Source organism: Numenius arquata, chromosome 7 (genome assembly GCF_964106895.1).
Source record: "Numenius arquata chromosome 7, bNumArq3.hap1.1, whole genome shotgun sequence".
Taxonomy (NCBI): Eukaryota; Metazoa; Chordata; class Aves; order Charadriiformes; family Scolopacidae; genus Numenius; species Numenius arquata.
The window spans coordinates 23,624,543-23,768,721 of record NC_133582.1 but is presented as its reverse complement, the minus strand read 5'-3'; the positions used below and the strand labels follow the sequence as shown (position 1 = coordinate 23,768,721).

Sequence of the window (144,179 nt, the reverse complement as noted above, 5' to 3'; positions counted from 1 at the left end):
CAGCACATCTCATCATGACCCAGGGCAGCACAAGCCTATTTTTGAAATTAAGGTATCTCATACCTATCCTTTAGAAGTGAGGAGACTTTTCTCCATGTCTGTCCAACCAGATAAGAAAGCTACCAAAATGATTATGAAAAATGGTGAGTTTTATGATGAACACCTTTCAAGCAGACTGATCCCATAAGACATGGCATCGCCAGCCAACAGGAGCTTTTAATCAGTACCAAGGTGGAATAATATGAAATTATATCACTAGTTTCTGGAAAAGCTTTTGCATCCAGTGCCTATTTCTCAGAACGAGACATTTTCTTAAAAGCTTAGGGGGAAAAACCTACCCATAGCAAAAAAACAACAAATCTGTGATTTCTGTCATGCCTCTGATATTTCACTTACTGCAGTTTTAAGGGACTGATTTAGTCCTGGTGGGTAAAAAACAAAGAGGAATGCCTGAAAACCAGCATTTATCACACAACCTGATTCACAGAGTTCCCTTTGTGTTTTCAAACGAAGCTACTAAACCATCCCAGAAAAAGTTACTGGAAAGTATAATTGTGGCAGAACATGTGTGTGCAGTCTATGTGAGGCATAGGTGGTGGACAGGGGAAATTGTTAGTTAAAAAGACCAATGACTGAAAAAGGAAAAAGAGAAATTATGGTACAGCTAATAATATGCCTGTTATACAGTGAATGCTCTTGCACTTACTCTATTTGAAATCTGTTACATGTTATTGTCTATTTTGCTTTTTAATTTTCAGCATGGTCTCCTTCACTGGTATTCGTGTTGAACTCAGGAGTTCCTCGTTTCAAATTGTAGTGGAAACCTCATTTTGAACAATTTAGTCAGGCAATGAAGGAAAGCTGGAGGTAGTCAGGCAGCAGAAGTTTCTGCTATACCTTAGCATGCTGTCCTGATTATAGTGCTATTATAGTTTGCTGTTCATAGAAATCAAGGAATTTATGAATCATTAAAAGGTGCAGGTGATAGAGAACTTATTATAATGGCATTCAGAAATATTACAGGAGCTATCACAAAAGCTACAGTGTTAACACCATTGACTGAATATAAATGCAGTTGTGAAATTATGTGATAGCTGAGGATGTAGATACGCCAAATTTTCAACCAGCCTCAAACCAGTCACTAGTCATTTGCACATTTTTGATATGCAACTACTTCTGTACAAAACTGGTTTGAGTGTACAGAAAATGTAACAACACTCATTAAAAGTACATTGTGATTGTGTAAAGACCCTGGGCTGCAGCTTATGAAAACATGGACTTATGAATATTAATAGGTCTTATACTAAGTTACTTATACTAAGTTTTTTATCTGTTTATCTGTTGCTCAGGTCTCTCAATGTACTAAAAATATATTAGGGACAAAGCCCACTAGCCCTTAATTATATTAGTGACCAATTACTTACATGCACTGTTCATCACTGAGAATAAGACTTTGTATTTTATTTTTCAGTCATTTTAACAAGGCTTCTATAGAACAACAGCTGAAGCATTTCTCTTTGTGTGTGTCAATATCAAGTATTCAAAAGATAGCATATAAAAATTTAGGGAAATAACTATTTTGGTTATCTGAAGACCTGATTTCTCAAAGTCTGAATTTCTGAATTTCAAACGTGTCTCCTGAACAATATGAACACCTTGTCCTTAACTTATGCACTGCTATCACCACCAAAGGCATCTATTTTTTGTTATTTATATTATTTTAGGTTGCATAACCATAAAACTATCAGGACCAAAATCAAACCTAGTTAAGCATTATGCTTTCAGAAAGTTATTCAGCTGCGTTTTAAAAATACACATCCTTTGAACAAAAGCAGTAAGAGATTAAATAGGATTAAAGAGAAAGGATGACATTTATTACATGTAAATAGAATTTGTTGTATCCAAAAATTTACTGACATTCGATTTTTCTGGCCTTTCTTACAAGTATCATTTTAATTGACTGTTAAAATTTCTGTGGGACTCAACAGGGCAGAACCACTGCTATTCTGCTCAGCTGCTAGGGATAGTTCTTAGCTACGGTCATTTTGCTTCGTATGACATTCTTCCCGCTCCTCATATTAGCCCTCGCATTAGTCCTCTGCTTGATATTTTTCCCACATCCTTTAAAACAAAGAGTCAAGACTCCATGCAACAGAAAAACAGATGAACCCGTTAACTACAGCCCAATTCCCCCTTATACTCTTTGAACTAGAGAGGCCTGACAGTTCACTGAAGGGGTGCAGCAGGTCAGGTTTGAAGTCCATTAATATAGCTGTGAGGGCTTGCTTGCACAACACCTTTCCATACTGTCTCTCACTCTAGTTAGAGCTACAGTAAAACTTCCTTTGCTTTGATGAACACTGAAATTCATCAAATTCATCACTCAGAATACATTTAAGACAGAAGGAAAACAGCTATCTTTACCAATCTCATGGGACAAAACAGGCAAAATTCTTCAATGCTATGCTAGCTGTATTACTTTCTTCCCAGGCACACCTTGGGAAAGTCCTTTAGTTTCCCGAGTACCAGTTTACCTATCTATAATACAGGCCTTCTTGACCAACTGCACTACAAAATGTGACTCTCTTCCAGAGGTTCAGCCATTTCGATATTATATTCACAAATTCTTACATTTAACAAAGAGTAAAAAGGACTGAGAAAGGCATTTAAAGGATGGTCATTCCTTCCTTGTGGTGTTCCTCAGCTGTACCTGGCATCACCAAATGCAAAACACTGGCATAAATGGAAAAAAAATACTGCTTGCGTAAAGATCTTAAAAGAATGGCATGCAAGATGGTATGACGAAGAAGGTGTTCTCTACCTGTGAGGAGTCATTTAGTTGCCGACAAATCCCTAGTAACAGTAAGCTGTACTTTTACTCTTCATAATAGCCGGGATAGAGGAATTTATACATAGAAGTTTTCACAATGTTTTCTCTCAGAAATATTTATCATTATAAGAGGCCATAGATGACATTCTGTAATGCTACCTCTTACTGTAGTTAACACTGCAGGGGAGAAATCCGTCTCTGTCCTCAAGTTACATTATAATAAAAAAGCAATAAAAGAAACCTAACAAGTGCTTATAAAGTAAATAACTACTTCTGACAAATATTTATTTGTCATCATAGGTACTAAGTGATGTAATCACTTGCTTTTCTATCACCAGTGAGGACCACCACAAACCAGTAACAGTACCTGTTTATTTATATGTAGCACAGCACATTTTAATCTGAAAACTCTCTGCAGAATATGGGCAAGACAGTGAGGGACCACAGCCAAAACCTGTCCTACATCTACAGCAACCTACAAAAGATAGTTGGGAAGCCAATGCAAAAAACTGCCAAGGTTTGAGATTTCAGTCTGTCTGGGTAACCTGTTCCAGTGTTTGACTAGCCGCCTAGTGACAATTTCTTCCTAATACCCAATCAGAATTTCCCCTGTTGCAGCTCGTGTCCATTCACCTTTCACTGTGCACCTCAGAAAAGTCTGGCTCTGTCTTCTCAAAAAGACACATACTTTCCTGCTGCATACATGAAGACAGCAATAAAGTCTCACTTTAGCCTCAAAACTAATTTTTCAAGAACACTGCAAAATACCATGTGAGATAAATTACTCTGTACTAAATTTATCTCTCTCTGAAGGAGAAAATGGCGTGTCAGTCCAACTGGGATTTTAACTTTTCCTAGAAACACTGCTGATAGAATTACTCATTGATAATTGATGAATTTAAATTACTTTTGACAATTAACAAAATTACAAGTGCAAAGTACTGCTTATTGGCAAATATAATGTGCTGGACTCTGCCTCCCTTCTTCATGTAATATTCCCTGTGCTGGATCGCCAGTGGGATTTTTCACAATAAAATAACCTGGTTTGTGCCCAAAAAGCATATGATAATAAAGCCTTCCCCTTATATAACTCATATTGTGCAACACGTCTTGTTTATTTGTGTAAATTTATATTGTGCACTCCTGGATGTATTCAACCTCAGGTCAAAATTATTAGAGAACCACCACAGTTACACGAACACAAAATCTTTATTTAGCAATAATATGTAACAGAACTTACGGGCCATAACATGCCTGCCTGGCAAGGATGGATGCCATACAAATAAAAAAGGGTGGGAGAAGTGAAGACTCTCAACATTTCACCTGGTGAAAAGCTGAAGATCTGCAAAACCTTCAAAGAATCTGAGTAACTTGCAGGATTAGGATGCCCATGTAAAAGATGACAACTCCTATATGTTAACTCAAGTGTAAAGCTTGGAAGTGTTACAAAAACAGCAAATGTTTATGTGTATATTTCCTAATGGAAAACAGAGTAGGAAAATGACACAGCAACTGACCTTGACAGCTTCACAGGGATAGCACTTACATGAAGAGGATCGGTTTTTCTCATTGTACTGAGTGCCACAGGGCTGTCCAATGAGACAGAGATGTCTTCTATTTTTTACTTCTCAAATGCAAGGATTTGTTGTGGAGAATGCAAAAATGAAGATGCTTTTACATTTAAACCATTTAAATATGGTTCCTACGTAACGTCAAGTTACGTTTCCACATTTGCCTCCCTAATCCCTTACATCCCTTGTTTTCATTTGCTGGTTTCAGAGACTAACCAGTCAGGAAATGCTGTTTATCTATTTTACACAGGTAAAAAGCACCATGCAAGTGGTAAGAATTAGGCTCCTGCCATGTAATCATTTCTTCTACTAGCTTTGTGCTTTTAACAAAGAATTGATATTGACTTTCTCTTTGGCCTTCAAAGTTTCAGGTCACTTAACCAAATATCCAAATGTGTGCACCGGTGTCAGTAACAACATCTGGGAATATCCATAGCAAAAAATAGCAGAAGCGTATCTTGTTGAAGCTTTATTTTCCCTGTGCAAATAAATTTCTGCATATTGCACTTGATAGAACAGCTTCTTTATTTCTAAATAGATATGTCTTTACCAAATTTGGTGCTATACTGCTTGTTGCCAAGGAAAGACAAAACCTTCAGACCCTTACCTGATACTTCAGTCAAAATTTGTGACCAGCCTATATAGTGCAGCTGAACACCTCGACCTCAAACCATCGTTGAAAGTACTTGCACATTTCATTACATTTAAGGAGTGTCTATAAATGGGCTCTCAACAATTCAAATTCTCTTAGCTCAAATGTTTTAATGAAACTAACCATGAGGATCAAAGGTTTCTTTCATACTTTGTTTCGTTACTAAATGCATAAGGTCCGGCTGAGCTAAATGTCAGATTCTGACTTGCTTGATTTAGCCTTGCTATTTAGTAGTAATTATGGACAGAAGTCTCATTTAGGTGTATTGATCCAGTCTTTAACATGAGGAACACATTCAGCAGCTGAGCTATGGAAAACACTGGATGAATTCTCAACCCATGAATCTCTACAAAGAACAAAGAAGCAGCAATATATTTGCTGTAGCACCGATTCTTACACACATATGTCTGCAGTTAAACATGCTAAAAAAGCTTGTCCTCAGGGACAAGCCACATCTTGAACAACAAAAAACCTGTGGCCCGCTAATAAGCCACGTATGTGAAAGGTTCCAATTCTGCCTTCATGGTAGACAGTATCCCAATTCAGGAAAGCATTTAATCATATGTTTCGGTCCATCAGAATTCATGAGAGTCCTTAAGTATGTGCTTATTTTTAAAAGATGCTTAAGTGCCATTGATTTCAAGTACATGCTTAAGTGCTGTCCTCAATATAAATGATTCCTGAAACCAGGGTTGATGGGAGTTTTATCACTGATTTTAATAAGAGCAGAACAGGAACTAAAGAATTTTAAGAATCCCAAATGCTTATCCAAATTGAACGTCTGCATGACAATACGGAAAGTATAATTGTATAATGCTGCATATTTCTATTTCAGCTACCTAAATAAAGAAATTCTGAAATTAATGAAAAATCATGAGCTCGTCATGCTAACAAAAGACATTTATCACTGAAGGGATGAGAACTTCTCTACCTTGATATCACCCTAAATTTTTACCTTTATGCAAATTTTCTTATTGTAGAGGTTTGTGGGGGTTTTTTAAGTCTAACAATACAATTTTCTGGTTAAACATACTTATTTTTTAAGTTATAAAAAAATCCATAATATAATTCTATGAGAGTTACCATAATAGACTGTAACAGCTGCTATGGTCTATTGTGTAAATAAGTAATTACAGAATTTACAGACTATCATGTAAATATGTAATTATGGACTTTTTAAAATGTGCATTATTTCCTCGATAGTCTATCGTTTAAATATGTAATTATGGACTTTAAAACATGTATTATTTACTCAGACTGCAACAGCTCCTTGGGACAGAGCTGTTCTGGCCTATTGGGTAAACATGTAATTACAGAAATTTTAAAAATATGTATTATTTATTTGCTAGTGCTGTTGTCAATACATTATGACAGCCATTTTTAAATAGATACCATATAGTCAATATTCTGTCAAGTTTTCATAGGTCACTTAAAGTACCACTCTGCGTGGTTGCAGTGCCATACAGTGAAGCTTCTCCCTTGTTAAGTATCTTACCACAGGGTGATCAAATAAAAATCAAGGAGAGAACTCGACAAATAGTTCCATTAATTGGCCTTTTCCACAAAGACTCATAAAGGCAGTCAAAAGAAAATTTTTCTATCATTTCTTTCACAATTTTAACAAAGCAGAGTATACTTGTCATGGTTTGGACTGGGCTGGCCACTAATACTTCACTGTGGTTAAGGGTTGGTATCTGATAGAATATTCCTTGGCGATTTTTCAGTAAAGCAGTAAACTTAGTGTAATGCAATCAACGGGGGGTTTATTTCCTAATGGCCTCTCAGCTCTGAAACCAAGGACCACGTCTACATTAGCAGATAAGGCAGGGAAACAAGATGATCTGGAAAGCAAAACAGTGCTAACAACCCAATGTGCCTATTACATACTTCTCAGGCGGTTAACTACAGCCTAGTTCTGTAGGACTGGTCCCATGGAAAGAATGCTCCCAGGCAGCTTTACATCTTCTGGTGTAATTGAATCCAAGAAGGAATCTAGTTTTGGTTCTGGGGGACCATCCCATGAGAATCAATGTGCTGGAAGTGGGCATGATCCCTTCCAAACATCATTCTTGATTTGAACTGAAAGCCTAAGTTAGAAACATCCCCAGAATACACTCAGTCGTGCCACTTGAGTTCTGTACATCCTAAGCAGGAGACAGGTTGGAGCAGACAGTTCTGTTATTTATGAAGTGTGGCATTTTTGCAATATATGAATTCCAGAAATGCTTTCAATGACAAGAGAATATTTTCAAAGTGGTGGGAAAAAAATTATTAAGGGGGTTTCACTCACCCAAGGTGGAACTTCAAAGACGTTATTATTCTGAAAAAAGGGCAATTACCATTATCATTAAATATTTATGTTTTTAAACTACCCATGGCCCCAATTAGAGATGAATGCTAGGTGCTCTGCAAACACTTATGAATATCCCAACCTCAAAGACTTCACAGTTTAAGAAATATTATCAAATATGTTATAGTTTACAGAATGCTTTTTGGAAGCAAAATGAATGTCTTTTTAGGCCAATGTATGCACTGAGTCTAACATCTGCTGTGTCTGCACCTATATATCAATAACTCTAACATTTAGGTGTGATTTTCCTAACAGACCATAGCAAAAGCAAAACCAGAATAACTTACTCATATAAATATGTAGGACAGTTAGATAATATGGGGCTGTGTTACACTTCAAACAATCCTATCCTTTCACTGGAAATAGGAGTGGTATTGTCATTTACCTAAAATTGTCTCCTCAACTAGAAAAGTAGGGAGGGGAAAGATAAAACTCATAAAAGAAATAATATTTTACAAATAAGGTACATTGCCATATTAAGATATATATATTATTCATTCTTACTAATGCTACTTTCTCCATAGTCTACAAGCCTCATATAATAATAAAGCCCTAAGAATTGAACCCAAATAGAAAACACCACATTGAGATGTTTAAACAAGAGTACTGATAAAACCAAAATTATTTCCATCCAAGTGAGAGACAGTTGGGCATCGGGTGGGGTGAGGCTGAGTCCAGCTGTCGGCTTAAGCCTTCGGGATGGGTCTGGACAAACTGGAGGGAGTCTGGAACTTGACCTCCAAGGAACAGTGGATGAAACTGTGATTGCTTAGTATCAAGAGAAGATGACTGGTAGGGACACACTAATGTTCTTTGGATACATGAAAAGACAGAGAGGAGTGAACAGACTACTCTTTATGTTCAATTTAGATAGGACAAGTGGTAATGGAATTCAGTATGGCAAGGGAGATTTAGGTCAATGGGATGCCCAGAAAGACTACAAATTCTTTGTTGGAGAAGGTTTTTAAGAATGGAGTGAACAAACTTTCACCAATAATGTGCTACAGGCTTTATGATCCAGGCCTAGCCACAAGCCCACGAGTATAGATTCAATTTTATGCCTAAAAAGCCAATGAAATCCACTGAAATTTTAAACTATAAAGAACTGGAAAATATAATAAATAATATGCATCTCTGATACAGTCTAAATAAGGATAACATGCATATTTCAAGATCATAATTCATTTTAGTTCCCCTGAAAAAAATGTACAATAATACCATCTGTGCAAGGACAACCTTATAGAAAACTTCACACTGATGAGTCATTAGCTGTGCATAAATAATGCTTTTATTATATGCAACATTAATATGGCCGATTATTTGTCAGGGCTCTGACTGCATCAACAGGCTCTGCAATCTCCTCTGCCCCCTGCCCAGGTGTCTGGCTGCCCATAGTCAAGGCCAGCTCTGACAAGGGGCCAGACTGCACCCAGATTGTTCTAAACTGTGAGAAAGAGAGGTGTAGGAAGACACTTTCTTACCTCCCTATATGTATCAGTAACATATATGTTATTTTCAACTTTAAAAAGGTCACACTGCTTATTTTTGAAAGGCAGAAAAACCTATCATTCATTTAGCAAGAGGAAAAAGCTGACAAGAAAATGTATAGGAGATAGGAAATACAGACTAAACAAGTGACAAATGTAGGCCCTGTTAAAATGAGAAACAACACTCCACATCTGGAACCCAGGAGCTTTGAAATCTCCAGCTATGAAGAGGATTTTTAGCTGTCTGTGATGAGTTCCACTGATGATCATGGATTTTCTGTTATAATAACCCTGCCTTTCTAAAAGTATTTGGAAACTTTTGTTCTCTGGGTACTTCACCACATGTGTAAAGCAGGTAAGTTTTTGGAAGACGTAGGAAGAGTTGCATGTTACTCGCCGCGAGCTTGGAACCAAACAATGGGATTTCCTTCCAGAACCCAAGAATCAGCAATACTCCTTGCTGTTTTGAGCTGTTTATTCTGGAGCTCAGCCTGCATTTGCAAGGTCATGGTGGATACTACTCGTCACACTATGTTGCTTATGCATGAAATCCTCATTTTGTGCAAAGCTCACAAATATATATTCATGTCATAGTATCTTAATGTCCAGGGATAGTATGAGCATGCAAAAGTGAGGGCAGCTGCCACACATGCTCTGCGTTATTGTGGCAAAATAAGGCAAAGTGGAAAGTTGTCAGCTTGAGACTGGAAATCTTATGGGAAAGTTAACATAGCTGCACTTCTGGAACTAGGTGGCTGGTAAAGTAAGATCTTGCCTTCTGTGTCTGCAATTAGTTATGTGTGAAGTAGACATGCCAAAATTGGAAGCACTGTCCATCTTATAATAGTAATTATTAGTGTGAAGCCATTTTCAAGGCCGGATTATGGGCACTAAACTACTGGGACTGACTGTGCTGCCCATGCGTTAAATCCTTATTTTGTGCAGACTTAATGAAAAAGATAGTTTCTTGTAATATGTTCTATTTTGTCAGTTGCTCCTACAACGCAGTATAGATGCTTTCTTTGTGCTTAATACATGCAGTGATAATTTTTCCACATGCTCTTTCTGTAAATGTTCCACCACAAAACATTCTGTTAAATTGGAATTAAGGTTGTAAATATGCATTAATAAGTTAGAGTAAATTCTGTACTAATTGGCTGCCCATACAGCCTCACTGACATCAATGGAGAAGAAGCTACTGAAGAACATTACGAGCTGGATTCTTAGCCCAGAAATGCTACTCTAACTCCACATACAGGGATATGATAGAGAATCAAATCCTGTGCTGAAGTTTATAAGAAACACATGCTAGAGAATGCAGCAGGAATGCAAGGTTGAACGCACACTTTACAAACATACAGGACCGGACTGCAAAAGCACTCAGTGGCCTAAATCTGCTCTCATTGGAGTAAATGGCATTTTTACCACTGACATTAATGACAGCAGAACTAAGCACTTCTGGAAATCCTACCCTTTGTGATTCGAATTAAACAAAATAATTTAGGTTTCTTTTGTCCCTTCAGCTAACCTCTTTGTAAAGTCTTACCAGCCTTTCACCTACAGTTACATCAGAGGATGAACCACACATCACAGTGATCCCAAATTTACTCTACGTTCCAGCCACATAAAATACATCCTATTGGCAAAATCTCTGCTAATTCCTTAAGGAATCAAAGTCAGTATTATTTTTCCTCTTAGCCTTGACAGACCTGTGCATTCTTGTGGCTGAAATTAAAATATTTCTTTCCTTTCAGTTTCACAAGATCGTATTTTATTGTTAACATATTAGGAGAGACAACAGTATCAGAAAGTAAGCAAATCAGACAATAATTAACAGAAAATTAAATGACAGTAATTAATAAAGATACCTTCCAACTAGTCTCTGAATAATACCGCAAAAATTCACAATGGTGTTGTGAAGCGTGGTTCACTCCTACCTGTAATTTACTTTGAGATCTTAGCATAAAAGGTGCTTAGAATTGACAAATATCATTATTAGCATAAAAATGAGGTATGTTCTATTTATTTTGTGTATTAATTTAGCAGAATATATTATTACAGAACTTTATACTGTAAGCACAAGGTCACACGGGATATGACTTGTCACACTGTGTTGCCTATGCATGAAATCCTCATTTTGTGCAGAGCTCCAAAATATATATTCATGTCAGAATATCTTACTGTCCAGCAACAGCCTGAGAGTTTCATTCTATTACGTACTGGGGAAACAGATTCAGTGTCATTTGAGAGGTCTCTTCTTCTCTCAATACCCGAATGAACTCTCATTAATCAAAGAACTACAAACACTCACCAAAAAGGAACCAGCCCCATTAATGCTCTCTTCAGTCTGAGATAAAATTATATCCATTCTGCCAACAATTTTTTATCATTTCTGTGTGACTATCCCAGTGAAACAGCCCAGTATGACACTGATTTTACGAAGTTAGTTACCAGAAAACAGAACCTAACTTTACTAAATACAGTAAATGAAAGAAAATTGTTCTAGGAACGGAATTTCACTGGCACTGCCAGTGTTGCATTAACTGCACAGATCTCAAGACAACCCTGGCAATAACATGACCTTCTCCAAACTTCCAATCAGCCTGGTAAGCATACATTAAAAGTTCAAGCTTTCCTTACACCAAAGGTACCAATGTTTGTAGTTTGCTAAGTTCCTACCTAACTCTTCTTAACTGCCTACCCATCAGCTCTTCATTGATTTGCCCGCCTTCAAACATTTTTCTCCTCTAAACACATCCATACTGAGGAACAGGAAACAACAAAATTCTTTGAATATTAAGTCTCAGGGAAGCCTTTTTTCTTTTTACCAGACATAAAATTGAGATTATTGTATAAGCAGTTTCAAGTGGGACTGCTTGCTCAACAAAATCCTTAAATCTAAGGAAATGTCAGTTTGCATTAAGAAAAGAAATATTACCTTGGTCTTCAATAAAACAGCAGAAAGCAGCAGCAGTTTAGAGATCAGAGCAGATAAGCAGTGTAGCCTCCAGACCAGAACAGCAGGTTTGACATGATATTCAGGTAAATAGCCAGAACAGCAATTAACAGTTAACAGGCCACTTAAATTAAGAGCTTTCCTTGAGAAAACAGCCTCAGACCTTCAGAGACTGATAGTTCAAACAGGAAGTGGCAAAAAACTGAAGTGTACGGGGAATTTCCTCAACAGGCCTTTTATCCACAGAATGTACAAACCCAGAAATGCCTGGCCTAAATGTAGATGTAGGGGAATGTAGTTGCAGAGAGGAGGGAATAAAGAGGGGAAAGGAAACGAGAGTTTGAGCAATGACCTTCTGATGAATGAAATTTTTTTCATGAAATGAAAACGTAATTTTCTTCCCTGATGTCTTTAGAGCCAAAATTTTACATTTAGCACTTAGCACTAACCTATGCTTTGTAACTTTGCCATGCAACTTGCTGCCACATCAACTGGTAATGCAAGACAGCCACGAGGGTTTGTAGACAGCCACGAATCTTGTGCAACAGCTATCACTTGCTGGGCACTCTGACACCCCCTTAGTGAGCCATGTGCTCCCGCAGACCCACTAAAGAGACAATCACTGCAGAGAATCAAACCCGCAGTCCTTGCACAAGCACACCCAGCAGTGGCACCAATATGCATCTCCACATTTCTGTTTTCCTTATTGTTTCAATGCACCACCACCACCATGTTGATATGAACACAGGCTTCTCAAGATCACAACAATAAACAGTTGTAAAACCCACTTCCTTGGTAAGGAGCATGGATGAGCATGAAAAGTGGATGTCTCAAACTTCCAGAGTCCCAACCTCCTTTTTTGTTTACAGTGCCTCGTAACTATGCAATATCAAGCATTTTCTTTCATTCATGACTTGGACCTCTACAAACTTTTAAGTCAAGCAGTTCTAAGACAAATAAAGAAAGACATATCTTTTCTACCTGTCTCAATCTCATATAGCTCAGTGCACTCCGAATTTGGGACATGTGGGAACACAGCCCCAGAAATATACATAGGTTCAGCACTGTGTCAGAAAAGGTCTGGAACCAGCCAAATGTCTTCCCAAGCCCCTGTGTCCTACTACCACAGTAGTCATTTTGCTGGTCCTTCTGGTCCCAGCCTCTACCCGACAAAATAGCCTGCGAAACCCGGGAAGCAATACGTGCATGTTGCAACCTCCCCAACACTCTGATACACAGGTAAGAGCAGTGCAGCAGGACACACAGCCCATGCGTTTGTACCACAAAACCAGGGGGAGGCCACTGCCTGTTAGCCAGATCCAGGAGGGCAGAGGTGCCAAATGGGTTTTACAGCTTTCTAGCACTGAGATGTGTCTGGGGCCAGGGGACTTTTTGATGGACACATGGAAGCAACACTTGCAGTCTGCTTTAAAGGGTCATTTCCACATTTCACAGCAGTGGCCTATTGGGGGCCTAACGTCAGATCAACAATCTGGGGGCTGCTTGTTGGCAGGAGGAGGGATGCAGGCAGGTTTCTGGCTGTTTCACAGGGCCCACTGGGGGGTGAGGGCCATTCTGAGGAACACCAAGAGCTGTTTAACCCCTTTCTTGGTTGAGGGAGGTTGGGGGCAAGAGGGTTTGATGGAGGGAAAGTGTTTAGCAGTGAGAGTGCAAGGTGGTGTAAGGAAAATTGGGGGTGATGCTGTTTGGAGGTGAAGCTGTTTGGAAGCAAGGGCATTTGGGAGTGAGGGAGACTGTAACAAAAACAGTGGGGGCAAGGACGTTTGGGAGCAAGGGCTTTTGAAGGCAAGGACCCTTGAAGGTGACAGTGTTTGAGGCTGAGGATGCTTGGGGGCAAATGTATCTAGGGGTAAAAGCATTTGGGGGAGAGGGCATTTAGAGACAAGGGCATTTGGTGGCCAGAGCGTTTGGGTGTGAGGGTGTTTTAGGGAGAGGGTCTCAGTGCTGTTGCCAGCTCCCGACCGCCTCCTCTGGTCCCCTCTTCGATGCCGCTCTCGGACACCGGGAGCAGGAGCCACATCCAACCCCCTTCCGTCCGCCCTCCTCCCTCCCCCCCCATTTTCTCCCCCGATGTCCATTTCGGGGCCTCTCGCCCCCAGGAGCGGAGGCTCGCGAAAGGGTCGGGGTAGAGGCAGAATGGCCCCTCCGCCGGGCCGGGCAGCTGCCTGCGCCCGGCGGGCCACCACGGCAGCGGGCGGGCGAGGGGCGCGGCGGGGCTGGCCGCGGGGGCGGAGCCGCCAGTCAGCGCCGGGCGCCGTGACCCCGGGGCGGGGAGGCGGCACCGCGGCCGCGGGGACGGGGACAGGCTGCCCCTGCCCGTCGCAGCGAGAGGGGCGCGGCGAGCCCGGGGGCAGCGCGGCGGCGTGCACACCCCGTGTCGTCCCCCCCCCGCGACACACACAGACACACACACACACACGGCACGGCACCGGGCGGGGGGAGCCGGCTCGGCCCCCGCCCCACCGACGCCCGGGGAGGGCTAGGGCGCGGGTCCGGCCGCCGCAAGCTCCGCACTTACCCGGGCCGCGGCGAGATGTCGGCGGGCGGGCTCCGGCAAGGCGCTACTGCGGGGGTCGGGGGGGGCCGGTTGGGTTTGGGGGGGGGTTCCGTAATCCAGCAGTCTTTGGGCTGCCAAATGTAAACACTCCGCCATGATTTCTTTGTTTAGATAATTGAACCTGCCTCCCTCTCCCTCGCCGACTCCCGCTCGCTTTTATTTATTTATTTCCCCCCCCTCCCGTCATCATCATCATCATCATTATGGCTTGTGTGGGGTGGTGTTTTTTTGGTTTGTTTTTTTTTTTAAGGGTTGTTATTTAGTAGCTGCATTTAACAACTGCTGGTTTTACAAATATTTATGTATATATATATTTATGTATAAATATATACGGGGGAGGGGGGAGGCGATGGGAGGCATTAAGGAGAGGAAGTTGTTGCCGCTGGTTAGGGGATTGCGTTTTTTCCTCCTCGCTGCAGCCGAGGCTGCCGCTGCCGGGGGCCGGCGACGCCGGGGCTGTCCCCTGCCCTGGCCTGGCCCCGCGGCGGCACCGCGCTGGCCCGGCGCGCTCCTGGAAAAGGCAGGGTTTCCCGAAAGCATCGCCCGCTCCAGCAGGAAGGGAGCAGCCCGCTGTGGGGGAGACAGATGGAAACTGCCAGATTTAAGTTTCTTCACTGCATTTCCTGAAAATTCAAGCTCGACATGAAAGCAAGCTTGTTACTATTATCTCTGATTATTATCATTATTATTATTATGCGGGAATTCCCCGTTAGGAAATACAGTTATCATTTTTTTTTTATAGGAAATTTACAGGAAGCGTTAGCACGACTAAAAAATGTTTTATTTGCATTCCTGCCTTGAAAGCAGGTTTCTCCATTTGGAAATACTAGAATCTTTACCATATTAGTGCAACCTGAAAAAGACTTCAGGGTGCTTAATGTCCATAAATTGCTTTTCATAGACCTGATCCCATCAGATCACAACTTCCCAGGAGTGACTCTCATGGAAGTGCCCTGGTAGGATGCAGGAGGCTGAGTTGTGGTGCTGAGCACATCAACTGTCCGGTAACGACCTAGTCCCCCACATCTGTTACAGGGCATTGGAGGAGTATTAGGCTCCACGTCACTCACGTATTATACCAAAGACTCTAGAAATTGTCCCTGGTTTGTATTTTGTTGCTTTTTGTATTAAGGAAGAGCACTGCCTCCCTCTCTCTCCTGACAACTTGCTTAACCATCATTTATTTCTAGGAGGTCTTCAAATGCTACAAAACATACAACATTTCAAGAGTTATCTTTGCTGCTGATATGTAGAAAGAGCAATACCACAAAGGCAATTTAAAAAATCATTATATAGAAAAATAAGATGATTTACTTACACTGTTATACAGTGAAGATAAAATGCTTAGTGACAGCATGCCAATCATCAAACAGGTTCCCAATACGTTTTCCCCTGGGACTGTTAGTACAGTAATGATTGCCATTCCTATAGCCAACCACCTCTGCTTGGAAAATAAACCGATGACTTGTGCATTATTGTACCTTGACTGTTGTGTCTGCCTTTGGCAGAGGTCCTCGTTCTGCAAAGGGATCACCAGTTTGGACCCCCAAACCTCCACTAAGTCCCACTAATCCCTTGTAAAGCCATTGTTAGTTCTTGGGATAAGGATCTCTCTTTATGTACAGTGAGCACAGAGAAAAATAACAAAAAAGGAGTATACATATATATTACACTGGCACGGACTCATTCAGTCAATAAGAATACAGGGTTGCATTACAAGGTACCATTTCAGAACTGCACGGTTATTTGTAAACTATTTTATAATAAAATACTGGGAAGTTGATTGGGTCATGGCCATTAGCTGACCAGAGCAGACAAATTGCCGTTCAGGCCTTGGAGTGGCTCTGAATAGCTTGACAACTCTCAGGCCACCCCTTATAGTTTGACATCACTTCCATATTTCATATACCAAAACAAACACCATCACTTAGTTTTTTACAGTGACCTCAGCCCTGCTGTCCTACTTTTTTCTTGTTCTTTTAAACAGAAGTTTGAGAATATTTCCTAGTTTCTGCTTTATCCTCTTTCTTAAAGTTTACGCTATTTGCTTATGATTCTATTTTTATTTCTCTACAGGATTTCATTGCAATCTCCCCTTTGTGGAATTCGTACTTGTGGCCATTTAAATTCATTTCAGGCTAGAACTTGGCACAAAAGTTCGCAGCTTCTCAGCCAGATTTGAATTACTATATTTAATCTATACTCAGCTCTTGGGCTTTTTTTTTTTAAATGAGAGTGAAGATAGAAATAATTTTGTTGTGGTTCCAAATGGTGGCATAATGCTGTCCTGATTTCAGATCTTGTCTTCATTCCACTAGCTTTTCAAAGGGACATGCCAGAGCATTTGAGACATGACTTTAGAAAGGTGTTGCTTTACAATCCTTTAAAAATGAATTATTTCAGCATAAAACTTTGTGAAAATTAGGCATTGTGGATGCACAAGGGTGCTTTTATTGCATTCTTAGATATGGCTCACTGAACAGTGAAACCAATTTTCATGTGATCTTAAAGAGGGCAAAAGTCTTTGTTATGCTTTGAAAAATTGTTTTGCACAAATTTGTTTATTTTGTGTTATTAATTTTTGTGAATATTCGGCAGTGCTGTGTTGGCCTCCACAGCTACAAAGAAGAGAGAATGATAGGCAGAGTTTTACTAAACTAGATTACATTGGATAGCTTAAATTTTCTTTCTCTATTCATCAATTTAAAAAACAAATGCTGTACTTAATCTAACATGAATTCCATTGTTTTAAGTCCAGCTGAGTAATTGCTCGAGAAATGTTTCTACCAAGTCAAACTTTTGTTTGCTTCAGGATTTTTATTATTCAGCTTTTTTACTATAGTGCCCAGGACAGCAGAACCTGGCTGAGCTACTGGTAATATTAAATAAATGTAACTAAGAAAGTATTTTTTACGGCACCATATGTGATAAAGTGGATCCTATGAGAGATCCTGTAGCCTTTCAATAACTGCTGGTTAGGGACTGTGTCACCAGTCAGATTGGCCATCATTTTCCAACCTCTTTGCTTCTCAGACAGTAATTCGCGGCTACGGAAAGTTATGGAAAATCATACCAGACCAGCATGAAAGTATTTCCTCTTGCTTTACAGAGCTGTTAATGATTTATTTTATAATTAACTATTGTATCATACTACCACGTAATGAGCACAAGCATAGAGGACTCTGTAGTAATGTTGAAAAATGGAATAAATGGCAGTCCCTGTCTCAAGAGCAAGGAGTCCAAAATGCAGCAGATTCATGACTGCGTAAACACTGGCTGCAGCTCTCACCTATGTAGTCAGCAGTCTGCTTATCGCATGCTTTAAAGAAGGTTGGTAGATCTTAAGGAGGGCCTTACTTACTGGCCTGAGTGGGGATGGAAGTAGAGGGATGGATTGTGTCATAAGGGTCATAGGAGAAAGTGTGCAAAGACCTGTAATAATAAGATCATACTTTAATATCTTTATGATCTAGTGCATGTAGTATCTCAAATGGGCACTGTGAAAGGCTATTTTGCAGACAAAGTTTGAAAGACTGTTGCAGATTTTTAAAACTACAGAAAGAAGCTCAAATAGAGGGAATATGCACATTTTCCTCCATTCTCATTTGAAGGTTAGGTATTTATGCTAAAGTAACTAGTTGCTTTGCAAAGCTGTTTTCTGTATTAGTTTACCTTCTCCGCGATTGCATTTGAAATGTGTGTGTGTAGAAAAGCACAGTGATGTGTTAGAGTGGGAGTATTTTAATCAATGCAATATGACAATGTATCCCCTAGTCATAAAATGGTTGCAATGTGAAAGCTATGTAACAAGCTGCGCTGTTGTACAAGAGAGTAGAAAAAAGATCTTAAAGAACAGCAGTAAAAGACTGTTGCCTAAAAAGATAACATCCAGATCCTAAAATAAGGTTGAGATTAAATCTGTCAGTATAAGAGCATTCATCTACCAGACCAAAAAGAAAAGACTCAGGTGCTGAGTTTCTTTTTTGTAAGCAGACCTTTCCACTGTAAATGCGAGTAAAAGCAATTATGGAAGAAAATATGAAAAATAAAGTTTTCTTTGAGTGTTTTGCACCAAGCTAACAAATTGCCATTGCACAACAGCAACACTAGATTAATTATGTCACTATTTTTCCTTCGTGATAGATTATTGTTAGTAATTCATCACTGTAACATATTAATAGTGGTATTAGTTTTTAAACAGAACAATCATATTAGTAGCATACTTGTCATATTAGTGAAAATTAACAAAATGATGAAAAATTGCTACCATGGCTTTGGGGCTCCAACACTGCAAGGAAATAACTTTTTCCCAATCCCGCAGTTTTTCAATAAGCATATATTTTCTTGTAAAGATAAAGAGACTGTTCTACAATGTTTTCTCTCCAAAACCCAGGAGCCATTTCAAAATATTTATGCCATTCTTTTAATGCCAAATGTGTGCATTCTTTTATGATTCTAACGCTGTACGTTCTTCCTTTTAAAAGCCTGAGTGCTGTCATCCACAACCCCTGGCATGAGGCTGGCTGAGGGCACTAACTCCCTTTTTGTTGGAGATTGTGAGTCTACTGTCCAGCAAACTTCTGGAGTCCAGCACAACTGCCCTTCTAAAGGATTAAGCTTCATCTACAGAGGCTCTCATCTGTGCACTTGTCTTACATGCCTCCAACCAGTCACTTGCATGATGATTTTGTGTGGGATTTTTTGTTTGTTTGGAAAGCAGATAGCTTCAGGCCTCTGAGCATGCTCCTCCCCACTTCCACATCCTGTCCTTTTATATTTCCAGCATCTTCTTCTCTGGCATGGTATCTCTTGCTAATATAGAAAGATGATACATGGATTTCCCTAAGATCTCTAACAGTAACAACCAGAGTTAGGTAACAGGGTTATAGACTGGGATTTCCTGCTCTCTCCTTCATGAACCTCTGCTGCCTCAGAATCAAGAAAAGATAAAACAGGGCCCAAACCCTGAGAATGCTGTTTGGAACTGGAGTCACTGATTTTGCCTGCTGCTTTGTGAAACCAGGAGGCAAATCTCCAACCTCTCATCTGTCTAAAAGCCAGCAAAACACAACATTTTCCCCATTTATGCAACTACTTTGGGTTGGCTGGTTTATAATTTACAAAGCAGTTTCTTCGGTTTAAATCTGCTAATTTAATGGAAGACATGAATAGCTTTCATTTGATTAACAACAGAATGTCAAACTGGAAAAATAAGTATTTATTGCCAAGTAATAGGCCACAATTAAATCAAGGGTCAAATTGGATGTACTATTTATTCAATAATCAGTTGAACCCAGTCAGTCATATGCAAATGAAATAGTAAATGTATTGAGTTTCAGAATGACCAAAAAGTAGCCTCTATATTCAAGGTTTGCCTCTGTGCAAGATTGCCTCCTTTGAACATGTGATTCACCAATTAAAGTATTTTGGGGCTTTAGAAGCAGAATTCCCAATATCTGTCTAACAATCCTCAGTCTGTTAGTGACTTTAGCTAAAATATCTCTAGACAAAACCACTACTACCATAATCTGGAACTATCCTAGGGGACTCAGACAGTGGAACATGACTGCACCAACCACAAATGTGACCCACGCATACAATAAGGTTAATAACAATGACCTTATTGCAAAGATTAATTAATGCTTATAAAAAACTTTTACTCTCTAAACTGCTATTGTATTGGCCATTAGCATCTATGTGAGCAAAAGTATTGTGCAACTGTGACACCTAGGCTGTGCTTTGCTGAAAAAATTCCTCAGGAAACATCCATACTGACATTGCGACCAGCTCTATCATGACCCTGAAGTCCATATCCACTGACCATCTGCCCTGAAAGCCTCTCAGTTTCTCCCTTGGCAACAAGTCTGTCTAGGTTTGGAAGTGCTGCTTGAGCTCCCAGATCTCAGCTGGGGCTGCCCCTCTCCCCACCTTTCCCATTCATGTGTGCAGAACTCACCTAGGCATGGCACATCTTGCACATGGGGCCGCAGTGTCAGCCAGTGCCAGTCCCAGGACCCCGTGCTCTGAGTTCCCTTCTTTGGTACACAGCTTCTTCTCTGTATTTTTCTTATCAGCAAACAAGCCGTGGGGAGAAGCAAGTGGCTTAGATGACCTCCCCCGGTATGTAAGCAACAACAGAGAAGTAAAGTTGGTATTTTACTGACCCTTTTCTCAAATTTCATTTTTCAAATAATTCTAAGCTCTTAAGGTGTTGTGCAAAAGATGGCTGGAAGCAGCTGTAGCACTTAAAAATTAAAATCTCCCCAGCAATGTTTATAAAGTTGTGCATGTATTGTGGCACTGATTTTAATACAAAACATTAGATTGACATCCGATCTACACATAACATGCATTTGACTGACATGGGCATTTATTATACATTGATGTGACATATGCCAAGCATAACAACAGCTCTGACTGACAACATAGTGAAAAAGGACTTGTGTTATCCATGTTTGATTCAGAACATTTCTATCCTTCCCTATTTAGTGGTAATAATTGTGCTACTCATACGAGAAGATATTTTTGAAGTAATATAGCACTGCCAATTGGCCCAAGTGGCACTTAAGTCCACAGCAGAAAGAGCAAGAGGTCTTTTTAGTCTCTAAGCATTTAGAAAAGATAACATAGCTAGGGCTCCAGTGAATTGGAGTTGTCAAAATTCACACCTAAGAGAAAGGGGGTGTTGGGCCTGTTGCCAGGAAACAGCATCTGGTATCACATTTCTAAAAGGATGCATGCATATGAATGCAAGTGGGAGCTGCAGCATGATAAATCTATCACAAAAATTGCACCTCTTCATGTCTGCTTTGTGGCACCCACCCATATGAACTTCCTTGCCCTGATTCCTTAACAATACTCATCAGCCAGAGACATGTAAGCACTCATTTGAAGGACCAGTGATAGGTTCATCTTCACAGTGTGGCCAGTGCTACAGACTATGTCCAGGGCCAGAAAGCAAGCTTCATGACTACTCTTCATAATCTTAACTGCTTGCACAATATTTAATTTGCTCACTGGATCAGTTCTGAGGCCACACTTTGACATGGTTTGAGGGACAGTACATGGAAGGACCCATTCCCACAGCTACTCCTATGTGGACAGGACTGCACTAAGCTTGCCTCCCACCATTCTACATAGTCCTCCAGCACAGTTCCAGAAGCCTTTTAACCTCTAATATTTTCTATGCCCTGACGCCACATTCCATGGTATGGCAACAAACTCTCATAGTGTTTCAGTTTCTATGATCAAAGACACACACACAAGAATAATTCTGTTGTATGGACATGGGGACATCACACAGAGCTCAGAGGAAACTCTGAGAGAGCTCAGAGGTCAAGTGCTATGCACTGTGGTCATGGCCAGCTAATCCACTTTGCCCTTAGGGGCAGAAGACTTCTCTGTCTCTGATTTATTCAAAGGGTATAGACAGAGACCTAGAAGATAGAAGGGAATAGAAGTGAGTAATACTGGAAGTATTACCCATGATCCAGGGCACTGAAATGAGTTGTTGGTGGAGATCAGAAATATCCACTGGAACTTTTCCAAGACTGCTGAGTTTCTTTGTAGGACAGAAATCTCCAGAACATATACTGGTAGAGCCAGGCAAAATCTTTACTGGAAATTCCAGTCCCTGGGCATGCTCTCCACTTCTAGTGATGGTGTGAGCAGACGACCAAGGACTGTGAGGACATCTGGTGTCCTGAAAAGATTCCTAGGACTGTTTTATGGTGTGATGCTGTAATTGTAATAATTAATATTGAATGGACAGTATATTCCTGAGTGTTCATAAGTATACAGACACAAATAACTTGCTCATTCACAAAATTATGAAACACACTTATTCAAGAAGTAAAAACTAAATAAATAACAGGATATTATTCTGGGCACCCAATCTGCCAATGACATCAGCACAGCTTTCACAGACTCTATATACATGCAGTTCAGCCCAACTCCAGAGCTCTTTTTTAGACAGAATTTGTGTTCACTCTCAGTATGGTCTGTAATGCAGAAAATGAAGACATAGTTTCTTTTTGGGGTTTTTGGGTTTTTTTTGTGGTTTTGTTTTGGTTTTTTTTCATTAGTTCCCAGGAATTTCTTTCTTTCTTCTAAAGTTTAAATGATTTTCCCAACCAGATTATACCTTTTAGGTATGCATCATTTAAATTGAGGCAGAAAAGGAGATTTAGGAACTGGCAATGTAAAGGCCTTTTCCTGAAGAAAGAAAGAATTTCTTTTTTTAAACACAGTTTCTCCCCCATACCCCTTTAGGGGAATAGCTGTTGTATGGTAAAAGCAGGTTATGAAAAGTTTTAATTGTCCAGGTAGGTTTTAGTCCAGGGTAAAAGAGAGGTAAAGCTGGTTGAGGGAGATATACAATAAGTTAATGTTCCCACAAATTATTTCTTGCCTTGTATTTAAAAGGCCTTTTATTTCAGACGGCCTTTGGCACTATAACTGTTCTGTGGATAAGTAGTGAATTCATTTTACAGAATGTCAATCCTGTGTCTCTACATGACTGTTATATTCATTTTAAAATAAGGCCTTGGCATACCATTTTGGTTTATTTATGATTATATTACTAATTTTAATTACATTAACCTTGTAGATTTGTAATCTTTTAACTGTGTTTCATAATAAAGCACCTGGATACTCTTGGGCATCAGGTTGTATACAGGCACATTTTCTGAATAGAGAATTCATCATATATTATGATTATTTACATTGCATCTGAAGTTTATCAGAATACTAGGCTTTTCTTATGGTTTTACTTGTGGTAGTATTAACAGGAATAGTTCTTTCAAACTGAAGGATTTTTGAGTGGAGAATCATTGCTTTGTGTTATAATCTGTCAATAGTTGAATAGGACAGTATTGCATTCCAAGCTGGAAGGCATTGCTTTCGCTGTCATCACTGCTAAAATATAAATTTCATTACAGTAATTATCAGACCAATGCCGGTCTTTGCTACATTTCTGCAAGTAAAAACAATCTCTGCCTTATGAATAGCAGTAGTGTTGCTGTTGAAAGTGACAGAAAACTATGCCATAGCTTAACAATTTCTTGAGTATGGTAAACGAAATACCATTCCTGTCACTTACATGACTGTTACAGAACAGATGAGCAAGCAAACAATTATTTGGGGCAACAAAATCTAACTATAAAGATTACTTAAACTTCTGCAGAAAAGGGCAAAATAACTTACATAAATATTTTTTGAAAAGAGAAGTTTTAGCTGAAAGTAAAAAGACAGCAAATACATTTTCATGATAAGATTTCAGTTCTTCCCTGCAGCATTCTGCTAATCTCTTGGCCAAGAAAATCTAGTCTAGTATAAATCTAATGCATTCAAAGGGGCTGCAGACTATAATCAATTTTGGTCTAATCTTACAGTGTTCTCAAGCTAACTTTGCTATAAAGAATAGGTGATACACATTAAGAGCATCCCTTTGGATGCATTTCTGACTTCCACTGAAGTCAGTTAAGAGGTTTTTGACTGATTTCTGGACATATAAGTTTAAACTGGATCATAGAGAAGATTGCTAAGTATTTTTTTGTACTTTTAAACTACAGAAGCAAAGTAATTCATGTGCTTGGTACTGCTGTTCAACTGTTTTACGATTCAGTCCTATAACCACTGGTTTCTTTGAATGCTATTTTCTATGCTGCTCATTACTTTCTAGGATCAACTGTCTTATTAGAAGATTCCTAACACTGATTTGAGAATGCACTTAGTATAAAAACCTGAAACGAAATTTTATTGTAGAATTTACCTCCTCCATGCAACGCACAGAGCTGTTGTCACATGCCTGTTAATTTTAAAAGTTAAATATTCTCTCTCTATCCTGCATATGTACCCACAAGAAACTTCTGCAGATACAGGTATCAAAGATCTCATATCAGCTGAAGAAATTTTTTAAGTTTTCAATTTTAAATATGCATTGCAAAATAATAGGTGTATTGCAATTATAAGATATGTCCAATGTTTAGTGTACATAGTGCATTTAATAAAATATTTGGAAGTAATTAGTAATTGATACTTTTTTAATATACTGCTTTCTTGCAAATTGTCACTGATGATCCCTATCACTTACTACAAAGAAGCAGGTCAACTGATTTTTAGTGCATATGAAAATTGCAATTTAGAACTGGGAGCATATCAAGAAGTTATATGTTGTTATGATGAGCAAATACATTTCCTGTTAGGTCTGTTAAATGTAAACAATAGTGGAGTGTAGCTTACATCTTATTCTACATAGATCTTTTTACAGCCTGCTGTGATTTTTTTTAAATTGTACTTACAATAACATTATTTATCAATTAGAATAATTCAAATTAGTTACAAGTATTTTTCTTTAAACCAGCTTTTCTTTTGCCTTACATGTCCATTGCTTTAAATTTTCTGAGATTCAAGTTCTATATGGACAAGTCATATTTCCAGGTTTTTCCTCTGTTTTGTGTTATTTGGGCTGGTTTTGTCTAACACAGTTAAGGATGTCAGAAGCAATATGTACTCAGTCCATTAGTTTGGCAACTGCACAGAAGGCCATCATTTGAGAGCTGGTCTGTGCCAGGGTCAGTGTAGTTCAGGTGTGCTGCAGAGACAATGTATTCCCATAGAATTGGGAGATAAGATTTATGATGACCTGTTCCATGGCCTGGTGAAAGTAACAGAAAGCTCCTACTGCATACCTGCACTCTGTAGGCTGATGTATACAGTGGGAGTAGTGCCATCCTCAAAAGAGATTACTGTTCACCTGCTCTTCACTTAAAGCATTTCCAGCATCTAGATGTTTCACGGAAACGGATCAAAAGGCGTTTCCTGGAGAAGGTAAAAGAATAAGCTTCCAGAGGGTACAGAAGAGCTTCAAATTCCAGAGGGAATTAGATGCTGGGAAGCAAGAATATCCCAAAGTGGATAAAGCTGTGTGCTAAATCCCACTGTCTCCCTCAGCTCTCATATCAGCACAACTAAAAGTATATAGGCATGCTAAGATTTTATATTAATGTGGTGCTCATGAAAATGAGAGCGTAAAAACAGCGTGACATGATGACCCCTCAAATCAACATCATGTTTGAAGAGGTATTATTGTGCCATGTGTGGCTTCTCTAAAAATGCTAATAAGCTGGAGATGCATGAAAACACTGCAAAACAAAAACCTGATGGTGAATGGATTGCAAGAGGCCACGAATAAATGCAATCTTTACTATTGCAATTACCTTGCTTTCCTCTGGAAAAAGAGCGCGTGTGCAAAAAAATCAGATCTCCAAAGAACCTTCTTACACATGTCAAAGAAAGATGCCATTCGGATAATGTTTCAGGTACTCCACTTGAACTGTCAGTACAAGTTTGTAATTGAGAACCTAAGCCTCAAAACTTCTTTTTGTTTTAAATTTGCCCAGTGATTAAGATAAGTTCAGGTCACTCAGAAAAATCAAAAGTGCTCTTGTTTATTCAGATTAATTAATACTGAAAATGTGCATACGAAGACATATTTTTCAAGTCTCTGTTCCACAAGAGAAGTTTAAGATCTTGAGACCTAGAATCTTTCTCCTGCTAGCCTGCAGGTTGTCGTTGCCGTGATCAAGCACCAGAGAGAGAATATATGTTAACCAGTGCAAAACACATACTGATAAGAAACAGCCTACAACTTTAGCTTTTGCAGTCTGAAATGCAGAATATTATTTTAAGTAAGTCCCACACACAGCTCTGCAGCAAACTTCTGTCCCTTTTTAATGCTCATAAGATCCCATTATATAGTTATGCTCACACAAAAAAATTGCACAGTATGTGGAAATTCACTGTGGGTGTGATGTGTGTCCAAATGGGTACTCGTTAGGCAACCAGAGTTAATTTATATATAACTTCAGGTAGAGTTTAGCTTTCATGTTTTATTCTCAGAAATTCTAGTTACTCTAAGCCCTATGTCTTAGTCAGATACTTAATCAAAAGTAGTCTTATATCCAGCCACTGACTACACGTAGCATGTCAGAAGCACTGTCCTGTGTTTGGTACTGTCAAATAAATTCAGTCATTTGGAAAAGAGCATTCAGGAGGGTGGTAAAGTTTCCAGATAGCAAAGAATTATTTAGGTTAGTCAGCACTACAGAACACTGCAAAGATGTTCAATGAGACCTAATAAGCCTGCACAATGGCAGCCAAATTCAGCATTGACAAATATGAAAATACATATTGGAAGGAACAGATTGAATTGCTCATGCACATTGCTGGGTTCTAAATTAACTGTAACAACTTGGGAAAAAGACCTGGGGGTCACTGCGGGCAGCTCAATTAAACATCTGATCAATGAGCAGTGGAGGTTAAAAAAGCAAACAAAATGTGAGAATGTATAAAGAATGGGATGGAAAACAATGACAATATTGTAATTGTGCAATTATACACATTGTTGGCACACTTTCCCTGAATACAGTATTCATTTCTGGTTATGCCATCTTAAAATACATAGTGGAAACGGAAGAAGACCAAAGTTAGGCAACTGAAAGGCACAGAGACAAGGAGAAACTTCCGTATTAAGAGAGATTTAAAAGATGAGACCTGTTCAGTTGGAAGAGGAAATTAATAAGTGGGGACATGATAGAGAGATATAAAATAATTAATGGTGTGGAGAAGGTCAATTGGGTGCTCCTATTTACTCTTCCCCATAATGTAAGAACAAAGTGACATCCATTAAATTGAAAAGAAACAAATTTAAAACTGATAAAAAGAAATACTTTTTTACACAATGCATAATTAGCCTGTTGAACTCACTGCAACAAGCTATCATTATGCCCAAGAGCTTAGTAGGATTCAAAAAGGATTATACACTTATTTGGATAATGAGAGCGCCCAGGGATACCTTAGATAGGATAAAAATGGTTGGGGGTGGAGATATATGAACCCTCATGCTTCAGGGCATAAACCAATCATTAGCTGTCTGGGATTAGGAAGAAACTTCCGCTATGAGCAAATTATTCAATAATTGTCCATTATGGGTTTTCTTGCAAATTCCACTGAAGCATCTGGTCCTGGCCACTTACTGTAGATACAGGGCATTGGACCGCTGATGTGATCCAGTATGGTATCTCCTATTTACATTTCCCAAATCATCATATGCATTTGCCATGAGCCTAGGAAAGCCACCTCTGTACCAAAAGGGATAGTTCTGTCTGTTCTGTGACCTCCTTGCTGCTTGGCAATTAATGGATATTTATTTATGTATTTATTTGTGATACAGACAAGACAGGATGAAGTTTCATCGTTCAGAGAGGACAGATTTTTCATTTACATGCATGCGTGGCTTGCGCTGAACTGTTTAATGCTAACGTGTGATGGCATTTTATCTTTCAAAGTTTTGTAATGCCTTTTGTGAGATTCACTGATAGTCATAAAAGCATGTGATTCTACAAAAGTATTATTAAATCTATTCTGTTTTTCAATTTGCTCCTTTTGATAGCTCACTTGATACATTTTTCTCCTTTTTCCACTTTCTCCACAAGTGGGAAATACATCCTGATACAAAGTCTTAAGGAAACAGTATTCCAGTCTTCTGTTGTACTAGTCCTATAGTAATCTAGGTTAGATACTCCAATGAAGGTAGATCAATTTACCTGTCCTGCAAAATCAGAGAGATATTCTAAGTTACTTTCTTGGGGTGCTTCGACCACAGCAAAATCAAGTAAAACCTGCCAATTTTTCCTACTGATTAATATATTAAAAATGAGATGCCATTGAGATACTTCTACATTTATTTTCATTTTATGGTTTGTTCTCTGCCATCCATTTACCCTGTTTTTAATTCATTCACTGCATCTTATGATCAAGTTTTACTATTACTATCTAGTTTTACTATTTTACTATCTAGGTTTTTTTACTATTACCTTTTTTTTCTACTATTACTACTATTTTACTGTTATATTGTTTTACTATCACTGTTATTTACTACCAGGTTTTACTGTACCATTTTACTAAATGAAATTCTGCAACAAAGAGAGTTTCAGGTGAAAATATAATTTCTGCTTTAAACCAATCAGAAGAGCATGTAACTTCTTAATCTGCAGTATTTGTATGTGTATTTTAATGATACATTTTCCTTCAATAATAACAGTGACCAATCCCATTTTGTATTGGTCACTATTATTATTTAGGAGTCCTTAGGAGATGTATCGAGTGTTTATCAATCTACAAGTAGCAGACACAATTTCAGATGGTATATAATGGAGAAAATGAATGATGAAGTTAAATGCAAGGATTAGCACTTCCAGAAAGCCTCATAAATAATGACAACCAAACTGGAAGCATAGTTTTAGAAAACTATATTCAGGAAGACCAGCTGGACTGAGTTAACAAGTAGTTTACAAGATTAATACTAGAAACTTTTTAAGTCTTTAATTTTAATTCAGCCCAAGTTAGAAGTGACCAAAAGGAGTTACTGTGTGACAACTCTGTCAGTGGCCTTAGATGAAGTGAGTTTTCTGGGTTTGGTCCAATTCCTATCACCCAAGTGTTCACACCACAGAAATTACCATTCTGAATGATACTGGTTAGCATCCTCTTGGCAAGTCTCAAATAGCGATGGATTGACTGGGCACGGAGAGGGAACAATAATGTCAGCCTCATGCGGGAGGCTCTACAGAAGCGAACATAGCTGCTGCCTATGCTCTATCGATTTACAGATAAATGGAAGTCATCAGCCTCTACAGATGCCAATCAGCACCTTTTCTGAGTGTAGATTTCACATTTACAGCTGTGTTTGCTGGCTCCTAAAAGCCTTAAACTGTTGGAGGATTCAAGTATTCATATAAGCAAAATATTACAGAGTAATACAGCCAATATGAAATAAGTAAACATTTCCTATATATTTCTTTGAAAAATGTTTCGTAACCACTAGTGAACGTCCTTTGTTGAAATTGCTGAAGCATTAGCCAGTATGGTCCTCAAAGGGGTCTCTATTGTAAAAGTCTTGGGTCTCTGCCTGTTATGAGGCACAAATGATGCTGGTATTGAGACTGCTTTTACAGCAAGGATGCTTTAAGTGAATGTCATTTCAGAGTAGTTTCGGAACTGTTTTTAACACTTTTAACTCAAAGTTCCTCCTTCAGATGAGTCCTCACATAAGTTCAGGCCCTTCTTTAATGAATACTTGCCCCAGCCTAAGCCACTGATTTTGTTGGCATTGGCATCGGCTAAGATTTTTCTTGAAAGACACTGCACCCCCAGATCACCACTCATGCATCGCTGACAGCTCTCTTGTGACAGCTGAGAATCAGGGCCATTGCCTGGTGGTGTTTTTCAGATTCTTTCCCAACAGCTTCCCTATCAAATGAAAATGTTCAATTAAATGTCTTAGAATAGATATAGAATCACATATAAGGGATCTGAAAATGCACTGTACAAGACTATATTAAAAAAGTAGTCACATAAAGACTCATTGCTACAGCATATTTTCTTCATTATTTCTGCCTCATTGTATGTGAAACTCTATTAGTATAATGAAGTGAGAAATAGTAGAATATTGGATATTAGATTTCCTGCCTAGCAGTTTTAGAGAATTTAGCTCAAGGCAAGAGAAAATGCAGCCTTTCTGCCCTGAAGAATAAACAAAAACCTGTTACAGAAATAAAAGTGTCAGTAAGAAATCAGGTGGTTTCTCCATATGCATCAATGCATTTCTTACCATAGCTTTATAGAGAAGTGCTTGGGGTTTAGTTTGGTTTGGTTTTTTTTGGAAACACTCATGCTTCTTACACCAGGATATGTACATATGTGTGTCTTTCCCCTTTATAAAGGATGGAGACATTTGGGATGTTGAATAATCAAGCTGCCATTTATCAAACTTGAATGTCAGAGGAGTGGGGAACTACAAAGCTCCCTGCTTCAAAACTTCAGGTCCTCTAGATCCCAATTAAGAAAAAAACTTCTTCTTTTCCTCTCTTTTTATCCCTCATGCTTTATTTTCCTTATTCCATATGTAAGATATCAGATATTTCAAAAATTGCTGTTTCTCTTCTTCTTCTCTCTTATCTATGTTCCCTTTGGTCTGCTATTACTCAGTCTTTAAAGAAATAATTCTTATTCCTCCATGCAAATAGTAAATTATTCTCGTCTGTCAGCTATTTTGCTTGCTTAACTAGAGAAAGAAGTTTATGCTACCAGGAAGAAGAAAATCGCAAAGCTACAGATACCAACAATTGCATTTAGCAGTAGAAAGATATAGGTATCCCACCTTAAACTTATGACCATTTTATGGTAACACAACTAGATATTAGTTACAGAGGTTTCTGGATTTCCTGATGATTAAAGTATTCTAGTTTTACAGGAACACAATAGCGGATTTATTTAGAAGGACTTTATGATTGTTAGAAAACAGACTTATTCAAGCATTTAAGGATCTACATAGAGCTGCTGATTTGTGATTTAGTAATAGGCAGAGCTATTTATATGAAGTTAATGGAACTCTTCAGAAAGATAGAGCATACAGTATAACAGTATATACATATGTACACATATTACATATATATGGCATGAGATACAGCATCACAGACACTACAGTAGCCATTCACCCATATCATAAACAAGAGGAACCAAATTGCTAAATTACTGATAATTGCACAATTCTAGAAAATTAGATACTAAAAAAACCAAAAGGTACAAAATAGCAGAGGAGTCCAGTGTTTCTCGGCTGAGTCCTAGTGGACAGAAGACCTGCTTCTACCAAAGACATCTTGCGTTCTTTTTACATAAGCTATTTTTAATGTATATCACTGGTGTAAACTATGTACAGCAGACTTATTCACTTAATAGGTTCAGGTCAGAGAGTTATTGTATTTCAGCAGCTGGTGTTCAGAGATTTTGTAATTTATGAAGCTTATTAATTTACCAGGTTTTTGTTTTTAAAATGTCACTTTTCCCTTTACCAGGCCATAGCAATAAAACAAAAATGTCTAATCAAAACAATGGACCTTCACAGAATGTCCCACATTATTATGCAAAGTCGATAAAATTAGACAAAATATCTAAAAATAAAATTATCAAAAAAAGTAGGGCTTAAAGGAAAAATAATGCTATTTCCCTGAAAAAAATAAAAATAGAAACTTGAGTGGGACACTGCTGAAAAAAAAAAAAAAGCAGACATTTTAAAAGACCAGATGACCTAATGCATTGTGTAAAACAGGAAGAAGTAACAATTAAATACCTACCCAGCATTTCATGAGAGTGAAGAGCAATGTAAAGTTACATTGCAATCTGCCCACTTGACCTTTTGGAACAAGTTTCTCCTGGTCTTATGCAAAAAGAACTGTAAAGGCTGATATTGAAATATCCTTTGAGGGAAGCATATCCTAACTGAGGCAGGAAGAGGTAACAGTTTCAGCAAGGCCTCTGCATCTGATACATGGGCCTGAGAGACAAACCTGCTGCACTCCTTAAAAAGAAAGCTGTGACTCCCATTAGCTTAGCAAGCACAATGCTTTTCATTATAAGGATACTCGCTTCCCACTTTCACCCCTCAAGGCAAAGCACCTCTGAGCTGTTCCAGAGGACAAGGCTATACCTCCCAGGAAGGATCTAACACCTCTGCTGTAGCCTTGTAAAGAAGCGTGATGCTGATCAGAACCTGAATGCTCTTTGGTTTAACCTTCCTTCAGGTGAGATCATTCTAATATTCTTAAATGTGCATTGCTTCCAAAAGCTGATTGTGAGTTTTGTCAAATGCACTTACTTTCTGCTAGATCTTGAGCCTGGGTAAGTCAAGACAGTGTACCTATAAAGGCACACAGGCATAAGTCTAGCCCTTTAATTTGAAAGCTCACAGTTATAATTAAGTATATGGTACTCAGAAGTCAGTAAGGCAGGTAGCTCATCTCAGAGGTTGTAGTGAGGCAATTTTATTCCACTTCCATGTGAAGGTATTGTACTCCCAGTGTAATCTGCAAAGAGATGTCCCTCAAGCAACAGTGTTGAAGAGCTGCTCTACAAGATCAAGTGCAATTCTTTTGCTACAACCACACATGTAAAAAAACCCAAAAAACAAACAGAGCTACTGAGTATTGTCACGGTACTGTGACCCCCAATAGCTGGCATTGCTCAGACAGTAGAGGACTAGATACTGTCATTCGGTGTTGCTCTGAACTAACAGAGCCCCTCTGCTCCACCATTCCTAGCAGCCCTACTTTCCCTAAGTGGAAGGGAATAGAAAATGTTTGCAGCTTTTTTGTCTCTGGACCACAATGTCTGCCCAAGCTGCTTTGTGAATCTGGACTCCTTCAAAATTGCCTCTGGAAGTTCCTCCTTCTTTCCCAGCCTCTCTGTCCTTTGAAAAGGGAGATCCAACAGTTGCTGGAACTGGATCTCCCCTACTTCACTTTCCTACTGCCAGGTACTTGCCACCCCTTATTCCAATTCAGACTGCTACAGCAAGACAGGAGGGCTGATGAGCTCCCATTGCATGGAATGGAGAACCACAATCACTGGCATAACTTGCGGCAACTTAAGATCAAAAAGGGGCTGTCCTTGCACCTGGAAGCCACAAAGAATTAGGAGTGCTTCTGTAATGTTCCTTTTCCCTTGCCATTTCTTCTACTGAAGTAATATCAGGATACCCTCGTCCAAAGACTTCCCACTTATTGCTGCTTGAGGACATGTTTGTGCTATTAGAGAAAAGAAAAATTACCCTAATGAAAGCCAGGTTCCAGCCCTGCAAGTCTAACTTCTTTTATTCACATTAGAACAATAGCATATCTTTCCTACCAACTACCATTTATTTTCATTTCATGCTGTTACAAACAATTTCCTCTATATTACAGGAGAGCGAGTAGTTAGGTCACTGTTTGGATCTGTTACTTGCAGTTCCTTGGTGAATTTACAGCATACGTTGTTCCCAAATCACTTTGTTTTACCTTACAGAGCAAACTAAATCACTTTTAGCAAATTTTTCCAGTACAGATACCAGTCTACTCTACTTTTTAATTCTGTCCAAAGGAGGATACTACTTCATTAGTTGTCACCAAACTCCATGCTTTGCATATATTTCAGAAAGCAAACTTACCCTAGGGGTCAGATGATCAGTTTTGCTGGAAAAAGCAATTGAGCCTTCAGCTAAGGCTTTCTTCTCTATCAAGAGCACTACTGTGAACTGTGTTGTCTTTCTGATAACTTTTCAAATTGTTTTATATGACATTTCTATATTTTATTCCTAACACAATGGTTCTATCTTTGTTTCAGGGATAAGAGCTGTAATATATTCTCATGTTTGCCACAGAGCAAGCACAGATTCATCTACGATATGACAACCAGCATGCTTTCTTATCTACAAAGAGGGTCATCTGTTGTGCTTAAGAATATGGTGCAAATGATTGTACCAGTATATTGCTAATGCTTAAATCTACATTTCTATGTAAAATTAATTTTCTCTTTTGTCTGTAGTTGCAACTTGGAACGCTTTCCTTATATGCACTATAAAATGTTAATAGCAAAATTTAGTGTGACTTTATGACTGTGGTGTCATTTTTCTCAGCTTGATCAGCTCTTTCAAATGGCATCATTATGATCAAAGTTGTTTACAGTAATAAAGCAAGAATACTTCCAATAAAATAGTAGGTGCCTTTACAGTTAAAGAGTAGCTGGCATTTAAAGAACACGGCAGCTACTCATTCTGTGGGTGCAGAATCATAGAAGTCCACAATATAATAGAGTTAATGCATGTAATTACAAGATTGCCCCCCTCAGGATTTGAGGGCATTGAAAGAGACAACAGGAAATACATTATGAATCTGAAAGGGGGAAAAGTAGCAAAATTACATATATTGACGATATAAGGAGAAACAACTATGCATTGAAGCTTTGAAGTCTCCAAATTTGTGGATTATTCTAACACAACATCATTCTTCACCAGTAATTTGTCACTGGTTATTGACTTATGAGAATCAAATGGTGACATTTTAAATTAAGGTACATTTATAAATATTTTACTAGTTACATGATTAATAGAAATTACTTTAAATTATTGTAGGTATGCCCTAACATGTGGGAACACATATGGATGATGTTTCAAAAGATGTTTAATAAATGATGTTCTAACTACCAGCTATAAACATTAATACTCTGGGACATATGAAATCATTTATAAACCATGGGTCTCTATAAAATCTTTAAAGAAACTTTGTAGCAATAAGAAAATAATCAGTGATGATGATTTACACCTACTTTACCCCACATAAAGCATATAGCTGAAGCCTAGGAAAGCAGGACTCAAGGAACATAATGTCAATGAGATCCCACAGGATCAACCACTAACTGCGAATATCATGGTCACAGTAGTACATAAGGTGAAATTCCAGGTCAGCAGTTGCATAATAAAGAAATAGATAATAAAGAAAATAACAAAAATTTGTTCAGTGGAGGGAAGAAAAAAGATTGACGATTCTTTAGTGAAGCACTGCCCAGTACTTCAAAAGACATGGGATTAAGGCTCACCTCTGCTACATATGACTTCTGTGACATCAGGTGAATTACCTATACCATGATTGTAGAAAGCATGTGATACTATGCCTATGCATAGCAGTTTTAAGCACTGACTTCAAACAGGTTTAAGCATAGTCTTAAAAGATGAGCCAGAGCGATTTTTCTAAATCCAGACCTTCAACTCAAGGATTCAGTGTCCAGTCTGTAAAATGAGATTAATACCAGCTTCTCTTCTGCCTCTTTTGTTTACCTGTACAGTATGTCAAGGCCCCGCGTGTACCAACAGACTCTACAGCCTCTTTCCCCCATGTCCAAAGTCAGCTTTGATAAGGTGCAGCTGTGTAACCTTGCATCCGGCTGCTGGGAAAACAGTTGTGAGAAAAAGCTGCAAGAAACCTCACAGGGGGCCTCTGCCCCTTGGCTTGTAAGCTGCACTTAAGCTTTGACCATCTCACTTGGCCATCCTCCAATTTGAAAGCTGCATCAGGACAATAATAGTATGTGATATTTGCTTGCTTAACAGTGATAACTGGTAAAGTTTGGATCAAGGTTAAACAAGTGAAAACTCACTCCCAATGTTCATACCCTTGGCAATAATTTATTAGCAAAGGTTTTACCTGGGACAGTAACAAGTAAATCCCAGACTGATCATTGCTCTCCTACAACAAAACCTAGTAACAGTACTGATTCCATTCGAAGGCTGTACTTTAAGATTGCAGGTCCCTGACAGAAAACTGAGGATGTGATTGATTTACATGACAGCATTTTAACTCAGAACACCATAAAAAAATTCAAAACCAGTTTGACATCCTGGAAGACAACCTTATATTAAGAAACGTCAAGATTGTAGAGCACAGAAAGAGAAGGCCATGATATATTTTTTCAATGAATACCAGAACTGGTAGGGATGCATACCTATAAAACTCCTGAACAATGTGTTGCAGCACACTGTATCCTTGGAAAGGCCAATCAAGTAGCACATTATATGGTACTTGTGAAATGTTGCAAGTCTTGGAATGAGGAACAGAAATTTGAAACAGGCATATAAATCTGAGTCACGCTGTTAGGGTTGAAGAATTTTCTTTTATCTGGATTATCCTGCTGCTCTTATTTGATGTTGAAAGGTGTTTATAACTGTTAAACTGGGAATGAAAAATATAAACCAAGATAATGTGGTGCCACATTCACCCAGAAAGACGGCTCATTGAGGAAATCAAAGTTATCTTTGACTCATGGGATAAGAGAAGGAGACCTGTGCCTGGATAGGGGCAGGTTCCTGTGTTTTCACAGGAAGAACAGCCTTTCAAAAATTATTGCCTCGTGTTTTCTGTTGGTAAACTATATCCTTATGACATAATTGATTTTTTTAAAATGTACGGGGCCACATTCTCTTCTTTTAATCTTAGAGAAGTTTAATGACTTTCCTTGCCTTTTAAAGAAATTTTAATCACTAGAGACTAATGTCTACAGGGTACGTAACACTGTGGTTACAGAACACAATGCCTAGACAAACAGCATTATTTCTGCTTCATCCTTCCTAGCAAAGAGAGAAGGAATTCAGTTTGGATCCTTTAGACGCTCATTATCAGATTCATACAAATGACTGTACACATGGTTACAGCCTCACTGAAATCAAGAGAGTTGCAATGCAGGAAGTTAAATATATGCATAAAGCTTTGCAAGATTCAGCTCATAATAACAAGTGGGGCCAGTCTCTATGCATTCACTGCAGTGTTTTCTCATTTGCTCTCATCTCAAAGTGACAGTGCATTTATATAGAGCTACATTTTAGAAACTCCAGTATCATTTATTATACTTTAAATTGTTAAGACTACAAATTATTTTAATTAGTATTATTTCTTGTCTTTCCTCCACTATTTTTTCCAGTTCAGTCTGTCCAAAGCACGAACATTGGATAATGTCCACTTTACAATCTAGGTAGTAAGAGAAATTTTTTTGGCCCTAGGATACTCTAGGGCCTCTGAAATGGCACTAGACGAGTATGTTTAGATACCTAGTCCCAAGGTTGCAGATGGTTAAGGTCCCAACTATGCATCTTCTGACGGAGGAGATGTCTTATTCCTATCCAAAGCCTTACTGAAGTCAGTGAGGAAACGCACATTTGATTGGTTTTTTTTTTTTAAATTAGAAAAAATTTCTCCACAGAAGAAAACATCCATTTCATCCAGTCTTTGCCTGAGAACATGTTTACATCTCCCTCCCCTCATTCAACATTATTTGGAATTGTATTAGGGATACATTAAAGCTGCAGATGCATTAAATCTTTTCTTCCCCTAAAAAAAAGCAGGTAAACACTCTCTTTATACACATCATCTTGATGCCCTTCTGCATCAGTCTGAAATGTCAGCTCTCTGTCTCATTGCTAACATCTGGCAGCCAAATGCTTTCTCCCTCGTCACAGAACATGCAGAGTGAGTTGAAACATTATCCACCAACAGACAGAGTAAGTGCACAGAAGGGAACGAGTTGCTTAGAGTAACTCTTTGCCTATTTGTTGTTGTCATGCTCCATGGCTATATTCTTTTTACCCTTGGTCTGGTGGACTTCCCAGTTGGGACCTGATGTAGTTACATAAAGCAGTGAGAAACATACAGGTCCAAGAGCCCAAGAGCCAGTTCTCCTTTCTCTCTGCCCTGCTGTGTTCTTTTTTTTTTTTCTTTTTCTCTTCTGGCTTGCACAACGGTGGAGCAAAGGGGCATATCTGATTAATCCTTTTCAGACTGGAAGGCTTTGCAATTTTATTACAGGACAAAATTATTATGAACAGCTCAAGCTAGGAATACTCTTTGATACCAAGAAATGTATTTAAAAGTTTGCCTGCAATGCCTAGTAAGACCAGAGCTAGAATATTTGAATAAGCCCTTTGAAGCTTGCAGTTGCCTGAGTTCATTGACGTCCAAAGCTATAGTCCAAGATGACTAGAGCTGCTCCGGGCTTTGAGAACTTATTAGAAGCATAGGTGAGTTGCTGTCATCAAATTGGAGTGTCCATTAAAACTTCAAAGGATAAGCTTGATCTAAGTTTTCCTTGTCATAATGTGTAATACTTATTACAGAGAGATTTATTAAGCTTCTCTCATTTTATAGGTTGAATCTAGTGTAGGGTCATGGAACATATTAAGGTTTTGACCAACAGTAAAGAGCTGAAATTTTCATATTTTGCTATTCATGACCTTGGGACTACCTAAAATGGCAGCCACCTTTAATTCAATGCAATTGTGCCTAAGCATATCTGTACTTTCACCCTATTGATGTTTCAAGACACAAAAAAACCCATGAGAAGATGAATACTGAGTGGGTTTAGAAGGCATTTTAAAAGCCATGCACTATGCTGAGCCAAAGATGAGGGACCCTGCCATGTAAAATAGTCTTACACTCGGGTGGTAATGCTATAAATTGAGAAAAAAAAAAAGATATAATTTGGTAAATTAAGTTTGAGTGCTCTGTCCTATCCTGAACTAAGTCTGTGACACTGCTGCACATTAAAGACCCATACTGTGTGCCTGAAAAATCACTTTTAAAACAGTGAGGTTTCACACATACTTTAATATTGCATTCCTATCTACTGTGAGTGTAATTACCAACTGGCACGGCATGGCTAATAATCTTATTTTTTCCTAAAAGCACTGAGCAGAAACACAATGCCTATGAGAGAAATGTTTATATTGCTTACGCTGGTGTAAATCTATAGTAGTTTCTGGAGATTAAGAAAGTTTGGAAGGGCTGCATTTTCCAGCTGTTCGTTTGTTTCTTTGAACACTGGTTTTGCAGACTTGAGGGTGGGCTTCATCTGGCTAAGAAGAGCCCTGACATCACCTAGACTCTTGGTAGATCTAGTGAAAGGAGCCAAGGGCTCTGTTTCACCTTGAAGTAGACTCTAAACTAGTTCAGTGACTACTTTTCTCTGTTGAAGTAAATGGAGCTCTGTGTGCAGTGGGTACCTCATTGTACATGTCTAATGCTTGTGAGACAAATACCTTCATTGTGTTTAGTTTTCAGAATTTCCAGTGCTCACTTGCATCATTGTTGCTCAGGCATCTCAGACAAATGTGGAAATTTAACAAAATCTTGAATTGCTAGAAACCCTGTAATACTGGATCTCAAATACATCACTTAGTGGATGGCGTTGTTCTCCATGTATTGTATTGATACAACTAAAAGCAACATTTATCTATCTTTCAAAGTTAACTGAAAAAAAAAACCAACAGAAAACAACAGGATTTCTTTCCTTCTTAGGTTCTTTATGATACGTAATAAAACCCCAATAACAAAGTTGTTTCTTCTCAAAAAAACCCAAAACATTTGCAAGGGTTGCAAACCCCATCATGTTTATGGGACAACCACTTTATTTGTCTTGAGTTACTACACTCAGGTTCTTATTTATGATAACACAAGTTCCTACTTTTACTTCACATAAGTTAGGATAATTCATTTATAAACTAAGCTAAATTATCTTGAAGGGTATCACTGGAGTTATTATGGATTTACAATAATGTAACTATGAGCATTAATAGTGTGAGCATTAATTTGTGTATTACTCCATTTTTATATGCAGCTTTCACAATTTTGTTTTTTCATAATTTTCCATACTGGGATGGCCAATCGTATGAATGTGGCAGGCAACCAGGGAAGTATTCATTCCTCCTGATATTTGACAGTAAACTGAGAACGCTCTCCTAGTGAAGAGGTTAGTCTCCAAAAGCTTCCTGTATAATACAGGCAGAAAGAAAGGCTCCTCCAGAGAGTGTCTGAGAGCATCTGTATTAGGCTTCTGCTCTGAACTGCTCTGTGGAGGATCCTTTCACTCTCCTCGTATACAGGAAGATTGCCTTCCCCCCAATATAAATTGGGTGCCTAAATTTACATGAAGGTGAAGACCTTCCCTGGAGAATCTATTTTCTGCATGTATTTGTGCATGGACTACATGACTAGCAGGAGAATGCTTTTTATTTTGGGGGGGTTAATTTGGACTGCTGGACAACTCTATTTAAATCTTTTTGCAAAGAACAACCTTTTGCCTACTGTCCTGAAGAAGGCAATTTATTTGTTTTCATGAGTTTGTCTCAACCGTCAAGTTATTGTAACAGTTTTGTGTATTTAATATACAGTGTGTGTTAATATCACAGACAGTTTTATAACAGCATTATAACATACACCATTCCCTCCAGCTTTTTATGGACATCTACGCTTCTGCATTAAACTACTGTAGCTTGTGGAATTTACAGTAGAAATCAAGAATGAAGCCTGATGAAAAGCCTTTTAAACTGTGTTGTATACATCCACTGCATCCATCTTGCAAAAGGACTAAAATGAAGAGAACTCTTATGTGATAATTTCTAGCGTCATATCTTAGCAAGAGTACAGGATTACCATCCTGTTAGACAAACCATAAAGGAAAAAAGATTGTAGTACAGTAGAAAGACTAACTTCATCTTTTTATTTGAAGTCAAGTTTAATTATTTATGTTTTCTGAGGAAAATAAAAACAAAGTGGTAACTATGCATTCTTAGTTTAATAGAGGCCTCATTTTAGATTCTGCAGCATTAAAATACAACTAATATATCCTATCTAGAAAAATAAAAGTAGAAGAGACCCGGGGGGGGGTGGGAGGGGGTGGGGAGAGAAACACAGACAGACAGACAGATACCTCTCTGCCTAGCTCTGCAAAACATGGAGCTCAACAATAAGGAAATTTATAATTACAAAGCAGTCTAATTATTTATTGTACTCTGAAGATGTATTAATTCTAAATTTGAGAATTTCTATATAATTTTTAATGTAATTTTATGGAAGTGGTGGAAGTTCTTATGATATTACCAACCAAATAAGAAAAGACACAAAAAAGCTGGACTGTTCTTTTTGCCTTAGAAATGCTCTCAATTCCTACTGAAAAATATAATAGATGACACAAGTTATACTTAACATTATCAGTAAATACTACCATAACCTCACCATGAGGCAACACAGGTTGTCATATCTAGTTACTATTTTCTTAGGAAATAAATGACTTCTGGTTATCATGGGCCGATGTGACATGACAGTGTAAAATCATATTCCAGTCTGTGGTGAGCAAGATGATAACATATGTCACCACTCTACTAAACCTGTGAAAGTCCCTTGGAATTTCTATTTATTAAACTTCATGTTCACCACACTGTACAGGATATGGCTTCTTCACTGGTTACAGTAAAGCACTGCTTACTGTTAATTGCTTCTGTGGATTCAGTTTCAATAGCAATCAACCTTAAACAAACTAGTGAAAACTCTCCTTAAACAAATACTATGAGCATTTTTCAAAAGTACTAGCATGCTACCAAATTAACTCAAGGACAGCTCTTTAGCAATCTGCGTTGCCTGTTTGCAGTCTACTAATTCAACTAAATTTAACTCACAATTAAAGCACATCTGACCCGTACTAACAGTACATTACCTGCATTTAAGTTTTATTTACATAACATTTCTTACCCTCTTTATCACTCCATCTCTCAATTTTTCCCTTGTTTATCTTACTACGAATGTTCTTAATGGGGAATTATCATCCTGAATAAATACTTTGAGGAAAATTATGATTGAACAGTTTATATATAACAGATAGAAGCAATTCCTGCAGAACTATCTTTGCAAAGCAAAGCAAAAAGTAGACTGAAAAATTTAACTCCAAAGTTTAAGACCTCTATGTTCATATAAGTGTCCAATCCCCACTTTGATTTTTGCCAAACTAACATTTCATAGCAACAAGCTCCACATTGTGTGAGAAGTATGTCTTCTGCTTTAAATTTCACTGAGTGTTCTTAGCATACGTGACAAGATCCTAACCATCCTTATCAAGACATTATTTCATAGCTTTTTATCATATCTATCATGTAGCCCTTCTGTGAAGCTGGTGATGCCAATTGTTTCAGTCTTTTCTCTTTATCCTCTGTCATTCTTGCCAGATAGAACTGAGCTGCTTCTAATTTTGCAAAACTTCTGTTTGCAGTTGGTGACCAGGATTGTACATGGTGTTTGAAATGTGAAGGACAACTGATTTAATGACATTAAAGAGTTTTTCACATTTTTCTTCCTTCCTGTACCAAAACTTTCTACTATAGCTGCATGCCAAGTGGAGGACTTTATTGCACTCTTGACAATGCTATCAAGGTCCTTTTCCTTTGATACAATTAATGTAGAACTCAGTAAAGTATAAAAATAGTTTAAAAAAAATCTTTGTAAATACATTAATTTGCATACATCAACACTGAATTTAATCTGCCATCAGGTTGATCATTTACCTAACTTGTTTATTTTCTTCTGAAGTTTCTTATTACCCTCTCTGGACTTGATTAACCTGAATAATTTTGTGTCACCTGCAAATTTTATCACCTCAATGCTCATCACTTTTTCCAGTTCATTAAAAAATATATTAAACTATGCCACTCCTGCTTCAAAAAAGCATGCACTTGGATGTCAGATTCTGCTGTGGTGAAAACTGAAAATTCCTTTATTCTTCCTTTTGGATCTCCTAGTTGGATTGGTCCATGACAAAAACTAAGTTAAATCTTTTTTGACTGAAAGCTACGGGAACTTTGTTGGGCATGGAATTTCTATTTCTGTCTCCAACTTTGTGACTACTTGTTTTCTTTAAATTTTGTGAGGGTCTGAAAGGGTCTGAAACTGTTTAAATGATTAAGCAGTTTACCTTTATCCACACTTTTATGACATATTCAATGAGATAAACTGGTATATGAATGTCCTGTTGTATACAGAGAAACAGAAAACCAATTTTTGCTTACCATATCAGGTTAATTTAAAAGTAGTATTTATATTATACTAATTTTAGGGTGTATTGTTCTGAGAACTTTGGCCACTTCAACACTGGGTCTTCATTTAGAATATTTGTCTGAAGGGGTTAATTGAATTCCTTCAGAATGTGTGGCTTCCCATATTTGTCATTTATGTTTGAGAGGACACTCAGCACACTTGGAGCCTCTTTTAGCCCTGCAAGGTTTCATTTTCAGAAGCAAACAAGCAACCTGTTTCCCCACCTGACATGTAATTGCTCCCTAGGATAGTCTGGCAAGCAAAATCATTACCAGTACTGAGAGGCTAAGTTTCTTGTTCCTGCAAAGAAGGATTTGCAGTTGTTAGTTCAAACATAAAAATTCTCTGTATTTCTAACTAGCAGATTTCTTCGGTTCTCTGTCCCTTGAGAGCAAGTTATCAGTTTAATGAAGGCCAGAGAATGGGCTATACTACTACTGTGAAAGTAACCAGACTGCAGGCAGGTATGTCAGGGTTACCTGTCTTCCCCCTGAAAGATGAGACCCTGCTCTGCTGGTGTCCTCTGTATGATGATGAAAGTGAAATTAATATCAACATTGGAGCCTTCCACTGTCTGAAACAAGGACTTTTCTGAAGCCAAATGATATTTCGGAAGATGGAAAAGGGAAGGAATAACAGAGGGTAGAGGGAATTATTTAATCCAATTGCTGACCTCCCTAAGATATCTTGGGAAAGTTCATTGAGTTTGCAAAGGATTTAGTAGAAGGGCAAGACTGAAAGCTATAGAATTTTCACTGATGCTTCCCTAAAATTGGGAAGTAATCCTCTAAGTCATATTAATATTTAACTCCACATCTTGATGCTCTGTAGTTCATTTAAAAGGAATCTATGTTATTATTTTCCCAGGAACATGGGTTGCAATATATTATATACACAATTAACATATGTCTGGTAACTATGTAATCTGCATGTAACCCATGTTAAAGAATTTTTTTTTCCATGCCTTAGTGATATTCGGAGCTTTTTGAACACCTGAGAGCTCAATATGCAGAATAGAAATATTTTTACAAGAAGGAGTCCTTTTACAAGAAGAGGAGTCCCTACCTCTTTGCTGGATTATCTGTTTTATACAAGCTCACTGTTAGAAAAATTCTAGTGAAAGGGTGGCACACATCAATTTTTTTAGTTCAAAATTACTTGGAAATTTATATTACATTGTGGAAACAGTTTCAAGATAGGTAAGCTCAATTTTTTTGGTGATTTGATGACTTAAGATCATCTCTTCATATGAGGAGAGGCTGAGAGAACTGGGACTGCAGCCTGAAGAAGAGAAGGCTGATGGGGGATCTTATCAATGTACATAAGAACCTGATGGGAAGGAATGAAGAATAGTCAGCCATACTCTTTTCAGTAGCGCCCACTGACAGGACAAAAGACAATGGACACAAACTAAAAAGCATAAAATTCAGTCTGAACACAGAAAATTTTTTTACTGTGAGGATGATCAAACACTAGGACAGGCTGCCCAGAGAGGTTGTGGAGTCCACCTGTGGAGATACTCAAAACTTTACTGGACACAGTCCTGGGCAACCAGCTCCAGCTGAGTCTCTTTGCATCAGGTGCTTGGACGAGATGATCCAAGAGGTCCCTTCCAAACTAAACAGTTTTGTGTAAATGTATACAGAATACTTAATGATTATTATTTAAAATTATATAATGTTAGCTATAACTATTAATAGACAGTCTAAACACCAGAACTAGTTAACAAGTCAAACAGAATCCAAAACCAGCCAAACCAAACAACAGATGAGAGTAGTTCAGTCTTTGGTGAAGCTTGGAATTTCCTAACTGCTTAACTAACTCTTTTTGAAGCCAGTCCTTCAAAACTCCTGAGATGCTTCGATACATTTACAAAATTTATACTTAGTGCCTCTTCTTTGTGCATAAATTTAGTCCAATTATACAGGTCCAGTAATGAATATAAACTGCCAGAATTTCAAAACATCATCAAATCTATGCACCCGTCGTGAAGAAGTGAGAGAAGTGAGAAATCCACTCTTTCCTGATTCAGCCAGTAACAATTCCATTCCTTGTTTCAGTGTAGTTAAATCCCCAAAACATAACTTTATGTGTGAGAATCTGAGAAATGCTTTAATAAAAACTAATGCCTCATTATTTTTTTCCAGTAAATTCATAGAATAGACTACTAATTAAATTATTAAACCCTTACGCTCTTCTGTAAAGACTACCTACATACAAATGATGACAATCTTTCAACAATGGTACTGAAAATATTTTTGAAGGAATCTTTATCCCATTATTGCCCATTAGACATGTTTTATGATATATTAGTGTTTAGAGCATGAAAAAGAGACTTCTCACTTCTTCCATAACAACATACGGGACATCTTGAAAACAGAACACAACAGACCTAGAAAATGTTTATGAGTTAGAGGAGCATGTGCTACCAGAGCCAACTTAAATAAGATGTTTCTGGTGATGAAAATCTTTGTGTAAGGTGAAATGGGCTACATTCTCTTTCTTTTATTCTAAAGATGAGATGGATTTGAAAAACCTACATGGCTCCTTGATGCAAGGACTCGCCACATGAGATAATCTCCAGCACATTACTATTGGCAAGCAGATCTTTCACCCTTTTTTCTCCATGCATTACAGAAAATATTAAATCAGTTTGGTGTCCATAAAAACTTTTGATCCTAGGAATAGCCTAGGGTACTATCATTATCTTCAGGAGAACCATTTGTAGATCTTCAGTAGGTAGCACTAATTTAATTTCTTTGGTAGAGAAAAAGTGGCTGATTTTCTAGATCAATATTTGATTGAATATGTTTGAAATGTCAGCAGATAAAGGCCCCTTTTTCTGGCCCAAAGAGTTTTTGAACCACAGAGGTATACTGTTCTAGCTCCCCTGGGATCTGACTGCAAGGAGGTCTCAAAGATCTGTTAGAAACCTTCCTGCTGTTCCTTGTGTTCTTCCAGCAAGACTTTCTAAAGGTTGAGATGAGAAGAAAGAAGATCAAGAACCAAAATGTCTTTATATCCATTTTTTAATCTTTCCTGGTGCTTCTCTTAACTAAAAATAATCGTTTATAACACCAGTTTACAAAAAAACTCCAGTAATAGGATCATGTGAAAGGAAGAAAAAAAATAGTGAGGGCCAGTCCTTCAGATTTGCTTTAAGAAGATGCTCCAACAACTTTTGCAAGTCATTGACATTTGAAGGGCTTTTTCTCTTTCATGACACTAATTAAAGCAGAATATCAATGTATCATCTTCTTGAAAGTGATCTATTAAAGAGATATGCTCAAGGCTGAAAAACGAGGGCAATGGACATATGTTTTAGAACTTCAGAAGAAAAGTTGCCCAGTTATTTTAGATAACTACAGAAAAGCATAAAAGTGAAAAGATATTCTTAAACAATGAGAAGAGATGCTGTTGAAAAAATGGCATGATGTGAGACCCTGCGTCAATATATTCCATATAAATTCATGCCAAATACACGCACACACAGACATCCCCCTCCCTCAGCCCCCATACAGAACAGTGCTCATGTTCATGCTGTTCAAATGGAGAGGTTTCTTTAAATCTTCAGGACATAGATGTACATTTCTCAGATGAGACAATGAAATATTGCAAATGGAAACTTCTTATAAAACTGAGATAAGAAATGCTTCTAAAGAGCAAACCACATTGCCTATCTTGACAACATGTACAGCTTGATGTTACGTGATTAACTGTACATATACTTCTACGTAATAAGATCCATTCATCTTAACATTAAAAACTAATTTAAATAAGAGAAAATGAATGGTGATTTGCTTCATAATAGTTTACTCAGACCTTTGATTTTATTTCTAAAACTAAGTATGTTTAACTTGCTAGTAATGTATGTGCACACTTTTTCAACATAAAAATTAGAAAGAAAACTGTATCCAAGTTAGTGAAAGCATGTGGTACCATAGCAGTTCTGATTATAACAGTTCTTACTCATCTGCTGCATTGTCTAATATCAGTTTTCTGCCATCTTTATAATTATTATGTTGTTTGCAGGGATCCAAAGTCCCCTGCTTTAAAAATGCCTTGTCAATTAGCCAGTATTTGAGCAACATAATATATTACTTTAATTTATTTCACTGTGAAGTAAAACATATGTTTATAAGCCAAAAATGTATAACGTACACCAGTAGTTGTTTTGCGTGTCATTTCAGTGACCCTGGGAAAGACTTTCAGTCTTTTAATTTCTTTTAGAAGCAGCAAAAATGCACTAACATTTCTGTTAATCTCTTGGGAAATACAGAAAAAAAATCACTACCACTTTCGTATCTACCACATAATTTAGAAAGATGCTCTAGTAAGTCCGATGCCTTGTATGTAAATAGAACATTGGTTGCTCATTACTTCACTGAAAAAAAATCAGGAGCTTTGCCACCCGCTATTTCTGCATCATACCTAAATGACTGGATTATATCAAAAACACCTCATCCAGTTGCTGTACCAGGTTCTGCTAAGCGAAAGCATAAGCCTCCAACAGTGAAGTCAGATACCCAATAGTCTCTGCATGGATCAAAGTAAGCCAAACAAAATCTATGTTTTGTACCTGCTTCCAATACGTTTGGGAAGCACTGTTAATGAAAAATGAGGTTGATGTACCTATTGCACACTTTTGGATTATTGTTCACTACCATCAATCTGAAACCTAATGAAACAGAGACCACCTACAGTGGAGGGATATTGTGTCCATCTGACAAACTGCATCCAATTTACTAACTGATGGGACGGCATAAGCTGCCACCGGTCATATGATTTTCAGCTTCTGATTGGTCATACATTAAGCATTAGTAATGGGGCAATGCCATTTCCAGTATCATTCTCTGGCAAGAGTAAAAGTATTACATAGTACACTATAATTCTGTGGTAATGATAGCATGCAATGTGCCGTTTTCTCCCCACTGTGGACACAAAAATTGTAGGAGACTTGGCTTCTCCAGACTGTCTTTATGGAATTAACACAGAAATATGCTTGCCGTGATCTATATTGAGCCTTCTCAGTGCATTTCTGGGTAACTTTATGGGCACATGTGTTATGTATGTCACAACCAAACTCTGCAGGAAGAGATAAAATACTGCACACATCACACAATGGGTATAAACAATAGGCAACCTAGGCTCCAACCTGCATAGTACAAAGAGTTTTTTCCAAAGAAAAATGCTGACTCTCTAAATGGAAGATGCTTTTGTTTCTGCACCTGTTTTCCTCAGTATCTTGTTGGGCTGCTTCTACTAAATGTCATACTAATAGGGAGAAGCAAAACAGGGAGAAATTATGATGGATATTAGTTTATCCTCTTGTTACTGCTAGATGTGATTATTGCTTTTTCCTGCTTGGGCTCCCTCAGTGTATTCCTAACAGAATGCAGCTTATTAAAAAGCTCTGCTGTTTAAGTTTTACTAGCATAATAACCAGTTCTGTCTTTATGGTTGTTTTGAAGTCAATTCACTGGCCACCTGTCAGTTTGTGAAATAAATGTTAGGTTTTCCTAATGAGTATTAAGGTTTTCATGGATTTTTCTCCCATCGTATCTCTCTGAACTTGTCCAGTGCTGTGTTTATGCTTGTGATTTATGCTTAGCAGGTGTTTGTTTGCTATGGGTTTCTAAATGTTGGCTTCCTACTGTAAGAAAGGCATGGGAAGGTGGGAATGGGTTTATTGTATTCTGTATATCGTTCCACAACTACAAAATGGATTTCTAGCTGACACTCTATGTGCTGCTATGCATTAAGCCACAAAGCCCTATCTATATCGGCAATATACCAACTAATGCAAGGGAATTCACAGTTAAGACTGAAGCTCCATTATTAACTCACTATGTTGTGCCTAGGTATTGCTGTACATATTGTTTTGATATATACCGAGAACACTGCAATAGGTAAACAAAGCAGGTGAGCTCACAATACAACTTCAGTCTTCACTACGAGATTCTGTGCCCTGATTGTTTTAACCAGACCTTTTATATTCCCTGAATTTTATCTTTTGCTAAAGTTTTTCAACTTTAAAATGTTCGTTGAGGCTATGTGATCCAGTAAACAATATCCTGATCTCTTGTGTAAATACATAAAATGTTTAGCTAACTTCTTTTAAAAGACATTATTTACAGAATAGTTAGGATCTACAATGCTAACAACCACTGCAATTAGCTAGATTAGAGCAACCTAATATGTAATATTAATTACAAGTAATAAGTAAATAAGTAAAAAGTAATATTAATTACTTTTAAAAGTAAAAATTATATGCATTTTAAAATGCACATTACTTATCTGATGAACTGTAAAAGCTCTTGTCAGAGTCTTTACAGTGTTTTTTATAAATACTTTTTGCCTCATTCTCAGAGACATCATTCACTTTAGAGACTAACTACTGCTGTGAGGTTGTGGATTGTTAAGCATTAGTAACAGCATTGAGGTTATTTTCAATACGGTACCTATACAAATGGTGGAATACTGTAGAAATCACACCTTTCCTTAGTCTGCAAAAACTTCTGAGGCTGCTTCTGTCACCTGCAGGATCATTATCCAAAGCCTCTCAAGTCAGCAGAAAAAAAATTTACTGCCTTCAGTGGGCTTTGGATTAGTCTACATTTTAACATACCTTTCAAAGATGGGGTTTATACATGTGTGGCTCCTCTTTTTCCCAAAGACAGATGCTACTTAGCCTATGAGTCATAATTTACTTAAGTCCTCAAGGGGCTCCATTGCATTTTGGTCACCTTTTTTCCCCAAAGTAGGTCTTCTTTTTTCAAGTGTTGCTGACTGAGCATGATTCGGGGCTTTCTTTTCACTGAATTTCACTGAATTTTTTTTTAGAGTTGGAAGGGACCATAGAGATCATCTAGTCCAACTCCCCTGCTGAAGCAGGATTGCCTAGAGCATGTTAGAGCATGTTACTCAGGACTGCATCCAGGCGGGTCGTGAAAATCTCCAAAGAAGGGGACTCCACAACCTCCCTGGGCAGCCTGTTCCAGGGCTCTGTCACCCTCACCGTGAAGAAGTTTTTTATCATATTTGAGTGGAACCTCCTATGTTCCAGCTTGTGCCCGTTGCCCCTCCTCCTGTCACTGGGAACCACTGAAAAGAGTCTGGCTCCCTCCTCCTTCAACCCACCCTTTAGATACTGATAAGCATTGATAAGGTCTCCCCTCAGCCTTCTCATCTTGTCACTCATGTTACCCAAGTAGTCACTGGCATGATCTGTAGTTGACTCTTAACAGTTTTGACTTTTTCTCCTGGTGATATATAATAGCACTGGTATTCCATAATGGGGAAAGAAGATACAGCTCGGCTTTCTGGAAAAAATATGAGCCAACCCAATACAAGATACTGCAAAAACCTCCAACTGGTTATCACTGCAACTTAGTATTGTGGGCTGGCTTTAATTCACCTTAACATGATTACAGACGTTTAAATCAGCATTTCACTTGAAATTAGAGCATACTATAAAGAATGAAAATGTAACAACAAAACATGGTGTTTGTAGGACTTTACCTCAAATTTGTATCTAAACTAAAATAACCTTGTATCTGTCCTTTGCAGAAATTTAGTTACTGGTCTTTATTCTTCAGCCATTTAGTGTGTTTGGGAAGTTGCAATGCATACAATTTTATATATCGTATAACTTTCCTTCATATCATTGAGATGTACACTAGAGCTAAGATTAGCTGTCATTTGCCAACAAAAGGTTGTTATTTTGTTGTTAAGTATCTGCATGCTGTTTTGACAATAACTCTTCTGTTTCTTTGCCTCCTCTGCTTAAGCATCATAGCACATACTAGATAATTTAGAAGATCTTTGGAAGACTGCTACTTATCAATACCTGTTAGCTTCATTTTGTAACTCTCATTTGGGGAAGGTGTCATTTGATTTATTTCTTTATTTGGATTTTTACTGTTCTATAATAACAGTACCCAGTCAATGCTCTGGGCTCTACTGACAACCTTTTAAAAATATGCACGTAAATAAATAGAATTTCCAATTGTCACAAGATCCATCAGAGAGTCCAGCAACAAAATAGATACAACAAAAATAATTTCCCCTACAAAGTGACTGATAGTTCCAATGACCTCAGTGGAGCAGAAGCTGTATATCATTACCATAGTACCATAATGATACCACCAATCCTTTCCACTCGTAGGGATAGGGAGAAAGGAGAGGCTGAAGATGATTTTATAAACTGAGGGAAAGCACCTTGTAACAGTTCTAAGAGGGATGCTCCTAATATCTGTAAGACAACTTAGAAGAAAGTAATCTGTATGTAAGAGATCCTGATTATATCACTTTAATCATTAGTCTTAACCTGGCCCATCAATTTCTGTGGATTTTTCCGTAATTTTATTGGTTTAAAAGGAACACAGCCAAGCTTATAATAGGCCTAGTTAGCATTATAAGAATACTAACACAAGCTACCTGACAAACAGAATCACATATACATGTGTGTTTTTGTAAAATCTGAATTCTGGTATTGTACCACAGTGGAATCCTATTTTTCTCATAAAGTCTGCAGCAAAGCTGTATAGCTCTTGAGAGAGGAACTTTTTCTATAGTGTTTGAATCACCTTCCTTTTAAAATGCTGCTAAGTGTGAAATTAGTGTTGTCCCTCAAAGTGCATGAGAATAATTGTCAGTAATTGAACACAGTTTGGGAGCTAATTATATAAAAATTGATATTAAAAGAATACTACAGGATTGATTGAGTTTTGCAGTTCATATTTAGTTTGCAAATTACTAGAGTTGAAAGGCTGCAGTAAGAAACAATAAAAATCTATTCAAAGCTGCTAAAGCAAATTAAGGTTTACTAGTCCTTTGAAAGACAAATGATCCAAGTGAGGTAATGTAGGGAGGACAGTAAAAATATTCTTGACATTTACCATAGATTTAAATTATCAGGTGTTTTAGGATGCCATATGTTGAACACACTTGATTTTTCCACTGACTTTCTGTTTAAATGGTTGGTACTTCTGTTTTCATTTGTCTTTAAAAAGGGGAAAAGTCATAATGTCATGGAAGAAATACCTTCTTTAGGTGTATCAATTCCATAATTTTGTTGAGGATCCATTAGAGTCAGTACATGCTGGGATGTAGAAGGAGCAGAGCCTGTCATGACCTTGATCTATGCTTTTGAATGGGAGCAGGAAATGAGTTTTGGGGAGAATTTTTAACCACCACTTGTTCTAATTATATAGTGTCAGAAATAAATGGGATCTTGACAAAAGTAGAGCAAATGAACTTACCACTGTCCCTCATGCTGGAAGGAAGCAGCAGCAGTTGAAGCATTCCCAACATTGAAGTCTCCTCAAAGAAGAACTGTACAAAAAAATAAGACAGAAGAGAGAGAGAGAAACCATGTACACTGTAACATGTCATAGGCCCAAAGGGTTTCAAGACATATTGTATATTTCTTTGTAATCAGGAATAGCTGGAAATTCCTGAACAATTAAAAAAAAAAAGTCAAATAAACATTGATCTACCCGAAAAAGTTATTGGTACAGAAGCATTTCCTCTTTCAACTAGTAGCATAAAGGACCACTAAGTGGTATTTTGAACAAGCACAGGACAATACAGAATGGTTTAGTTGTGAATAACCTACTCATGGAATATTCAAATGACTGGACCAGAACAATGTAGTTCAGGGTTTTTTTTAATTGAAGCTTATAAGTATTGTGAGGAAGATTGTATCCTTTTCAGATTTGTTAATTTTCCTACAAAAATGTTATTCCCTCTTCCATCAAAAAATCTAGAGAAAGTTTGTAAGAATGATTGCTGATATTTTTCTCTTAATGAAAAATGGTAACTCCAGAAAAAAAATATTACAATAACATTTTCAATAAATACAGGGTAGCTAAGTATAAAATTAATATTCTTGTAAAATATTTTTTAAAATCTGATAAATTTCAGTTTCCATGTAATTGTTTGTAGGCTCAATATTTTGCTATAAATAGCTATCATTTTACAGGATTATTGTATCAAGTAATCTGGATGTTACAAAAACAGTGAATGTTTACATTGATAACAAAAATATTTCTAAATGAAATAGCAAGTTTTGGAAAAATAGCTGAAATGTACCTGAGTAAAAAATCAATTTCTCCCAATAAAGGCAAAGTTCAAGGCTAGACAATTAAAAAAAAAAAACAAACCCAAAACCAAGAAAAGTAATCATACCAGGATGAAGAGGTATGAGAAAAGACTGCATAATACTTGCAACATCTAAATGATCGTAAACAAGGGATCAGCCCATCAGTCTGATGACTCATAAGATTATCACTAGTCATTGCTTTAAGGAAAAGACTTTTTGTTCTATTTTACCATTGATACAGAGAACAGAATTTGTGCTTCCAAGGTTTCGCTAACAGCCACAGTATTATCAACTTAAGCTGCTCTCAGCAGCTAGACCTTTTAAAAAATAGTCATTCATATCTCTAAAATTCAAAACTTCGGCTGGATAAGAGCATCCATTCAGCAAAATTGTTTTATGTCCAGCAAAAATTTAATATTTGCAAAACCAAATTACATGCCTGGGCAATGTAAAGAGAATAAAGTTTAGATGGTCACAAAGAAACTGAGTTAATTATTCTGTTTCTGTACAAACATTCAAAATCAGACCTTTTCAATAATAGTTTCTGATGCTAGAAATAAAGGCAACATGCAGTAGTTTTGCAAGTTTTGTGAAATGTAATAGTGGTAACCATATGCCAAAAAACTAACAGCCACCCAGTGCTCAAATACTAAAGTACTAAAGATGATTCATTAGCAAGCAATTAAAATGTTGAGGAGATGAAGCCAAACTCTTCTTTCTACAGAGGATGCCACTGGCTAAAGTTATAAGCAGTGGAAGAGCAAACATGCTTATATATAACGGCCAACTGCAAATGCATGTGATCAAACAAATTTGTCTACTGAAATGGACGTAAAAACTACAGCTAATGAATCTGATGAAGATTTTAATGGATTGGGATGCATTAAATCTGTAATATATCACACTGCTATAGGCCCAATGTGCTCTCTGAAGTAGATGTGCCACATAAAACCCAATTAACTCTCAGAGACAGAATACAAACTGAACTTCACCAGACGGCTCAGTCATTTGGAGTTAATTCAGACCCTACTGACTGGGTTAATAGTGTGGTCACTGTACTAAAACAACAAAAAAAAGTTATGAGAACTTTAGAGATAAGAAAGACATGAATAAAGCAATCAACCTAAAGCAGTTCCCCAGAAGAGTAGGTGAAGAGGTCACATCTAGACTAGATGTGACTAGACATCAAAAATGCAAGAGAGCTTTTAGTTTGGGATGTCAGCCAAGAAGCCTGGCAAGTCTAACTCTACACAGAATTCATTCCTTCAACTCTTCTCAGAAGAGGTTTGCAAGAATTAATATGTTTCACAAATCCACCTGATTTTTAGGAGTATCTTGTCTCAGATTTTGAAGGGTGTGGACAGCATGGAATCAAGTTATTACTACTGACCTGCTGGGAAGTGAAGAAGATCAGTTCCCAAATCAGAATGTTTCATTTCTATAAAGGAGAAAAAATATTAGACTGAACAGAAACACAACTTCTTGTTGGGCCTGGAAGAATTTGGTTATGTAGAACAAAATAGTGACAGAGAGCCAGGCTTGACTCTGTAAAAATGGATTTAAGTGTATGAATGGAATATCCCAGAGCAAGGGAGTCTGGCGTACATTCATGGACTTGTTCCCATACTTAAACATATTAATCCATAACTTCTTATAGTACTTCCTTCAAACAATACATAATGACAGTAGGTTGAATGACAGAAGAAAAGCCTCTGGAATACAGAAGACATTATCCCGCAAATACTAGAATATTTTGAGGTTAAGCAAGGTCCACAATATCAACTGTGTTACAGACTATTTTAATATTTACGGACATGTACTTCTAACCCTACAAAACATAAAAGAATGCTGATACTTCCTTTAGTTCAGAAATAGTCTCTTGTTTAATGCCTAAAATATCAGGATTATTTAAAAAAAAAAAAAATCCCACATACAAATGCTTGTTTTCATAAATCCTGCTGTCCTTGCTAAAGTCTTATTTTATACTAACACCTCTGTTTTGAAAGATAGGTGAATTATTTTGCTTTTTCTATCCATCATTATCACTGCCATTTTAAAACAGGCTTTACTGAGATTTGACTGTTACATAATGTGTGTACATAATGTGTACATAATTTGACTGTTACATAGCTGGCAGGAATCTCCACTGCTGTGAGTGTTTTGGAAATATGAATCCAAGGTGAATCTAAAAACTGATTTCCTTAAAAACAATCCTGCCTTACAAGCAGCTCACCTATATTACTGAGTAGTACAACATAGCCATAACATAACAGTTTCACCAGAAAAACTTTTCAAGCTTTCAGTGGCTTCAAGGCCATGTAGTTTGAAGAAGAAAACTTCAAAGGTCAGCGTCAAATCCTGGTCCTTCTATATGTCTGCATTCTTAGCAAAGCCCCTCCCTATTTTCTTTGTGATCTTTCATGATTTAGTTAGAAACATCTTTAAAAGGCACTTTTTTTTTTCTTTTTTACTATAGTAGTATAGCATCTGCATTTTCAGCAGTATGCTATTTAATCACATTGGGTTATAAAGTGAAATTCTTCGCACTTAGTGTAACATCTTGTAGAACCCATGCATTTGGTCTTTTAGTGTCCCTGACTCATCATCTTATATTCTTTCATCAACACTTTAATAGCCACTCTTAAAAACGTAATTTGATGGATAATTCTCTAAACCTGTTTCAGTTTTGTTATTTCTTTAAAAAGTTGTGTCTCTGCACATTTTCTTTCTGTGATCACTGCACCTGAAACTAATTCCAAGCATTCAAACATACAGGCTTAAACTCAAATTGATAGAGCTGTGCTAGATTGTGTTATAAGATTCTGATTCTCAGGTAAGAAAATTTTGTCTGTGTCAAGAATTTCACTTTTAGCTTTAATTGAAACATGTTTATTTATTTAATGTATGTTATGCAGTGTAGCTTGAGTTTAGATGCCTGAATTCTGTTTTAACCCTGTGTTCAGTCCCCATGTGCTTTAGTGGGTCTAGCACTCCCTGTCTACAGTCAGTCCCCTGTTTCAACGTAATTTAGATAGTGACTTGGAAAATCAACTATCTGTAGCTATTTTGCAGCAGACTAACTAGGCATAGCATTATTCACTTACTTAACTTCTTTCCAGTTAATTTGACAAAAATAGAACTCCATACAGTAAAGTGAGATATCTATGAATTTCAGGGAATTTTGGATCAAAGCTTCCCCGAGGACAGCACCTACTTAAAATGATATCTGATCTGGATAGCTCTGAAATAGGTATTTACATTAAATGTTTACTTAAATATTTTTCTGAATAACTCTTTTTTCTTGAGTATCGGGGGTGAATAGTCATACATTTCAACTGGACTATCTAACATAAGCAAGTTACTTATGAGAGGGTCTGTTCCTTTCTTCTCTAGCAATTCACAAATAGTTATCACAGAAACCAGGTGACTAGGCTGACTGTAAAAGCCCAAAAGAGAGTTCCACTGCCATGTTCTTCCTTTGACAGATTTCTGCTAGTCTTTAAGGTACTGGGAAACATGGAATTCAAACTACTCCTCAGACTCTGAAATATGCCAATAAGAGGTGGGGGGGAAAGACAAAATAGAACTGGCATTGAATTATCGGCATGATCTAACATAACTGAACTGCATAAAGTTTAAAGAAAAAAAAAACAAAACAAAACACAATAAAAAACCAACCAAAAAAAACCTCAACCAAAGGTTGTGTGCACTATGGAAGTCATATGTGCCTACGTGGGTTTTTAAACGACATTGTGCATAAATGAGATAGTATTTTCTCCTGTTTAAAAAAAAAAACTACAAAACACAACAACCTGTATACAAATTTCTACTATGTATTTAATGACACACACCCAGAAAATTACTATGTTTCTATATGTTAAAAAAAAAATTGTAATTTTGTCTACAGAGATTTGCCTTTACTAAACTGCATCAGTTGTTACAGATACACAGGCTCCTCTGGGGAGTGATACAGAGAAAAAGCCTAATTTTAAGTGCTTTTAATTGTTTTTGGAAGGCTTGGGCTATATTGCTTGACACTGCTAAAGTCAGCACATGTGCACACCCTCTAAAGAATAGGATGGAACCACTGAAACTCCAGGCCACTATCTCCATTCTCAATCTGGACATTGAAAATAACCAGTCTGCAGAAATGTGGCCTTTGCAGATTCTGTACAGTGTACCTCCCCTTTGGAGAATTCCACCAAACCTTGCAAACTGAAACCCATAAAATTTCTTAATATTTCTCTAGTATTTACACAGAAAGGAAGTTAATCTTATTGGTTACATCGGATAAACAATTTATTTTTTTTATTTATGTATGTACATATTATACCAGGTGACCGGTCCTTATTTCCAGGCAGTGCTGTTAAGTCTTCATGCCTTGATATTCCCATCTCTCACTTTCTTAAGCAAAATTCCTAAAGCACTTCAGTCCTTGAAGCACCATTGGACTGAATATATGCTTTTGATGCACAAGTGATAATTATGAAGCCCTGTTTCAAAGGTGGAAGGACTCTGTACTGCAACTTACATTACTAGTTAATTCTTTAAAAAGTAATAATCGGAGCCATTGTCTTAACTAGATTTCATTACACATGAGCAAATCTGGAATAAAGCTACTGCAGTCAGGTTAAACTCAATGAACTATATCAGATTTATATTGGCTCAACTGAGATCATAAATTGGCCCTATAATTGGACCTCTAGTTTTAAATATAACATTTGCAATTGGCTGTTCTGTCCAGGGAACAGACAACTGTATCTTGACAGAGTTCTGAATCTATTAGAATTAGTTGGCAGAGGGTGACTACATGATGAACATCTCATTCTATAAAAGAGAGATAAGTAAAACTAGAAATAGGGAGGTGCTGAATTTGAAGTAGATTATCCTTAAACTTGCATCTGCATTAGCAGTGTTTGTAGACCAGGAGAAGAGATAACTTAAAGCAAAATAGGTGGTGATGAGAGTGTGATGTCCCTGTCAAATTATTTTTTTTTTTTTTAACTTAGAAAAAGCTGTAGTTGGGTTCAATTCACTGGATGCCTATTTGCAGCTGGAGTGCATTAGATGCATTACACCATTTTCCACTTCAGTTTACTCCAAAAGGAATTCAGTTCATACGCTTCAACACCACATCATGATGTGAATCAAAGCACAGAACATCGGGACTATCAGAGATTCACTTCAAAAGCGCAATGCTGATCTGAACTAAAATGACATTGAGAAAAGAAGAACTCCCAGGTATAGAAAGGTATTTGTAGACTTTGCTGAAGATTGTTTATACACTCAGTGGAAACTGTCTTACAAAAAGGCCCTAAGTGAATCCTATCTGCATTCTTTCCTGAAGTGGGAAGACAGGGCAAGAAGGCCTTGCTTTTTAAACAATGAGATAAAATGATCTTGTCAAGATCAAACTACGCTAGCTGTTTTTTAGCCAGCAAAACCTAATCATGTAATATAAGAATGGTATATAACACATCTCTTACGACTGAAATGTTCATAAAAGAAACTATTTGGAGAGGAACAAGAGATACTGAGATAACAACTCCTCTGCTGACCTTTAAGAGAAAACATTAATTGCAGTGCAGGTACTTTTAGCTCAAACCAGCTAACCTGGCTAGGTTAAGGGCTGAAATACAGGCTTTTGCTCCCTTTAATATAACATCTTCCATTTTCAGTGCAGATGAAAGCCCTAGTGTGTTGATAGTTCCCTTATGCCCTTTCCCCAGCTCACCCTCATGGGCCAACAAGGTGTCTTACAAGTCAACTTGCAGAAGAATCACATGTTACTTGACAACCGGTCATGTTCAGAGGAAGGCAGAAACTGTGAAGAATCCTTCATACAGATAAGGCTTGAGAGTGAGGGTGCTCACACAGTGACTAGAGTGCCTTGTTTATGCCTGGCTCTGGCATAAGCATCTCCTCTCTGGATTTCTGCTTCCAGAGCTTTTCTGGAAAAGGAAACAAAATCTGCTTCAAGTGCCTTCATCAAATGTTTAAATCAAAATGGATGGCTTTGCTAGAAGTGGGAGGATCTACTGTGTTCCCTCAGTCAGACTGATCAGCTGAAGAAGCACCTTTTGGCACAGAAGGAACAGTCAGGTCAACAGTGTCTTCAGCATCTTCAACCAGTACAGCTATTCATGAAAGGAGTATCTGTCCATGGCCTGACATTGGGGTACAAATCAGCAAGTTAACTGTATGCTGCAGATACAGCCTAAATGTAATTAGTTCTTTTGTTTAAGAATAAACTCACTCTAACCACTTCTTGGGCATGCGGTTCTTTCAAGACAAAAAGGCAAATAACTCAGTTACATTTAGAAAAATGGCTTTAATGAACAGGAAAATGGCATTTAATCTTTTGGTGCATCCTGCATTTTATGAGTAAATTCCACGGGAAACTGTGTAAATGGAACGTAATTATTTTTAAAATAGAATCCTTTGTTATTAGCTACATAACTGTCATGTGTACATAAAGCACCCTGCTGTACAGACAAAAGACTGGAAAAGTTTCCTGGAGAGTTTCTGCTATTGAAAGAATAAAAATTGAAGCAGTGGGGTGAACTTTTGGTTCACAGATTCAAATACTGAATGTTAAACCTGGCTGAGAGAAAATCACTTTATTCTGATAACCGGATTACTTAGAACAAAAATAGAGGAAAATTAAGAACTGAAGAGCAGAAAATTAAGGTGGAATGCAATTTAAAGAGTAAGTAGATGATGTAGGCTTTCATTTTCATCCCCCCCAGTGTCCAGCTAATTAAAATTACAATCAAAATGAAAGTCTAAACTTGTAAATATCTTTAGCTAATGATTTTGTCTTTTTAATCATCTTCACATTCAAAGACTTTATTTTATTCATTTAGAGCTTTACAATAAAATGAAATTGTTTTTCTCTAGTAAAATTCTTTTAATTTTTGTTATCTGTTTCTTTTTACATCATACATTATGTATTTTTCTTTTTTCTTTCTAATTTCTACACAGTATTCTCTACTTTTATAGTCTGTGCTCCTCTTACGCATTTACTTAAAACTATTATAAAGTTAAATGTAATAAAGTGCTACAATGTAAACTTTTTGCTCAGCATAAAATCATTGGAGTAGCATCTACTGGCTTGAAAAACTAATCTAGACAAACACTAGCTTTCATCATAAGCTGCATACGCAGACACAATGAATTTTTAAGCCACTGATCACACACAACTTTAAATTTAGACATAAGAGTATGTATTAATCTTCTTTGTTTCTAAGACAAAGAATGGATTTGCCCCAATGTATCGACTGTTATCCATGAATAATGGCTATTTTTTCTGTGAGTTCTGAGGCAACTCTTAAATGGTTCAAGAGTTAAAAGAAATTAAAGACATTCTTAATGTACTGGGCAGCAATGACTCACCTTTCTGACCTTAGTGTTCTAAAATTTAGGGTTTGCTGTCAGTATAATTTGCACTTCCCAACAATGTGGGAATACAGAGTAATCTTATTGAAAAATGCATACACACTTAGATATTTTTTAGTTTATATGCTTATATCACCACAAAATTTATGAAAGTATGTATTCTGGTTTGCTTCAAAATTTGTTTTTATTACATAAGTTTTGTAAATTGAGGGTGAGTAAAACCTTGAAAATATAGGAAAAATTATGTTTGGTGATATGATTCTGTCTTAATGGCTTCCCCCATTTTGGATAATACAGGCTTTTTATTTTATTTTGCTTGACAATATTGATTTACAATGGACAGTAAGGTTGGAACTTAGCCAGTCATAGCAATATACTTTAACACCATATGAATACAACATTTATTTAGTAATCTAGTTCATTTCAACCTCAGTTTTACTTGCATGATCCAGCTACACTGTGAAATCTGAGGATTCTGAACTGGATCCTGGGAGTCAGACTGTGGATTCTGAGCTATGTTTGAGAGATGGTTTTGTATTCCTACAGTATTTGTACTGTATGGTACATGGTTTTGTATTCCCAAAGTACTGCCACAAAAAGGTAGTGCCAACACCCACGTGCAATACCATAGGTTCAAAATATTCAGATTCAGTGGCTGGCAGATTCAGTGTGAACACATCTAAAGGTGTTAAGCCTTAAACTTTACAGAAAGACAATTCTCAAGTTTCACATCTGTAAGAGCTGTCACGGATGTCACAAGTCATGTGTGTACAGGAGACACATTCAAACACAGTGTGCATTCAAACACAGATCATGGGTGCATTTGCAACTTTTAACAGTTTTGAACCTACCTTGGAAGATTTATGCTGTCAATCGTTACTCTAGTATCTGAATTATTTCCAGGTAAAACCTGTTAGCCAAACAAAAGACCCTCAAAGCTATCATGAAGCATCTCACAGATGTTTTGGGGCTTATAAAACTTCTAGCTGGGACATGACAATATTTTTCTTTGTTTGTTATCTTCTTTGGTTTTCTTAGGAATTAATAGGAAAGAGGATGTTAGCATTATACTCTATCTTGCAAGATAATGATAGTTTTATATTTATATTGGCATACATATGCGCATCTCCACTGAAATAATTCTCATTTTACACTGGTAAAAGCAAGGACAGATTTTGGCCCAGCATCTTTTGGAATCTCTAGTAACATACATTCCCTGGTTGCCTGAAAGGCAACTTTCATCTGGCTGCTTGGAAGATCTCCAAGAGTTTGTGCTCTGCAAGACTTGAAAGGAATTAACTACATACACTTGTGCCTTTAGAATCAATACAACATATGGATTGGCCTTGTCTTTTGGAGTTGCCACCGACTGCAAAGGGAGTATTTGTACAATTCAAGAAGATGTAACTGGGCTTAAAGCCTCTCTTTTTTATGTGCAGAAGTTAATTTATCTGAATGCATTAATGTTCATACATCAGTCATTTCACTGGGTCATCTGCCAAAAATTTTGCCCATATGTACAAAGACAAACACAAGGTTTGAGAGCCCTCTGGACCTAAGACATTTTAATATAACCAGTGCTTACTTAATTGTTAATAGATCAATGAGTGTTCTTGGTTTTGGTACCAGCATATGTTTTTTAATATTAAAGTTCTTAAATACAGAAGAACAATCTCATGCAAAATCATCAGAACAGACACATTTTCTGCTTCAGACACTTTTTGTTAACAATTGCAATGCTTTGTACTGAGGTGTTAAAATAGAGATGCTCAGAACCTCCATCTGAGTTTGTGAACTGCTAATGATGCAAAATGATTTTAAAATAGCCAGAAATAAAAATATAGTGCAAGACAACTCTATGCAAATCACTAGAAATATTTTGTAGCAAAAATTTCTTCGGTAAAGTAAAGGGAGATATATGAAAACTGTGCCAGTAACAAGGTTGTGGACTGGGAGTATTATGGTAGAAGGGGAAGCCTGGTGGTTCTCACCTGCGTGCTCTTCCAGTGTTGGATCTAACATCTCATTGTTTCCAAAAAGGGTGGTTTGGCTTGTGGATAAGCCCCCCAAATGCTTCCTTCGTGTCAGCTCTAGTGCTTGTGCCACAGCTTCAGCAAACCAGGCCAGCCTAAAAGTAATGCATTAAAAAAGCAGTCAGTTTTTGATCAGTGAACAAACTGTCCCAGCGTACAATGAGATCAAAGGGGAGCCAGAGTTGGCACAAGTGAGGAGAAGGGGTTGCAGGGCCAGAAACAGAGTGAAGGGAAGAGCAGACTGTCCTTCACAACAACAGTGAGCCTTTCAGTGGGAACAGTAGTACAATAAAACCTCCTTCAGATGACAACCATGGCCTGCTGGTTTAGTCACAGAAAACTCCACCTAGTTCCAATGGCTGTTAGTGTGTCTGAGCTGTGCTTTCAAGCAGTGGAAAACTGAAGCTCAAGAGATGGAAACTCCTTAATTAGCTGAGGGCAAGGTTTATGTGTTATTTTTTGTCTAGGACCTCAGATAAGCTTCACTGGTTTTCATTGTGTACACCTTTGGTGTAGCTTTTAGGCATAAGCAAGCTAATTCACTTTTAGTTAAAAAAAAAAAAAGTACAACTGCATACTATTCAAAGTATTCTTTTGCTGTATTTAATTGAGTCCTTTCATATGCTTTTACCTTTAAGAATTTGTTAGGGTTGGAATTCTTAAACTGTGGTCTATGGTGCATTTTGTAGAGGCCTGTGAAGTTATTCTGTGTTTTTTAGGTCTGCTTAAAAGGTAGCTAAAATATATTAAATATTTTTCAAGTGTGGCTTTTCCTTACACACAAATACTGCTTTTAACACCAGAATCTGTGAATCACTAGATAGATGCAGAATCACCTCATAAGAGAGGTGTCCTCTGAAATAGAGGTGTTCTGTTTTAAAAAATAATCTAAACTATGAAAGTTTAAAAACACTTGATCGATGGTTTTGCACTTAGTAACATTGACCTTCAGTTGCTTGAAATACTATTGTAATTTTTCAATTTGCTATTATAAAATCCAGATTTCATAAACATATTATTATCTTTCCATTATGATTACTTATTCCCTCTAAGGTCTACAATGCTTTTCTATAACTTCAAAATGGAAATGTGATTAGGATGAGATTCTATCACTCAGGGGATTTGTGCAAAAAGGTGGGGATATGCACAGAAAAGGTCATTTCTTAGGGGGGAGATGCATAAAATAACACTGAGTTATGATGAAGGACAGCAATAACAGTATTAGCGATTTTGCATGTTTTTAAATTGATTGGTTTATGTTGGAGATACTAATGTTGGAGAACCACACACTGTTATTTTCTTGCCTTTCATAATATCCTTAAATAAACAAAAAAAAATCAAGCTCCTAAGAAATCTACATTATTTCAATGAATTATTTTGTTAGTTTACTAAGTGGTTTCATGTGAATAGTGTCTTCTGTGAATGTACTTGCTGTCTGACTGTGGGATAATTTTACTAACAAAATCTAGCCTATTAGATATTCAGAAATTGTCACTTTCGCGTGTTTGGTCTACATGCTGTTTGTTTTGTCACTCAAGTAATGATTTTTTTTTATTATTTAACTGGCTGAATGTGATATTTGAGTGGACAAATAATTAATAACAAAGTCTATTATGATTCTTCTGGCAAACAATGATTGCAATTAAATTAGAAAAGGTGGCCTGTGGCTGAAAGATCAGATCAGGACTTCTTTGCCTTAAGAAGTATACCTGTCAAACGTATTTCTTGCTTTTATTTTGTTATTTTCTTGTTTTGAAAATGCTGAAGTCTGTGTGCCAGATCAAAGCAACATGATATTTCAAGTAATTACATCTTTATATGAAGTTTAAAAGTGTGCAGTATATACAGTGTAAGAATGATTAATGTTCTCTAGGCCCCAGTACTAAAATATTTTATGATTCTGATATTACAGGATTTTTACTTAGATACGTTACTCCATAAGTGCACTTTGCTAAAGTGATTTGGCATTTCTTTTATTGTTGGAGACTAAGATAAACATGGCCAAACAAAGAAAAATATCTATCCTGAGTTTTGCATTTGATGCAATGAAGAAATAAACTCTGTACCTGGAAATTTCCAAGATACCTCACAATTAAATAAGGTAATTTCTAGTGTAATGCATATTGAGAGAAAACAGTTCAAGAGATGTTTTGATCAAAATGAAATTAATAGATAAGATGAAGGATGCAATTTACTATGAGTCAGTGGATTAACTGCTCAAGGTGAGTCACCCTGGGTGACAAATGCACATTAACAGCTTTAGGGGAGCAAACTATGGGCATACTGGTTGAACACAGTGGTATTTAAAACCTGTTTGTACATATATTTGGAAGATGTTTCTTGAATTGGTAACTGAGTCTTGCATTGTCCAAAGTTCTCTAGAGTAAAAAAGGGTGACTAGAGCAACATTCTTGCAAAGAACTGAACTGCTAGAACATGTCTTTCTGAGGTACACTGATAATTTGCTGGAAGTCTGGAAATCATCAGTAACATTTGCAAGGTGAGAAAAAAAAAAGTTAACCAACACTGAGTATACATTTTTATTAGCACGTATTCTTGAAAATCTTACTGTGATGAAATTAAATGGCAAATCTTGGGACTCTTTTTAGTGCATTGTACACCTGATGCTTGGGCAAATTATTGGCACAATTTGGATACAGGACAGAGGAACTTTGGCAGCATACAAAAAGAACACAAGAGACTAACATCCAGACCAAATGAGCAAAGAAGGCTTCACATTCATTCCCTCACATAGTAGATATATTTCTAATAGCCACTACAACAATATAAAACTGCAAAGGGTTTGACCCCTTTTGATTCCTCTATTTCCATGCAATCCCTAAGTACAGGTCTCCCATGCTAGGGGAACAAGATCTAACTGCAGGTATCAACATTTTTTGTTGTTTTCTTTGCTTCTCTTTCAATTCTCCTCTTGTCCCGCAGGTACTGAGCTGCTGCTAGCAATCAGTGATAGCTGTTCTTTGACTGCCATAAAAACTTGCAGAGAATACTTGGAGCCACTTCCCAGTTCCCTAGCCTGGAACAACTGAGATCCTGCTAACAAATATTGCCTTTTCTACATTTTGCTGTGCCTTCTGTACTCATTTCCACACTGAGAAGCACTGCTTTGAAGGTAAGAGAGACTCAACGTGTTGGGAGAAGTAACCTCCTCTATTACAAGAGATGAGTAACTGGAATAGTTGCCAAGATTTAGCCACTTTAGTCATTCATATAATATCCAACAGTGGAGGCCTTATCAGCTAGTCTATAAATATATGACCTTCTACAAACTTCAGTAATATATTGCACGCTAATCAGATTGCATTTATTCTGAAGGGAAGCAGCCCTAGGGATGCGCAAGACTCAGTTGCTAGTTCTCCACACACCTCTTAGGTGACTTACCGAAGTTTTTACCTTTGTATCTTTATATCTTTATGTATATTGTAGACTTTATCCCTTTGTAAAACTGTTTTTTCTTTCTCAAACATGTCTATTTAAGCAGAAACTGCCTCTTGCTGTGTTTTGCATGATGCTCAGCCTTGGTGATATACAAGGTCTTAAGGCCTCCTGAAATAATAACATAATAACCCCCAACATTTTGTTTAAGTGTCTGTCCTCAGGCTTTCCCAAACACAGTGACTATCAGGCCCTAGTGGCAGCCCAGCCAGAAAAGTGAGGAAGGTTTTTATCCCATCACCTGCATGAGAGAGTAAAAAGAGCTTTTTTCACTCCAAATACGTTGAGCCAGGAAACACTGATCCCTAGAAGAGCAATACATGAATCGAGCCAGAAGTAACCTCTTGCCTTGCCCTGGATGACACTGCAATCTGCGTGGCACAGCCGGCTGAGTATTAAGAGCCTTGCTCGACGGCTCCCTTTAGTCCAGGGCGCTTGTCCCCTTGAGAAGCCGACCCTCAACACCCGGGTCTCCACAGGACTTCGCGCCTCAGCTAACGGCCGGCGCACGCGCCTGAGGGGGAGGGAGGGGCGCACACGCCTGATGGGAAGGGAGGGGCGCGCGCGCCGTCGAGAGGCGGGGGCGGTGCTTCAGCCGGCGGCGCGTCGGATTCGAACGGCCGTGCGGGAAGGAGCGGCGCAGCATGGCGGCTTCGGCGGCCCTGCTCCGCCAGTGCCCGTTACTGCTGCCTCAGGACCGGGAGGGGATGGCCTACGAGGGCTTCGTTACCGCCCAGGTACCAGGAGCGGCGGCCGGTACGCGGCGTCAGCCTCTCCTTCCCCTCTCCCCCCCCCCCCCCCCGGCCCGGGTTTGTGTGAAGCGGGGAGCGGAGCCGCCTGGTTTGTGAAGAAGCAAATGGCGGCGGGGGGAGGGGAGGCTGTAGTGGGGCCCTTCAGCTTGCGGTGACTGCCTGCGCCCGGTTCCCTGCGCTGTGGGGAGGAAATTGCTCTTCTTCTGGCGGCGCCGTCTCGCTGAGGGCGAGTGAGCTGGATTTGTACTGGCGAATGTTTTTTTGGGGGATAGATTCAGCGTGCCTGTGCTCTTGGCCTAGGGTTAAAGGTTGAAATAAATGACTAATGGTGGGTATTTTCCTTTCACGTACTGTTTTTGTGAGGTTTCAACTGCATCATCTCATGGGGATCCGGTAAATTGCAGTGCAGGGAGAAGAACGGCACCAAAGGCAGGTTGAGTGAATCCACTTTGCTTTCTCAAGTCCATGAGATTCCTGACAGCCCATTTCCTCAGCCTGTTGAGGTCTCTCTGAATGGTAGCACAATCGTATGGTCTGTCAACCACTCTTCCCAGTTTTGTATCCTCTGCCACTTTGCTGAGTGAGGGTGTGTCCTGTCCCACCATCCAGGTCACTAATGAAGGTGTGAAATAGTGTCGGCCCCAGGACTGGCCCCTGGTGTGCACCGTTAGTCAGGTGCCTCCTATTGGGCTTCCTCCTGTTGACTGCAACCCTTCGAGTGCAGCAGTTTGGCAAGTTTTCAGTCCACCTCGCTGTCAGCTTATCTAGTTCATTCTTCGGTTTGTATTTGAGGGTGTTATGGGAAACAGTATTAAAAGCCTTTCTGAAATTGAGGTAAAGCATCCACTGTATCGGTCACCTAATCACAAGAGGACGTGTGGTTTTGTTCTTAACTTTCTGCTGAAGAAGTCTCAGAATTTGCAGACATAATTCAAGGTATGCTGAGCTAGAATAGAGTCTGGAATAAAAGTTTTGAGATAAGTTAACTGTCCTCTTTGCTTCAGGGAGGAGTTAAAACTACTTTGCAAACCTTCTTTATTTCAGTTTAATTTCAATCATCCCATAAGAAAGTTGAAGGAGGATCACAAATAGGGACGATTATTGAAAATACAAGTAGGTGGCATTTAGGAACTGCCTCATCTGGATTATGTTCATGTACTTGGGACTGGTTTTGTTTACAGTTTCTGAAACCTTGCTACAGTCTGTTGCAGATTAGTTCCCAAGTTCCTTTTTAGCATGGTACTTTTATGGTAAGCGTCTGTTTTGACTTTTACTTGAGTTGGAGGCAGACTTTCATGCACTTCAGCATGACTTGGATTAAATTATATTTCTTGGTTTTGTCCAGATTTGGATAATGTTTATTTTTCCTCTAAAAGGTGTTATGTTTGCTTTACGAAATGTGGTGCACTGAAAATTTTTTACTGAATACTGTGAGTTAGAGTTTCAACTTCAGAATTAAAATAAGTGTTATTTCTACCTGTCACTCATGCTGCTTTTTTTCCTAAATAAAGAATATCTGAGTAATATTCCTGAAAGTCAGATAATACAAACTTTATTTCTAAGTAGCTGATCTTATGGGCAATACTTCCCACAAGCATCTGACACTTTTTCTTTGCTGACCTTCCTATTAACTAAATGTTTATTTTCAAGGGTAGAGACTTCCATATCAGGATACTGTTACCAATGGATTTTCAACTGAAAAATGCAAGGTAATATAGCAAATGAAAGCAATTTACAAGTGTATGTAACAAAAGCTTATTTTGATAAAAGCAATGATGGATATGCATATGAATTGTTATTTTTTCCACTATCAGTGTTGGTAATTAATTCTTACAGGTTTCAACTTAATCTTGTAACAAAATTGTACAGCATCAGTGTTAATAAACAATGACAATAAACAATGCCTATATCAAAATACTTTGTTGTTAATTAACTTTGAAACCTGTAATTAATTGGCTGTACTTATATATAAATCAATGTACTTGGGGAAAAAAAGTTCATTTAAATTGAAGTTAAAAAAGCTATACTAACCATCATTTTTTCTTTCCTGTTAATACGTATTAACTTGTGGTACCCAACTTTTTTTTAGAAGCTCTGTTCTTATTATTGTGTTTATCGTAGTTGTGTGTGTGTGTGTATGTATTGTGTATATGCACACATACATGGATTAGTCTTTAACATTGTATTCCATACTTCTGCCTTGGCCAGTCCGCTCTGAACTGCGAACAGATGTGGTATTAGACAGCTTTATTACATTTTGGGTTGGATACTTAAAACCACATTTTAGGTAACTTTGACATTTTCAGGATATAATTTTTAAATATTGGTGTATTTTATGAAGTCATATTAGCTTGCAAGAATTATGTTGTTGTTTACAGCAAAGAACAGAGGCTTTTGTAGGTAAATGCTTAATTTTTAATGGGCTTTGGGATAGTGACATTTGAAAGTTTTCAATAACTTTGAATAAGAAAACTCAAAGAAACTTTTAAGTATTGTGTACTTCCTTTGGATTTTTTTTTTGAAGAAAAACTTTTATGTTGTTGTATAGCAGACTTTTTTATCTCTTCTAAAAATCATGTACTATGAATCTATAATTTATACAAAATACTATTTGTCTAGGATAGAGTGTAGCTGGCACCTAAAGAAGATACTGCATGGATATCGGCATATTTTAAAGCAGGTATACAAATTTTAAAACCATTTCTGTTAAATGTATTCTTATAGCTCTGGGGTTCCCAACATAAGAAGGACACAGACCTGTTGGAGCAGGTCCAGAGGAGGGCCACAGAAATTATCAGAGTGCTGAAGCACCTCCCCTATGAAGACAGGCTGAGAGAGTTGGGGTTGTTCAGCCTGGAGAAGAGAAGGCTCCTGGGAGACCTTATAGCAGCCTTCTAGTACTTAAAGGGGGCCTACAGGAGAGAGGGGGAGGGACTCTTTATCAGGGAGTGTAGTGATAGGACAAGGGGCAACAGTTTTAAAATAGAGTAGTTTTATACTAGAGACAGGGAAGAATCTTTTTATGATGAGAGTGGTGAAAGAAACACTGGTACAGGTTGCCCAGAGAGGTGGTGGGTGCCCTATCTCTGGAAACATTCAAGGTCAGGTTGGATGGAGCTCTGAGCAACCTGATCTAGTTGAAGATGTCCCAGCTCATGGCTTGGATTAGATGATCTTTAAGGGTCCCTTCCAACCCAAACTATTCTATAATGATAATTCATAAAGGCTTACACTCACACACCTATTCTAAAAGTGTTAAAGAACTCTCCTTTCATTGTATACCCAATATTTATTTTTATATGCTTCAGGATTTGCATGTAAATCTAAAGAGAGATGGATAGAATTTGGTAAATATTTATTTTTAGTCAAGCTTTTTTTTTTTTTTTAAGATTGATATTGAAGAATTTTTAATAAATGGCTGCTGACATTTTACTGGAATTTTTCTTTAATCTCTCAAAACAGATTTTGTTTTTTATATATTTGTTTTTTTACAAACTGTTCATAATACAAAGAAGAGAATTCACATTAATTATTGATAGATGTAGTTCATTCTGTGTTGTAGACAGTCAGGGAATCTACCTTAAAGCTCCCTATCCAGAAGAAACTTTGAAGCAAGGATACAACAGCCCTGGAGTAAAGAAGAATATTTTGTTTCTAGGAAGGCATCTTTGCTACCTGTGCTGGTTGTGACACTGTATCTCATGGGCTGTGCACCCCTCTGTAGAACAAGGGTTGTGGCTAAGGAACAGAGCCAAGGAAACTGAAGTGTGAATAAATATGTACGGCGTCTGAAGATAGACAGGAATCCTTAATCATGGTCAGCATCTAAAAGCAGACAGGTTTGGGGAGTTCTTAAAGAAATGTAACCAACTACAAAACATTTTTGAGTTATTCTAAAGCTGCTGTTCTCATTGGCGAAGACAAAAGTCTTCGCCAATGTTTTCATAAATACATAATGTGTAAAGTCTTCATAAACTGTATAAATGTGTTAATGTGACATGATGTGACAAAGGTGGTGATTAATTTTCAGTACAGTTCCCTGCACTCTGGGAGGTTTGTACTTGAGTTGAAGTATTTAAACATACTGTTATTTTATTATTATAAACAGTCAGGGGTTTTTTTTGTATTAGTTGGTTTGACAATACTAGGAAAATAGATAGACTGAAATTGTTTACCACTAAAAGTTATAAGTTGAAGAAAACACCTGTACTCAGCACTGGTGAGGCCACACCTCGAGTATTGTGTCCAGTTTTGGGCACCTCAATACAAGAGAGATATCGAGGTGCTGGAGCGAGTGCAGAGGAGGGCAACGAAGCTGGTGAAGGGCCTGGAAAACAAATCATATGAAGAGCGGTTGAAGGAGCTGGGACTGTTTAGTAGGAGGAAGAGGAGGCTGAGGGGAGACCTCATCACTCTCTACAACTACTTGAAAGGACACTGTAGAGAGGTTGGTGCTGGTCTCTTTGCACAGGTAATTAAGGACAGAATGAGAGGGAGTGGCTTCAAGCTCCAACAGGGTAGGTTTAGACTGAACATTAGGAAAGAATTTTTTACAGAAAGAGTGGTCGGGCATTGGAATAGGCTACCCAGGGAGGTGGTTGAGTCACCATCCCTGGATGTGTTTAAGAGCCGTTTAGATGTGGTGTTGGGGGATGTGGTATAGGGGAGAACTTTGTAGAGTAGGGTAGATGGTTGGACTCGATGATCCCAAGGGTCTCTTCCAACCTAGACAACTCTATGATTCTATTCTATGATAAAACAAACTAATACTGTGTTCCTTCCAGAGGTTGCACAGCTGTCCAGATCTTGTCAGTTTTATGGTGGAGCTGAAATCTGTTTTGGTAAGTGACAGAATATATGTGTGGGAGAAGGTATGTTCTAATAGCTTTGGTTTTCACTTTCAGTTTGTTACAGTTTACTGGTTAATAGATGGATTTATATTTGGGGATTTTTTTTTTTTTAGAAGAGGTGACTTCGTATGTATGCTGTTCGTGTAATATTTGTATAAATATCCTTTAGGATTTTAAGTGACTGTACTTTTTGGACATTGGAATGTTATAGAAAAATTAAAATCCCAGCAACCGATTTCAGTATAGAGCCATCCTCTTTACAATGATTTGCTTGGAATTTCTGGTATTGTCCAGGTTATAATCATACAAAAAAAAATGAAAGCTTATAATGATACAAAGGATTATACAGTCAGTGGATTTCTGAAGGTGCTTTCGCCTGTGTGACAACTTGACCAATAAATGCAGAAAGTTTAGGGTTTTTTGTGGTTCAGAGACTGCTGTTTGTTTGGGGTTTTTTTTAAAGTGTTTTGATTGAATTGAAGAGTAGCAAAGTCTTCAGTTAACAACACAAAACTGACAATTTCTTGTCCATTAGTAACACATTGTTCTATGAGCCTCCTTGGCAAAGAATACTTGTGTACAACTTACTTAGAAATAAAACAGAGTAAGTATTTTTCAAAGCAACAATAAAAATACCCTCCTAGTATTACACAACTGCTCTGTGTTGGGAATGCCTTTCCTCAGTGTTGGTTCAATCCCTGCCGAACTGGATTTCACCAAACCAGGCAAAAGCGCTTGGAATAGGACTGAGTAAGAACGTCTTTATGTGGCTATTTTGGAATATTTCACAGTAGTAATTCCAATCTATTTGCCTGGATACGCAAGCACTCAGGAAATGAGAATGCAATGAAAGTATAATTCATTCAAAGTAGTAAAATAGTGATCCTTAGTGAAGATAGTAAAAACAACAGAAGACCCTGTGGGACAACTGGGCAGAAATGATTGTCATACTGATTTCATTATTAATTTTTTATTATTTCTTAATTTTTTTATTTTACATTATTAATAATTTCATTATAAATTTCATTAGTTTATTGGTTTGTCCTGTAAGCATAATTTTAACTGAAGTACATTTTCAAAGAACAAGTAGCACAACACGAATGTGGAATGTATGGTTTGGTTTTGTTTTTCTCTGTAATGTGGCATTACCTTTTTGATAAAAATTTCTTTTTGAAGCCTTACGATATATTTGATGAATGTCTGTACCAAAACTTACTGTCTGTGATCTTATGCTGTTAAAACTGAGAAATTGATTATTTTTATTTTTCCAATTGTATATAGCTACTTAAAAATAATATGGGGGATTTTATATGTGTGTCGTCTTTTGTGGCTGTGGAGCCCAGGAGACAGCTGTGTGCTTAATAGAACCTTCTTTTGAAATGTTCTTTCAGTCAAGATGCTTGACTTCAAATTTATTAGCTGAAAAAGAGGCACATTTGATATTTGCATCTGAGGACTATGTTGTCAACATCTGTGGTTTTTTTTTTTTTTAAATTGCAGATGTTTTCATTACCAGTATCTGAAGTAATTTACCAAACAGCTTCTTTGTCTGCTTTCGCTGGAGGCTATAGCAAAACAAATGCAGTGTACAGTTAATTTTACATAAGCTTAATATTTTTGAATGAATTGCAAAAATCACATGACTAAATAGATGCAAAAATATTGAAATCTCTCTTAATGAAGTTTTTAATGTTCTTTTAAACAGGAAATTGCTTTAAAGAATACACAAGACCTGCATGTACCACGTCCGCCAGAATACTACTCCTGTCTTGTCAGAGATCTAGAAATATTGGGTTGGAATAAGTATGTTTATTTTATTTCTTAATAGACGTTACCTTTAGAAAATATGTTCTTTTGTATTTGTGAGTTTAACATATCAAAAGTACTTGTTCTCTTAATTTATCCTGTTCAGAAACTGATTTTGCTTTAAAAACTCTGATGCTTTGTTTTTAATTTAAAAAAAAAAAAAAAAAAACACCAAAAAACCCCAACAAACCTGTATCAACTGAAGGTGTATTTTCAGTCTCAAATAACTGAGCTGAAGGGTGAGTTGCTACCACTAAGAAATCAATTCTTCTTTGACCTATAAACTATTGGCACAGTAAATATATTAAATACAACTTTTATAGTTCTCTTTTTTTCTTCTTTCTTTTCCCTGCTTTGTACAGCTTTTTTTGGTTATTCCTATATGCGAGCTTCTACACAAAGATGGTCTTCAGGTAGACACAACTTAATCTGTGCTTTTGTCCAGTGTCGCCATGTAATTCAGTAAACGTACACTTGACTTATGTTATAGATAAAACCTCTATTTGATTGGGTTTTTTTGGTTGGGGAAGTTAATCATTAATCAAAGAGCTAGGCTGGACATAGATGATCATATCTGGTTTACTATGAGTTGGAAGGAGAATAACGTAAAGAGGCGATTTGAAGTACATTAGTAAGTTACGCTACTAATTCTAGTGTGCTTTTAACAATAAAATTAACTACAAGAAGGCCTCTTAATCTAGACTGCTTTTGAGTTGCAGGTGATATGTATTTCTATGTTATTTAAAAACATCCTGGTATGGTCTTTCAGCACAAAACTAAGCCTGCATTTAGTACAGGCAGGAAGGATCAATCGCTGCTCACGCCTTGAGAAGCTTTCAGCTTTATTTATCAGGATTTTTCTTAGAAAAGAACTGGATTGTTGTGGACCCTAGATTAACTTTTTCTTAGTGAGTTTTGGGTTATACTGGAAGCTGGCTGCATCCAAATTCAACTGATAAACTGATACTTTGTTTGAAAGAGAATCAAAGCAACAGGCTATGGTTCCCTCACCTCTGAAGTGAGTTAAGCTCTTAGATATGGCATAAATTTAGTGTGTTCTGGGGGCTTTTATCTAAGGAATATGTGAAGTTTCTCAGAAACAAATGGAAGACTTTTTCTGCAATGATCTTTCCTCCTAAACCACTGAAAGTATAAAAGTAATGAAGACTGCAAACGGGCAGGTTGCTGTGATTAGATATATTCACTTTGTGATACAGAAAAATTGATTCTTTGACCTAATTTAGGTGTGGGGGAGGGTCAATATGCTTTCATATTCAAATGCTTGTACACAAAAGTTACAGTTCAACAGGTGTAAAATTGTACCAAATTTCCAACACTTAAGTGCTGTCCTAACAGCTGAGGAGTTCAAAGGAGGATACTGCCTTCATTCAAAAATACCAGCACAAATCTAATCAGCTGAGGTGGGAGAGGGTACACATGTATTAAGCTAGTATTAAGCTATAGGGAAGTGTTTTCTAATACTGTCTCATAATCTCACCAGTTGATTCAGTGACAAAGTCTTGGGGAGGTGAACTATCAACTATAAAACATTTGTAGGACTCATCACCCTCATGTGGATTCATAAAGGTTGCCGGTATCTCTTAAGTCTGTGGTGTGAGTCATGATTCCATTATCCTGGAAACTACAGGCCTGTCAGCCTGACCTCGGTACCGGGAAAGATCATGGAGAGGATCATCCTGAGTGAGCTCTCAAGGCATGTGCAGGGCAGCCAAGGGATCAGGGCCAGCCAGCATGGGTTTATGAGAGGGAGGTCCTGCCTGACCAACTTGATCTCTTTCTATGACCATGTGACCCGCTTTCTCGATGAGGGGAAGGCTGTGGACGTTGTCTACCTGGACTTTGGTAAGGCCTTCGACACCGTCCCTCACGGCATTCTCCTGGAGAAACTGGAGAATCATGGCATAGACAAGTGTACCCTCCGCTGGATAAAAAACTGGCTGGATGGCCGTGCTCAGCGAGTTGTGATTAATGGAGCAAAATCTGGTTGGCGGCCGGTCATCAGTGGTGTCCCTCAGGGCTCAGTTTTGGGGCCAGTCTTGTTCAATATCTTCATTGATGATCTAGATAAGGGGATTGAGTGCACCCTCAGTAAGTTTGCGGATGACACCAAACTAGGTGGGAGTGTTGATCTGCTTGAGGGTCGGCAGGCTCTACAGAGGGACCTGGACAGGTTGGACCAATGGGCCAAGGCCAATGGGATGAGGTTTAATAAGGCCAAGTGCCGGGTTCTGCATTTCGGCCACAACAACCCCAAGCAACGCTACAGGCTTGGGGAAGAGTGGCTGGAAAGCTGCCTGGCAGAAAAGGACCTGGGAGTGTTAGTGGACAGCCGGCTTAACATGAGCCAGCAGTGTGCCCAGGCAGCCAAGAAGGCCAACGGCATCCTGGCCTGTATCAGGAATAGCGTGGCCAGCAGGAGCAGGGAAGTCATCGTGCCTCTGTACTCGGCACTGGTGAGGCCTCACCTCGAGTACTGTGTTCAGTTTTGGGCCCCTCACTACAGGAAAGACATTGAAGTGCTGGAGCGTGTCCAGAGGAGAGCCACCAAGCTGGTGAGGGGTCTGGAGAACAAGTCCTATGAGGAGAGGCTGAGGGAACTGGGCATGTTTAGTTTGGAGAAGAGGAGGCTGAGGGGAGACCTCATTGCCCTCTACAACTACCTGAAAGGAAACTGTAGAGAGGCGGGGGTTGGCCTCTTCTCCCAAGGGAATAACGACAGGACCAGAGGAAATGGTCTGAAGTTGCGGCAGGGGAGGTTTAGATTAGATATTAGGAAGAATTACTTTACTGAGAGAGTGGTCAAGCACTGGAACAGCCTGCCCAGGGAGGTGGTGGAGTCACCATCCCTGGAGGTATTTAAGAAACGTGTAGACGTGGCTCTTCAGGGCATGATCTAGTGCCCGGGATTGTTGGTTTGTGGTGGGGTGTTGTGTGTGGGGTTTAGTTGATGGAAGCTGCTTTTTTTTTTTTTTTTTTTTTTTTTTTGGGGGGGAGTGTTGTTGTTTGTTTGGTTTTGTGTTGTGTTTTTTTGTTTGTTTGTGTGGTTTTTTTGTTTGTTTGTTTTTTTTTTTTTTTTAATGTGGTTGGACTCGATGATCTCAAAGGTCCCTTCCAACCACTAAGATTCTGTGATTCTGTGATTCTGTGATCCCACTTGTCTCAAGTCTCAATGCATTTCTGCTTGATACTTGCCAAGTTGCTTCATAGAAAGTATCTTCTCCTCTTGCCTTCTCCATTTTCAAGGGAACCTGGCCGTGTCGTGTGCTCTCAATGAAATGGCATTTGTGTGGTATGCTGAATTACAGTACTTCAGAGATTTAACTCAGGCTTTCCATCTTTATGATCATTGAGGTTTTTTCTATATGATAAAACAATGTAGCCTGCAGACGAATAAACATTTATATAACTAAAATATCGCCTATGTAAACAATTCCTTATTTGATTATACAGCCACATGAGGAAGGTCGTACAACTTCTACAGCGTTGAGCAACTTTTTCCAGTCCAACAGAACCGATCCTTTCATCTCTTCCTATCTGAAGATCGGTAGAGTGATGTTGCTGAACAGATAGCCACAAAGCTACTGGGTTCCTTTTTTCTATCCTAAATGGAAATTTGAATCCTCCTTTGTTCCCTGGAGGCAATTAATTGGTTTCGCATTCTGTTGAGAAGAAGGAAGACTAGCTATGAATTTTCATTCTGGGCATTCTTCAACCCTGTATGCCCCAGTCTGAGGAGGTTTTTTTATTCCTTGCTGTTCCTATTTGTGAAAAAGTTTGGAAGCGAAGAGAATATTTTACTAGAAAACCTCTTAAGTGCATGATTTGTAATGAATAATACTTAGAAGGTGTTGTGTTGCTTAGCTTGAATGGTTGCTGTCTTCTACTAGCGACTAGTTATTCAAGTAAAAATTAAATAAAAGTTGTAAGAATTTCCAGATTGGTCTGTATTGTAGTGGTGCTTCATATAGTGATGATGATCTACATTTTTTTTTTTTACAGGTTTTTTTCCTGTTATCTCCAAGCTTAGTGAAAATCACATTTTTAACTGGTAGTATATAAATTCTAAAACTAAAAATATATTAAAAATTGAATAATGGACAGAACTTGAAAAAACATTTTATCATGTATTCTTCTATATATAACTAAACTGGTAGCAATTATTGGTGCTCTTAGCACCTTTTCCAAATGCTTACATATTTTTTTCCTAAAGTGTCTAATTTACACTGTCAATAAAACCAAAGGTTCTTTACAAATATGATTGAGCATAATCATATTGTCACTATATTTTTAATATAATGGTGTGCATATATTTACATTGCAAATTTATAAATAGGCACGCACATGTATATATGTTTATTTTAGAGGCTGTCAGGTTGTTAAACTAATTGTAAAAGTACTGAACCTTTAAGGATTTCAGAAATAAATTTTAAGATATGTCCATTGCTATCTAAGAAATAAAACCAATTTTAAATATTCTTCCCTCCCACCCAATGTAGATTGAGGAAATGCAGAAATGTTTGATTTTAAACTAAAATAATCTATACCTTTCTGCCATCTCAAGAGTGAAGTGGTCTAAACAAGATAACTGTCAGAACAGATAATTTTAAATCCTAAAGACGTTGACAGCATTCCTTTAATGTTTCTGTTCTGTTTTGCTATCTAACCTCACAGCGCGCTGATGCAGGGACTAGTTGTGCTTTGTTTTGGACACTGCTATATGTTTTATTGCAGTAACCACTCTGTGCCTTAGCTGCTGGTTTCGTATCTCCCCTCCACAGGCAACAGTAAAAGGAGGGGTGGGATATAGGTACTTTCTTATCTTTGTAAAACTCCGTGGTATAATTTTGAGGTAAATTTGGAACAAAGCGAGAGTAATGAAATTTTTCCAGTTAGAGGGAGAATGCTCTCGTTCTTTCTAAATAAATCGAGTTTTATTGACTGCAGTTGAATTACACTTTTATTAAACCTTGTATTTCTTTCAACTGTTGTAAAGAAAAGGAGACACAAAATACACTCAGGAATCTGTAGGATTATTTGATATTGCATTAAGGTTGATCAGCATTAAATATGACACAATATACCTCTTTCTCTGCTTACTAGCACTACTGCTTTTTCCATCTGTATTTTTCAGTTCCCTCATATTGAGGCCATGTCATTTATGCAGATCATTTTTACTTCTTTTCACTTCCTAGGAACATGCACACCCTTTGGTGTATGTCTACTTTTTCTTGTACAGGCTTCTACAACTCCATTGCTCATTTCCCTTGAAAGAGAACCATTTTTCCCAGCATGCTGGCTCAAATGACTGGGCTATGTAACAGTTTAAGAAAAAAATGTTACTTAGGTCAGCAAGCAGATGCTTTCTTCAAATTCTGATAGGCTTTTCTGTCATTCTAGGTGGTAAGTTGTACAATAATCTTGGACTGCTTTTTATCCTTACGCAAGAATGACATAGTCAAAATGCCAAAATATCCACATTCCCAGTTCACTGGTAAATATTTGGAGAAGTTTGAACCTTTTTGGCAGTTGTTGAAGCTACTCAGCAGAACATGTTTCTAGAGAACAATGTATTTTACAATTGTATTCATCTTCGTTGTTGGGGGAAGCACAAATCGGTGACATCTTAAGCAGGGAGTCAGTGATTATGTCAGAAGTTTTAAAACTTATTTACATTTAGTATGTACTTGCTACTTGCTTGGGTGCATGCATACTGTGTAAAACTGTCATGGAACAAAGGCAAATCACCATAAATAACTCATTTTGTACCTGCTTGGGTACTGTTTTCTGCAGTAAAATCAATTTCAGAATATGAACCAATATCCACTGAATTTTTCACAATAGTAGTATTGATAATAAAAGAGAACTTCATCGAAGAGAAAAGCAAATCAAGAGCATAAAAGTCTCATACAGTAAGAAACTGCAGAAATGGATCAAAGATTTGACAGGAAGTTTAATGTGTACATAAGTAGAGGCTGACAGGAACATGCTGTGTGTGTCAAAGGTTCCAGTGATGGAAAACTGAAACACAGTGCTCACTGACCACAGCGTGAGCCTTGACACACATTGTAAATAACCCAAAGATATATGACTGCATTAAGCAGTAGACTGGTGTATTAACAGCAGTAAATCTAGAACAGCAGAAATGGTTGGCATGTAGAACTTCTTCTGATTAATATTTGTAACAGACTAATAAGAGTATTGCAGACAGCTCAAACTGGACTTCTTACAATACTGTTAGAGTTTTCTTTTCTTTTTCAGAGTCTCGTATGTGGATACTGGTCTTGCCACAGTCAAGCTAAAAGCTGAAGACTCTTGTGGACGACAACATCTCATTACTCTGAAGTTAAATGCAAAGGTGAATTTATGTGGGAGAAAATATTTTAGGGCTTCCTTGAAATAAATGGATTTTTGTTAATTCATGAGGATTTTAGAGGGTGGGTTGGTTTGTTTGTTGGTATGCCTGTTCTGCAGGATGACAGGTTGGGGAGTTTTTTTGAGAAATTATTTTATATAGAGTTTTCAGTCTTTAACTTAATTTAAAATTAATATTGCATTATGGCTTATCTGTAAGAATCTTTCCATATGAAATTGTGCATGGCATGAAAAACATTTTATGATATTGCGATGATTTTTCTGGATTACAGACAAAGCCATTTGGGAGGCTTTCTTTCATTATCACTCCATCCAGAGACTATGCATATAACAAGAATTAGAGGATGTTGGGTTGCTTCTGTAGCAAGTCTTACTGTTAAAGCTGTATAGATAAAGATTTATGAAAAACTGACTATAGAAGTGAGTTCCTATTTTTAAAAAAAAAATTTCTTTTTATTCTAAATAATTGGCTGATTTGGACAGTGCTTGCAACGCAAATCCATGGCATCTGCAGAAGCAGAAAAAATTTATTTTATTTTTTATTCTTCCTAGTAAGAACTGAATTCAAATTGCAGTGTTTCTTCATAGATTTTCTCATTTCAAAGCATAAATCTCTTATCAGAAACTATGAATATCCAGGCTGTATGGTGACAGTTATATGGTAATAGCTGTTGTCTTCAGAAAATCAGTCTAGAAGAAAAAGTGGATCCAGAAGTGTCTAAACGTTGTTGTTTGGGACTATCTTTGGTCCATCATCTGGAGTAATAATTTTGGAGAGATGAGGAGCGGGCATGATATCGTAAGATTAAATTTCACCTTCACAGACGTTCTATATTCCTTTAAATACCAGGAGGTTTTGAGTTTTACATAAGATAAGCTAATTTTACCTTAGAGGGGAAAAAGGAGCCTGTGGAAAAAGTACTGTTTGGGAATTTAGGTTGCTAAAGTGGATTTTGGAAAAAGTAAAACTATCCTATGCACACAGAGTGAAGAATGCATAATTAATTTGCTAGTCAGTCCATTATTAAATATATTGATGGAAAAAATATATCAGAAAGTACAATTATGGTCTGTTTAACGTGCAAGGAGAGATACCAGACTGTATTGTCATTGTTTATAAGGGAGCTGCTGTCTCATACTTAATAGGACACTAGAAATTAAGTGCAGCCTGTTGCCCCTGAGTGTTTTCTTGATTTTATGGTGCCTGAAGTATTTTAACTATATGGAAGTATGAAAGTGCAAAAAAAAATAAAATACAGTGCAATACCCATTTTTATGAAGCAGCTGCCATGGTCAAACACTATTACACTTATGCATTGGCTGGTTCTGTTTAGGCTTAGCTTCAAGATTAATGTTTTCTGTTCTTGTGAAATCTTGTGTATTTTCTTTATAGTAACAAAATATCCAAAGTTGAGACTCCTAATAGCGGAAGAAAGCACTGTCTAACAACTAACGATATAGTCTAATGAAGAGACTTGTATCCAACTTGTCTGTTGTAACAAGCAATCATCAATTCTTTTATTTATTAAATATTTTTTTCCAAGTGATTGCTATAATGAAGGATCAATTGCTTGTCCGTTTAAAACCATGTCTGGCATTTAAACTTGCCAGAAGAGAAAAATTATATGTGAAACGTGGTTTTGGTGACATGGGGACTTGATTTTCCTTCATATACATACCTAATACATTTTAATGAAGTATTTTTTGAAGGGATGTCTTTTCACAACCTGCTTTAATAAAAGTATGCTTATCTTTGTTATGCTGTTTCTTTGATTAAGGCTAGTACGTGAGCTAAACCTTTCCTCCCCAGTATATATTGCTGGCTTTTGTCTGTATTCTGGCAGATAGGTTTTTTTCAGCCTTGTCCTTATGGAAGCCATACAGTGAAATGAGTTTATGAGCCTGTCAACAATGTTTACAGGAAGAAAGTCTTCAAAAAGTGATTTAGTAAATTCTTTTTCATGAAGTTATCATGCATATTCAGATAATCCCTTAAATATTTCTTTGCCATCATTCTTAATGGTTTGGATGTGTTTTGAGGACTTTTTCTTTAATGCATGGTCAAATGTTTCCACCAGTTATCCTTGTCTGAATGTGGTTTGCGGTAGGAACCGTCTTTTTACAACACCTGCTCTCCGTAAACTGCATTTGTAAAGTGTCTAGGGGTGATCAGTTTAAACCCAGAAGAATTGAGAATGGTCATATCATAGTTAGGTATGTTAGTCAAATCAGGTGCTACACAACTTTGACTTTTATAAATTATTAGGTTTAAACCTCATAAAAGGATATATTGTTTAATGCTCAGATTACATTCTGTGAAATAGTTTTCTAATTTATTTGGTTGACGATGTGTGGTCCAGAAATCTTTATCCATTCATAATTTAAATAAATGAGTAGGGAAGTTTTCTGAAAACAAAGCATGCATCGTTGCAAGTATAAAAACAAATACATTGGGCTTTATTTATCGGATTTCATTTTTATTGCATGAGAAGTGGGTTGGGTGCTTGCCATTTCAGATCCCAAGAATTCAATTAGACCACTGCAAGAATTTGCATGCCATGCAGTAATCAAGATGCTTTGGTAATAATCTGAATGATTTGGCAAGGGTTATGAAAATACTCTTACTAGATAAAGTTAGCTGCATGCTCAAAAATGCAATGTATTTTGTTTAATGGTTGCTTAAATTTTTCTAAAGAATAGGACGATTTCAGACATATAAATTCAAATGTAACTGTAATAACATGTGATGCTATTGATATGCTCTGGTATAGTATTTTAAAATACTATCTCCTGGGAAATCACTTGCCTTACTTTACATAGGATTTCACTCTGCAAGGCCTAAAAGCATTATGTACCTATGTCCAGAATCATTGTTGCATAGTTCTTAGCGATTATCGATGCACAGTACAATATTGTGCTCTTAAAGAAAATTTGACCAAAAAAATGCAGAGGAAAAAGGGCTGTAGGTTTTTTGGTTTGGGTTTTTTTCAAGTAATATAAAGTTAGTAGAATCTGTTTGCAAGCACTTTGTCAAAGACACCCTACAGAAGACTGCATAAAATGACTTTACTTACCAAGAAAGTAAACACATAGCTGTCTAATGCTGCTGGGATTTAAATGAGTTAGTCCTAAAACTAGTCCTATGGAAAAATTGTTCTTAGTTTGTCTAGGCATACTTTTATACATAGAAAACAAGTGTACTTCTATGCAAGCATTGAAGTATTCCATGAAAAAATAATACCTACAATGCACACCCACTAACACTACAATGTCTATGATACACGAACAGTAACAGTACAGTCAAAGGAACTGTTAACAGCTCCTGTGGATATACACCCGCCTCCTGTCCAAATTAGCTTCTCTCGCTCTGTCACTGTTATTTAACTTGTCTGACACCAATTTGATAAAATGATAAAACACAAGATACTCAAGTTGTAGGAGCTGTCTTCCGAAACCTAACAGAAGCCACAAATGAAGGCAAATTAAAAAGCAAGTTTAAACAAATTTCTGTGAAATCCATAAATCCACTAGATTATTATTAAAATCAAAGCAATGAAGAATTGATGCTCTAGGGAAGCTATGTCTCTTTTTTCCTCTTTGCCATAGAGAACAATTTGAAACTGATTACTGTAGCATTACTTTTTACATAAAATACAGACACATTTGAAAAATTCTGATAAATTATTGCTAGATGTCTGGTAAATAAGGACAATGTCTATGTCCAGAGGTTTACTTTGGATGGAGAGTGGTTATGGGAAGCAGCACAGCTAAACTTCACTTCTTTGTCTTAACTCTAATTCTGTGAGGAAGCTGGGACTTTTGTTTCATATGTCTCCCCAAATAAGATTCTCTATAACATTCTCCTGTGTTGGCAGTTTATACAATACTAATACAATTTCTATAAAACTGCTGTGTATATACTTGGTAGAATTTGAAAGGTTGCGTAGGACTAAAGGAGGCAACTTGTCAGGTGAATACAATTCTGGATAGGTGCTCTTAGAAAGGACACAATTTATTTGTAGTTAGATGTTTCTTTATTTGCTACTTTTTTTTCCACAGGTTTCGTATTACATGCTGAACAGCAGTAGATTTACTAGTGTAATGAATAGTCAGTGGTTATTTCTGGAGTTATCAAACCATTTATAACTTCAGTTTTCATAATACAGCTATTTTTTCTTTTCCTCATTGATACATTTTAATTTGGGGCAGGGAGTTGTTTTAATTCTGGGTGTGTGTTCATTCATCTCTTTCTAAATAGTTATACACGTACTCTGATTATTTCAGTTTCATAATAACAAATGTTGCAAATGAGAGCAAATACTCTATTTTAAATGAAAATTAGTTCTTGACTCATGAAAGGGCTGGTTGTGGTGGGTTTTTTTCACATTTTCCTATTCAGTACAAGTAGTTGAGGAGAATTTTTTTTAATATTTGATCTTTTTTGTCTTAAGTTCTTTTTTAATGTGTATTTGTGAACACTGAACAGAGAAAACTGATTCTCCTGCCTTTACTAAAAACTGATACATAAAACCTGTTTACGTGCGGATTTCTTCTTTAAATGATAATTAACATTCATAACTATTTCTGAAAATGCGTTACATACTGTTTCCTCTGAGAGCCAAGTTCTCAAGATGCTTGAAGTGCTTGTATTTCGTTATCAAATTTGGCAGCTGACTATCAGTCTGACTTAAATTACTTTAAAGGAAAGCATGTATTTTTTTTTTCCCTCCCTCAGTATCCAACAGAACCACCGGATTGCCTTGTGGATTTTCCTGTTCAGTTTGCTGTTTCTTGGATGCCACAGGTAAACTGCCGGACTCTGCATCTTTTTTTAATAACTAAGATACATATGCCATATGTAGGTAGTAATGAGGGGCTGAATTTTCTAACTCCAGCTTTTTTCCCTGTGTGCATTTAACTTCTACACGTGCTTCTGTAAATGTAATAACGCTGAACTCCATGTTCCTTATGATAGTGTTTTAAATATTTTCCTTGCCATATAGATATACCTTGCATGTTGTATGCTTTGCACTCATGCTGGCTGTTTTTTCGTATGCTGTTCATACGTCTGAACTATCTTTAGGAATGACTTTAGGAAAACGAATGATGAGAAACAATTGTCTTATAGAAAAGAAGCATCCTCTGAAGTTGACAGACATTAAAAAAGGCGGTCTCCCGGTTTGTTATCCTATATAGTTTCTGTAACATAATAAAACTTTTTCAGTTACAATCAGAAGAACAACAGGAAAATACTTAATAGAATGCTGATTTCATAGTTTAACTGATATTTTTAATATAAAGAACCAAGAGCCATTGTCTTTTTCTAATCTCTTGCATTATTTCATGTATCTTTTTTCCTTATTACAGCATGTGTACTTGATTAAATGGATTTAAATGTGACCACTTAGATGTAAGTTAATTTGAATTATCTCTAGAAAATAGTTGATGTTTAATTTCATTTAATTCAGGGAAAATAGATTTTACATAAATGATGGCATTTCATAATTCTAACTCTCACGAGGATTTCTACCCATCAATAAAGTCTGTCTTTATGGTACTAAATTTACATAGGGAGTACGGCTGAAAGGTTGTATCAGAGTGATTTTAAGGTGGGCATATAATTTTGACTGCAAAGCTCAAGGTTTTGTGTGTCACCTCAGATCCTCCAGTGTTTGAGGAAATAAATGCACGAATGGACCATTGCAAATGAAAAATATATTTAATTGCTTGTGTATTTTTAGGTTTTGATTCTCCAGTATGGTTTGGAGCACTGTAAACAGATATTGATTTCCTGTTAAATTATACTGGATTCCATACGCTACAGGCAGGATTTCAAGTACTGTTTCTAACCTCAAACTTTATACATACTTTTTTATTAATTTTACAGCCTTGCAGTATACGTTGCCTCAAATTAACAACATTTCAAATGTCCTTGGCACTCACTGCTTCTCTGTGTTTACTGTTAGTAATTTTAAAGCTACTGACTGGACTTCTGTTTTAATAAAATGTTCTTGAAAAATATGGTATGAAGCAGCCGCCTTTGAGTTAAAGATGGGAGCGCATATATTAATATTGACACTACAAGCAAGTAAAAATCTAATGTTAAAAATATTACATTCTAACGCTTGAGATCTTAAAATCATTTTACAGTTAGAACGACCTATGGACTACTTGATGTTTGTATGTAACTGAAGATCCCATTTTGAAATAGTGAGATACTAGCTCTAGTTGCAGATGGCCTGCTATAAGACTGAACCAAATCCCAGCAACCTGTGCATTGTGCCGATAGTAATGCTTTCGTTGTACAGTCTTTTTGAAAATCGACCTTATCTATGTGGGTGACACGAACCTAACGCTTCTGGAAAAAACTGTGTGTAGTAATTGTGTAAATGGTATTTATTTTCAAAATGCATGAAAATCAGGCAGTGAGCAGTCTTTGTGCCGTGATGAAATAAGGGTTAAGCTTAGCTGATGCTGAAACAGCATGGGTAGCAGAATTCAGCAGGTCCTCAAGTGGTTTAAAATTTTGATTCCTAAAAGAGAAAAAGAACACACCATACCTACTTTCTAGTAAAATAACATGAAGTTTTGATACTGATAGGTCTTAATTTTAATATTTGTTGGTCATCTTTAATGTAAAAACTGACAAGGCTTAACTAAAATTATACAATTGCACTATTAAAATATAAACTCCTATGAAAGAAAATATAAAAAGGTTTCAGGTAATTTATTTTTTTTTCCACCCTCCCCCCCGCCTCGTGTGCTGTTGCCTATTTCAGGTTCTACTCAGTGCTCATGGACTTTAAACTTGAGGGGTTGTTGGGTGGTTGTTTTTTTCCTTTTTCTTTTTTTTTTTTTATCTCTGTATAATAATAGACATGGCTTTATGGCATCCATATTAAAAATGGGTAATTTTCCTTATGGTCCCTGTCTTCCTGCTGGGTTGATAATGTTTTGATGTATTTTTCTTTTGCTCTGATGAGAGGTCTGCTGCTGCTGCTCTGACATATTCATTTGGATGAATAATTATAACTTGCACAATGTCAAGCTGAAGATGGTAGGGTTTTGTGTGTCATGACAAGCCTAGTAGCCAGTGCAGGTGTCTCACAGCATGATCAGCAACAGCCAGTGTATTCTGGCTCAGAGGAGACATTTTAGAGTAGTAAGAAATCAGCACCAAGGGCAATGCTGCTGCTGCTACTGTTACAAGTGCCAAATAAATGCAGAGTGCTTCTCAATGACAAGTGCAAGAACATCTACTTATTTCAGTTATATTCTTTTTCTAAATAACCAGATAAATGTGCTGTCTCCACATTTCAGCAGACGCTGTGAGCAGGGTTCTGCAGTTTCAGTGCGTCTACGTTCTGCTGCCCTCACATCAGGGTGTTGTTTCTATACTGACCACTGCCCACCTGGTTGGCTACATGAAGGTCAGGAGAGTGGAAATTAATGACTAATGAGGTCATGCAGTCGGCCAGCAATGAAACAGTAATACAAGATTCAGAAGGTATAGTGGGATGAATGAGATTATTCTTCAGTTATTTTGATGAAAACACAATAAAATGCATCATAATTGTGCTGCTTCTTAGCAAAGGAGCTTCACAGACACCAGCTTTATATGCATCTATAAATACAAAAACCGGAGATGGTTGACAAGGCACTTTATAAAGATTTCAGAATGTTGGGTCTCAGTTTGATTTGTGCTAAGGCGGGGGAAAATTGTTAAACTACTGTTTGTGAGACATAAACAGCTTCCAAACAAATCTAAAGAATTAAAAAATATGCAGGTGATACAGCTGATCCCTTTTCCACCCAACAACTGTTCACTTTATTAAATTGTATCCTGTCTATGAATTCACAAAGGACAAGCAATAAACCTATATCTTAGACTACTTACCTTTTCCATTAGGAGGCTTTGCAATTGTTTTAGTTTTGGATAAGCAAATTTTGTGTTAGGAAGAATTTTAGCAAAAAAATCTCAGAATAAAGATTGCGTTTTAACCTTTTTTAAAAAATGTTAATAAATTGTGCTGTATTTACCTTAATTAGAATATTCTTACTGTCATTTGATGAATGTTTAGTTTATCCAGGATTTATTTGGAGTGGGTGTTTGAAATATATACATATAGCATTTCTTATAATTTACTGAAAATTCATGGGTTTTTATGGTAGGCGCAGACTCAAGACTTTCTCTTTATTCTTCCCAGGCTCTATGGCTCTAAACATAGGAACCAAGAGTAGAGTGACTGTTTTTCAGTTCCTTCTTATTCCTTTAATTGAAGGAAACAGTGTATGGGCAATAGGGGTAAACTTGGGAAAGTGTTTTAATTGGAATACAATAAAAAAAAAGAAGGAAAGAATAGGCATAAGGAGCTACCGGTGAGATGAGAGTGCAGAGGATAGAAATGGAAACAAAAATGTTGCAAAACCACATGGACTCTTTCTCGGTAGAAGAGAAGGTATGTTCCTCTCAGAAATGGGTAGGTCCAGAATATCTGATTTTCACCAGCCAAAATTAGTGCTTCATCTCCTACCAGTTGTTGAAATGAATGGAGGATACATACAGTCTGATAGCACAAAGGTAACATTTGGGGCAAAGTTTTCTGAAACCGCTAGGGCATCATCAAAGTTGATCTGTTTACATGTCTGTTTTCCTGTAAAATAACCAATTTAAGCCAGTCTCTACAAGCACCTGTTTTCAGAAGTTAAGATGACAGAATCACACAGCATATCTCTGTCAACACCTTACCAACCTCCCGCTTGAAAGTAATGAGGTGTCCTAGGACTGTCAGGCTTTCTCAGGCCCTCAGTGTTGGAATGAGGAGGAAACTGGTTCCAGCTGGTGATTTTGTATGAATTCATGTTTGATGTGTCCTTCAACCAGCCCTAGCCCTAGGTACCTTGTACAGCTGCCACAGTGGAGATAACGGAAGTTATTAATCACATCTCCTCTTACGCTGTTTTGCTAGCCTAAACCAGTAAAACTTTTTTTGTCCTTTTCTAATGGTGGACTCTCCATTCCTCATCTGAGAAACTACTTCTTTGTCCCAGCTGTGGTTGGTTGGTTTGGTTAAGGTTTGGTCAGAATTGAGCGCAGTGTTTCACCTCGGACCGCACCCTCACTAGTACCTTCTGCCTGACTTGACTGGTGCCCGGCCAGCCTAGGGACGAGGGAGCAGAGCTGCAGGGGGATCGCTCTCCAGCCACTGCGATAGACGTCGGCAATCCCATGGCGGGGAAACACGGTACTGTGTGATTACCCACTTTGTGACTGTTCTAGCACTGGGATTTCCTCGCCTCTGCCAGCTGCTCATTACTGCTCCTGTGGGCAGCTGATGGCAGTATCCTCAGTAGTTAGAAATAGACTGCAAGGTTTATACTACACATTAAAAATATCTTTGTTTTTTTTTAAGTTGTTGTGGAAGATTAAACTGCCAGTGTTCTTTGTTTCTATAATGGATGCTTCGCCTGATGAGCGTGAAAATGTAACGCATCCAGAGGATGGAGTAACCAGTTCGGTTCTGCTAGTGGCTTTTAGAGTCAGGACAGCCAGTGACGATACCCTGAATTATGACTCTCTCATTTCTCGAAGAATAATTGACATATTTCGTAGACATTCTAATGCATTTATACAAAGGTTAGCGAGAAACAAAGAGTTTGTGCTGTTTGACATTATTAACAACTATCTTAGTGTAGTGTAGACAAAAAAAAAAAGCATGATAGCACTCTCTTAGAAAAGGGTATTGGGCGATGACCAAAAATTAGTTGGTTAATCAAATAACGAGGGATATTGCAGTTTTCATGGCTGGCATGACAAGCATGTGATGTATTTAAATAGCTATAGATGCGTTTATGTATATAGCAGGAGACAGCTGGCAACATCAATGAAGCATGCAAATAAGATCAAATGAACAGTGCGTTAAAAAAAAGATTTAACTACCTTTTTAAGGAACATCATTGAAAAATTACAATTAGTATTAAAATTAATTGGATTTTAAAACTTATCTGTGGGTTATAATCCCTTGATGTTTCTTTTTTCTAGTGAAACCCTTTGAAATCCCGGAAGATAAAGATAAAAATGATTATTAGAGGATTTATCTGTATGTGATATAGAAAAATGTAAAAAATCAAAATGGAAAGCAACTGTTGCAAGTACCAGAAAATTATGCTATTAATTTAAGTGTCATCAGAGCACAAAAGATCACATTTCAGGACTGTGTGAAAATTATTAAAATACTGGAAATAATAGTACTTAAGATGAAGATATTATACTCTAAGATGTGGTTAAGTGACTGACACTATTATATCACTTCAGGTATTATAAAAGTAACAAAATGCTTTTAAAGATAATAAGCATTACATTTTGAGATTGGCAGTATTCACACTTTTCTGCTTAAGTGCTTTCCTACTTTAATATAATTTAATAACAGCAGGAAAAAATGTAGCATTTTATTTCTAAGCTACACTGTTTCTTTCTAAAATACGTATGCGTAAAATATCAAAACTTATTACGTATAAATATATTTCTCGATCTGAGAATGTTCATATAATTTGCTTCTTTTTGTCCGGGTGAGAAAGGAAGAACATAATTACTAAAGATTAAAGGAAACCATTCCATGTTTTATATTTAGAAAAATAAATTGAAAGAATAGAGGTATTATAGAAAATGTCTCTTTACAAACTGAACATTTGATTTGCTGTTTCTTTTTGACCCTGAGAACTTGTTCCCAGCCCAAAAGATATTTGAAATCTGGCCCTTGCTACATCTTCTTTCTTTTTTTAAAATGTACTTTCCCATCTCTGTCCGAACTGAAGAAGTGGTGTCAGTTCTCTCCTTCCTGCTCTGTGCTCAGGCCTTTCACTGGTCAGCTGTGTTCTGTGTAAACCATTTCAAAATGCCCTTTGGTGCTCCCAAATGATTCCTTTGTTTCTACTCTTGAGTTTCCCACTACCAAACAATTTGGGAAAACAAGTTACCTGGGAAGCGTCTAACTCCAAAACACTTCCCCCCACCCTTGTTCCCCTTTCACTGCCTTCGGGTGCTTTCACTTTTGTCCTGTGGCAGCTTCATCTCTCCCTACGAAGCCACGTTCCTACTGGTCTGTTCCTGATACCTCCCAGTTCCTCCACTGCTTCCATCTGATGTCAGGCTCAAACTCTGTAATGGGGCGTTGCTCCTAACAGAACTTATCTCTTTCCTCCTCCTGCATTCTTCACCTCCTCTCCATTCCCTAAATTCATCTTCATGTTTGGTACCCTCTGGGCATCTGCATTTGGGAAGGTGTTAAACTGACTGCTGAGTGTTTTCTCTGCTTGGAGAAGTCTTTCCCTGTAGAAATAGCTACTTCTTTTGTGCTCACTGATGATTTAAAAAAAACAGCTTTCGCGTTGCTGTTCTGTATATTGTCCTGTATAATGAAAGATTTTTCTGGTTCCGTCTAATCCACTCTCAAATATTGAAATCCCTTGAGTGTAATCCTCTGATTATTAGATGGTTTTTCCTTCTCTGACCGTATTTACACGACTTGAAATCTAATGTTAGGTACCTGTTTTTATATTGCTTAATTTTGTGACAATTATGACATCGTTAGACTCTATTTCTTAGCATCTTTAAAAAATAAATAAGCTACTTTAGTTATGTGGGTATTTCTGTGTATTTATATTTGGTACCACTGCCATGTTGCTCAGCTCAAGTAGAGATAAAGTATCATGATGTTAGAAGTTTAACAGTAGATAATGATGACTTTAATTTTACAGTAGTTTGTTACAGGTCACAACACAAATTAATAGTTGTTGCAGTTTTCAGAAAAGTTCTCAGAAAAAGAGTCATAAAACACCATGAAATCCAGGCATGATGTATGTAGATCACAAAACGTTGGAACTACCAGGATTAGAGAATTTATGTTGTACTCAGGATACAGCTATTCTTTCTTTGTGTTGCTTCAACTAAAAAAACCTGTGAGGTTTAACGTTTTATGCTACTAGATTGTCACAATTCTTAAATTACCTGCAGTTTGTTTTTAATATTCTGTGGGGCTGTAGGTGGAAAATATATATAAAAATTTTGTTTAAATTTCTTCTTTTCTTCTTTTCTTAGAACTCCTTAATAGACATTTATAATCAGTTCCTGGCAGCATTAGAATCGCTGAAACAATTCTGGGATGCCATGGATGAAATTGATGGGAAGACGTGGGTGCTTGAGCCAGAAAATCCCACACGGGGGGCTACAACAAGAAGAATTGCAATAGGTACCAAGAGGTTTGAAGGAATACAGTGGGTCTGAGAAGTAAAACTCGGGGTGCTGTTTTGCTTTGCTTATCTAATCAGAGGGTGCTTGTCTGAGTTAAGAAAATGAAAGGTAGCATTTATAACCAGCAAGACACAACTGTCTTATTTTGTGTATTAAAAAAAAATAACCTTCCACAGTATAGTCAACCTCTTTAGGAAATTAATTACAACTTTAGCATGTTACATAAAATGAAAGTTTCTGCAGGGAAATACTGTGTATTTGTAAATTATGAACATGTAACTGTCAAAAACTGAGGACTTGCATGATAACTGTAGAAAAGTTAGTATTTGTAAAAAAAATCATCTTAGATGAAGCCCTAATCTTATTCACAAATTCAATTATTTTTTTTAACAGACTCTTACTTTAGATTGATCCTGTCCGGGAAGAGTGAAAGGAATATTAGAGTGCAGTCAAAGGGAAAAAAAAGGGGGTTAAAAGAGGCAGGGGAAAAGGACAAAGAAACAGGAGAAGAGAGGAAATGAGAGGCTCACAGTGTTAACCCTCTGAAAAAGTACCTTAATTCATATGCTGATGTCTGGCATTTTGAGGTCTTAATATATATAGGATAAGGAGTCTTGTAATTGCAAAGGAGAAACTTGCCACTGTCAGAGGTTAGAGATACAGGGGAAAATGTTACCTTTGAAAGAAGAGTTCCAATTTTTAGCTGAAATCCAAAGTGTCAATAGCACATTGTAGAAATCTGAGAACACACAATGGACCAAAGTAGACCTGAGTTGTCTTCAAAACCTGTGGAAAGACTGATAGCCTGCAGCGTGAAGAAGGAAAGGAGCTACTGGGGTGCTAAGACTGTTCCTTCACTGGGGACGGGGCAGGAGGAGGGACAGAAAAAGTTCAGCAACCAGCTAAAATGACCTGGGTCGGACAACAATTTTTGTGCGTGTGCGCAGCCAGGGCGGCTTTATCCTGGCTCTGCTGTGCTTTGACACAGACCAATGAAAAGGAAAGCAAAGCCAAGCCTCAAAAAGTGCCCCACGTTAGATGCGGGGAGGGCGATACAAGGCTTTGAGCCCTTTGTTGTTGGTCACAGGCAATCTTCAGTTATGACTAAACTTTGATTTCATTCATTCCAATTTCTTCAAGGAGGGCAAGCCTAACACACCTCTTATTTACAAAAAATGTTGGGTTTCACCTGTTTTTATTTAGAAGGTAATTTGCTGTGAGCCTTGTAACCTGGATCCAGAAAATCATTGAGCTGCTTTCCCCTTATGAATAGCAGACCTTCTGAGGATGAGGGGGTATCTTGTAGAAGAAAAATAATTGCTTTTTCAAGAATATGCCATTGTTCGCTCGGTCCAGCAGTATGCTGCGGAGAGGGCTGACTTTTACTGCTTAATATTGTCTCTAGGCTTCTATTTTTGACTGTAACAGATGAGGAGGAATTAATAACAATTACTCCCTTTAAAATTTCACTGAGATTTCAAATGGATTATGCCATCTAGCTTGAATTTGATTATTCAGAAATAAGTCTAAGTGTTAAGGTTAAGACTAGTTTATAAGAAATGAAAGACTGGCAGGGTTCTTCTTAATGAGTTGCTATTTTTAATTAGTCCATTGAAGTTTAAATATTTGATACGTACTTATATTTTGTACAATTAATTTGGATACCTACCAACTTTTTTATTATTTGTTGTAATGAAACCCAGTCTGAATTAACCAATTTAAAACTGCTTTTAAAAGAAGGTTAATGTTTCCTTTTTCAAACACTTGACTGCAAAGAAAAACTTTCCCTATGACTTACTTGCTTTCTCATTGTAGGGAACAATGTCTCAGTGAACATAGAGGTAGATCCTCGGCATCCAAACATGCTCCCCGAGTGTTATTTCCTTGGCGCAGATCACGGTAAGGCTGCAGACACACACCGTTTGTTTCTCTTCTCGAATCTGATCTCTGGGGAGCAGATACCGGTGTAAGCTGTGTCAGACTCCTGGGGTAAACTTTACTTAAGCAGAGCCAGGAATTGGGCTGAATATGTGTGTAGGAGCGTTTTACAGAGTCAATGCTGGGGTTTTTAACAGCCTAAACCCACAGCATGCTGGTTTGCTCTCCGAGTGACACTTTTTTCTAGTGCCTTCCTAGCACAGTTTAGAGGAAACCCTGTGCCCTACAGCTGATGAGCCAACCACGCTTATATTTTAATATAATTTCCTTTAAAAAATAAAAAACCAAACAACTACCCATGTCCTAATAGTGTTTGGAAATATTTAAGTCTTTTATTCCATGTCCCACAGCTTTTTACCAACTTGTTAATGTAAGTAATTAAATTACTTATAAGTAGTAAATAAGTAAGATCATACCTTCAACAGTATGATATTTTAAATATTAGTGTAGAGAATTTCCAAAACAAAAAAAATAAGAGCAGTCATTGATTTAGGTTCCTTAGAGAATTATAAAAAAAAAAAACCCAAAACAACCCTTGCCTTGCCCTTTAGTGCTGAAATAAAAGAGGTTAGTTTGGGGGGGGGAAGTGAAGAGGATTCTAAAGATGATGTAATTATTTATGTACATTGTTTGCAGTGGTTAACCCTTTGAGAATTAAGCTGAACAACAATATGCACTTATGGTAAGCATCTTTACTAATATAGGTTTGAAATGGAAATGGTATTTGCCATTGCTAGTGTTGACTTTTCTCTCCCTCTGTCCCACCTGCAGGGATCCAGAAATCAGTTTATTACAAAACTTGAAAGAACTCTTAGAAATTGATTTTCCATCTCGTGCTGTGATAGAAAAAAGTGTAAGTTGCTTTCTGTTAATGATCAGTTGTTACTTCTCAATAAGTAGAATTTAAATGGTCACTTCATAACTGCCAGAAAATACAAGAGACTTAGAAGAGAGGTAATTGGATTAATATATTGTCATAAGGACTTCTGAACTTCAAGCAACAATTGTCAGAGCTTGTTAACCTTTGATTAGAGGTGCACACTTTCCTGTGGCCTTCATAGCAGTAAGGCGATTAATAACAGGCTCACTATTAAAAAGGAAAGAGGAAGTTCCAGAGTAGCTAATGAGATGAGGAAAATCCAAACATTCTGTTATGGATGTTGATGACTTTAGTTCTAATTAGGTAGAGCTGCTTAGAGGGGACAAGAGGCCATCCAAATACTGGTGCATTTCAAACAAACTTGGAATTAATTTTTGACAATGCTGTAACACTGGATTACTGGCTTCGCTTTCACTCGTCACATTTTGAAATTAATATCTGACTGTGAGGTCTTGTGTCTAATGTCCAAACGTAATGACAAATCATTGTGTTTAATAAGAAAGAAAGAGTGGGGCCCGAGAGTATGAAAATGCTTGTCAAACTAGATGTAATTTGGTGAGAGGATAAAATAAAACCTAGCAAAGTCTTGTATATCTGGCAACTGATCTCACTCTTTATACCATAATGGTGTAAGCATATATATTGAAGGGAAAAATATTTAGTAATTCTAAGTAACAAAAAATGCAAAAGCAAAGACAAATAGATGAACACGTTTTCTATGTTACCAGCCCCGTTTCTTCCTTGCAGTTGTACTGTAAGCTAAAACATCTTGTGTTTTCAGGATTTTGCTAAGGACTGTGGAATCTGCTACGCCTATCGACTCAATGGCACTACTCCAGATCAAGTGTGTGACGATCCCCGATGTGGACAGCCTTTTCACCAGACTTGCCTGTATGAGGTAAAGTAATTAATGGGACAAACTTGCTCATTAACTCACAGATTCTAGAAAATAAGCATTGCACGGTCCTTTGGGGAGTGCTACAACAGTCACTGTGCTTCCTATTGTCTTCTAACCCCCAACTCACGCGTAAGCTCCCCGGGGAAGGGAACCTGCCTCCCTGTGATTATACACTCGGAGTTGACACGCACCGTGTCAGACCTTGATCGAATGAACTCTGTTTGGAAAAACCCCTGGTAATAGATTGTTCCTAAATTTGATATGAAACAAATGTGAATTTTAATCCACTCGCTTGTGTTGCAGTGGCTACAAGGGCTTCCTTCTAGCAGACAGAGTTTTAATGTCATCTTTGGAGAATGCCCGTATTGTAATAAGGTAAGGAAATCTAATGAAAATGAGTGGTTGAACTAAATAGCGTGTGAACTAAATAGTCTTTCTTAAAACAGAATTTGTGGCTACTATCTTGGAATAGAGAGGAAAACTTTAAATTCCCATGCATTTAGCCTATCGGTATTTAAGTAAAGGTTTTCTGAAAGAGTATAAAGATAGCTACACACCAGTTATCAACATACTAGAGTCAGAGTAATTAAATATCAGCCCCACTGTATTTCATGATATTTTTTTAATGTTGCTATTGCAAATATCCAGTTTCAAACAAACAAAACCCCACCCAAACTGAAACAAAAAACCAACAAAAACCCCCAAGAATCTCAACACTGATAACACAAAACAGCTTTGTAAAAATAGTTTAGTGCATAAGTAACTATTGAGTGCAGATCTGTAAAGTTTAAGAAACAAGAACTGACAGTATTATTTTAAAAAAAAAATCTTTTTCAAGCCACTGACACTGAAATCTTCAATGAAGAAACTCTGAGAAAAAAACTGCGCAATGGGAACACCGCTGCACTCACGCTGAAGCCATTGAAACAGTAACATCAAAGAAAACACAAGGAAAGTACTATTAGTAGCAGAAGTACAAGTATAGCTATACTGTAGTGGTACGTTTCATCGGTAAATGCAAGTCTAAATATGACAGATATAGAAGGAGTCGTGATGTCAGGACCAGATCCTTGCAATGGTGCTGGATGATCTGTAGTTAAGAGTTGATCGTGCTTCTTTTTGGATTCTGAGAATATTGCTTTGAGGTCAAGTGGTGGTAATTCTCTTACAGTGTCTTTCTGGAGGGAAAAAAAAAAAAAAAGTAATAATAAACTTATTATTGACTAAGTGAGTGTGAATTGGAAAAACAAAGATGCCAAAGACAACATCTAGGTGTTCAAGTTATCCTAGAGAAAGCAATACATTTCTTACAAAGTCTTAACTCTGGAATATTGTATATTAAGTGTATAACATGAGGTATGATTAAACACCTTCTAAAGAGACACACTCTGTATTTATTACTGAAGTCAACAGCTGAAATTCTTCTATATCTTAAAGTTGTTTCCAAAAACTATTAATATATTGTCTTTACAGCATTCCTGCTAATAAAGGAAATGTCTTGGAAACCCAAGAGATTACTCTGAAATTTGATTTGCTGTTTTAATTTGTGTAAGTTTTTTGCATTTCCTACTGAAACTGAAGTGCTCCTGGTGTATCACCCGTAGCATAAATATGCCATTGGTGTGGTTTCTGTGCTAGTTGGATAGGGTGGGGTTTGGGGTATTTTCAGGTCTCCAGAAGCAATGTCTTACCTTTACCTTTTTAATCTCTATTTCTGAAAGGAATCCCCAAACACTACAATTCTGTTTCTCACATATCTAAGACTTGACCATATTTTCCATTGTCTCTTTGAAAAATTTCCACCTTTGGTTTCTTTTCCATGATTCCATTCACTATATGTTATTTTTTAGCAATACATCCCACTGAAATTTCAGCCCTAGCAATATTGTTTTCTTGGTGAAAATTCATAACCTAAATTGTACTTATCTAATAAAATTTTCTGTCTTCCTGTCTTATTCCTCTTTCATGTCAGAGCTATCACACACAGGTGCAGCATTATCAATCATATTAGAATAGCAGCTTTTCCTTTATAAAGACTAAATAAAACCACACATACAATCTAAATACTACACCAATGATTGGTCCCTTTACTGTAAAAATGTACTTTTTCTTCTTCCCACAAAAAGGAGGGGAAACCCAAATCCCCAAGTTACTCTCCAGCGTACACAACCCACGCTGTGCACTCGCTGATCAAGTAAACAGGACAAATTACACCAGCTTTTTTTTTTTCCTATGTCATACTGGAAACCTAAGCGCGGCTCTCTTTCCGTTTTCTGCTTCTTTCTTTGGACTACAGTAGCTTTTATAGAAACTATACAGGAGGGAGGAGATTTGCTACCTTTTTGCTAATATCGTTTAAATTTTACATTTGAGGACTAGGAAGTAGCACTGGAATATCTTCAAACCAGCTCCAGATGTTGCTCTGCTCAACACTTGTACCGCCTGGTGCTCTCAGGGACCGCTGTGCTTTTTCTGCTTCACTCTCCTACCTTGGCCCCGAGTCTCCAGGCAGGGAGCAGCACACTGCTTCAAGCAAAGCATTTTGCATTAGTAAAGCAGCTATCTTTAAAGTTGCATTTTTGTGCTTATTAGAAATTGTCTGCATTTAACAAGTTATTTTTCTATATGAAAGAAAAACTAGGTAGAATCTCTTTGTTAAAATATGCTTAAAGTCCATAGTAAAGGAGCACAGTGTGATTACTAAGATGTACTTTATTCCGCATTATTTTTACTAAAACCTTGATTAATTTTTTTCATCAATTTTTTCATGTACAGTTGAAGAGTAAGACTGAATACATTCATTCAACCCTTTAATGCACTAAATTACCAATACTATTTGAGGTGAGTTAGTTAACTACTAAAATCCTCAGATTAGAAAGTCAGAAATCAAGGACTTGACTTAATTAAAGAGCGCTATGAAGTTTTCCACTACATAGAAAAGGCACCTACTGAAGTAAGTTTCTACCAAGAAAACAACAGGTTCCACAAAGGGAGACTGTCATTTCCCAACCCTTTGATCTGCACGGTGCAGTACTCAACAGTGCAGTGCTTTACCTCCCACCACATAAAGAAATGGAATGTTAAGTTTGCTAATAGTATGGCCAAACAACTATACACTAACTTGGTTAGTGTTAACGAGCTGAACAACAGCTCAAGCTACTTTCAAACAGTCTGCCCCAGGACAACACTCCCCGAGCGCTGGAGCTGCGTGGGTGAGCTCGGTGCCACGCTGACAGGGATCAGAGCTGTTTCCATACTGTACCAGGCAAGAACAGCTACTCCTGTTGACAGCTAACGCTGGTGTCTTCACCTTAAATGACTACATCACTTTCAAAACAGGACTTGTACCACTTGTAAAAATATTTGGTTTATGCCTGAAAATTACCGAATTCCATACTAGTAAAAATTACAGGTTGGTATTGATGTAATTATTTTTTCATATGAAATCTACAAAATCTAGCAAGTGGTCAGCTGGCATTACCATGCTTCATTTGGCCCTAATGCCAGCACTTTCACTGTAGGTGGAAAAGCTGAAAATATTTATCCAGTGTCAAAAACTATGGTAAACAAATTTGAGAATTAATGCAATTAATATTTTATCACCTATGTTTGATGTGCAATTGAAACAGAACCAGGACGTAGCCACTGTTACGCTTTTTATGTCGTCTCAAGATTAGATTTGTGTACTATACAGGGAGCTACATCTTAAAATTCATGTTCTGTAGCAATTCCTCACCACGTTGCCTTGAAGGAGCTAGTGTTACAGGATCCCCTTATTGGTACTGACGGGTGTTTACTGGTCTTCAGAAGGGAATTAACCCAAAATCACCTCTTTCCTGTGTACCAAACTGGTACGGGTGGAATCAGACAGGTCATCTGGAGTCAGATTCTGCTCATAAGCAAGAAGTGAGGAGAGAGTGGATTGTTTGTAGTGGCTCCCACTATTCTTAGGTTGCCTCTTTAATGGGAGAAGTGTTTGGTGAATAAAAGGAGAGGTGGAAAGGGAATGCAGAGGGCCGAGATGAAAAGAGTCAGACCTAGGATAACTACAGACAGTGCCGTGAAGAGATGCAGTGGGAAGTGCCTGCCTGTCATCGAACACTTTGTCAGGACTGTAGCACCAAAGTGCGCCAAGCCTTGAATATCCTCCACAGCCAAGAACCACAGACTGAAAAATTGTATTTTATGAAAACAGCAATAAATTTAGAGAAAGTTCAGTTATCTGCTCTCTCTACTGGTACTTAAGAAGTACTTAAGTCCTTCGAATAACCCTACAAATTCCCTTTCTGCAGCTGTTTTGCAGTGAATGTTGCAGGAAACTTGCTCATGTAAGCAGCAAACTGGCTGAAGAAACATACTCAACATGAAAAGTTTCTCTGGAAAAGTGACGACAGTTGCCAAGGTTTAGTAATACGCAGGCGTACTCTCCCTCCGATCTTGTTCTTGGCCATCAAAACCAATTCTGCTCAGTCCCACAGCACAAGAGTGGTGAGAACTGACACTCCTCAGTCACGGGCTTTTCAGTGGGATTGTGCACTTGCAAATAGCAAGCGCTGCAGCAGCTTTTACAGCCTGGAAGGTCAGGATCATCTTTTATGGCACCACACTGTCCAGTCTTAGGCCAGGCAATAAGAAGAAAATAGATTTACTATTCAGTATCTGACTCTTAAGAAATCAAAGACTTTTGTGAACCAGGGATCCAACAGGATCAGCTGGAGATCAGTTAACAGCTACCTAATATTTTGGTTCAGTTCAGGAAACAGTACACACTTTAGAAAAAGGTTCTCAAATTAGTGAGGACAAAGTGGTCACCGTCATAGCAAGAGCAATGCTGTCACTGAAATAGCTTTTGGTTTGGTTAAAAGAAAAAAAAAAGGTAGAAAAGTCAATAAAATTGCTAAAATAAGTATCTGTAATTACCAAGATCAAAACCCAGTGCCTTTTTATTAAACATGAACTTTTGTTCTGCCTTCCATAATACGTAAATAGTGCTGACAATTGGTTTGTGAGGCACTTGCTACAATAAAATGTAATTGTATCATGAGAGAAAGGTGACAATCAGGAGATCATGAAAAAATTACATATTCTCACTGGTGGTTAATTAGCCATGCAAAACCCCCTCAAACAGATATTCTCTTCTATTAGGAATGATTACTATGCAGGCCTACAGATGTCAATACCACAGTCATTCAAATACTTCTTTCCCTACTAATTGAAGGTTGTAAAGCTCTGGTGCCAAGGTTTTGCTTCCAAAGAGCTAATTTATGACTAGAAGGATATTTTATGTCTTCAGTTGCAGCAGCTACAAAACTCAGCAAATCAGAACCATCTGTGCACTGATACTTGAATCACCATTCATCTAGCAGCCTATCAGTCACATTAGTTTGCATCCTGCATTCTTGGCTCACGTACACTTGTGATGGTCCAAAGTTCACCAGAAATATTAAAAATGAACGGTACCCTGACCCTGCCTTATTGCACAGGCATCAGAGACAGAAACGGGGCGTTTGCATACGGGGAGTTTCGAGGCAGAGGTATGATGGGACTGACATTTCACAGCAAGTCCAGTAAGACTGCTAATTACCTCAATCTCCACTTATTAAAACATGGCTTTATTAACTGTAGAGTTTCAGATTCAAAAGTACAAAAGGAAAACATAACATGATAGATGTCAGTTTTAAAATTCTGCGTTAGAGCATCACATAGCACACCAATAACAAAGTTAAATCCCAGAATAATACCTCCTCCACATTAGTGGCTGCAGGAGTATAAAGGCAAATGACAAAGAACAGTCTGAAAATGAGAAAATGAATTAAATGCTTTCACTAATAAAGGCAACTTTGCTTTTAATCTGGAACGAAGGAAAAACCTGGCATTCAGGCTCGTCTTCAAGATGTTAGTGAACAAAGTCCTTGACTTCCCCATTATCCTGAAAGTAAATCATTCTCCACAGACCTACCGCTTTGAAGCGAGAGGCTGTAGGTCAAAAGGACTCATGACAGTTCTTCCTCCTTAAGGGTTGACATCCCACTTTTTAGCAAAGCCAGGGGAAACAGGAATTAACAAACATGGTGTATTTAAGGCAAAAGAACTGCTGTGTCAGTCTCATTTTGAGATCGTAAACTATTTCCTCCTCTACAAAAGAAAAGGCAACGATCAAGCAGATGTCAGAAATGATCCCAGAACTGCCGTACTTACTTTTGACACTTCAGCAGCAGAGTGATTTCGCGTGCGTGCCGCAGCCGAAAATTCCAGAGGGCCATCATAGCGAGTCCCACTTGACTCCAGTCCATCCAGCAGGATTTTCTTGAGCACTCGATACTTTGGCTTCTCATCGTAAGCTAAGCCATAAACACAGGCCAAAAACTTCGATATTTCACCTGTAGAGCATATTTTAATGTAAACGTCACTTGATGCAGACCTAGAACTTCAGAAAGAATTTAATTCCAAAATGGATGCCAATCCTACGTTGCCAAACAGGAATTTCAGCTGAAGACACACTCAAAACACAGAACTGACAATATCTTGTCTTTTTGAGATGAGGAAGGTAGCCACAAGTGCCATGGCTTGTTATGCACATGCACTAATTCATATGGTACTGAAAGCTAAGTATAAAAATCAGTGAAAATACTTTATCGACAAATACTAATAGTTCTGTGTAAAATAGAAGTATTTTACATTTGGCAGTTCATAATACTCCTTTAAATATTAACTACTCTCAACAACACCATTTTAATCCGCATGGATATTATACTTCAAATGGTTTGGAAAAAAGCAACATTTTTTTTTTTACTTCTAATACTTGGACAAATATTGGTTTTGAGATTACATCCCTAAAACAGTCTAACAGCAGCATTATTTTGCTATCGCTATCAAGGGGTTCTAGAAACAGGGAAACCACTGAATGGGCAGAAATAATGCTATTAGGAAAAACATATGGGGGTGATCAAACTTTTCTTTCAGTTGAAGACCCAAGTGTATCCTAAAACTGGAGTACTACACCAGATATTAGCATCTGGTAACATCCCAGAAGTAAAGATTTACTAAATATGTACGCACATCATGAATATATTTTCTGTAATATACAATGCATTCCAATAATTCCAATACAGAAATGTTATGAAAATAAGTGAATAAATCAAAGATGGTTACTGACCTCTGAAGGAAGTTTGCTGTTTTCCCTGGGTTACTTTTGTATTTAAGTGAAGGAAGAAACATATGACAAGACAAACTGTCCATTCATTTGCTTTTTCAACCTCTGAATCCCAAGCAATAAGCCTTTTGTAGACAGTTGCTTACTATTTCCGTACTAACAGCTACTTCTGTTTCTAAGATGGTTGCCGCTCCCTAAAAACCTTGGATTACATATGGCTAAGATCCCTTACCTCACTCTATGGCATACATTACAGATGAGACTGGTTGAGATTTTTGTACTACCACACACTGGAGTTGAAAACTTAGCCCTCGATGTCTGTATCATCTACTTAGTACCTGTTTATGGGATAATGCAGGAAAGCAGCAAGAAAAAAGAGTTCCTGCAATAAAAGAATTAAGTATCCTGTATCAGTAAGCACCGAGAATCATTTATTGCAGAGTGACCAGCATTTGACAGCATCCATACTTTCTCCCCCTGCAGTAAACAAGCCTTTGAGCTAAAAATGCTTAAAATATAATAAGCCTGGACATGAAGCGCCTGATCTGGTTCCACTGAAGTCAGAAACATTAGTGCAGCTAAACTGCACCCTGAATTAATGAGCGTGACGTATAATCTAACGGTGAGTAGTACCTAACTACTGTGTTATCAGCTGAACTCGGATATCGCAGGATGAATTCTTCTGTCGGACAGGAATGGATCAGAGCGGTTCATGTAGTCTTGATTGCAAGGGGCTGATTCAAGGATGACTTCTGCTTGTGCACTATAGTTTGGCCCGAGACCAGAGCCCGGGAATACTGCATGGACTCAGGCCTGGTGAAGGCATCTACCTTAAGATGCAAAACTTAGCAATCGCATTTAAGATTTTAACTGGAGACTTTGTTAAATTTGTGTTGCTTTTAACTTTTGTACTGCTTCCCCCAAACAGAATAAGACATTTAAGTATTTTTTGTGAAAGACTAAAGAGCTATACGGTACACAGGACAAGCACACTTACTACAGCTGCTTCCAGAAGAATCCCATTCCATCACTGAATCTGGGAGCTCATCCATAAGTCTGAAACAACACAAGAGTGCAAGAATTCAATGGGGTTTTGGAGCAGGTGATTCTTCATTTGGGATTTAGGAAGACAGCAGGTCTTAATTCCAAAGGGAGTGGACCTCCGGGATAGCTAACGATTCACAGGACTGCTTTTAAAACAAAATATCTTCTTACCAGCTATATTTTTAACTCTTTGGAGACTGCTGATTTCAGCAAGACCAGGTTTACAGCTAAGACTACACTTTAACATTAAGTTTTTCTCCACAGATGTTTTAAGCTTTCTAGAAAGAAAAAGAAAAATGCTTTGGCCTGTTCCGATTTCAGCTTTATGATTAATATTTGTATTTCAGAATTTAAGAAGCAGTTCTGCTCTGCCTACTAGTCATTCAGCATCAGCTTCTTTCTGCCATGGAGCTCGTGGGCAGCTGGGCGACGGCTGTCAAAGTGACAAGCAGGCATGGCAGGGACAAAAGGTGAGAGAGAGGTTGACCGACCTTAAGTCCCATGCACCTCATAAACTGAAGGGCAGGGCCACAAATGTACTTTCTATCTATCCAGAAACAGAAATAGCAAAGGATACTGAAGCTCAGAATCAATCATACCCTAAAAACATATGAAGTAACACCAGCTCTCATCTTTGTGCGGGCACGAACCAGGATGATCTCCTGGGACAACCTGCAGCTGCACAAGCCCCCTCGTCCCCAGTAAGTGAAATCTGTTAGTGCAGTCTAACTATTAAAACTGTTAAGGGATCCCTTTTTTTTTTTTTAATACATTTGTTTAAAGGAGCCATAAGGGTGCACAAATCAGTAACAGGATGTGTTCTCAAATGCATAAAGTTGGAGTACATAGATTAATAACCTTCAGTAATCTGTTGTTTAGAATCAGAAATAGAGGTTTCAATTTTGGGGGAACATTTAAACATAAATATTTTCCTGTAATCTAGATTAAATTCTAATTCAAAGGGAGCCTCTCCTCTAACTGTGGTATGGCATGAACATTTCTAAACTCATACATACCAGCAGTCCTTAAATATCCCTTACCAAAGCCCAACGCTTTGGCACAGTTGCCTTGTCACTCCAGCATCACATATATCTGGATGTCTATTTCTGGGCTTTGAAAACAGAATAGGCACTGAAAATTAAGATAGATAAAAAGGGGATGACCTGGGCAAGTTACCTAATACCAAGAACGCAATTCATTAGGCTAATAGGATATTTCTGATAAATGGATTCCGTATCATTTTCTGTGCATTTCCTCTAAGCATCTGTTTGCTTGGCAGCTGAAAATGCTGGGAATCTAAGGGTTAATCGCAAGGGAAGAATTAGTGAAGCAGCTTGATTGATTAAATTGATTTAACATTGAATTGTATAAGTGTTACCTTGCAGGGGGTTGTGTAATGATCAGAACTTCTAAAGGAAAAATATTAAACATAACACACGATGTCAACATTTACAGATGCAATCTGTATTACCCACCGTCTGCAGGCCAACCTTTTTCTCTGTTGAGAGCCGATGCCACACTGAATTTGCAGATTGATTTCTGTGGATCAGCTATCCCTATTGTGTACCTCTGTTGTGACTTGCCCTACTTAAAAGTTTGCTGCCTTCTCCAATTGTGATGTTACATTTATGGGGAACTACTCCTCTGTGTAGCCTTCTACAGGCTACTACGCTGTACCACACGCAGTTAACTCTCTCAAGTCCCAACTGTGAAAGCAGAGAGAGAAAACACTAACACAATGTTACTTTAATAAGCTCTAAATGAGTCATGTTGGGATAAAGGAACGATTTGAATCAAAATTCTTCAGTATTTTGGTATTTAATTAATTGTAGCAGCAGTGGGCCTATAGAACATAAAAAAACCTACAAAAATATCTGCAAAACAGTATCCTATAGAAAGTTAGACAAATTGAATGCGCATGTGGAAAAACTTCCAGAAGATGTTTGTACTATAGTCTCTAGAAAGCACCCACGAAGTTTTATAGAAACACACAACAACTTTCTGTATGTGCTGTAATGTCTGCACTAATTCACAAATGTTTTCTTTGAAAAAAACAGTACTAAAAAAATACACAGCAGACTAAATGACTGTGTTCTGTGCATTTGAATTCATCATATCTCTAGAGCAGTACATACATAGACATATGGAAGAGTGTATATATGCACATAGAGTTCACATTTTTAACTGCTTCTAACATCTCAATTAAGGGAAATGGTTTTAGCTTTCTTGTAAGGTGCTATTCTACAGGATGCAAAGCTTGTCTTTCTCAGACACGTTTTGTTAAATGATAAGGACACTGCAGGGTTCTAGGGTGGTATGTGCGTGCGCATGTGTACGTGCGTGTGGGGGTTTATTTTTACTTTATTTTCGCAGACTGGACAGCTACAGGGTCCTTCAGGTTCTGTTCCCAGGGCAGCTTCCCACATAACCATTGCAGCATGCAGTAGCCAAGGATTTCAAGGTCACCTCGTCTGGATGGGGCTAAAATACAGGGCAGGGGGAGAGGAAAAAATAAATTAAAAAAAAAAAAAAAAAAGGATGAAGAATAAGAACTTCTTCTTAGGAAATAGAAAAGACTTTGATTGAACTAGTGTTGATAAAATATGAAAAAGCCAAATGGGCAAAGTGTTTTGTTTATTCAGCTGTATTAGACCTAAAACGCCCCGGCATTTGGCCACAGTCCACAGACAGGCAGTGACTTGTTACTGTTGAAGTAAGGGTCAGTTTCCTCACCTCCTCCAACTTCATCCTTCCTCAGTCTGGCCTGTCACATGGACTTGATCCCCATGGCCTCTGACATGATCCAGACAGCCCATAACTGAGTACCAACACTTTCTCAAAGAGCCAAGCAGTAAAACAAAGAAATAAATGTCTGCTGCTAAATTGCTAACACATGTTCCAGGAAGTCCATGGGGTCCACATTGGTCATGCGGGGACCCTGCGAGTGCAGACTAAACACTGATGGCCTTTCCTGTTCTCCTGCACAGCTATTTGAACTTGGAAGATATGACAAAACTGCCATCTAGTGTACATTTATACACCAATGTTGTCTGCTTAGAAGTACCACGAACCATTTGTTTAGAGAGTCGTAGCACAAGCTAAAATACACTTGCTATTTAGCAAGTCCTGTGCAAACTTACCAGTACTGCTTCCGCAAAGGAAGTTATTTCAGGAACAACTTACTCTCACTATGCACACCCCAGACACGCTAACTACAGAATACAAATACAGTAGATATAATTAAATCAAAAATTAACCCCATCCCCAAACATCTTCTATGCAGAAAAACAGGCAACTGAAGTCAATCTATAGATTGACTTTTCCAAGAGAAAGAGGAAAATAAGTGCGATACTAATAGAATTGCTATTGCTTGCCACTATTCAGAGAAAACCAAACTTGAAAAAACTGAACAAGCAGGATTGCTGCAATATTACTTTGTACACATTTGACTTGCAGCCTATACTTCGCAAGTCAAGACCACAAGGAATCTGCAAAAACAGGAACTGTTAATCAGGATTAAAGACAGACAGATGTAGAAGTTAAATTTATGCTTTTCCAAAATGAATTTGCACTTTCCAGGAAGGAAAGAAGATTTCAGATTTGTTCAGTACTTTTTGTCTAGCGTCAAGACTAGTAGTTGAGCATAATGCTGTTAATCCAGCTGTAAACACATATCATATTTTATGGGTCTTCATTAAATAAACTCCAGAAAGTCACTCGGCGAACTTATCTTTTAATTTAAAAAGTCATCTGCTAAAAGCTACGGTGCCAACACATAATAACTGTTTCTTGTTACTGTACACACATTATTGTAAAAGCAGAAGATTAGTTCTTATACAGTCTCTATCTTAACCGCTATTAGACTATGGGATTATTAAAGGCCCTTCAATCTAACAGAATGCTACACTATCCCTTGGGTGCCGTTTATTTTCTGCACTAGATTTAGCAACCTTCTAATGCAGGACTTGGCTCTCATATTAAAATAAAAACACAATCTCTACCACTTGCTGTTCTGTAGTGATTTCTTCAGCCATAAATCTCCTGTTAACTGTGGAACAATTCCATTCATACACGTGTTCACAACTCCTTTTTCCATTATGGCAATTCCAGATTATAACCACACAAACCAGAATTTTTAATTGCAGATCCTCTAATTTTCACACAATGCTTTCCTTGCACCTGGTTGTGAATGATGGGCTACAGAAGGCAGCCTTTTGAAAAAAATTGTCAAAATTATAACGGACCACTTTTTTTCTGCTGAGGGACTAATTGATATGAATCTGTAAATAATGCTAAGTCACTTAGATTTCAGAAGCTAACCTGAGATAACTCATTTTCTGACAAAACAGTCCCCAGAGAGTAAATTTTACTTCACAGTTAAAAGTTCGGCCACAATTAATTACCTTCTCACTCACATGCAGATCTTCCAGCCATTTCTTGACTATCACTAGGGCAGAGCCATCACAACTAGGGAGATGTGCACTAGAAAGACTTCACTAATACCTTCCTAAAGCCACAGCAGTCAGCTGGGGAAGGGGGGGAAGTTATATGTAACTAAACCATACATCACTGAAAAATAAAAGGGGAAATGTTTTACAGAGAGATGGTAAACTCCTGTATCACTTTATCTCCCAGGTCACTGCAAGTGTTACTACATGAAGACATTTACATGTGTTTTTCATAGAACCACATGAAAATGTCAGCGTTTGATTATCTGACTGTACTAGCTTATTCTTTCTCTCTGCTCCTTTGTCAGCTTGGTATTACAGATGCTAACTTACTCAACTTTTTAAATAATTTAGATCCTTACAAAAAAAGTATTCAACTAACTAATCTTTAATGAATTAATATTATCTATCGGCAACAGAATAATTAGATTTTCACCCCAAATAAAGCACTAATGCATAAATTTCAACTATATATTTACTTGCAAAAATAAATCTGCTAAATCAATTGGAGGTTACAAGAATTCTTGACAAACATCAACTGAGAGAAGTCAATCTGGCTTCATTTTAAATGTGATAGCCATGCAAAAATAAAACAATTCTGTTTGATAACTTGTCACTGTTACAAGAGTATACATTCAAAATAGTACCTATTTAAATCAAATTATCTTACTTCTCTGTAGACTAAAAGCTTGGGGTTTTTTTTTTTTTCCTTTCTTTTTCAGTGGATATTTGGGGTTTGCTTTTCTATTAACCAGGAATATTTTTATTATTATTTCAGTCTCATATGAAATACTATTAATGGGAACATGTTGGCGATATTTTATTTCACAATATTTTTATAGTTTAATTTTTTAATTTGAAGATTTAAGGCCTGATTCTGTCCTCGCTCCTGCCAAGATAAATCAGGAACAACTCCACTGAAGTTAACGAATTAACAACTACATCAATGAAATCAGCATCAGGCCACAACAGGTTTTATATACACCACAAACTTATACTCAATGCACAGACACAGGGTTCAACGATAACTTGGAATAACATAACTGAAGCAATTCATCCCGAGATGAAAATACATTATGTACCTCTGTATACTGGATTTGGCAGCTAAGCCCTAATTTATATTCAAATGACAATTTCAAAATAGATCATCAATGATATCACACTGGCCACAATATGCTTTAAAAACTATACCGCTCCCAAGAACCCATCCGAAACCCACATAAAAATGGGAGTTTTCCTTTATGGCCCTTATTAAGCTAACTTTCTCAAGCCTTTGGTAAAGATGTAGGAGGCTAACGAGTGACAGATGAAATGTTCTTCTATTGTTTTTAATTAGCACTGTTACATTATAATTTCACCATTAGTGTTTCTTTCGATTGGAAGCTTTTCATAAAAACGATCATTTTACTTGCCCATATTGCATCTACATGCAGTGGAACCTCCAATTCTCACTGGCATTACAGCATACAAATTCATGTTAGTTCACAAACAAATATAACTCATACCAAATCCATTAATCCAAAAGCCCATAAAGGAAAGGAGTGTTAACATGACCATGGAGAAATATAGTTATGCTAAAAATGTATCATCTCAATGGTTTAATAAATGAACTAAAAGTAATATAACTTCTTAATGCAAGGTTGAAATGATAAAAAACCAAATACAAGGACTTGTAAAAAAACAGTGCCTATATTAGGGACAGAAGAAAGGAAAAGACAAAAAAAAAAGCTAATAATGAAGCATTGCTTCCCCGAGGCACTGGTCAGCCTGATGAGTTCACTGCAGCAGGATAGTAACTAACTGAATAGAGTGGGTGGCTACAGGAAAAAGGTTAAACATAGTTAAATTTATTAAAAACTGTAATGCTCGGAGGCCATTCTTTACAGTTACCCAGTCTCAGGCAGGGTCACTGCCAGCAGAGGCTGAGAACAACTCTCATCCCCTCACGTACAGCTCTGCGCCATTAGCTTGGCACGTTGCTGAAGTACTCGCTGACAATAACCACCACCACCGAATCCTGGACAGAAAAATCCAGTGCAAACATGGTGTCACCACAACTAGACTACAACTTTTCCAGAGAACTCAGTCTGCACCACACAAACAAGTGACTTTTCCTGTGCCAGCTACGGTTTCCCCCCTAAACTCAGATCCCACAGCTATATATCCATCTGATCAGCAGGAATCCTACTGCAGTCGGCAGGAGCTTCCACAGTTGTTGACAGGGAGGACACAACCGTGATTCCCCAGCACTGACCTCGTCTTGGGCGGCCATACAGGTGCCATGCTGTCAATATTTGTCTCACAGTCCTGAGGGCTTGTGTCCTCTCAAATGCTGGCGACCAGCCCGCACATCAGCACTGTCCTGTCAGTCACAGGATGCAGACCCAGCACAGTAGTTGAATAACTCAGACTCACAAAAGCAGCAACACTACTGCTGCTGTCCTGCCATGGCCAAGCTCATGAGCATACTGTGAGCCAACAGGTCCTGTAGGCCAGAAGTTCCCAAACTGTGATCCTCAAACCTCTTCAAAATAGCAGAGCTGTCCTGGACAATCACAACAGCCTAACATACACACATGTGCACAACCACCTCCAAACAAGCAGTTACACGTATCCACTGACCAGCAGGATCTAACTGCAGAGTCTCCTTGTCTTTGTGGTTATTCTGCTGCACCCATAATAGAAGAGTGCAGCCAGCAGCAGGATTCTCCTCTAAAAACAGACAGAGAGTGAATAACCATCAGGACTGGTGGAATGGGATGTGCTGAAAGGAAGAGGGCTGGGGTCCTGATTTGGTGGGGAGAAGTTTATGTAGTGGGAAGGCTGGAAGATGCAAGGGAACTTCACCACGAGATCTGAATGGGAGATAAAATGGTGGTGGGCAAGAGTTGCAGGTACCTGGTCAGAAGTAAAAGGTTCCAAGCTTGCAGTAAGGAGAACATGTGGCAGGAGAGTGGGGACAGGAAGTTTTACTCTTCTTTCACATCTGTGTGGCAGAAAAAACATCACAAAGGTAAGGAGCTGTCAAGTAGGGGCTGACAAGCAGCTGTGAGATTCACTAACTTTTCGAATTCCTGGCATAGAGAATGAGAGCCAAAATTAAACAGCCAATTCCCAGCCACACTCACCAGTTGTGCTAGAAAGTTGTGATGGTCATCAGCTTCTCTTTGCTGCTTCTGGACGTTCTTGGCAGGACAGAATAAGCTTAGAGAGGTGGAACCTATTCAGTCTTCTCCTTGCTAAAGCCTGACTCTTCCTTCGCCAACAATGACCTCCTGTTCTCTTGTCTGCTGGGCAGACATTTCTAATCCAACACTCAGAAATTAAAACATCTTTTTATTTATTTCAAACTGCAAAGTTCCACTATTTTTTCACCAGACTGGTTATATTTTCCTTTTATTTTAGGATTTACAGTTTGTCCTGCACACAGTCTTTAGGAAACACATACCAAACTGCAGCAAATCAATAATTCATTTGACTGACAAAAAAATCCAGCAGGGTCCCTCTGAATCCCAACTATACATGGACAGACACCAAATAAACCTCTTGATCCAGAGCCATTTAGAGCTCTGTTCTCTGGAAGCTATCCGGGCTCAGCAAGAATATGTTTCCAGGCATAGGTGTTTATATTCTTGCGCACCCTTCCTCTCAAAATGAACCCTGCATATATTCTAGTCAACCCCTGCGTGTAAAAGAAAAGGAAAAATGGACATGCATTGAGCTATGTTTTTAATATCAAACAGCAACAGTTCTGTCAGACCAGTGGGGAAAATAAGAAGATGAGCTGCAGAGCTCTCCCTACAATCAGCCTGATGCCTGCATTGCCCTGTACAAACACAGTATAAAAGCATTCGGACGGACCTCAAGGAGCGCATGCCGCAATAATCCAATGTTAGCACAAAGAAGTGGCTAAAATATGGTATCAAACATAGTTCCAACTGCCTTCCCTAACATAGGACATGAAAATAAAAGCATTTTTGCTCTATGAAACCAGCTCAGAGAAAACTTATTCACCAGCTACAAAAAAAGTGGCAACCAGTGGGCCTGACTGAGGCAAACGTCATCAGACACTCTACATATCCATAAGCCTGTCAAAAGTCACCACCGCTGTCTTAAGCAGCTTTTACAGTTCTAAACAGAGATACAGGTTCTGCAAGGATTTCAGTTGGTGCTCTATCCAATGCAAGAGATGGCAAAACTGCTGTGAGATACTGTGAAACGTTGTTAAAAGGAAGAGGAGAGTTACCTTGAAATCTATGGCAAACACAAATATATGCTGGAGAGAATTCAACATAGACAGTTCATATTCTTATGTTCATCAATGATAGCAAATTAAAACTGGTCTTACGCACTCAATGCACAGGACTAGAGTATTTAAAAAAAACTCAATATGTTAAGCGCAGTATATCTCCGGAGAAATTAGGTATTGACTGCATGCCTCAGTGAGTAGAAAAACTACAAAAATCCATAGGAGGCATTGATCCAAATATTACTTTTTAACACTAACTATGTAACAATTTTTTAAATGTACACTGGGTGCAGATATAATTCTCTTTAATTATCAATCAACAAACAAAAAAGTAATACTGTTTATACAGTAAGACACAGGTCTTTAAAAATGAATACAATGAATACACTCAAATACTATGCTAAAACTAACAATGCAGTTATTATGCCATATAAAATTTGCATCAAAATAAAAAGGTTTTAAATTTAAAAAGCCCACATGCTCGTTGCAACGAGATCCAGCCAGCAAATACAGGAACATTGATGGCGCGGGTCAGATCCTGTGGCAAAGCCCAACTTGGGCCCTGACCTGGTTCAAAGTGCACTCTAGGCATAGATAGGGGATGTAACTAAGGTCATGATGAATACTTCCAAACACCTGACAAGCCTGGAAGCCCCCAAGCAGCACTGTGGCACAGAAGAGCCAGCCTGTGGGGCCCAAACACACTGGGCAGAGTGCAGGTGAGCCGTGCAAAACTAAAGACAAAACCAGCACGAAGAGCCAAGACACCAGGCAGGGCAGCTGCTCCCAGCCTTTCCCAGCCCAGGGGGAATTCTTCAGTTTCAGCAAAGTCAAAGCCACCAGCACCTCCAGCACACTGGCACGCACTAAATGAACTTGTCTGAAGGCAGTGATTCGCCATCAGCTGCCACAGGAACGGCACATCCAACTCAGCCCTTACCAGAGGCTGTCAGAAGAATGTGGACAACTTCTACCACCCAAAAGTGTGAAATAAAAAAATGCTCCATTCTGAAAAACAGGGTAACACCAGAACGAAGGCTGTCCGTGCAGCTTTAATTTGCCAACAGTGAAGCAGACTTTAAACACCTTTCAGAAGAGCACCCCACCTCACTTGGTACTTGAGACTGCGCTGACACGCAATCACGAGTCAGGAGTACAGGAGACTGCTGAGCAAAGAATTGCCTTTGCCCCAGCCGTTAGAAGGCTTTTAGTATCCTGAAACATTTCCTAAACCTCACAACAAGAGGTGAGATGAGGGAAACCAGTTGCTACGTTCTGCCATCTAGAACTGTGCAATCTCCGACAGAAGTCGCTGCAGATGCATATTTTGCCTGGGATGTTGAGAGACCTGCTGCAAACGGGAAACTCGGGTAATTTGACCTTAATGGATTCAGGCTGTTACACGGTCAGAGCTGAGGCATTCAATGTGAACCGTTTGGATTCTCTGCAACATACCAGATACCCCATCATGTTCTGCAGGCTCTTCCGGCAGGAGCCTCAGAAAAATCTGAGGATTTTCTGTTTGCAGCTATTAACAAGCAATAAATTTTCAAGCGTAAGATAGGGGTAAACTCCGTCAAGCTATCTTTCTGAATGTTTTGTTTCCTGGAGTCCTCTGCTTTTCACCAATGCCGTCATAGCTTTAGCTACTTGAGGGGGTACTTTGACCCACAAATTGCAAAAGACAACTTAACTCACACTTGCATGTGCACACCTTTTGCCACACACATCCGTAAAATTTCTGTACTCTTTCAAATAAAAGGAATTATCTGTCCTGTAACCAAATCAACAGACACCTGTTCCCTAGACAAACCAGCTGCTATAACTATCCAACTGTCAAATCCCAAATACTCCAGCTTCCACCTATTCTTCAAACAGCATCCACATCAAATACTAGTACACAGCCCCATTGCTCACGCTACCAGGAAAAACAGCCAGTCAGGTCTCCAGAAAATGCACTGTATGCTTGGCAGTGCTAGAAGAGTCTGAAACAGATGCCCTCTTCGCCACAAAATATTTTTTAGCAGGTGAAATCGTGCAATTGTCTTACCAGCAAATACTTGACAGTCTTATTTCATTTTTCCTAATGACCAGAGTTAAACGATTGCAGGTTTTAACAGCACTGGCAAATTATCAAGACCCTCTACATTACATGGTCAATGGTCCTTTTAATAGAAAAAGCAATAATATACAGTTGTTTGTGCCAACTAAAACTCGTTAGAAAGTATTAGTTTAAGGTAACAGTTCAGCAGCTATTAACAAGCACAAATTTCTACAGTTATCACTTGTGACACTATGATCCTAGCAAAGCTGGCAGCAGAAAACCATTCCTTTTGTTTTGGATGATCTTGGGGGGGGAATGGGGGGGGGCGGGAATAGGGGAAAGAAAAGTTAACAAAAACACTGTTTCATAGCAAGAGTCAAAGTTTTTCAATAATCACCATTTTTTTCACTAGCATAACATTAGAATTGACTTTTTGTCTTGCTGACATGGCAACTAAGAAAGTTGTGTTGCATTGACCATATTGATTGTGAACAATGCAGCCATCAGTGGGACTTTGCACCATATATTTTCGATATTGACCTCCCATTCCTTTTTCCATGGCTCTATGGGCCTGCTATTGGATTTGGACTGCAGTGTAATAAACAGCTAAGGTTTAATTAATGGTAAATGAATACAAGACATAGGTTATGACTTTAACTAATTAGGGAATTGTTGAATTAAGTCTGCCTTGGAATGCAAGGCAGTACAATCAATATCCAATAAAAGGACTATGTATGTAATTTACCTGCAAATGTGTTTCCAATACCATCAAAGTGAGTTTAAATAAGTAAGATATATGAAAGGCTACTGGAGAAAGATTTCAAAAAGTTAACACTTTATGGCTTCAAAAAAGGTTTTTCTCCTTGCAGAAGGAATGTCATCTTGAAATATCCTCTCATAACACAGATGGTGACACTCAGACACAGCTCTCCCTAAAGGACAGTGCAGACTCGAAACATTTTTCCTTGACAATGCAACATGAGCAAATATTGCCTCTGCCTCTACAGAATATAGCAAACACAAACCAGTACTCCCAACATGAACCAATTAAGTTTAATGGCAAGCTCTTAGGCCATCTTGGTCCGCCTCCCAGTACCATACGTGCAGCAATCTTTCCATTTTAATCGTGACTCCCCTTCCCACACCGGCGCTCGAGAAGCGTTCCCAGGTACAAGGAAAGGTCACCACACAAGGGTCTGATCAAACCTAAGCAATCCCCAATTGTATACATCAGCTCACACAGCCTGATTACTCATTCTGTAATCACTCCTCTGAAATAAGAAGAAGAAACCTACCTACTCCCTTGTGGGCATCTATGCTGGTAAACTCTATTGTCCCGTTATGGCCCTTCCTAGGATTTTCCTGATACTGTTTGTGGTTCCCATTGGGACAATATCTGTAGGAAAGTCCATAATCTGCAAGATAAACCTGGAAGACATGAACAGACAAATGAATAATGCTTTTGTCCTTTGAAAGTATAACCTTTATAATTAAGTCTTAAGAAACTGATAGGTTAAGGACAGCCTTAGATCTAAATTTTATTAAACCAAATGGTGCCTCAGGATAAAATATGTACAACTGGGGGCTATAACAGCTGCCCTCCCCATTTAAATCCTTCCACTACTATACTCTTATCTTATTTCAGAGTCGAGCAGAATTTCAGCCTTTTTATTTTGTTCCTAAGCTCTCTCCTCTCCAGGTGGGCATCTAGACTTCATAAACTGCAATATGCTTTTTACGTATCATCACATTGCTTTTAAGACCCCTTCCCCTCCTTACTTAAACAGGCACATACACACCCCTGTTCGAGTTTTCCATCAGTTGAGATTGTACAATGGCATAAGAGCAGTGAAACTTAAAAGCCAGAGGAAGTGAGAGGCCGCAGTTTCCCCCACTTGGACTGGAGGCAGGGTTCCAGCGCCTAGAGGGACTGTAACCAAAGGGCTGCTGGGCCTAACTGTAGTCTCTTCTTTTTGAATGTCACTGTCAGTAAGTTTGTATTGGCAACAACTATTTGAACATTAACTGTAAGATAAAACAAAGCAAAACAAACTAGCCCCTCCCAACCCAGAAAGCAATCTTAGTAAATCACTCCTGAATTTATAATAAATTTAAAGGCACAGAGCCAGACTTCACTCTGAGTTACTCTGAAGCAAATCCATAGAGCTAAATCAGTGTAAGAGAAAAAAAAATTGGGCCCCCACTGTGTATATTGCAGCAAGCTCATGCATTCTGCCACATTTACCTTTCCATCCTGGCACAGGTGAATTTTATTTTTTTTCCCAAAATGCTTCACCATAGCTACCTAAATAACCAGAGGGAGGAAGCCACACATTTCTGAATGATGTATCAGGAGATGCACTTGCATATTGCTGGGACTTAACTGTGAAAGTATTAGCTGACTTTAAACTTAGTCTCACTTTTATGGCATTTGAAGCTGAAAACAGAACAGCTCAGGACAGCTGAATTTTACTTTCTGTTCTTCTGCTGCCTGTCAAGACAAACATGCTATCTGGCTCCTATGCCTCTATTTCTTTATAGGCACAGCACCGGCAGTACTGCATCCATGTCAGTTCTGCCACTCACAGAATTTAGATTAAGGGCACAAGTCTATTCTATGAAGTTCAGAATAACATGTTTTACCCTCCAATGGGGGTGGACTTAATACATGCACATGGTCAATTACTGCAGCACAGCTGACAAGCAGTAACTTGTTGAAAGCAGCTGGAATTTAATCACAGTCTGTCCACCCCACAATATCCCATAGGTTATTTTCTGACTCTGTCATTTTCACACTCCCACCTGGCCTTTGCCTCATACATTGACCAGTTCTCACATTAGGTAATTGCTTTTTTAAAAATAAATATCCAAGTATGGTACTTCCACTTTAAAAAAAAAATAATAATGCTACAGACTGCTATTATATTGCCAATGGAACTGATCTCTGGGGCAAAAGCTAAATCATCTGAAGGCATATAGAGATCATTTCTACTAAAACATATTATATTATAAAGAAAAAATTTTCTTATTCAAACTTTAGTTTTGTTTCCTCTTTAGTTAAAAAATAATTTACCCTATAAAAGTCTAAAACAAACTCTTCTGGCACTCACTTGTAATTTAATTATGTCACACTTGGTAGAGGAAAAACAAACAGACAAAAAACCCTCAAGAAAACTTAACGCATTATTTTGTAGTACATTCTGTTGAACTACTGATTCCTGTTTGTGCTCCAGGCAGCTTCAAATCCTGGGATGGCTGGTCTCTTGGTTTTACTGTTTCTGCTGCAGGATCTGTGCTTATTTGGAGCGTGTAAGCTGGGACGCAGCACTCACTTCCTGCAGGGTGATGGCTTTTAAGACTGCCGAAGATGTTTTTCACCTGACAGACTATACAAACTGTGATACAAGGTTAAAGACCGTAGGCACATTTAGAAAATCTGGGACAAGGCACAAACTTTGTTGGGTTGACCGATTTGATATTCTCTTGCATCCGTTCTTGAGCGTATTCCTGATGCTCTGGTACCTGTCCTAATTGAGCCCACAGTCAGTGCGAGAGAACTGATTTCAACTACCCTAATATCAAGTTTTGCGAGTCTTCTGCATCCTTTGTGGGCTGACAAGGAGGGACTAGGCTAGAAGCTGTATTCTTCCCAGGCTAAGTGGTACATTTTAGATTTTGCTCAACTATAGATTTCTGACATGCACAGTTGACCAGATACAATAAAATGAAATACAGAGCAGATTTCAACCTTCAAAAATTCAGACTATGCCTTATATTAAAATGAGATTTTAACTGTTAGGAAAAAACAATAGAAGAAAAGCATCACTGTCAGCTTTCTGGTTCTGTCTGGGCTCGGAACACTAGCTTATGTGACAGACACTTCTATATGGCAGCCTAGCCTTGGTGGTCTTTCAAACTACCTTAACAACAGGGCATCTAGAAAGTAGCCACAAATATTTTCTAGTCAAACTTGAACTATGTAAAAAGTTAACAGTTACCCTACGGATAAATCACAGTAACTATGTACTCCTAGTCCATTTTTAAGCAACAGATTTGCTTAAAATACAGTCAGGAGTAGCATCAGCAGAACAGTTTTAAATTTATACTGAAAAACCCCTGCAAAAAGTGAGAAGTAGCTTTAGGTTATCCTACCTTGTCTGATGGTGGCAAGACCTGGAAACCAAGAAGTAATCCCTTCTTAAAGCCACTCACATGCAATCTCAACAACATCTATGATCGCACCACAGTTTGCTCCAGTAGTTGGTTGTAAGTGTCGTTGTTCAGCTTACTTCTAGCTGAGCCACTCATCACTTCCACAACTTTCACACCTAATTTTTTCCACAAACATGCAACTGATGGTAGCCTCTCAAGGCAAAGCCTCTTGGCCACCAACAAAAATCAATCCCCCTCAGCTTGTACAAAACCTGCAATGCACTGTTACAACCTTGCCACAACCATTATCAGAATCACTACATTATTTTAAATTACCATTAATTTCATTTCATCAATTCTCATTATAACCCTTTCATCATTAAAAAGATATATAGTTCTTTATAGCTAGTTGTCACTTTTTGACAATGTAACACAGCGTGCCCTTCCAAATCTGCTCAGAACATGGTGGGTAGGGGAGTTAACAACTTTGTAGGTTGTTGTGGGTTTTTTAAAGGTATAGGTAGGGGGAAAAGGAGTAGTAAAGAATATTGAGAAAAATTAAGTCAGTGTTAGTATGTGTTTCAATACCATAAATATTTTTCAACTGCATGCTTTTATTAGGAACAACAAAACAAGAACAAAAGGAGAAGAAAACATATGTAAAGTAAGATAAAGAAGACACTTGAAACAAGAAAGGGTAACATGTATGATGAAGGTGCAACAGTGTCATAAGCTGGGTTTAGCTATGTTACATTGTACGCTCCTTCCCACACATTTATTTATTTTAACTCTTGGTTTTGCTCGGGTCTTCTCTACACATCCCAGTCTGCACTAGACTCAGCAGTGCTTAGCATGGTCTGTTATTAATAGATTTTGTTATAGATCAGGAGCCAGATTTCTAAAGTCTTTGCACTTAATTTCATGCAAACATGAATGCGCCCAACTTAGTCAAACGAACAACCACACAGGCACAAATAATTATTTATGTGCACAAGCAACCAGTCACAGATTCAGCAGCCCTCTTGTCCTTTCTGTGCACGACACCCAAACAGTGCTTTATATCTGAAGTGCTAAATATCTGCTAAACGTCTAAAATTCATACAACTTTTATACATTATGATATAGAACTGCACTGATCTGGGAAATCATAAGCCTGGCGCTTTGGATTCTCATGGTATTCTTTGTCTTGAAGTACACAGAGCAAGAGATTTATCGCTGAAAGGATAATAATACAGTGATTTTCTTTGCACACTTTCTTTCCAGTGTTTCCATTACTAGGCTTATGTAATACACTGTAAATAATTAAGTAGATACCTACTAATAAGAGGCAGATTGGTTGCTAATGGCCATAGTGCTGTCAACTTCAGTTGACACTACACTATAAAGTAGATTGAAGTCCATCCTGGGACAGCAAGCCTGAAGTATGGTATTTGGGACAGAAACATCATCTTTCACAAAGGAGAAGCCAAGGAAGGAGGAAAGCAGGTTAAGCAAAGGAGAGAGAGGAAGAAATCTTCTGTGACTTGTCAGTGGCTAGTCCTGACACTGGAATCGATTCAACTCCAAGATATTTGGGCCATTACTACGAAAAGAAATTAAAACAGTGCAAACAATTCTATCCAAATGTAGCAGTAGGACTGATTAAGAAAATTAAGACCACCTGATTGTGAAGCTACATCTCAGATCAAGAGCATAGCCAGCATCCATGAGTTAAAACTCAGCTGTTTCTGTATGGCATCTCTGCATAGTGTCTCCTTCCTAAAAACACACGAAGGAGAACAGAGATTTTCCTATTTCTCAATTCATCTGCTCTTTAGCAAACCCGTCAATACTGGACTAAAGAGCAGGAATCACAATGACTAATCTCACAATGAAAAACAGCTTAAAGTTGGAATTGTTTTCATGCACCTTTTTTCCATATGATCAATGTGTGAGCCCTGTATCTTCTATGCTGGTCCACTGAAACCTAATCTTAAAAGTTAACATTTTGAAACATTTTTGTGGTGTTCTTTTTTTTCTCCTTTTCAGTTAGAGCTATCTATGATAATCAACTCTGAGAGTTTTATTCTATAACTATCCTCTAAGAAATGCTTAAAATCAAAATCAGAACTAAGGTGCAAATGCAATTAAAATTTAGGGCTTGAAAATCCAAATAGGCAACTTCTGGTGCAGACTTGAGTCTGCAACACTGCAGTATGTCTGCCCATATATTCCATGGAGGGAAAAAAAGAAAATACTACAAGGTAATTGTTTTGAAGAAATGTTCTTCCAAACCTTATTTCATTTATTAAAAACTCTGATTTTAAGCTCTTGTCCAATGACCGCTTATCCCTTTTAATTATATCATAATTTAAATGTGTTTAATGGATTTGAATTTCTCTTTTAGAGTATATACCAATAATGCTTATTATCCTGCTTTATCATACGGTTACTGCTATGTACTGAATTATCTTTAACTCGCCGCAATACTGAGACAGTGCTTCACTTGTTCTGCAATTTATAGGTCGGATCTCTTCAAGTTTTCCTTCAGGCCTCTCTGAGATTCATGGGTTGTGTACTTCCCTCAGTACATCACTCCTATTCTGTCAGTCATTGCGCTGGGTCCATGTTCTGAAACATATTGACTAGAGAATTGATCTTGTGACCTGTAACTCACCGAATGCCCTCGCTTCCTTCTATTGAATAGAACTGCAGCGAGCTGCTCTTTGAGGTCAGTTGATTCTGATCTTCTAACCATTTCTAAACATCATTTTGAGGTCACAGAGTGGCAGGACCTTTACTTTATTTGTTTCTCTGCCTTGCCACAGAAGGTAAGGGACGGCAGTATGGATTTCACATGTTCTTTCAAAAAGGGGACTATGATATTTATTGGCTGTGGTGTAAATTTACCAAGTTAATTTACAGAACAGAGAGAGAGTAGCAGCAGAAAATCTAACATAGAAAAATGGTCTTTTTTGGAACTGCAGGAAGTCAGTGATAAATTCGCAGATAAGAGTACACATGAACAGCCACTGAATGACAAAAAAATGCAATGTTGCGTATAAAGGTGCACATGCCTTTTTGAACAGAGATTTATGCCTCTTCACCAAAAAAGAATACAGAAATACATTTTGAATATATATATTATTTTTAAGAGATTAGTTATGTGTTCCTTTCCAAAACAAATTTCCAGAACTGAAGAACACTTCCAACTTATTTTCTCTTAAGATCCTAGACCTAAAGAGCAAGAACCCACTAGCATAAAATTGTTAACAAAAACTCACCACAGAAATTGTTCGGTCAGACAGCTTTATTACGCCAGCTCCCACTGGAGCTACACATCTCTCAGCTTGTGTTCCTGAGTTTGAGTTTGCCACTGGCTAGATGCTCTCACTCCCTATTTATGGGATTAGGTTGATCACTTTACCTCCCAGTTCCATTGTTTTAAAAAAACAAGACCAAGGTAATCTAGCTATCCACCATTTTAGCAGAGAGAGAAGGTGGGACAAAACGCTTCACAGGCATTTGGTAGCAGTATCAGTGCCTGAGGTTTTATCTGAAGTGTCTAAGGTTAGTGCAAGACTGCCAAATTAAAATATAGTATCTCCAACAACAGTTTAGAGGATACAAGACAGGATATTCCGTATCGCTGTCATATTTAGTCAGTGGTAATGCTTCACAGAGCTTCCCAAAATACTGTTCTGGTAAATACATAATACATTCAGCTCACCAGCATGTTATAAAGACAGCTTGATTTGTAGAAAAGACTGTTGCAACATTGCAACGCCATGAAATCCTACATAGGAACCGGACATGTTTGGAATAGGAAGAAGCCAATTTCATGGCAAAATTACATGCAAATTAATGGCAAATGCAAATAGCCAGGACATGACAAATGCAAAATCACCTGTGTGAATACACATGTACAGTTATGAATACCTGAAGTCTGTGTCAGAATTTTGTCTAGTACTGCTCCTAACCCAGGTAAAGAACAGTTACTGAAGTATGGGGGCAGACAGCACATCACAGTCAACAATTCCAGGAGGAGGACCTTCAATTAGTGGAATATGTAGATCTGCCAGTTTTAAAGTTTTAGCTGTGGTGTTGGTGAGATTATTCCTTCTTTTCATGCCCCACAAACCGCAGAGCATACATGTTTCAAGACATTGCACAAGCTGTGTCTGGAAAGTAATTTTTTATTTGACCAGAAACAGTCCCATTAAGCCATCTGCCCTCCAGTGTAAGCTAAACGTAGTACCCATTACCTTAAAATACATTTAGATATAATCCTCACTGTCATGGCTGTAGACAGGTATAGTATAGTTACCATGGCTTCAGTGAAATCAGCAGACCTGTGGCCACTTGCAGAATTTCTGAGGCCCGTGCCTAGGAAATTCTTAAAAATATTAAGAAATCTCAAGAATATCTGAACAGCTCTCAGTTTTCTTAAGCACACAGAAATGAAAGTTTAATTCATACTTTACAAATGCAAACTAATATTAGAAATTCTCTCCTGTTAGCTCTTTTGAATTAGAGTATGAACTTTTTAAAATGTTTTATAGAATAATTTCAGTGGAAAAAAAATTTTACTGAAACAAAATTCTACACTAAATCTCTCAGCAGTAACATACACTTTGTACATGTTGAGCTAGGAGCTACTTAAACTGGAATATCTATTGATTGACTTTATTTAATAAATATAACTTAAGCTATATTTTCACCTAGAACCTCTGTCCAGTAACTCAGATTATTTTTAATCTGTCAATGAATTTACTACTCATGAAAAAAAAACCACTAGTATAGCACGATTTTCATGCAGACAACATGAGAAACAAATCAGAAAATCACCCCACAATCTGGCTAATCCAAAAGCAGCGGATCAAAGTCAGTTACATGTCTTCAAATTTTATGATTACTGTAAATGGACACTTCCAAATTTATTTCAAGGTGAAAAACAGCAGCATATCTTGCTGTCATAAAAATACACAATAGCCAAGACAAAAAAAAAGTCATTTCAGTTACATTAATGGGTTTGGGTAGCAGATCGTTTTGCCTCTAAATAGCCGCCTCCTTTGGATTCAGCAGGCTGATAAACACCATAAACTGAGATTATGTACTGGATACTACCATTGTCTAAAAACATGGCCATTTTAACAGCCATGCTATTTTTCAAACTATGTGTTTTAGAAAGCTGGGAAGTTAAATTTGACTCAACCATTTAACTTAAAACTTGTAAAAAGCAGATATAGTTCAATGGTTCAACCTCCAATGGCAGTAGCTGTTTTGCAAAATCTGTTTCTTCATCACTGCAGCAGAAAACCAAAAATTGACAGAAAAGAAGTACTGCTTACAGCTAATTATATTTAAGTGAAGTTAGAATAGTCCTTTTTTCCTAAATGATTTTTTTTCCCCAAGAAAAAAGCATACTTAGATTTTATTAACTGAAGAAAAAAAGACACCATAAGAGCACATGGAGTATGATAGGATCAAAAGATTTGTTTGAAAATGTTTCACCAAAACACTTCCATTTCAAGGCTAGTTTTAGGCTTTAGAGACCATCAACCTTAATCCTACTTACCTGTTACATCCCCTACAATGAGCAGGACAAAAGAGTTAGTGGCATGGAAACACAATTCAGGACAGTATGAGAAAGCTAGAACTTCCCGAGAATGAAAATACAATGGGCCACATCCTCAAACTCTACTAATATACTTAAACTGGCATAACCTAGAACAGTAATTAGAACCTAGAACTAACTTACCCTCTTGATTAGTTTACCCATCCATACCAGTACCTGTCAGCAGAGCACAATGGAGACAAAGCAGAGCTTTGCCCTGCTTCTTTCTCAGACCTTAAGCTCCACAGAGCCACTCTCAGATTTGTTGTGACAAGATGTGAATGTTCATGCATAAACTTCTTTTAATACATGAATTGTTAATGTAGAATATACATAACTATTAAACAGTAACAGTGTAGATAAGTAAACATGCTTACCTCGTGCGGGTTGGTGTAGCCCAAAAGTAGATTTGCTGCTTTAATGTCACCATGAACATACTCATTTTCATGTATATATTCCAAAGTATCCAACTAGGAAAGGATTTCGAACAGAAAACATCATCATCTCCACTCTGCCCCTAACCCTACCACCAAATATTTCTCACTTATACAGTAAAATCTAGGGCTACACAGACTGAGCTGACGAATTTGTTTTAAGTTAGAGCACAAGGACTACCCACTCTGTCCATGAGGTCTGTTCCCACCAGGCACATAGCTGATGGCAAATCATAAACAAGCAACACTGCCACGAGGTATCCCTGTGTAACTACCTATAAGCACCAGCTTCTAAAGTCAAAAAGCAAGAATGAAACTACTACTTTATAAACACTGGAGGAAACATTGACAACACCAAGCTCTTAAAAAGAACAAAAAAAAACCCCAAACCCCCAAAGGTTTATAATATATTTGATCCTGCCAGCTATTATATGACCGCCATTTCATGTCACCATCCCCTTGCATCATCATCCTTCTTCAGCTCCTTAATGAGGTACAATAGCTCTAATTGTTATTAAAAAACACATTTTAATTTGGCAACTCATACAAAGAACAATCTAATCCTGGCTTTTGGAGGGTACAAAGAGTGTTACAAGTTTGCCAATTATGTGACTACAAAAGTCCTTCACTTTTTTTTTTTAATTATTATTATTATTTAGGTTAAAAGGAAACTTTGGGGGTATCAGTCTAAACCACCTGCTTCAAACAGGACTAATGTAAGCTAGATCACGTTGTACAAGAGACTGAATAGTCAAGTTTTAAAAGTCCCCAAGAATGGATGTTTCACAGCCTCTGGGAAGCACGTTCCAATGCTAAAATACTCTTTCTGCAAAAACTTCCTCATACTCAGAGTTCCTCTTCCTTTCAACCATTGCCTCTCATTCATATACTGTGCACCTCTGTCTTTCACAACACAAATGATATTACAAAGGAGCATGTATACAATCTTCTGTTAGTAGTGCCAGTCTACACACATTTGAAAACAAAACTGATATTTGCAGACTAGCCTAATGCTGGCATGTTCAGCAAATACACCGAAAATTTTGCGTGCAGGCTTGCAATTGTGAACTTTGACAAATATGGATGTCTAATTCAATACCCTTCAGACGTTGGGGGGAAAAAAAAAAAAAAAAAATCAATACATGTTAAAGCATAAGAGAATAGGCTTCACATCTCAGTCTAGACACATATTTTGAAGTGTATGGTATATGTTTTAGTCCATTAGAAAAATATTTTTGTTTAAGTCCACCACTTAAGTCTGCAGGGGGTCTTGATTTTCTACTTAATACTTACTTTATTTAAAAAAAAAAAAAAGAAAAGTAAGAAAATCTATAGCATTTACACAAGTTTAATTCGAAACTCAGGAGCTAACTAAAGGAACTATATTAGAAAGATAGTTTTCTAGCAAGTTTGAGACACAGCAATTTCCTCTCTCTCTGTACATACCATTCGTGCACCAAGTTGCAGAACAGTGTCCTTCTTAAATCTGCTTCCACAATCTTCAAAGATTCTTTGAAGGTCTTCCCCTAGTCTCTCCATGACCATGAATCTATAGCTAGCAGGAAATATAGAAAAGGGAGGAACCTTCTAAGACAAGACTGCACATTTGTGTCAGATTGAAATGACTTATATCCAATTCGTTGAAAATAGATTTTCACTCAATTTGAGGCTTAATTACAATTCATCTTATTACCTTTTTCCCTTGTACTCAGCCAAGCCTGATCCCCAAAACACTGGAATTCCTAAACATCTTATTTTTTTGAGATTCTTCCATTTTCTTACTGTAATAATAATAAAAAGATAACATTGGCTTAAAGGTAGCTAGAGAATTTCATGTTTGGTGTGAGTTAGTTTGTTGGTTTTGTTTTAGCTATCAAGCCAAGACTTTGAATGAAACATAGAAAAAAAATAAGACTTATTTGGCAGTTTGTATAGCAAACAATTCAGACACAATGTTACTCTGAAGTCCTCCACATTCTGCAAAACAAGTAGTAGCTTTTTGTTCTAACAACGTGGTATTTTGCCTTAGAAGGCAGATAAGCAATTACCAATAGCTGAAGAAATAATTCCTTTAAAGCTCTACTTTATTCAACACAGAATGCTTCAAGCTATCAAAAGTGCTTATGTCTACCAGCAATCTAAGTCATCTAAAGTCTTTAGGACAGTTCCCATGAATAAATCACATCCATGCTTAAGTGTCTGCAGAATCAAGTGCCTTGATTACTACTAAATCTATGATGATTACACACACTCTTAGCTCTGCACATGGAAATAGTTACTAGCAGAAATACAGTCACCAATTAGTTCACATAGTACCTCTGTACTAAAGCAAGGCTCTCTCTGAAGTCCATTCAGTATTGCGCACTTTGAAGTGCGCACATAATAAATTTGGCACGCTTCTGTTCTCCCTTCTGATCAGAAAGGACAAGGCTGACATTCAAGTAAAGAACCCTATAGCAATCTAAAGTTATTATAGCACCAACTAGGATTAGTTCAGTGTATATGAAAAGAGTTGGCTAACAAGCTCTAAAGCAACAGTTCTTATTAGAATTAGTTAAACCCAAACTTGTCCTTAAAATCTACCCGAATCAGAACTGATATATTACTTACTATGCTCTTGTTTTGCAGCCCTCTGGTAGAATTTCAATTCAGAAAATAAGGGGCCATTTTCAAGATATTCCTATTGAGAATAAATAAACTTGGTATCATCAAATGCATTAGAAAGACATCAGTTTCTAAAGAAAAGTGTCTGAGAAATTCAAAGACAATGAAACCTCCTTTTTTTCCCCACCTCCCTTATACAATGCCATCTGAAATGCAATTTTAACAAGTAGCTAAAAATAAAAGTTGTTTGGCAGCATATTTTCATAAACAATATAGATTCTTTCAGGAATTAAGACACTATTTTCAGAAATACTGTAGATCAGGTGTATATAAGTTCATAGTCTGATTTTCCTTACTAAACTGTTGAGGACAGTAATCAAGGGAAGAAACAAATCAAGGAAATACTGTATGTCATGAAAATGCCAATTTTTCCCCAAGCAGGGGAAGTATATCAAGGTATAAAAAACAGGGAAAAAGAACAAAAGCTACAAGCATGCAATACAGACCCAATGCTGAAAATAAGGATAGATAATTAAGAGAAAGAGCTGCATACAAGTTAACAATTTAGAAATGAGATCTACACATTACCACTTTAATTACATGCACTGCATCATCTTCTACAGGAACATGAGTTTGAGGGGAAGCTGCAAAATGAGAAAGAGAGGAGGATCAAGCTGTATGCAACAAAATAGAATTGCAAACAAAGACCAAGCTAACATTGCATAAAGTGACCAAAAAATACATGACAAAGACACCCAACGTTTTGTTTGAACTCCCGCTTTTAAAGGTTTTGCCAAGTTCAAGGAAAAACAAAACGAAAGCACCACACACACTGAAGTTTTAATCAACAAGTACAGAAGCAATTTTAACCCACGTTTTCAGAACTCTCTCCCTTGATGCTAATTAAGGAGTAAGCAGGATTTCCCCATTGCACGTTTGCACCACAATGAGGTATTCCATTATAACAGATTATGTTTAAGTCATTCAATTGGATAACCACTGTATTTGGTTGCTGTCAATCCACTGTCGTGACAAAGACACCACTTAAAAGTTATGACCTACATTATGTCTCTAGACAGGATTATCTGCTTTCCTCTATTACAAATTAATTTGGCCCTAAAACCTTGATTTCTATTCTGACATTATTTAGACACTGGCTTAAGTTAGGGATAGCACAGCCACCACCTGCCTAAAGGGGAGATGAGGGATTGTGCCTCTTAATGCAAGTAGAGATTTCAAAACAATAATTGACCACATGTGCCAATTACAGCCCAGGAGACAGAACCTCTCTGCACAGACAATGCAATCCTATTTTCTTCTGACCCTGAAAGAACTATCAGTTCTCTCTGATACTACTGAAGCTACATAGAGGTACACTGGGATTAAAATTTAATGAGACTAAATCATCTTTTAGAATGATCACTGAAAAAAACTAAAAAGAATACAGTTCCTAGGAAATAAGTGTCCCTTTCAAACTTCTTATAATGATCAAATACCAACAACAGTCCAGGTGTGAAACACTTCAACTATCAGCACACACAAAAATAGACGACTTTTATCCGCATAATAAAAATCAAGTAAACTTGGATCTAATCAAACCATCCAAGCTTACATTTTTTGATGGTCACAGCATAAAAGTATTTTTTACAATGAGCAGACTCCGTCAGCTGCCATCTTCCTTCAATTCTGTTCAGCATCTGGGTTGAATCTGGCAGCGTACATAACCCAAACACCCACAGAGTCCCCACTGCCCTCTGCTTGACAGTTCCCCATGTGAATGCTTCTGTGCAATAACACATTAAGATAAAATGAACATTCCTAAAACAAGAACTCTGGAAGGTATCAGCTGTCCATAGACTCAAACGAGTAGCAGTCACATTTAGAATACAATTTAGAACTATCATACTACCAGGAAGGAAATTTTGGAAAACTTTGTTCTTACCATATTATTGAACTGAACTGGGAATTAAGGCACAGGTGCTTAAGTCTTTAACTTTTTCTGCCACATGTAGACTATGTGTTAATAGCTAAAGACATTAATTTAATGGAACACATCCCATGTGTTTTCATTGTATTCAACAACATCATGTTACCCAAACAGAATTAGATGTGCTCCCTTACTGGCACAGATCAGAAAAAAACCTATGTATAAGAAAATGTATTTTAATACCAAGTTACTTAACAATGGTTTGATAGGTATAGAGAAGTATCAAATGTAAATGTATTTGAAAGAGTCTGATCTAACTTCCCTGTAGACATCTTGACATTTTATGAAGAGAGGCCTCATTCATGGTAATCTGGAACAGACAGTAACAGCTGTCAGGGTAATGAAGAAGAGCAATTAACGGGAGGTAGCTGAGCAAAAGGGTCTAACCCTCATGGTTCTTACACTGTGGCAGTGTGGATGCTTTTTGGAGTCACACTGAAAGAACACCCTGAAGAAAAATAAAACCAAAACTAACTGCAAATCTTTACAATGTGAAAAGGGAGAAAAGTCAGACAAAGCTCAAAAAGATACAGGAAAAGATGCTCTACAAAATGAGTAACATGACATTCAAATCCACAAAAGGAGAAATGGTATTATTGTCTTTACTGCACATACATGAAACAAGGCATAAAATTCACAGTGAAAAACACTCTAAACTTCTTACACAGACAATGCTTAGGCAAACATACAGATAAGCAGAAGTTGTATATGTACCTTTTATTACATCTTTTTAATTAACCATTCATATATCAGCAGTAATATTTTAACCGCAGCTTAGAAATAAGACAGACTATTTTTTGTCCATAAATATACATAAACAGTTTTTAAAAAATTGTCTCATTACTATGTATAGTTACTTAACAGACTGGAAAGGCTCCCAAGGTTTAACAAACAGTCTGATTACATACCTCATAGACCACCACCACATACTCTCCTGCGAGTTTAGCTCATAGTTAATTACTGTATACTCGTAATTAGCCATGTGCTAGCCTCGTTCTGTGTGGTAGCACATGGCTATTTATAATATTACAATCAGTTAAATGCTAGACTGCAGGACAGTAAGCAGAGACCCTGCAGGAGAGCAATGCTGATAGGCAGGAGGTCTCCAATGGCATATAAGTACACACATAGAGTACCAGGAGCGCTATATGGTGAGATTATGTTTGCAAAGGATATCTTGAAATAGCATAACAAGCGTGAGCGTTCCCAGTTTACAGTTTATGTTGGTTTTATCAACTAGAGATGCACAATCTCCTTACATTTGGGAGGAGGGGTATTGATGTACGCACACAATCAAAACCATTGTCTGTGTAATTGTTAACTGGGAACAGTGGTGCAAGATGAAGCTGTGTAGGGGGCTGTGGCTGTTTCCATTTCATGCCAAGACAAGTCTCAAAAAACATTTGCAAAGGGCGAAGGGCACAGCTCTATTTTCTCTTCATACCACAATCACAGCTACCATGCCAGTGAAAAACATACAAATTTAAAATGCACTCTGAAATAAAGCAGTGCAGTAAGATTCACATTCTTTGCCATAATTTCCAACTGTTGAGCCTACACAACACAGCAAATAACTTGCCTCAAATCAACCTATGTCCAGAATTCCCTAGTTTCACCCAGGCACAGCAGTTATGGTCTTATCATCCACTTCAATCGTGAATTTCATCCGTTTTGTTGCTGAATGCCACAACCTTAATTAATGTAGCTTTCTAAATGTTAATATGACATGGTAATAAAAGAGTGTTTCTGGATGAACTGCGATTTCCTACAACCGCATAGCACAATTGTATGCAGTCTGACAAAGCAACGTGCCAATTCTATTTGCCAGTTCAAACGTGCTTGTTGTAGTTTTAGCAGTTAATTTGTGGCAGTCACATTTGGAATATGGTGAAATATTTTCAATGGCTCTCACAGAACCAGTTTTGTTGACAAAGTTTACACAGTGGAAAAGAAAACAACATTGATTTGGCAGTTTGAAAAAACATCCCTGCTCTTGTCCACAGCTGGTGTCTTTGCCACTGCTGGAAATTTTGAGGATACATTTGTTAGGGAAACATGAATAAAATTATTTTCAGAAGTTCTTGGGTTGCAAGTATTTTATTTTTGCTTTCATTGGTTAACTAATCCTGAAGAGTGATATTGTCAGTTAGTTTTTTGCAGAACTAAAAACTAACCTCAAAAATACCACACTTTGAAGTAACAGGCTACCTATGAGAAAACCTGGAAAAATTCTGATTCCATTTAAGTCAAGCCAAGAGATGTTAAACTCAATGGCTAACAAATGGGGAGGAGTGTAGCTCAGAGCATCTAACAATAAAAACTGATCCAAGCTGCAGGAATATAGTTACTAAAACCAAAATGTACACAAATAAATAAAAAGTAGCATCTGCTATTTAACACTCAACTTCAAATACTTCCTGCATATGGAGGGTACTAAGGCAAATATTTAAGGTGAACACAGCATATTGCTTTCCCGCCCCACCTTCGCAATATCCAGTATTTCCCAGGAACTGAAACGTTCAGTGCCTGAAGGGTGTTTATAGTCCATTTTTAACGAGGCTCAAGGAAGACCTGCTTCTCTGCTCATATTGTTATTTTAAAGATGCATCATCAGTTTCTGGACAGACTCTTTTCTAGAGCAGTGTTCTAGATTCGTCTTCTAGGTAGCTTTATGAATGTAGAGTTTTATTACCAAATTACACATATATAGTCCTCTGTACCATGCTTGTGAAACCATCCTCCACAAGACCTAACTAAGTTGGTTTTGGTAGAAAATTGTGCTCAACTGCTAAATGGTTTTGCAGAGAACTGCAAATGCCTCTAAGTTAAGAACATTCAGTACTGGTTGGAAATTTCACTACATTTCTTACTCACCTTTCTATGAAACCTTAATCTTGATGCACTAGAGCCAAAGTTTTGTATTCAGCAATGGAAGCCACTGTTTGACTTTCAAAGTTAATTACTCTAAGCTGGAATAGGTATGACACATCCTTTAGCCCCAGGCAGAAAAGCTATGCATGGTCTGCTCTTACAGCACTCTCAGATGGGAGTCCAGGCCTCTAATATTTAAAACTTGATGCACAAACTGTTTTCTGGCAAGATTCTGCTCCAGCCCATCTGCTAGTCTGACACAGTGCCCACTCAAAAGATACTATGCCAGCTTCAGTGGGGTACAGGTGCCAAAGATGGATGAAGGGAGTGCCTTCCATAAGGCAACAGGTGCCCTATCTTTCATCCAAAGCTCTTCCTGTTACCATATAACACTGCTCAGAAATATATCACCCATTCAAAAAAAACCCCATAAATTTAAAAATCATGCTCTCTTGACTTTCTAGTTTTTCTTAGTATGCCAGGGTCTTGGTCCCTGACTAGCACTCTCACAAGGTGGACTAATGAAGTGCAGAATGGCTCCCAAATCACAGGTCTGTACATGTGGAAAAAAAACCCAACACATTATGCAACATAATACTAAAGTATAATAGTTATGATCTCTGCAAACTTTGTAACAAGCTTTAGACTGTGTAGAAATTAGTTATGCTTTCAAAATTAATTCATCTAGCCCACAGAGATCTAAAAAAATAAGAAAGAGGGAGGATTCAAGAGTAAACAGTCACCATCAAGAACTCATCAAGGCAGGGAGTATTTCCTCTTTAACAGATGGAGCAGGCTGATCCTGTACCATGTGCACAGCCCTAAGTAACCAAGTAGCAAAATCAGGCTAAATTTATTATTTAGTTTGCCCATGGATAGGGTGAAAAATTAGGCAATCTAATTGCTATAACTGTATTTGTATAGTTTAATATTAGTGTCTAGATAAAAAGTCCTTAAGTGGTGTTTGGCTGCCAAAGAATTTATTTTCACACTAAGGTTCACACCTGCAGGTACAATGAGACCTTTGCTGAAATGCATTTTAACATCTGAAGGTCAAGAAAAATCCATTCCTAACCAGATAGTTACCAGCCAGTGCTATTAATTACAAGGGTTTGCTATGAATAGTCTTCTTTCCATTGCATTTATAAAATTCATGCTGAACATATTTTTTTCGTATAATTGTTACTGCATTTTTAATTTGTTTCATGCACTACAGCAAATATCTCCAATGAAGTTAATTTAAGCAACTGTTGAAGCACTTAATTTCTCTAGAACCAATTGTTAAAGCCAGCTGCCCATCACAAACCAAGGAATGACGACAAAACATGCTTCCACCAACTCTTCTCTTCCCTTACACATGTACGCCTCTGCTCACAGCTATACCAATCATCCACAGAAATTACTCTTTCTGAAATAGAAACAACCTTTCTTTCACAGCTCAGCCTGATTCTCAGAACACCAGGCCTCAGAATATCAACAACAAAGTGTACCATGGTCCAAGCTTAAAAGCAGAAAAGGCCACAATGACACCTCTTCCCTACCTCCACCAGCAGCAGAACTCCCTGTGCTGCTAGTATTAAAAGACAGTATTCACTCATTTAATCACTGTTTACTGCTCAAGCAGATGTTCTTTGTCTCTTCTTGGAAAATGGGGAGGGGGGGATGTGGAGAAAAGGATAGCGTGCTGGCTCTACTGCAGGGCAGAATTCAATTATGAATTTATCAATACATATTCTCTTGTGCTTCCCATATTATAACAACACATGCAAAAATAGCAGTCAAACAGCAATATGTAAACACCTGCTGCAAATTCAGCTTCAAAAAATGGTTTAAAAACTCTTAGTTTTTCACCTATCACTTACAAAGTTCCATTACAATATATACACATAATACAATTAAAACACATTTACTATGTAATAAGTTCTATTGTAAAAGACACCATCTAACAAACATGTGTGTCTACAACTATATATAAAAAGATAAATATTTTGCAGAACCATTAGTTTCCATGAGAAAGAAGCCTGCAGGTAGGTAATGCTGTGTACAGCAGATTTCACCATGACTGTGGAATGTTAACAAAACGTTGTGTGACCTTTCTGCATTTAAATTTTCAGTCCAAATTGTGCATTAATAGAGTGCTTGAAGCAGAACTAGAAAATGATTTATATAAAGACTGGTGTTAATTACTGACTGTGATCAGGAAGATAAATGAGAGAATGTAAGGCTCTCAGTAGCACCCTCGTCAACTCTTGCTTAATTTTCCAGTGTATTGCCGCTGTTCTCTACAGAGCTACAAACTAGTCGTGAGGCCACCAATGTCATGTTCTTCCTCAGTTGCTCTTCATTCTGCTCCCATTTATCAAAGGGATAACGGTTCTGTCTGAGGTGCCTGACAGCAAATCAGCACCAGTAACTAAAATAAAATAAAATAAAACTTCTAACATACAACAGCATAACTAATTGCATCTTATGATTCATATTGCTCTTACTACAACAAAAGGAATGCTGGAGAGAACATCTCTAGATGGCTTCTATTCCTTCTGGCACCAGAGGAAGCTCTCCACTTCAGAAGCACTGGGAGGAATCAGTATTTGTAAGCTTTCTGCTGCTGGATTTAGTCTGGTCAAGACAAATATGCAAAGGATAATCCAAGAGAAGGAACAAGTTAACAAAGAAACAGACAAAACAGCACAGATGGGAAAGAGAAAGAATAATCAGAAAACCAGGGAAAACTGTGAGGCAGAGGAGGACAGAACTAGTAGATTAGTGGTAGCTTTCACGTACATAATTAGAAGTTTAGAAGCCCTGCACCTGAAGAGAATATTTGCATCCCAGGGTTCAGAGTCAGTAAATGGCTTTCAGCAGCTTTGATTTAGTGAACAGAACCTTCCATGGAATGCATCCCCTGTAAATATATTTTGCAGAGATATTGTAAAATTTCTCAAGAACGTTGTTATAGATTAATGGAGTATGGAGTACCCTTAATGGGAAATTAAGCTATAACAACGCACATCAAAATCTTTACACCACTACTGTAAAAATACTTATTAAAAGATATAGCCGGCAAAGTTAACCTTTACTTTTACAAAAGGGCTGTGCTGTTCATATCTGGCGGGCAGTCGAACCTGTCTCCACTCTCCTGTCGTGCCCACCTCTCTACAGCTCTTTCTGGGTCAGCTTCTCACTGAAAGTTTAGTGGTCCTTTCATATCTTGCTGTATATGCACTAAAAACTAGCCTGAACAGCATAGACACAGAAGCTGCCTCTCAGCACCAAGCACCTGTATCTTAGTCTCAAAGCTTCATCATCTACGTCACTTCCCTTCACTCTCAAAGACAGCTACAGTCTTTTGTAGGGTCAAGCCCAAAAGAGATACTGAATAGTATATTTTACACAATATAAACACATATCAGAGATAAAGAGGTGGACTAAACAAGAAAACTTCAGTCAGCATCAATACTTGGGGATAAATCTTGCCCACTTCCTTTTTTAATTGTAGGATGACCTATAAAGGGAACTAAGCCTTCGGTTCAGTGCTACATGTAATGTTCACCACCCCTTCTGAAAGAAGAGATTAAAGGAACACATTATAGAAGTGGCAGCTGAATTTCTTCAGCCATGCTGTGACTTATGAAAAAACACAAAATAGTAATACCAAGGGTCCCAGACTGTATTCTTATTCTCAACTAATCCACTGACTGATTTCCACCTCGGTTCAGTGAGAGCCAAGATGCAACAAACACCACAATATATGAAATCACCTCAGTGGTCTGTGTCATCAGGCAGAAAACTAATCCAATCTGCATGAAACTGACTGAATCCAACATGCTCTACCACCCACAAGGTCCGGTGTGATTTGACTGCAACAGAAAATGACGGGGCTATATTCTGAGTGATTCAGGAAGACATTTTTTGTCTTACACATGGAGAGCTACACCCACTCCAACCTTACTTTCTGCACTGCACTCTCAGTTCCTTCTCTCTGTGGGAGCCTCTGCAGGTTTTTGTCTTCATTTCCTTTATCCTTGAATGGCAATACCCAGAAACACCTTAACTTCACTTCTTAGCTCATGCTAAGGTCTATTTTCTTATGGTAACATCTCATATATGCTCTACGCACACCATCTCTCAAACGTAACCAACTGATGTTTCAAAGAAGGTCATAATAAGCTATCAGATATAACAAAAGGAAAAAGAACATAAATATTCTAAAAGTGCACTAGCCTTCAACGACTGTGACTGGAGTTAGTTGAAACCCCAGTCATCCCCACTGGTTCAGTCTGCAGAGCAGCTAGGTATGTGTGAACTATATGAATTCCAGAGGAAACCAAACCAAGAACTCCACTACAGGAACCCGCTAGATGCACTCCAAATACTAAAAGCAACATAAGGATTCAAAATAGTTCTCCAGACAGCCTTAAACCATGCACTTGGTGAGGAAATTCAGTGCAGCAGACCATACCAAGTCTAGTCCAAAGTAAAACTCTCAACTTAAATAAAGGGGAGATGTAGGGCCATACCCACCAACTGTTGCGATTTACTCATTCGCTTCCTGCAAACACATACACAATCTTAGTTTTCTCCAGGTTTTCCAGTGACTGCGTTTACTCAGCAGAAAAGCAGAAGTAGTGGCATTTAGGTTGTTACTGAAATCTTTTTGCTTCATTTACACAGGCATTCAGTGGAATAAAGTGCCAGCTTGTGGCTTTTTTCCTCCCCTAGAAAGTTTCTCCACTCAAACCTAACGTCTAGGTGCAACTTAAGTCCAGATGCACAAGTAAAATTGTCCACCCTTCTGTAGTTTACAGCCACACTTTAATAGTTGGAAGAACAGTACAACTGCGCAACCACTTCAGAGAAGCAACATCTGACCACATATGGGACTACCACACCATGAAATAAAATTTGTGTCCTCAGTTGCCATTCAGTTCCTTCCAGTTAACCATAACGGACATAAGGAGGATAAAAAGAGGGAGAGGAAGTGCCGTGTAACATGTTCCTAACAGCTGAAAGCAGACAAGCACCATGAGATAGCCAGACAGATGTAACAAAGATCACAGTAAATCTGTCACAAGGAGACCAGAGGCACACAAGTGCTACATTTACGTCTGCAAATAAGAACAGACCAAACACGCTAACCCTTCTACAGAAAACACACACCTTTTCTCTCTACAGTAGGTGGCTGATACTATAATTTGACACTGACAGACAACTCTTCCACCTCCATGAAACCACACTAAATCTAGCACAGCTCTGCATATTTGAAAGGAGTTACTAAAGATAACAGAACTGAGAAGGCTCATGACATATGATGCCTGTTCTAATGAAAACTTGTCGCGTTATAAAAATCTGAAAATCACACTAAGTGGAAAGCTCATGCTGTATAACAATATTAACAGAGTATTTTCTGACAAATCACTCAACATGAAGGAAATATCATTAAGAGATCAACTGAAAAAAAACAAGAGTGGGAAACAATCAAGAGCATATTTTCCACGGCAGAAACACACAAACAGGAAAAGCACTAAAAAAAAAGAAGGTATAGCTGATTTATGCACAAAAGAAAATTTATGTATAGGAGTGACTTGCTTATCAAATTTTAAACACTAATACTCCAAATAGAGAGTCAACATACTCTAACTTTAGAAGGTCATGGTTGGCTCCAGGGATGACGTACTAAACTGCTTCTAGATAATTCTTTACTGCTGTCTTAATAGAAGCTTTATTTAGTCCCTAACAGCTACTATGGACTAGTTTGCCAGTATACATTTGCCATGCAAAAAAATCCCACCAAACTCATAACATTGCCTTGAAAACAGGATTTGCTCTTTCATAGAGACCAGCAATAATAACATACGTTATATCCTTTCCAGTGATCCAGAATGCTTAAGAAACTGCCTTTCAGAACAACTCATTCCTTATAAAACACAGACTGAGCGAAATACAGCAGCTTATTCTGAAGAAAATACAGAAACATATCTAGGCTACAACTTATAGAGAACTGCATTTCTACCTCTGGTGAAAGACTAATTCAGAGGCAACACTCAGCAAGCTATTGTTACTGTTATGTTTCTTGGATGATAACTGATTTAGTCTTGGCCAGAAGATAACATTTCCACTAACTGGAAACCCAGAGCAGTCCAGAGCACAGGACTGGCATAAGTCCAAAGTGGCAGCTCAGAAAAGCATCGTCATTACTTTGAAGAGCATTGCCTGGCAGTGCTCTTCAGCAGTCTGACAGCAGCAGCACTTTGCCTACTCCATGCAAGCTCCATAGAAAAGTGCACTAGGAGCCAGTAAACTGGGCTGGACAGCCCATGGAGAACATGCTGCACCATCAGCAACACTTCTGAACAACAAGAACACCCAACAGAGCACTGCAAACATCAGAAAACCACACTTCAACACAAATGACCACCAGCATGTAAACAACAGCAACTTTTTAAAACCATGCTGTCTTGTTATTCATGTCAGAAAGTTACCAAAAACAATTTACAAGCCACTCTTCTAATCATCACCAGTATTTTACCTAAATAGATCAAGCCAAATCCTCCCTGGCCGATCTGAGTGCCCAGCCTCCAGACTTTTCCTTCGGTGTCTTTCAGGATCATGTCTCTTGGAAGAGGAACTGGCAGCTTTCGTCTGCCGCGACCCTTAGGCGGCATCGCACCTTGAGAGGTATACGGGGGGGGGAAGGGGGGGGAGAAAAATGAAAGAAGTAGTTTACTTTTGTCAGAAGAAACAATATCCCTCGATGTCCTTTGCCCAACAGGCACCAGGCAGGGGCCCAGCTCCCCGCGGCCTCTCCCTCAGGGCGGCGGCCGGGCCCAGCTCTCTGCGGCCTCCCCATCGGGACGGCGGCCGGGCGCCTCTCCCCCGCCCCCGTTCAGTTGAGCGGCCGGCCGGCCGGGGCGGCTCACTCGCAACGCCCTCCCCTCCACCGGCCGACGAGACCGGGGCAGTCAGCGGTCCGCGCTCGGCCGTACCGCTCGCTCCCCTCACACCCACCTCCACAGGGCCCCCGCGGCATCCCCCAGGAGTCAGCTACAAACTTCCCAGCCGGGAACTTCCCAGAGGCCGGGCCCAAGCGGAGGAGGAGGCAGGCCGCCGTCTTCCCGCGGGAATCCCCAGCACAGGGGTAAGGCCCGGCTCGGCCCGGCCGGGACTTTTCGGGCTCGGCCCGCCCTCTCTCGCCGCCGGCGGGGCGGGACTCCTGCCACCGCCCCGCTCCCCTCAGCGAGGCGGGGCTCGGCCTGGGGCGGGGAGAGGGTGTCGCGCGCCGTTTCCCGCCTCCCCGTCGCGCGGCGCTCACCCCTGAGGCGCCGGGGCTTCTCTTCAGGGGGAAAGGGAGACGGGATACAGCGCACCTGAGCTCCGCCCGCTTCGGCTCTCCCTCTTTTTAAGCTGCACTTCGCAGGTGAGGATTTTTATTTTTTTTTCCCCCTCAAAGTGATTTGGAGCGTATGGAAGTTGATCAGACTGTTCCCTGCTTGAGGTAAAAAGGAGGGTTTCATGCACATCAAGGGCTTCAGGAGCTGTAATGAAGTCAGAGAGCTGCCAGGGTGCCACCCCTCAGCCAGGCCACTTCATTTTTACCTCAGGATCGTTCAGGTGTAAAGCCACGGCAGGCCACTCCAGGATCATTTCCACACACAAACATAGATACTTACCCAAAACCAGTGTGCAACACCTCTTCGCTGTGGTTGAGACAATGTAGAGACTTGCATTACTTGGAGTGCCGGGAGCCAGCAGCAGCACCGCAGCACAGCGTGAAGAGGCAATGGCCGTCTCACAGGCTGGTCAGCCATTGCTCCAGGAAGATACCAGAGGACAGATGCAGCTGACCCAGGGCTGGATCAGCCCCAACACCACCATCAGCTTGTGTGTTGTTAATAAAGGACACAATGAGTCTTTTTACTTCCCAAGCTCACAGGGCATACTTCTGACTACAAGCCACCACCTTGCGTGAGCTTTGCTCTGTCAATAGGGTCCACCCACCCAGCAAACCCACTACACCTAGGTAGAGGTCACTGGTAACCACATCTTCCAAGCAATGACTACAAGTCCTTTTCCAAAAAAAGTTCAAGAGTAATCAAATTCCAGGACATCCTCAGCAACCACATAATTTGCAAATGAACTTATAAGTAGTAACACAAATTACAACTGTAAAATATATATTGCCATCAGTAGAGTAGGCCTCAACATAACAACCCTTTCTGCTTCACCAGTTTTACAGGCTTTGTGGTTTTACCATTACTGAAAGGACCAGCTAAAGAATTGCCAGTAGAAAGCTCAGCCATAAAGCAAACAAATTCGAGATTGCCATAAAACATTTCATAAGGTTTCTCCCCTTTGCAACAGCCGTCTAAACAGACTGTAGGAGGGTGGCGTTGGGGTCGTTTTGTGTGCTTTCAAAAAAAAAAAAAACCAACATCCCAACCACAGATGCCCAGCGCTGCATCAAAGAAACCATTACCACTCATTGGAGAGAGTTGGCACCTTTTGGGCAATGCTCTTGGGATATCTGTCACTTGGGATGGGAGCCACCATTCTGCCATGGGTGAAGGGTTTTTTCAGAAGAAAGTGGTCTTCAAATAGTTGCCTGGGAATCAGAGAACCAGCCCCTGTTTAAGGAGAAAGCTTTTTTGCTTAACTGTTACAAAGAGGTATTCAGATGATTAAACTGAAATGAAAGCATGTATTAGACAGCTTACTGCTTCTGAACGATCTTTCCCCGCCCACAAAAATACAGTGTCAGGATAAGGAAGTAAAACAAATCAGATGAGTTTTGCATCTGTCTTCTAGACATTTAGCAGATACCAGTGATAGCATTAGATTGCTAGCAGACACCTATGTTGTTATATTGTTTAAGGCTTTTTTTTTTTGGTAAAACCAGGAAAAAGCCTCATAAATTGAAAGACTCAAAATTTGTAGAAATTACATGGAGGAAAAAAACAGATTAAGTATAAATGAATAGAAAGATACATGATTCTAAAGAAACAAAACTGATTAAACACTCTTATTTTTATTTTATTTTTAAGTACACAAGAACTAAAGTTGATTTCCCTTTTGTTCCCGTGAAACCATTGAGAATACTGTAGCATCAGGAAGCTAGTGGAGTGTATTGATTTAATGAAATGTTGAGGTTCAATGCAAAACTTTACAGTTCAGAAATATAAATTGTTTTGAACTTATTTAGTGCCTTTTATTCATGAGCAAGTATAAGATCACAAAAAGTTTATGTGGTTCTGAGGAATAATGAAGTCATCAGAAAAGGCTATTTTAAAAATAGCCATTTTTTAGCTAATAGCAAAACTAAAAGTAGAAATAGATACACACAAGAGTCTATTTATTTGTTACTAAATACAGTGACATAATATAATCTGTTACTGTTTGTGAAAACTTAAGTCAGGCTACATAACATCCCTTTGACTCATACAAGAGATACCTACATAGGTAGCTGAGGTTAAAGATCTTCAGTTTTTAAACTAAAGTTTCCTAGTACTCTAAAAGAAAAGAAATTGTAAGTTTACAGCTTCAGTGCCATCCAAATGGAAAAGTGCCTGAAGTCCTAGTCATCTTTAATATGCAGCTCTTTCACAACTTGTGCAGTTTAACATTATCACGTAGTATAAAAGTGTTTAAGATATATACCCTACAAGTCACTGAAAATAGTTGTGGGTTTGGTTGGAGGTTGTTTTGTTGGTGGTTTTTTTGGGGGGGAGAGAGAATAGACATAAGGTTAAAGATTTTGAAGCTTTTATCATTCTTTACAAGAGTTAAAAAGCCCTCAAAGACAATCACACAGGAATGTAATAGAGACTAATAATGTCATTGAGTCAAAAAAAGTTCACTGAAAACATGGGTTTCCTGTACATGCTAAGCTACTTCTGGAGAATTAATTTGTTTGCTACTTAAATCCAGATATTTATTAACAAACAACCATAACTACAAAAAATGTATGCTAATACCACTAGCAAGTTTTTCATACAATTCTGTTCTAGATAAGACAAAGTGAAAAATTAACACATATATCTTTTTAAAAAATAACAAAGATCAAAGATTTTACCTGAGAAAAGCTCTAATCAGATTAAAACTTGATACTTGGGCCTTTTGCCCTATAAATAGCACATTGCTGTGTTTTGTGGGTAGGACTAAGAAAACTGCTTTTTTTGGGGGGATGAACTGGAGACAAGACTTTTTTTTTTTTTTTTTTTATTATTATTATTATCAGCCAATTAGCAACCCTCCCAAGAAACATGAGCTTCATTTAGTCAGGTTAAAGCCTCAATTGCCTCTTCACAGTTGCTTCAAATTAGCAGTTTGGGGATGTGATGTAAAGGGGATGAATGGCCAAAATAATTATAGATACAAGGGTGGGTTTTTTTGTTTGTTGATTGGTGTTTTTTTTCAGGAAAGCCTTATTATGATGGAAGCAATTTCCCTTCAAGGTGATATAGCCAGCGTTATCTGCCAAATTTAGGAATCCTTATAGGAGAAAGGTGTATATGCTAAAAAGAGTAAAAATATACAAATCCTGCAAGCATACAACTGAAAATGCTACCAAATTACTGTTATTTTACTTCCTAATGGCACATTGCTGCAAACAGCTGAGAGCCAGAGGCCCTTCTCATGAAGAATCTATCCCTCATGCAGCTCAGATGAGCTGAGTCTCATTATGCAGAATTATATTTTAGAAGTGGTGGAAGAAACTCTGTTTGGATGTTTTAGTGCTCCTGATATCTTCAGAGTTCTATTAATTTGTTTTTCTTGGGATACATTTACTGATACACAGTATATGAGGAAATTTGAGTTTCTCTGCAGAGTTAATAGAGGTATCATTACTATTGTATCACTGAAAAAGAAAATGGTGGTGCTGTACTTCTTAGGTTATTCTGTGATCATCCCTAGTGTCCTGGGCTGGCTCTTCTGTAAGGTGTTCTGGTTTTGGGGTGAAGATATGAGTGTAGATCACTTTATACAGTGGTTTAAAGTTACGTATCTAGCTAATTTGAATGTATGGTTCTGCTATCTAGTTATGTACTCAGGTGTCTGGTGCTATTTAATATCTGGCCTTTTGGATTTGTACATGCCTGTAAGTAAGAAGAAGTAAGCCTGTAAGGTGCAAACTTTAGAAGTTTTATCCTGACCTGTGGCTCAGAAGCAGCACTCTACTCCTAATCTTCTTTCCAGAATAAGTTCTAGAGGATGACAAAAAGCTATGCTGTGTGATCATGGGTTGCACTTTAAAAGTGTGGTGAGATCCTCAGGGAGCGAGTGCTTTCTTTAAGTGTTTAATAATACCACAAACTCTCTTCATCTCTGTTCTGAGGCTGTATTTGTTTCTGGTTTTGTTTTCAAGCACTGTACATTAAACATTCAATCCATTTTCCACTTATTTCAATCACTTTTTCTTCTTGCTCAAACCTAAGCTTGAATAGAAAAGATTTTAGTCAATTATGTGAAATCTTGCAGAATCGCATACACAAAGCCCCATTTGCTACTGTAGGTGAGCAACTTGTAGCTTCTGTCACTGTTGCGTTGTGATGCTTTTGTGGTATTTAACACTGACATTTTAGCACTTCCACATTTAATTCTTCCCCTCCACTCCAGATCTCCTTGTTGCTTAAAATATCATGGCTAAATTTACAGTAGAGATATAACATCTCTGTATTAAGACCACTGACAACAAGGTATCAAGTTTCAGACTGATTCCCAGTTTCTGCTGAGAAATCTATTTGTGTTCATGCATCTCTGCAGAGTCCCATGCGCTTGCCATGCTCATTCACTTGTCGCTGTGCTCACTGCCAGTTTCTTAGAACTTTTAAAGTAATTACTTTTTGCAGTATCAAGGGATCTCCAACATCCAGGGGGCGTGTTGCTCAACTCAGTCATTGTCTAGGTGCATTGACACCCATTTTAAAGACTCTTGACTCTATTTTGTGTGACTGGCCCCATGATTGAGATCACATAATTACAATAATTAGGAAGCTCACCTCAGGATATTATCAGAGCAACCCACCCAAACCTAAGTCCATATGGTTTGAAATAGCTAATGAGTCAGTTAATGTGGTATGTCCAGGAGTAATGGACACTCAATATGGATGGCATGAAGATACAATTTACCAACTTCCTGA

The 144,179-nt window shown here is 38.0% G+C and overlaps 2 protein-coding genes across 4 annotated transcripts; one reads left to right on the top strand and one right to left on the bottom strand.

Annotated features, from left to right (window-relative positions):
* The first annotated feature begins 66,226 nt into the window (after positions 1-66,226).
* Positions 66,227-97,408, top strand: FANCL (FA complementation group L). 3 transcript variants are annotated; one of them, XM_074151043.1, is made up of 15 exons: positions 66,338-66,430; positions 68,096-68,154; positions 69,065-69,125; positions 71,230-71,286; positions 73,001-73,098; positions 79,381-79,477; positions 84,230-84,305; positions 86,000-86,007; positions 91,592-91,742; positions 93,560-93,643; positions 94,319-94,364; positions 94,454-94,535; positions 95,344-95,460; positions 95,764-95,835; positions 96,299-96,646. In XM_074151043.1, the coding sequence occupies exons 1-15, from the start codon at positions 66,338-66,340 to the stop codon at positions 96,332-96,334; spliced, it is 1,137 nt and encodes a 378-aa protein (XP_074007144.1). In that variant the 3' UTR covers positions 96,335-96,646. The 3 variants fall into 3 exon arrangements, with proteins under 3 accessions (XP_074007145.1, XP_074007144.1, XP_074007146.1); XM_074151044.1 differs by lacking the exon at positions 86,000-86,007 and having other exon boundaries at positions 66,227-66,430; positions 84,230-84,298; positions 96,299-97,408; XM_074151045.1 differs by lacking the exons at positions 68,096-68,154; positions 69,065-69,125; positions 71,230-71,286; ... (2 more) ...; positions 84,230-84,305; positions 86,000-86,007.
* On the bottom strand, positions 96,071-139,228 carry VRK2 (VRK serine/threonine kinase 2). Its single transcript, XM_074151042.1, has 12 exons — positions 139,051-139,228; positions 138,572-138,712; positions 127,773-127,828; positions 127,191-127,260; positions 126,274-126,361; positions 126,027-126,135; positions 124,524-124,616; positions 115,694-115,826; positions 106,018-106,138; positions 103,611-103,669; positions 101,659-101,840; positions 96,071-96,638 (listed from the first exon to the last, which is right to left on the bottom strand). Exons 1-12 carry the CDS (start codon positions 139,070-139,072, stop codon positions 96,396-96,398), a joined length of 1,317 nt encoding a protein of 438 aa, XP_074007143.1. The 5' UTR covers positions 139,073-139,228; the 3' UTR covers positions 96,071-96,395.
* Positions 139,229-144,179: the final 4,951 nt, after the last annotated feature.

Coding starts and splice junctions, on each gene's coding strand:
- FANCL (XM_074151043.1), top strand. CDS start 66,338: ATGGCGGCTTCGGCGGCCCTGCTCCGCCAGTGCCCGTTACTGCTGCCT. Junction 66,431..68,095: donor AGGGCTTCGTTACCGCCCAG/GTACCAGGAGCG, acceptor TTTATTTTCAAG/GGTAGAGACTTCCATATCAG. Junction 71,287..73,000: donor TGGAGCTGAAATCTGTTTTG/GTAAGTGACAGA, acceptor TCTTTTAAACAG/GAAATTGCTTTAAAGAATAC.
- VRK2 (XM_074151042.1), bottom strand. CDS start 139,072: ATGCCGCGGGGGCCCTGTGGAG. Junction 138,713..139,050: donor GCCGCGGGGGCCCTGTGGAG/GTGGGTGTGAGG, acceptor ATACCTCTCAAG/GTGCGATGCCGCCTAAGGGT. Junction 115,827..124,523: donor GCTACACCAACCCGCACGAG/GTAAGCATGTTT, acceptor CATGTCTTCCAG/GTTTATCTTGCAGATTATGG.